Raw genomic sequence first — 128,781 nt, forward strand, 5'->3', positions numbered from 1 at the left:
CCTTCCCAAAGCGATCGAGACCTTGTGATCTCTCGTGACTATCGCGATGCCTCGCCGCTTAGCTCACTTGTAGAAGCTTAAAATTTGCGATGCCCATCGATTTTTGATGAGTGAATGATCCTCAGATCAAGAAATTCAAACGGATGATAATTCTAGGGCCTTAAATGTGGTGGGGTTGAATGAGAAGATAATGCAAATTTGCTGAAAGAGGAAAAGCAGGTGTAAGACTGTTTCTAGACTCGGAAGCTTATAGAGATATGACAGATGGATACTAGCTACGCTACTGTGTGATCGTTACGTTTTGAACGAATTTAGGTCATAGGATGATGCATGGCACCCCCGCCCAAGTCAAACCAAAAAATTAGGTAGACGTCAACCTATTGATGACGATGACTCTTACGACGGATGCGACCTTCCTCGTCATATTCCAAACGTGCGTCTTCGAGCTGCTAAATATCCCATCTTCGTCTGTGGGAATTTGACCAGGAGGCAATGGAGCCGTTGTCATCATGAACGGTACAAACAATGGCCGAATTTGAATAGACACGTGCCACACACTTGGAGATAACTTTGCAGTCCATAGCTCCTGTTTTGGTTGGACATCTTCGCCCTCGTATAAAAAGAGACACATGGCGTAGTACTGAGAACGGGGTCGACCAGCACTCCATTTGAAGGCGTCTACGACCCCAACACTTTTTTTTTTAGGACAAGAGGGTCGGTGGCATCCGATAATCATGCCATCTTTTTCCTGTTTTTGTTCTCTTCTGGTTTGTCTCCATTTGAAAATCGAAACCTTCTAGGCCTTCAAATAGTTTCCCACTATTGCTTGAACTGATCCATCTGTGACATATTATCACCCAAACCAATGTAGTAGGCCCTCAAATTGGATCTCCCTCTCCCATGCATTCCCTTAGATGCAATCAATGATTTGTGTTTGGGCCACGGTCTTCATTTATCTTATGGGAAAAGTACCACAAAAATTCTAAACTTATTACATTTATACCAATTCAATCTTAAACCTTTCAATTAGACCAATTTAGTCCTAAACATTTTTACATTGATACCAACTCAGTCCATCCGATCAATTTAGATCGAAAATCGCTGACATGAACATTGATGGTCCAATGTGGTACGGCCGACGTTGACGTGAATAAATTTTATAATTTTTTAATGATTTTTTCAAATTTTGTAATATTTTTTTTTCTTTTTTTCTCTTTTCTTTTCTTTCTTTTTTATTTTTCTATACACTGTTGGCCGGCGAGGTCACTAGCCGGGCACAGGTTGGTCTGGGCGAGGGCCCCCTCGCCTGTTGGCTAGTGAGGGCTACGACCGCCTCACCTGCAATGAGCGAGGGCCGTCACGCCCTCGTCGATCATAGGCGAGGGCGTGAAGGCCCTCCCTCGTGGCGAGCGAGGGCGTGAAGGCCCTCCCTCGTGGCGAGCGAGGGCCCAAACCAACCTATGGCCGGCGACCTCGCCCAGCCAACTGTGTATAGAAAAAGAAAAAAGAAAGAAAAGAAAAGAAAAGAGAAAAAAATAATAAAAAAATTTTGAAAAAATTATAAAATTTGTCCATGTCAGCATCGGCCGTGTCACGTAGGACCGTCGGCGTCCACGTCAGCGATTTCTAATCTAAATTAGCCGGATGGACTAAATTGATACCAATATAAAAATGTTTATGACTAAATTGATCAAATTGAAAAATTTAGGACCGAATTAGTACTAATGCAATAGGTTTAGGACTTTTGTGGTACTTTTCCCTCTATCTTTTAGTCCTGCACTATAGAATTAGGCATAAGTTAAAAGGGATACTTTCACTTTTGATCCCATAACTTGATGATGAATATTGTGTAATCCAATCCTATGACACTTCATACGTCCAATCAAATGCCATAACTCAAATCCGGTATTCAACATGGTCCTTCGTTTCTCGGAGCTCGAAAATTCCCATCATTGGCAAAGTCTTGTTCTTCCTTTTACTTTCACGGCTCGTTACTTTATCAAATTATTTGCATTACCAAAGTCGACCAGTTACGTAAAATTTTTCAAATGGACAAATTGGTTACAATTCAATACTTACTTTTGCCTTAGTAAGATGACATGTCATTTGTTCTCTAAATTCCAGTAATCAATTTGATAGATACATTTGATCTCCTATCACAAGAGGATTACAGAATGCGAGGCTGTAAGTTTACAGAACTCGAGCGCACCATCCTAACGTAATTTAGAGGACAAAAACAGAGTTATGGGTTAGCTCAATGAAAGCATGGGGGATATAACTTTAGGCGGCAGATACCGTCCTTTGTATGTGCTCATTTGATTCCTTCTGTTTAAGGCAAAGAGGGTAAAACGCTTCCGTTGTCTCTGAATGGTAAAATCGCAATGCGCGTGCTTTCTTTACATAAAGAAAAACATTAAATTACCCAAAAAAGCGTCACATCCGAAGTGGAAAACAAAAGCAGAAAAAGACGCGCGCGCGCGCGCGCACACACTCTCTCTCTCTCTTCTCGCCCTGTGGGATCTCACCACCCACACCATGATGGTGTTTGGTGTTGCTGTTGCTGTTGCGTAAAAAACAATGATATGAACGGTGGATGTTCGATTCCTTATCGCCATTCTCTCTCTCTCTTTCCTCTCGTGGCCTGGCAATTGAGAAATTCTTAACCCACAAATCCAGATGCTTCTCTCTCTCTCTCTCTCAGAGGTTGTTGTTTTCTGTAAAATCAGCAACAGCCTCGAGAGCCTTTTCTGTGCTAGTACGAGTCCCACTGTAATCACATTGTGAAATCAGCTCCAAACACGGAACTTTAGATTCCCTTTTCTTCGGGTGTCCAAACTCTCTCTCTCTCTCTCTCTCTCTCTCTCTCTCTCTCTCACCTGGGTCTTCCATGAAACCCAGTGGGTAAGCTTTTTTGATCTCATCAAGCTTTCAACTTTTGATCGAGGGCCATCTCTTTTGCTTTTTCCCCTGATTGGGTGTCTCTGTTATCGTCGTCACGGTGAAGTGGGTTAAAGTTTCTGTCTTCAACCTGAGAATCTGGACAAGTTTGCATTTTGGATGTAATCACTGTAGAGACGAGGATTGGGTTTAGTTTGATGGAGAATTAGAGAGACACGGAGCATTTGGGGGCTACCCGTCTTCTTTCTATACGTCTTCTCTGTTTCTGAGTTGTTGTTTTTGCTCTCTGTGTTGATTTGGGATTCAGCACGCACTGGACAGTGAGTTGTGTTGAAGATGGAGAAGCCGGAGAATTCGAGGGAGAAAGAGAGAGAGGGTAAAGGGATAGAAATGGAAAAGCAGAAGAGCTTCGGCAGAGGGTTGATGGAGAAGCAGAAGAGCTTCCGGATAGCCATGGAGAGACAGCTCAGCTTCATCTCCTCCGACAAGAAGAAGGCCAAGGAGTCGCCCGGCAAGCGTGGCGATTCCCCTCTCCATTTGGCGGCTCGAGCTGGCAATTCGAGCAGAGTGAGGGAGATTCTTCAGAATTGCAGTGCAAGTGAATCCAAAAGCTTGCTGTCGAAGCTGAACCTGGAGGGCGAGACTCCGCTTTACGCTGCGGCAGAGAACGGGCACGTCTCGGTGGTGGCGGAGATTTTGAAGTATTCCGATCTTGAGAGCGCATCAATTGCGGCCAGGAATGGATATGATCCTTTCCATATTGCCGCGAAGCACGGCCATTTGGGTATTTCCTTCGTTTGATCCCGTCTCTTACTGTTCTCGCAATTGAATGATCTATGTCATAGTTTCTCAAGGGATGTGTCTAAAGCTCAAGAATGAAACTAAAAACATGACACAAATGGAATTTTTCCTCTGTAATTTATCTGATCTTTAACCTTAAAGATACACAGTGACAGAGCTGAAGGAGACCCTCATCATAATTCCTTTCTACCAGCAGACTAACACTTTATCAGCAAATTTTTGGAGCATCCCACTAGGCCCAAGTAATTCTTTGGTTGCCCGAGTAACAGTTTGCCAGTTGGTTTCTGCAGTTCCTTGTCAAGCATGTAGCTTTTTCCTGATTTCACCAATAGAAATCTGCCTCAATCCTTTCATGTACGGTTATTTGAGCTGTAAATAACCGAAGCATTAACTCTTGGAGCTCAATTTTTCAACTGTTTCTGGTCGATTTTGTCCTCTAACTGCTGCTTCATGCAAAGTTGAGTGTGCCTAGATGTACGCTTACTTACTCGTTTCCCATCTTTGAATAAGAGTGAAGCTTGGTTGGCCCTCTTGTTTTCCCTGTAAGTAATTATCACATGATCCTTATTACTCCTATGCTGTTCTGAAGAAATGCTTGAAATATTCCTTCCTCTGTCCATGTAGTCATCTTTATTTCATTTAGCTGATTCGACATTTGAGTTCTCTTTACTACTGGGTTGTGAGATTTGTTACTCCCTTTGAGGAGTGCAATGCCAATGTGCAAGTGCTGAGCAGTCATCTGGTCAACATTTCTATCATTTCATCATCGTTTGAGTTTATTTAATGATAAAATCCTCTTGTATCTATCTTTTTCTAGCTGTCATTTCACTACATGCCTGATTATACTTGTCTCACTTAATTGGATCTTACAATTGGATTCGATAACTTGTTCTAGACTATAACCTACCTGACCAAAAGAAACTTTCTTGCAGAGGTGTTGAAAGAACTATTGCGTGTATTTCCCAACTTGGCAATGACCACGGACTCTTCTTGCACAACTGCCTTACACACAGCCGCCGCTCAGGGTCACACTGATGTGGTGAATCTCCTATTAGAAACTCACTCGAACCTCGTCAAAATTGCTCGAAACAATGGCAAAAGTGTGCTGCACACCGTGGCTAGGATGGGTCACTTGGAAGTGGCAAGGTCCCTGTTAACGAAGGACCCAAGCAGTGGCTTTAGGACAGACAAAAAAGGCCAAACTGCGCTGCACATGGCCGTGAAAGGGCAAAATGAGGAGATTGTCCTTGAATTGATAAAACCCGATCCCTCGGTTTTGAGTTCGGAGGATAATAAAGGAAATACACCGCTGCACATTGCCACGAGGAAGGGTCGCATACAGGTTTGTACCCTATAAAACCCATCAAATTGTATTCCAGCATAAAGATCCCCCCAAAAACTTTTCATGGCCAAAAACCACAAAAAATACCTGACGTATCAGGACCTGGTCAATGCTCACACTGTCAAACAAATTTTGGTTTTAGGCAATTCCTTCTTGGAGTTGGTGTGACAACAGATGCAAATTTTTCGCCTGCTTACATTGAGGAACTCCGTCATTAGATTACGTTTGTTTTGGATTGCATTGACTCAATCCTTGAGAAATGGATATCTTGTAATTAGGATTTGCAAATTCTGATCAAAATAAAGGCACCAGTGGTCAAGATGTCGTTAAAATGTGACTGAACTTCCAATATGTCTCTAAATCAGGAGAACTTGTAGTGAAGCTGCATTTACTTTGTAAATCATGTGTTTCACTTCATATGGCCAAAAAAATCTCCAATTGTTCCATCACCGCCAATAACTTTAGAATGCAGAAACACAAAGCAGCAGTCTCTAAAGTTCTGCCATTTGTCCATGTGAAAGGTGATATTCAATTTTAGGTAACAAAAAAACACTTATAATTCTTTATTATCGACCAAAAATCGTTTTGTAAAGTGCTCCGCAAAGTATTGAATTTTCCCTGACTTTAGTCGTTTCACTTTGGGTCTCCCTTGACTTATATAATTCATGGCTCAGGGATGGGGGATGGAGTTTCCCATTTGTTTTTGTAATAATATTTTACTTTTTTGCTTGCAATCATGTGATTTGGCTGATTTAACTGGATTTTTTATTTTCGCATCTGAATTATTCTTATTTGCGAGAGTACTTAGGCATTCTGGGTTTTCTTAGTTGTCTATCTAGTATGATGTATTCCTGTTGGATTTGTCAACCATTTGCGTTTGATCCTAGCCTACCTGTGAAAAAAAAACAATATGTTGAGCAATCCATGAATAAATTCAGTGAATGGATCATTCTGACAAAGGGGGAAAAGAACAAAAGAGTGCCTATATTTTACAATGAAACGAGTGTGGATTCCTTGCTTTATCCTAATTATTGTCATATCCGTGTCTAATTCTCACAGATAGTGCGGTGCTTACTATCGGTCCAAGGCATCAACCTAAATCCAATCAACAAGGCTGGGGAGACCCCACTTGATATCGCAGAAAAATTTGGAACTCCAGAACTCGTCTCTGTGCTAACAGAAGCAGGTGCCTCCCATTCCAAAGACTTTGGAAAACCTCCGAGTGCTGCGAAGCAACTTAAGCAGACAGTTAGTGACATTAAGCATGATGTCCAATCTCAACTCCAGCAGACACGTCAAACCGGTGCTAAGGTCCAGAAGATAGCGAAAAGGCTGAAGAAGCTACATATTAGTGGCCTCAACAATGCCATTAACTCAGCCACTGTGGTTGCTGTTCTAATTGCTACCGTAGCCTTTGCTGCCATATTCACTGTACCCGGTCAGTACATCCAGGAAAAAACCGATGGTTCCTCAGTGGGTGAAGCCCATATCGCCAAAAAGTCGCCTTTCATTATCTTCTTTATCTCCGACAGCTTAGCCTTATTTATCTCACTGGCTGTCGTCGTGGTTCAAACATCGGTGGTGGTGATCGAGGAGAAAGCAAAGCGGCAGCTTGTGTTTGTGATTAACAAGCTCATGTGGCTCGCATGTCTTTTCATCTCCATCGCATTCATCTCTCTCAGTTACGTTGTAGTGGGTTCAAGTCAAAGGTGGCTCGCTGTATGTGCAACGTTGATCGGGAGCTCTATTATGCTTACAACAATTGGGTCCATGTGCTATTGTGTCGTTATGCACAGATTGGAGGAGAAAAAGTTGAGGAACATTAGGAGGGCAGAGAGCCGCTCTTACTCCATGTCCGTGGCTTCTGAACCTGATATACTCAACAGTGGAAACAAGAGGATGTACGCACTGTGAGGTCGGCAATTCAGTGCATGCAGTGGCCTATCGTACTAGACATGGATATTAAATAGATGCATTTGGTGTATGGATAAATCATGTGAGGGTAATGTAAGATGCAATGCAAGTTAAGTCTACTATTGTATGGTGATGATGATGATGATGATAGGAGACTACTGAGGTGATCGCGAGATGCGCAGGAGACGCATTGTTCAGGGAGGCAAATCGGAGTCATTCATCTGGAGCTGGCTCTGTATGTGCGGCGCTATGTACAGTTGCCTTCATTAGAGCACTTCGTCTATGTTCTGCTATGATGACTACTACTACTACATAAGATATCATAGGATGTTTGGTCGGAGACTATGGCAGGTAGCAACATTTGAACCATCACAGGGGAGGTTGGGTAAGATGGACCATGTAAGCAGGTTCATTAGAGCTGCGTGGGTGGGTGTGTGAAACTGAACATCAATTATATCCTCTGATATCATCTTTCCCGACTTCAAAATTGAGGGTCACTATTGATGACAAACGAAATCATGGGAACACACTAATACTCGTGGACTATCCCTGACCCCTAACTCTGCACTACAAAACCACAAATACAATTGTCATTTTTCTTGAGAAAATCCGGATCTAGCTTCGGGTTACGTGATGCTTAAAACTGGGTTATGCGATGTTCAAGTTTTGGAGCCTGGACTTTTCTTTCTTCTATTCGTGTCGAGGCTTGTATGAATTCAAGCTGGAAATTCGAGGAGATGTGTATTTGGAAATTCGATCGATGTGTAACTCGGTTCAAATGGGTTGACGCTGCCTATTTCTACTTCTCAATCTAACTATTTAACTAGTGCCTAGCGGAACTGAGACTTCATAACAAATCAAATTAGATCGCAAATATCAGTTGCCCGAGGGCAATGGCTTGAAGAAGCCTGTATACTCCCGGTTTGACTTTTCATTCCATTGATTTTAGGGGTGTGCAAAGAAATCGAGAACTGCCCGGAACCGGACCGGACCGACTGGAAACCGGTGGTTCCTATGAGGACCGATTCGGTTCTCGGTTCTAATTTACTAGAACCGGTGAGTACCGGTCCGGTTCCCGGTTCTAGGCGTGAAACTGCCCACTCGGGCCGGTAATATATATATATATACTTGTATATAATTTTTAAGAAAATTTTCAACCAAAAAAAACTAAATTTTTAGAAAAATGAAAATCATAAAATCCCTAATTTAAAGCTCGACTCTTAACTCCCATTAACTCACGGCCGTGCCTCTAATCGTTTATCGCATGCCTCTCTCGCTCTTGGTCGCCTCCATTTTTAGTGAAACTTGGCAGGACCGGTTCCATGAATCCACCTAGGAATCGGACTCTAATTGTTTATCGCCTCCATCTCTCGCTCTCAATCACCTCCATTTGCGTGAAATTTGATAGGACTGATTCCATGGATGCACCTAGGAACCGGACCGGCGATTCCTAGTTTCAATTTCTCAAAACCGGTCCGATTCCTTGGTAGATCCATGAAACCTATGGGTAGCTCTCGATTCCAATTTCTCAGAACTAATCCTTGATCCGGTTCCTGGGTGGATCCATAGAACCAATAGATTCTCAGTTCCAATTTCTCAGAACTGGTCCGATTCCTAGGTAGATCCATGAAACCAACGAGTAGCTCTCGATTCCAATTTCTCAGAACTAATCCTTAACAGGCGGTTCCATGTTCCAATTGAGAACCGCCCGCCCAAACCTTGCTCACCCCTAACTGATTTCCCTTTTCTTACCATTGTCTGACGCTTCCAATCCAACCTCTACTTTCCCATAATTTATTTAAAATAACTCCGAAGTCTTCGCAGAGAGGATATAAGAGCCAAATGCATCGGCTACAATATAAACGAGTGACGAAGACAAAGCGAAAATCTCAGAAAAGCCATTCCGCAAACCCTTATATTTCTATGTAAACGTTCATGGACTGTTTTTTGCTTTTTCACTTCATGCTCTTTTTACTTTTGTATTTTCCTTTCTACATGATAAAAGCCCGAGAACAGGAATATAAAGTAGTTCTGGACCGGTACATCGTCTCCAAAAATATGAGAGAAGCTTGCAGTAGAACATATCCTTTTTTTAACCAACCCTGGCGTGAGCTCACATGGATTGATAGCCCTCAACACCACACACAAGACGACGACTACTGATCCCTCTTAATATGCAATTTGGTGAATCCCCGTGGCAGTTGAAAGTTCAATCGGGTAACGTGGTCATGTGGTGCTAACTGAGACTGGCTTCCCACGACCCATTGCAAATCCTCTTGTTCCATCTGGCATGCGAGGTCCCGGAGGCTGCTTAGCCACAGTTGCAGTCTCATTACTGGTGAGATTGTTCATAGAAGGTGTCCCCAAATGATTTCCCCGATTATTCTGATGGTATTGACCTCTTCCACGCCCTCTTCCCCGGCCACGGCCCCGCCCTCTCCTCTGCCCACCCTCCCTATCGGTGGCATTCTCCTCCCCCTGCATTATCATGGCATCCAAGTTTTCAAACCGATCCTCAACCAGAAAAAAGTGCTCGATACAGAAGTCAACCGAAGCTCCAAATTTGCGATTTAACTTTTGCACCATTTTAGTTTTAGAATAGACAATTTAAACCAAACCGACCGTAACTACAGTGAAACATTCTATCTGATTGGAAGTCACCTTAATAGGCTTGGTTTTTTTTTTTTTTTTGTGCTTTAAAAATTCCAAACTACAAATAGTTGGGTTCTAAAGTTTCTCCAAAACAAACCATGAACCTTATACATAAGACACCTCTCAGAACAAGGGATGGTTCCTACCTATTCAACATCTTACCTTTTCATCACAACTAGATCTACTCTTTTTTTTTTTGGTCAAAAGAAGTAGATCTACTGATTCACCCAACGGTATTCCCACAACAAAATCCCATAGCCCAATAAACTTATATCTGGAATGAAAAGGCCTAATACACAGCAATTCAACTATTTCTACGTTGATGAAGATTAATAATCATTGCAGCATTGTGTCACACTGACAAAGATTGAGTCAAGACTCACCATATTCCCCTGGAAGTTAGCATCAGATTGCTCAAAAGACTCTTCAAGTTGTTTCTCAGATGGTTGTTGCTCAGATATAGAAGCATCTTCTTCTTCCCAGGGTTCTTCTCCATCATGTCTCTTCCCCCGTGCTTGAGAGGGCTTTGACTAGCAACAGGAAAAACCAACAAAGATGAATTATCCTAGTTTAGCAGAGTGCATTAAAGCCAAACAAATCTTCAATCAAATTTTATTAAGGCATGCATGTAACACAAAATGAAGTGACGATCCCCAGTATTTGTCATCCAGCATTCAGCAAGACTGCAGCAGATATTACCATGCATAGGATGAGAAGTGAAGTGGAACATCGAGGCTTTGAACTAAAAAATTCTAAGAACAATAGAAAATCTGCCATCCCAACTGCATTGAACTAAGACTGATCGAACAGAATAATGTAATCATTTAACAGTCATATTCATTCTTTTTTTTTTGCACAGCATACTGTGAGCATGAAAGTAGCATCTATCCCATCAAAAACATGATGAACTGACATTGGAAATCTTAATGAAAAATGTCAGCTTTAACATTCATTCGTATTCAAGATTTTTTTTGCAACAAAAGCAGTTGAGTGGCAAGTGGCTTTTATGCAGCCAAGAAAAAGGATGAACAGACCCTAGATTCCTAAATGGAAAATGTCAGTTTTTATCAGCAATTCTCTATGCACGATTTTTTCTTCTTTTCACATCATATACGTTTGTCAAGCTTCAAGCGCCATTTATTCAGCCAAAACAGGTACAGGCAGCATTGAATGTGGTCATTTTAAGATTTTAAAAAAGATGGCTGCCTATATTGTTACCATAGATTTACTTAAATTTTAAACTAATGCTTTCCTGCAACTAAAGAAGAAAAAGAGGAAAAGATACCCCGCGTCTATGCATTAAACGGACCCTTAGGCCACTTCTCCAGTTCCCCTCATCATTTAGCTCTTCAACCTGCAATAATAGGACATGTACATTTTAATTATGATGAGAACATTATACATTATGATGCAGCTTATTGATAGATGGAGTACTCACTGCTTTCTCGGCTAGGTCGATAGATTCATATTCCACAAAAGCATGCAACTGCATAAAATATACAATGTCAGATATTAAGGATGGATTAACTTCTACTTTTTGCTTAATCTAAAACTCACGGCTCAAGCAATTTGATTCTTTTTCAATCTGAAACTCCTTAAACTTTCACAGCACTTACATGATGAAACATAGACTCACATTTGATTTTTCATTATAGATTGAAATTTGAATAATATTTTAAATTTTGGCAGAAAATAAAAAAAGTACCATGCAACTGCATAAAATATACAATGTCAGATATTAAGGACGGATTAACTTCTACTTTTTGCTTAATCTAAAACTCACGGCTCAAGAAATTCGATTCTTTTTCAATCTGAAACTCCTTAAACTTTCACAGCACTTACATGATGAAACATAGACTCATATTTGATTTTTCATTATAGATTGAAATTTGAATAATATTTTAAATTTTGGCAGAAAATAAAAAAAGTACCTTTTGCTTTTACTTTAGTCCAAATAAACAGGCCCTAAACTTTCATGAGCATCCTCAACTATAAAAGATTATTGATTATGCTTGATCAAAATTCAACGAAATAGACTGCAGATGGTTATCTTTGTTGATTCCCAAAAGAAATGAACACTGAGAAAAAAGCCACCAGACACTTCATCAATCCATGATTCTACATATAGAATATAAACAAAAAACGAAATAATGCATGAAGTTGCTATAGACTCTCACGCAAGCAAAATAGAGGACCTACCACTACAGTGATTAGAGTTAAACAACATGAAGAAAATCAAGACAATGATAAATCATTTGAAAATCCTCGTTCATCTCCTGAGAGATCGTGCGAATACCTTGTTAGTATAATGCATGCCATCAACCTTTCCTGTTCTGGGTGCTGAAGAAGCTCCACCATTGGAAGCTTGAGGCTGACAGGTACGAATTGCCTTCACACTAAAAAATATGGCTCGATCAAACTCTAGTATTAGGAAGATGGACACTTTATTAAAAGAAAAGTCATTTTTGCAGCCACAATTTCCTGTGAAAAGATTTCACTACCTCCCAACTGCAGAGAAAAGTTTCATAAGGTTCTGGTGGCAATGATCCTCTGGTAGGTTTTCTGCAATGACGACTCGTGACTGCATTTTTCAAATAGAGTAAATAAGATTGATTGAACAATTATGGCCTATCAGATCACTTGATAAAAGGAAGCGAACAACAAGAGACAGTGGCTTCATCCACGACAAGAACTGAACATTAAAATAAAAAAGGGACTGTACACCAATTATCTTGTAAATACAATTGAGCAGAACAAAAACTTAATCCACTCCACCCCTACATCACCCAGCCACAGAGAGAGAGAGAGAGAGAGAGAGAGAGAGAGAGAGAGCAACCAAATTAACTAATTCTCCGGGTACTGGCCCGTACTCAGATACTAAAAGAGTAAAGCTTAAGAGAACCACAAAAGTAAACGTACTTGGAGCTCCTCCATGTCTGACTCGGTCATAGGATACCGCCTTTTAACTTTCTTCCCATCTTCACTAACTACCTGAATAATACAGCACGTCGGCAGCGATTAAATTAGAAGTCAAAAATGAGAAATAAGATCAGAAGAAAAATTAAAGTGCTTCAGAAGATCATGAAATAACAATGGAAACTCACAAGTTTTGACGAGTTCTGCAAAATAGAAGAAAGCTGGGGATTGCTAGTAATGAGGGCTTTGATCTTCTTGAAGGAAGCAACAACGTATATCGGTACTATAGAGAGACAGAAGAAGCAATCAGTACCGCGTCACCTCAGCCAGAAAAGAAGACTCTAGATAGAATGAGCCCCTTCGACGATAAATACTCAACAAAGAAGCTAAGCGACCATATAACAAGTTCAGAAGAATGACTTATGACACATAAATGTCCTAGAATTAGAGCAAGGGACTTGCATATAATATATAATAACATGGCCATAAGACCTAAAGCTACAGATCTTACCATATCCTTCGGGATCTTTGCTTATGAACCTCATCAGATGGTCGGTGGTAGCCAAGTTTATATCACTGAAATAGTACTCCACCTACATAGGAAGCTTTCAAAGCATTAGGGCGACGAAGGTGAATTCCCAAAACAGTTTGAGATTCTAAAGAATCACATGTTTGATTTGGGAGAAGAAGTGATGTGTGCAAGGACTCAAACCAAAATCCAATTCTCCCAGGCAAGAAATTCTCACTCCTAAACCCACCGCCCAAACCGCACACGGTGGGGGAAATGAAAAAGTGAAGCCCCTAAAAGTTGTCGGAATTTATAACTTAAGTACAGCCTCCACACACAGGAGGCCTCAAGAAGGACAGATAAAACATGTGATAGAGGACTATTGGGAAACGCAGCTTTTGTTTCTACGTGATTAACTTCCATGGAACGACACACTCCTTATATCAAATGAACAAAACTAAATTAAACAAAACAATGCGCATGAACCGCTACATGCAGTCACGGGGAACAGTCAGCCAGGCATAGGCTGTTGAGATGGATGCTGTAAGGGCCAATTATCATAATTCATAAGCAAAAAAGCACAAAGGGAAACACTTCCTAAACGATTAGGCATATGATATGATTGAAGGAGCATCACCTCATTAGCAAGGTCATACTTAGTCCATATTGCACAAAAACTGCCTATTCATATCCCATTTATCTGCAAACCGACTTACTATTGAAAACTTACGTCCAACCTGACCGGACATAATTTGGATTTTCATGAGAAGAGCAAGATTATTCACCGGCGAAAGAAATAGAGACAAGCAAAAATGCACCAAATCAATCGGATTCGAGTAAATTTGCAACCTTCAGTGATTATCACGAGTAGATATCTAAGTCACTGGTTGGCAATTTTGGCCAAGAGCACAAGTAGGTCAAGGTTTCAACTTGATTGGGCTTGATGAAAAAGAGCCGATCAGAGATTGTTTTATCAAATTGTAGTATGTAAAGGGCCAATGCGTGGCACGTACAAAGAAATTTGGGTACGCCAAGGCATAGAAATAAGCATGAAGAATGCACTCCTGAGACAGGATCATAAGCTATGAGGTAGAGCTACAGTTACACATCATCGTGACTCGCGATTGAAGAATTTTCAGAGCATTACTCGAAGTTTACGAAGTGTCGGGAAGGTAAGTAAAAGATGATTCGAACTTGGAGTGAAGAGGAGATGAGAAAAATTAGGGGCAGCAAGGAGAACAGTAAGGAAATGCGAAGTGAGAAAAGAGCCGCTGAGAAGCGCGATCGAAGCAAAGTACCTGATTGAGAACCTTCTGGACGGCTTCATCGGAGATGCCGTTCTTGGAGGGGGCGCCCTGATCCTGCTCCGGGGGAGCTTGCTTCTGCTTATGCTTGGGCTGATGATGATGGTGATGCTGGTGATGATTAGGGTTGGGATTAGGGTGATCGCCGCCGCGTCCCTTGTGCACGACCGCCGCGTCTTGATCCGCGCCGCCGTAGAACTGACTGTGAGGATGGTGGTGGGGGTGGGGGTGGTACTGGACGGCGGGGGGAGGGTGGGGGTGGTGGAAGGGGCTCTGCATCGGGAGCAAGTGGAAGGGAGGGGGGCTGGGGCTGGGTGGGTAGACGTGGGGGTGGAGGACGCCGGGGGGCGGGGGCGGGGGGACGGAGAGGCGGTGCTGCTGCTGCTGCTGCTGCTGCTGCTGGGGCGGAGGGGGAGGGGGAGGCTGGAGATCGGGGCGAGAGGAGGGGGCGGAGGCGGAGGAGGCGGAGGAGGAGGAGGAGGAGGAGCCGCGGGGGGTGGGGACGAACTCGGGAGCGCGGGCGTTGAGGCGACTGAAGGATCCGCTGCGGGAGAGGGAGGTGGGTGAAGTGGGGGAATCTAGGGTTTCGGAGGAGGGCTCTTGAGCCATGATTATGGTTGATGATTGATGATTGTGGGGGAGGGGGAGGGGTTCGGTTCGATTTGGATTGGATTGGATTCAAGCGAGCGATGGATGGATGGATGGATGGATCGAGTATCGATGGAGAGAGAGAGGAGGAAGAAGGGGGGGTCGTCGTCTTGGCTCCTCCGGTGAGGGAGGGAGAGTGTGTGGCGTGGGGATGGGGGAGGGGTGAGTGGGAGTGGGGAGGGAGCTGCAACGAGCTCTCACTCTCTCTTGATTGGCCGCGCCTCTCCCTCTTCTCTCCTCTCCATCAAATACACAACACACGCCCCCGACACGGATCGAGAGAGAGAGAGAGAGAGAGAGTTGAGGGGATTTCAATGGTGTCGATCGATGGTGATTGGATTTGGGACTGTGTCCAAAAAGGCTTTTTGGTTTTTGGATTTTTATTGGGGGGTTTTAGGAAGGGAGGGAGGATGGATGGATGGATGGATGACGATCATGGATCGAGATCTTCGTTTTGATTTTTTCTCTCCCGTTCTCCATTGGTGAAAGTTTCTCTCGCTTTTCCTCTCTTTTGATCTTTTCATTTGTTGATGGTGATGTGGGGCCTCTCTCGCATGCACATATGGGGTTCGAGTCCCTACTTCTTTTTCATTTGATCAGCTATCTCATATACATTGAACCATCTTTGTTTGATTCATTACACTTTGAGCAACTTCATTATCATCTTCCTTTTCCTTTTCCTTTTTCCTTTTTCCTTTTCCTTTTTCTTTTCTCTTTACATTTTTACGACTCGGAAAAGTTTTATATATTTATCCGTTCTTTTCTTTTTACATTTTTACGGCTTAGAAAAGTTTTGTATATTTATCCGTTGCACCCCTCTGCCTAGGCGTTCTGGCTCTGTCGCCGGTTTTGGATTCAATTCTTGTCATCATAAGAATTTTGAATGTAAGAGGCCGATTTGAAGAGAGTGCGCCCCTTAAAATCTTTCAGCGACGTGAATTGATCGAGATAGGTGAAGACCGGCCCGAACACCACATTACTGCTGAAATATAAAAAAAGAAAAAAAGAAAAGAAAAGATAGTCGTTCACACCATTTTAACACTTCGGTGAACTTTATAATTGAGACGTGCATTAGTTTATCTAAGTCGATACTTTATCTTGTTAATTAAATCTAAGAAGTGACAGATCTCGCAATACCTAAATATAGATTACCAGAATATTTAAATATTAAACTATACTTTCATACAACAAGCTTAAACTTTTAGAACAGTTGGTAATGATCTCATAAAATCTCACATAGACATTACGCATACAACATTCAAGGCGAAGTTGGTGGTATATATTCCATCGTGATCTCAAGAACTAATTTCATTTCCTTTTGGCCAATGCGCCTTGTACACATGAGCTACTTGTACTTTTGACTCGAACGAAGGCTCGTTCTTACAGTTAAGACTTAAAAAGTTCATATCATCAAGCTCACCCAATTGTATTGTATTGCATATGTTTCAATAATCCGGCCATAAATTTCTCCCGACATTTCGATTGAAACAAATGGAAAACTTGGCATTCTATTCGACCACATGTCATATATTCGACGGTTATAATGATTTTGGTCTACGTAAATTGTGTTCATATAATGTTTTTATGTGATTTTCTAATATAGAAGGGAAGAAAAAGGCCAAGACTTTGCTTACCAAAGTTATGGCCGTGTTAAGCGTCTCTTGACAAAAGAATGCAAATGACACTGGATCTGAGAACTAACCCAGCCAAAGTAAATGATGCTGGACTATTTCAGGAACTTGTGCATCTCAATAGGATTTCGAGATATTTAATCGCTACTTGATTAGTATTTATGTATAGTTAGGGAGAATATAAATTGCTTTTGTCGGGAAAATCCCTTGTGATGTTTTGAAAATAACAAAATAGTCAAAGGTTACAAATGTGTTTAATGGTTGAGTAACCATGTGAAAGATGCACAAGACATTATGCAAATGGTGTCCTAACAATACACATATAGGTTATGAGTTCTCTATCAGTGGTGAACAAGGCATTGGGCGTAGAGTTATCTACAAGCTAGAGTTACCTAAGTAGAAGGTGAACAAGCCTAAAATAGGTAGTTCGGTAAGGCTTGGAGGTACCATGAATAGGTGAACAACAAGGTAGAGCCACAATTGACAATATGCTTGGAAGGACCAAAAGATAAAAGATAGAGTGAAGTTGATATACTTTGCCGATATAAAGGTATGCGAAGTATGAAGTGAAAGATTGACAACAACTGGACGGACCCTCGTGGAGGTGAACAAATCATGAAGAATTGGAAGTTTATGAAGATTTGAAGGTACCAAACAAGGCGAACAGTCTACGGGATATACATAATCATTGTACTCGAAGTGCCCGATAGGAAACAATTGGATATAACCAGGTGAGCAACCAGGTAAAAGATGTACAAGACGTTATGCAAATGGTGTCTTAATACGACGCCTAAAGGTTATGGGTTCTCTATCGATGGTGAATATGGCATTGGGCGTAGAAGTACTCGAGTAAGAGGTAAACAAGCCTAAAATGGGGAGTTCGGTAAAACTTGAAGGTACTATAGATAGGTGAACAGCAAGGTAGAGCCATAATTGTCAATATGCTTGGAAGGACCGGGAGATAAAAGTTAGAGTGAAGTTGATATACTTTGCCGATATCAAACGAGTCCGAAGTATGAAGTGAATGACCGACAAAAACTGGACGGAACTTTATGGAAGTGAACAAATCATGAAGAACATGACTTGGCATGTGTAACACCAGCCTATCAGTCTATGTAATTTCGTGTACAAAATCATTTTTAATGTTATGATAAATAGACTTAAACCCTAGCTACCTAGGTTGATTGCAAATTAAGCAGAGTGCTTTTATGAGTGAGCGACAACTTCATGACAACATTATGAATGTCATAACGCTGCTGCTTTTTTGAATCAATATTGTTTTGCCCATGGACAAATCATTAATTTGAATTAGGGGTGTGCAAAAAAATTGGAAATCGCTCGGACTGCCTGGGACCGCCTGGGACTACCCGGAACCAGTGGTTCCTAAAAGAACCGGTCCAATTTTTAGGAACCGGTGGGTACTGGTTCGATTCCCGGTTCCAGGTGTGGAACTGCCCGCCCACCCACCCGGACCGGACCGAACCGGTAATATAATAATAAATATAATATATTTATTTAATTTTTATTTTTTTAAAAAAATAAAAATCCTAAATCCCTAAACTAAACCTAACTTGCTCGTCGTTTGACGCTCACAGCCTCACATTGAGTCGAGAAACACCTTCTTTCACTTTCGGTTCATGCTCACTCTCACTCTCTCACTCTTCTCGGTCAATACTCACCTCATTGTCTCCCACTCTCCATCTCCGTCTCCGTTCTTGGCTAGTGGGACTGGTTCCATGAACCCACCAGAGAACTGGACCAGACCGGCGGTCCGGTTTCGAATGGATTCATGGAACCAACGGGCGATTCCCAGTTTCAATTTTTCAGAACCGGTTCTTAGTGGGCGATTCCCAGTTCTAGAGTGGAAACCGCCCACCTGGACCATACTCACCCATTATTTGAATAAATCAGACATGTTCTTTAGTAGAGATTGTGCTCAAAACTTAAGAAGAAACACGGCTTCAAAAGACTGGGAAGTACTTGCGGAAACCTTCATATTGGGGCATATAAAAGCTAGGAAGTAGCAATGTTAAAAAAAAGCAAATGTTTGCCTTGATCTTGGCTAGAGTCAATATGAAACTAGAGGGTTTGAAAGAAAAATTGATGTCAAAGTCAAGGAAGTAAACTATGGGCAAGATTTACTGCAATATGTGATGTCTATTTTCAAAATTCCTTTCTCTATTTGTCGAGCCACTGAACAAAAGCTTGGTGAGTTTTACAGGAGAAATAATGAAAATTAGGCTAGGATGCATTGGAGAAAGTGAGATGTCCTAGAATGTTGGAAGGATGATGGAGGTCTAGGTTTTAGAGATTCAATTACTTTTAACAATGAAATGCTAGGAAAGCAAGCTTGGAGGTTGATTCAAAATGCAATCACTTTGTGGAGTCAAGCATCTAAGGTTGTATTTGGCCGTTTGAATTTTTAATCATGATAAGACTGGATAGGGTAGGATAAGAAATCCAAGGATTTTGTCTTATCCTATCTACTATTTGGTAGACTAAGGATGTAAAGTCGGATAAGAAGAATTTGCAATAGAGTATGATTATCTCATAATAGCTGTGGGAGCCCGTGCAAAAACATTCAACACGCCTTGTGTCGAGGAGAATATCCATTTCTTGAAGGTACATGTATCACCTAAGATAAGATGTTGATTTGGTCTACTTTGTTATTAGATTGATGTGCTTCTCAATTGGATAGTGGAATTTGCGGCAAGGTTTCATGACTTTGCGATTAAAGATCTTGCTCGGCTATATGAGTCAAAGACCTTGTGAAGATTACACTTCTTGAAGCAGGAGATCATATTTTGAACATAGGAGGAGAATTATGTGATTTAAAATTCATTTGTTTCTGTGTTTGGACTTTGTTTTTGTTTTTTAGGTTAGCAGCAAAATTTTTTGAGGTCATGCTATGGTCTCTGCTGATTTTTCTTTGATCAAGTGGAAAATATATTTCTAGTTTTGCTCATCTTCCCACGGGCCAGTCACCGGTACCGGAGAGGTGGCCCGCCGCCGGGGAGGCGGTTGGGCACAGTGGAGAGGCAACCCACCGTCAGAGAGGCGATTGGGCATGGCGAAGAGGTGGCTAGGCACAGAAGAGAGGTGGTGATTGGGGGAAAAACTTGTCTCCTTGTATCTTGCTCTTTTGAGAAATCCTATCTGGCTCTATCCCACCTCCCCCCTGAGATTATTTTGTCCTAGCCATATTCCCTCTATATCCCCAGTTATCCTATCTTGGATAGCTACTAAATACAAGATAGGATAAAACAAATCCTATCCAGGCTTTTATCCGGACGACCAAAAGTAGTATAAAGGTTTATACTTCCCTCATTGTGACCTTTGGCATGGATAAAAGAGTTATCGTCCTTCTTGAGGTTGGCAAAGTCTACTTTTGGGTGGCGATGTTATCTATCCTTCGGTTAGATGGGTGGTTGGTAATGGTGAGAAAATTGATATTTATAAGGATAAATAGTTGCCAAGAGCACTGATTGGGGGTCTTGCCAACAGAGGAGACCCCAAATTGGTTGTTGAATTGATAGTTATGGAGGAAGCTAAGTGGAAAGAGTGGAGACTGAGTGAGTTGTTTTATCATGATATTACTTAGGAAATCCTAGCTATTCCTTTGAGCTCACAGCCAACAGAAGATATGCTAGTGTGGACTAAACCAAGGCATGGAGGAATACAGTGAAAAGCGCATATAATCAACTCAGAGAGGAATCACAAAAATCAAATCAGCACCATACCTCATCATCATATCAGACCCTTACAGCATTACGGAACAAAATTTGGCAGGCAAACACCCTTCCCAAAATCAGAATCTTTCTCAAGAGCCTATGCCAAAATACACTCTCAACTAAAGATAACTTGCTCTAGAGGAAAAATTTACCTGATACGACCTGTGCACTTTGGCAACAACAACCATAAATAATCAAACACATATTCCTTCTTTGTCCCTGGACAAAACAGATATGGGACGACCCTACCATTAATATCCAAATCGATGTTCGTGGCTTAACAAGACTAGAAGAATGACTTATGGATTTCAACCTTACCTCAATTTCCTTTAAATTTCTTTAGAGCTCAATTTTCGAATACCTGGCATCTTATAGAATCTGCATTGTGATAAATCACAACTTCAACATATGGGTGAAAGTAGACCTGTCAAAATGGGTCATAAACCCATTTCATAACCCATATTTAATGGGCTGAGTTGTTATATGGGTTTGTCATATTCGGTAAATGAGTCGTAAATAAATTTAGAATAGTAAAGCCCAAAAAAATATGGATGTTAAAAGGATTCACAACTTACTTAGAACTAATTCACCTCTGTGACTCTCTATTCACTCTCTCTCGTCCTCATTCGATCTCACGTTCGATTACTCTGTGCACTCAACTCAATTTGGATATGAGTTTTATCATATTTAATTAAATATAAAAGTATTTTAGCAATATGGGTCAGGTCTAAAATAGGTCATTATATTTGTAATGCATGGAAATGGATTAATTTGGATTGGACCATTTTCGATCCGACCCACTCGTTTGATGGATCTAGGTGAAAGTAAAATAGGTTAGGTCAGAGCAACTAGGGACTTACCTCACTTCTAGAGACCTCCAACCCACAGCATACCTAAAATGAATGTGGATGGGTCGTTTGTAGAGGGAATCGATGAAGGTGCTATCTCCTGTGTGTGTCGAGATAGCCATGGTAAATTGATTGATGGGTTTGCTCGATCAGTGAGGGTCATCTCAACGGTCCAGGCGAAAGCAACAACGATCATCAAAACTCTAACTCACTTTGAGGACAGAGTGGAACTGAAGCTGGAGTAGATAAGTCCGATCTGTTAAAGGCAATAACCAGAGCAGTAGACCAATCCGGATGGGAGGCTAACGCGTTTATCACTGAAGCCCAAGCCCACGTGAAGAAGCACCGGAATCTGAAGTTAGCGAATTGGGTTGTCAAAACCCACTGGAAAAATAGACTTTGCCCTCATATATAAAGCCTTTTGGAGTTGGTAGGTTTAGAAGCAAATATCGTGTACTCTCACACTTCTATTTAATAAAAGTTTACCATGTTTTCCAACCCAAAAATATATATATCTACTATCTCAGATTGAGCCTGCATTTGATCCACTATTTTTATTTTGGTCCCGCATGCTCGCTTCGATTATAGTAATGTTGAAAAAAAGTCAATTGGGGGGGAGTAGCGTACTAGTAGTCATATCCATTTTCTTTTTCCATAGTTGTTGGATTTAAGATTGGACATACAAAAGTTGTAAGCAAAATTTGAAGGTGTGGCCAAGGTTTATGGTTGGGTGACAGCGTCATCAATCAAATCTCACCCTCTTCATTGAAAGTCAAATGATTATCGAACCTACCGTGTTAGACCCAGCATGTTTCCGACTTGTTTAATAAGGACGCAGGGCCAAACAAATAGGATTTGCCCATTCTTGTGCCCACGCAATCAGAGTTACCGAACCCAATGAGCCAACACCTTCCCCGTTCTTTGACTCCAAGGACCTCGGGTACAAAATGAACGCATTGCCATTCTTGCATTTCCTCAGACACTCGCATCTCTGCTAAAATGGAGGGTCTAATCCCAATGGTGTGCAAGGCGATCAAGCGAAGCAACGGTCGGAGACGCTACAGATGTCTCTCGTCAGGAGCCGTGGCGCAACCTCACGACCAACCCGACCTCAATCCCGATGTCGTCCTTGGAGACGGTCGTCATGGCTATATGACGCCCCAGTATCATGTTAAGGAGAGAAATGGTGGCCACAGTCGGTTCAAGTCGTATGGGGGCTCTCCGGCTTCCTTGGAGGAATATAAGGGAAACAATAAGGATGATGAAGGCGTTTGTCGTGGACAACATCATAGTTCAAAGCAAAAGCTCATCCGGTTTCGGAGCCAACAACAAAGGACGTTCTCTTGCATGACTGGTGGTTTCTCACAATAGAAATGGAGTATTTTCGCTTGCTTCTCTGGGTTGGAAGAAACTTCATGTAAAAACCTCGTCCTCTTCAAGTGAAACCCACTTGATGTCCGAGGGTAAAGAAATTTTGTTCATGTAATCATGGCCTGTGGTTTGTTTAGTAGGAAAAGCAGGTCTTGAGCGTCCTTGTATCATGGGTGATGTTTCACATGAATTTGGCTTTGTTAGGGATCGTATGACCTGTTATGGAGTTTAGAGTCTGCTAAACTTGACGGAGTTGGTTTAGCCTTATGATATGTGGCAGCTCATCCGTCCTTCTGACACATAATGACTTGCCAATCATTGATTTTGCTTCATTCGATTGTCGTCGTATAAAGTAATGGTTACATTACAGCAGCTACCTTCATTTATTCATCGATTCACTTGGGAGTGAAAGACTCTACATCGGCTTCTTACTGCTTATTATTGTCTCCCATACATCTTTCCTTCTGGTGATCCTAATCGGGTGCAGATCAGCTGTCCCCACCGTTATGAATTCATATTTTGTCCCGACATCTATCTATTCATTGATAGACCACGTCAGTCAACATACTTGAACCAAATCTCACGAATCCTAGCATGTGGTCAAAATCTCTTTTCTCTCTCCGCAAATTTCACTACCTTAGAATCGTTGTAGTAACGGCCACTGTTCACCGAGCCATCGGTTGCCGGCTCCCCTATCATCAAGTTACCAACTTTGTTAACTTTTCGGTACTGGTAGGGATTAGCTCCCGCACATGGTCTTACAAATTTGTGGAGACCTGTGTTTCTAGCAGTCGCCTGAACCTTGTTAACATGACCCTTTTTGTGAGAAGGCACCACTTCTCCCAAAGTAATGCCTAGCCGCGTTAAGAAACTCGAGACCAATGTCAAGTTTTAGATAGGAGAGAGAGAGAGAGATGAGGGGAAAAAATATACTAAATATGCCATAACTTTCGTTGACGCTCACTTTCATTTCATGCTTGAAGACAGCGCATCGGACTAATTTGGAAGACGGCGAACCTGCATCTATGCCCTCACGCAACTTGCCTAGCAACTCACATATCCAAAATCGTTAGGTCGCTCCTCCCTCTCTCATTCATTTCAATTATCATCCTTCCAACAGTGGAACGGAGCTTGAGCATACCTTAGACTAATAAAATTGACTGCAGTGTTCAGTAAAGAGCAAAAACCTAGGACTTTTACCTAATTTTTTATAGGATGAGTAAGACCGATATATATATATATATATATATATATATATATATATATGAACAATTAAGAAAATGATGATTTAGAAGCGTGTAATAACAAATCACTGTCATGTTACCTCATTGATCTATCAGAATTTCCCGAACTTGAACGAAAAATTTTCCCATCCAAGGACTTATACACAAATAGTTCAAAAGTAAGAGTTGGATTCTGAAGAGTGGACACGAGCTCAACTCCCAAAATGGTGATGAATTTCATGAGGAGACATACATCCTCGTTGTGTATGGTTCTCAATCATGGACCTTACTTGCAGTTTTAAGCTCCTATTTAGCATATCCATGTCTCTTGTCTAATGGAAGGCTCCTTACAGTGCCATTGGATTGATCCAAAATCTGCGATCAAGAAGATGTGAAGTATCAATTTCGGAAGATGCTTGCCTGGATTGCAGTCGGCGGACTGTTGAGACGATCATAGCTATTGAATTTGCAGGAATCCTATGAAAAACGATCGTGACCAATCTGCTTCACGTGGACCTGGATCTAGGAAAAAAACTTCCGTTGATATCGGACAGAAGGTGCTAATTTCTAACATGACTTTAAAGAGCACGAAGTGTAATTATGCAATATAGCCAATTGTCGCATGCACAATTTTGAATTCTATTCACATATTCTAATACAGTAACTATATTTGGGTCCATGTTTTCCTCCAACCGTACACATAGAGGGCAATGTGGTCACCCGCTTGTGACCACTTTCCTTAGTTCCCTCTTCTATCTCAGGTGAATTTCCTTTGAGCCAACAAGCTTCAATCGTGTTTATCGACGAAACGAAGAACACATCAAACAAAAGATGATATAAGAGGCTCAAACCAGGTGCACTTACTGAGATTTTGTCAAATCGAAAAAAGAATGTGTTGGGTCGATTTTCTTTTGTCATTAATTAATTACCTTGACTGTAATTATGCAAAGATGCTGCTCAGACAATCACTATGCCACTACACTACAGGGGCATGAAGACTTACTGTCCGAGAAATAACTGTGTCTGGAACTGCATTAGATATGTTTTAGCCATCTCAAACTTGGAATTACATTACTTTTTTTTTGGGATAAGGCAATGAAATTTACAGATGTATTATTCACTGAGCACTCGACCTACGACTACAATGAGTAAGAGTTTGTGCGGGTACGCTTAAATGGAAACAAATGCATAGATGGGTGCCGTCTAGAGTGGTTGGACTTGGAGGGAAACTCCGACAACTATACACATGGCCTCTGAACTAACGATTCATCCTGGTGTACTGAATAGAAGAACATCATCGTTTTGCTGAACGAATTCATCAATGATTCTTGTAACCGTGCGTGATCTTGTATCCATCCAAAACAATGTGCAAAGGGTTAGAGCATATGGCAGATATCGGACAGTCATTAGCAGACTCGTTGCATCCAAAACCCAAAGAGAACAACGCACACATCACACGGTGTAGTCAGAGAGTGTTAGATAAATGATCACTGCTCCGTAATACTACTCTCTCCACATGTCACAGAAGAAGGCGAGAGGAAAAGGAAAGAGAAAATCAACGTACCCCGACGGAAGCTCGTCGGGTGCTGAAGAGAAGCTGGAACGATACAGAGGTAAGTGCCTCATGGAAGTGTTCGTTGATGGTCATCTAATCCCAATCCCAGACCCTTCATTAGTAAAGGATCAACAAGATGAGGGATTAGATGACCATCAACAAAGCAGCTCCATGCTCTGCAATGCGAGACCGGAGCCAAGAAGAACCCCCACCCCCACTCTCTCCTTGAGCTTTGAGCTTCAGTGGAAGATAGATAGGAGCATAAAAGAGCAAAGCAAAAGAAAGTGAAGGATTCTCCACACTTGATGTGGAGAAGAAGCATATTCTCTCCAGTGTCTTGGGAATATACTCTCCCTATGTCCGTCTCTTCTTGCACCGACTGTTCTTATTGGCGGGGGCAACGAGGTAGGTTTGATTTTGAAGACAGTGGGCCGTTTGGTTTGGTAATTCTTTCTCGTAAATTACGTTTGATGGATTATCTCGACACGTTTCATAGAACTTACTTATTCTCTTATTAATTCGATCATAATGATTCGGACCGTACTAGATATTTTAAGGATTGTTCCTCGATGTCGTCAATAGTCAATAACTTGCTTGGATTAGCAGCTCATGCTGAGTCATTTTTTGAAGATGAGATTTATCTTTTTACGAATTTTGTCTAGGGCATGAGATTAAGATGTTTATGCTCAAACTTTAATGCTTGAAATTCAACACTGTATAACAGTGTTTGGGTTCGGCCCGAACGGCCCCGGGCCCAACTTAATAAATGGGCCGGGATCCGAATAGTTTGGGTCAATGCTAAAATGCAAAAGATTATCCTGTAAAAAACAAAAAACAAAATATAAAAGGATAGAAAGGGCGTGAAAAACAAAAAATATATATTTGCAAAAGCTCCCTGTACCGTATCTGTTAATTTGGTGTGTGCCATTGCCACCTCAATCGCATCCTTGGTTTCGTCATCGTTCCTGAAGAGCTGGGTTGCTTGCTTGCTTGCTTGCTTTGGGAGGCCCCTCCTCCTTCTTCATTGCTGGCCTCGACCTCGTCTTCTGCGGTTGAGAATTGGACCGGTCCTTTTCTTGTCGGTAAGAGTTATTCGTTCTCCTCTTTCGCATTCGCAGAAGCTTTAAGCAAAAGAATGGAGGGGTTATGTAACACCGCCCTCCCTCACCAGCTATTGTCAAGACCCTTCGCTTTTAGCCCGGCAAAATCGCTTCTCGCTCTACCCTTCTCGTGCTTGAACTTGAGAAGCGGGGTTCTCCACCAGAAACCCGAGACGGGTCCTTCGTCGAGAAACTGCTCGTGTTTGAGTTTGAGTAGAGATGGTGGGGATGGCGTTGCGACCTCCACTGATGTTAAAGATGACTGGGAGCTGGAATTGCTTGGTGAGATTGACCCTTTGGGCTTTCAATCCCCTAAAAAGAGGAAGAAACAGGACAAGTCTAAGCTGTTGCGCGACACCGATGCTATGGAGTGGTGTGTGAGGGCTAGAAAGGTTGCTCTTAAGGGGATTGAGGCTCGGGGGCTTTCTCGTACTATGGAAGATTTGGTTTCCGTTAAGAAGAAGAAGAAGAATAAGAATAAGAAGAGAAACGGCGGTAAGAAGCTCGGGAACAAGTCGAAAACCGATAAAGAGGACGGGATTGATAGCGATGGAGAATGGGACTTGGATGTGGATGAAGATGTGGAATTGGAAGACATTGAGGATTTGGGTATTGATGACTTGAGTAAGACTGTGAGTACAATCGCCGGTGGGATGTTCCAGGAGAAGAAGGGGAAAACAAAGGCAGAGTTTGTCCAGAGGCTATCCCAATTCTCGGAGGCATCGTCGGACCGCAGGAAAGAAGTTAACTTGAACAGAGATATCGTAGAAGCGCAGACTGCTGAAGAAGTTCTCGAGATAACTGCAGATATGATCGTGGCGGTCAGGAAAGGCTTGAGCCCTTCCCCTCTGTCCCCCTTGAACATTGCTACTGCGCTACATCGAATCGCCAAGAATATGGAGAAAGTCTCGATGATGAGCAACCGCAGGTTAGCATTTGCCCGGCAGCGGGAGATGTCGATTCTTGTGGGTCTTGCAATGATGGCCTTACCGGAATGCTCGGCTCAAGGTATATCAAATATTTCGTGGGCGTTATCTAAAATTGGAGGGGAATTGCTTTACATTTCAGAAATGGATAGGATAGCAGAGGTGGCCTTGGCCAAGGTAGGGGAGTTCAATTCTCAGAACGTGGCAAATATCGCTGGCGCTTTTGCTTTGATGCAACATTCTGCTCCTGATCTTTTTCCGGAATTGTCTAAGAGAGCATCCGATATTATTCACACTTTTCGAGAGCAGGAACTTGCTCAGCTTTTGTGGGCCTTTGCTTCTTTAAATGAACCTGCTGATCCTTTCCTGGAATCTCTGGACAATGTCTTTAGGAATGCCAACCAATTCGAGTTCTGCTCTCGCAAGGAAGTTGGTAAGAATAATGAAATTATCGGCAAGGCAGACATATTGGATCTTGAGATAGATGGAGTGCTGGACTCTCCTAATCTGAACCTAAGTAGAGATCAGCTGGGTAACATAGCTTGGTCCTATGCAGTTCTTGGACAACTGGACCGTATGTTCTTTTCCCACATATGGAAAACTTTGTGCTACTTCGAGGAGCAGAGGATCTCAGAACAATTCAGGGAAGATATCATGTTTGCTTCTCAGGTTCATCTTGTCAATCAGTGCTTGAAGCTGGAGTACCCACATCTTTGTTTGTGCCTTCCTAATGATCTCGAGGAGAAAGTTGGTCGAGCAGGAAAAACTAAAAGGTTTAATCAGAAAGTTACCTCATCATTTCAGAAAGAAGTCGCGCGTCTCCTGGTAAGCACCGGCCTTCATTGGGTTAGAGAATACGTTGTTGATGGATACACATTGGATGCTGTGTTGGTTGATAAGAAAGTAGCATTGGAGATTGATGGACCAACCCATTTCTCAAGAAATAGTGGTGAGACTCCATTTACAAATTGAAACATCTTCTTTTTGGATCTCGGGTCAATTTTTTCTTTGCTGTAGCAGCGCTACTATGTCATGCAGGAGTACCCTTGGGACATACAATGCTTAAGCGTCGGTATATTGCTGCAGCTGGTTGGAATCTCGTTTCTTTATCTTATCAAGAGGTTTGTTTCACTGATTTTCTGAATGGTAGTGGAACATTAGACATTTATCTTCACTAATAAATACTAGAAATCCTTGGAAAAGTGAATTAGAAATCCTGGAAACAATGGTTAGTCCTGTTAAAAAATTATCCAGATTTGTAGGAGTATAGAGATCTGAACAACATTCTGAAAGACCCTTACCAAAAAAAAAACAACATTCTGAAAGACCACTTATCTTACCAAAAAAAAAAAAAACGACATTCTGAAAGAGGTCTGAACATTGCTACTTCTTTCCATGCTATCTGGAAGATACCGTACTGTTTGTAGTAATACAAGACTGGACCGCATTGGTCTATTTCAAGATTTATATCTCAGGAGCTGATATTGCAAAATGGCTTTCTCTGTTGTTACCTGTAGTGGGAGGAACTTCGGGGTGAGTATGAGCAGCTAGACTTCCTGAGGGGACTTCTTGAAGATCATATAAATTGAGCCAAAATTCACGCAGCATAGGCGCTGCTGCAGGCAAGGCTTTCATCAAGGTATTGTGTCAGAGGTTCATGCTGCAGTGTCTAATTTAGTCCTGGATTGAACTTTCTATACTTGAAAAATAACCTCTTTAGTTTTTTCTATTGGATAATAGATGTAGTCTAGATATGAATAATTAATAATTTTAAGGTGATGAGAATCAATTTCTCAGCATCCCCCCCCTGCCTCCTGGAACTGTTAATGAGCGAACCTGTTGAAAGGCTTTATATGGGAGTAAACTTTTGCGATCCTGCATTAGAAGTTTGGATGAAGGAATGACTTTTATTTTAGCCCTCAATGCCCTTGGTTATGACTTATGAGGCTTGGTTAGCTAATGTGAGCATTGGATGTGCAGAGCTCTCTGAAGAAGAGGTATCGGTAGCATTATTATTGCCTTGACATTCAGGCAAAAGATTTTGGCTCTGCTCCCTGAGACATGATTGGGAGAGAGGGGCCAGTTACACCATTTGGAGAAACCCCGTCAACAAGCAAGGATGAACTGCCCACCTTAAGAAGAACAGAAGAGATCACAGTTACCACGACAACTGGGTATGCCAACCCGTTGTCTTCCATCCGACTGTCCTAATTTTCAGTAGAGATGGGAAATGTTATCATCAGATCCTACACGAGTAGTAGACAAGGAAGTCCTGAGATCAGATAAATAGTTTCAGTTTCATCTGTATATGTCCGAGTGCTGTATCGATAACTGGCTGATGTCCTACCATCTGCATGGGTTGCCTAGTGGCATAGATTATGCTTGCCAGACCAGACTAGGCATTGGCAGGACGAGCCTGTAAAATCATCCTTTTACTAGCAGTGGGGGGGAATGCATTGGCTTTGTTGTCAGCCCTGCAATTGCATCGTTCCGGCGTGTAGCCGCTTTACCAGTTAACATGCAGACGACCACTTGCACATTGTATTGTTTATTTGATGGGGGATGGACTTCTTTCTTTTAACTTGGAATTTATTGGAATGATCGTGAATAGGGAGAAAGCTAACGATTGACTTGTCCTAAGTTGGTTTGCGGACGATAATGTAACTGGTCTCAACCAGGCCATCAACTAGACTAAAAAGACTACTATAAGGTTGGGGATATCAAACATGGGTTACCAGGAATCTCATCATTTCAGGCTGATGAACCCTGAAACTAATTGCAACGAAATGGCCAGAGGTGCGAGTGTCGTGGGAGGTGCGAGTGAAGCTCAGCTAATAAATAAGCTCGCTTGGACGAGCTCTTATGCAATGGGCTGATCAGGCTGGACGATGTCTCCGGAGCCCATCTTAGTGAGAGAGATTCTCTCCCATTTTTTTTTTTTAAGAAAAGATGATAAAGGCGTCGACAGATTTGCGCGTAAATGGTGGGGCCCCGTGCGTGCGCGTCCTTCCCCGTCTGCGAGCGAGCGAGCGAGCGAGCGAGGGAGTGGTCGGCAACTCCACAGATGGCGCGACGTTAATGACGTTGATAAATATCATCTTTGCCTGCCTTGCTGTCCTGTCTGTCCCTGTTTCTCTTTCCTTCTTCTTCCATAAAACTCTCTCTCTCTCTCTCTCTCTCTCTCTCTCTCTCCATAAAAGAATTATCAAGGTCACTTGCACGCGCGCACACACCTTGGTCACTCGTTTCCGATCCTCCTGCGACCGCAATTTCTCCTGCTGATCGCGAGATCTTCGACTCCGAGGTGCGTACTTGTCTGTTTCCGTTGATGATCCCCCCCCCGCACGTCTCTCCTCTGCTCTACTGCTCTCGCCTTCATCCCGCGACTGCCATTGCGATCTTTGCTCTGTTGTCTCGCTGCGATGATGCATCCAGATCTGCTTCAGAATTGAACTCTTTGCGATTTGCCAAGCCCCCGTCTCTGTTCTGTTGTTCAGATCTTGTTCCATGATTCGCTTCGGTATCTCTTTCTGATCCCACACCCATCGAGTGTAATGATCCCACTCGTTTTCCCGTTGATCGCTGCATTCGTGTCGTTGATCATGTGCGATCTGCACTGTATCTCCTTCCTACTCATAGTTTACTGGCTTTCTGTACCTTTAGAATTAGCATCGAGTCGGCTGCCATTGCCAAGCCCTCCAGGCTTTGCTGCTTTGCTCGTGTTCGTGTCAACTTGGGGATCTTGGGACTTCTTGAGATGGTGTTTGACTTAGCAAAGGGGTTTGTACACTGACTGTGCCGTGGTTGTGATTGCTTTCTAATTGTTTTGCCGATTGGCGGAGTCGATATGTCTATTCCCATGTCAGAGTTTGGATTTGCATTTCTGCAAAACGTTGCCTCAACCCCAAGTGATCATTCGCTTGGCATTGGCATTAAATTTGCATTTCTTCTTAGTCAAATCGTTTCCTTGTGATAGTTGATTATACCCTGTCACTGTTTATGCAAAGTCTTGTATTGTGATTTGTGTGAAGCGCGCTTTTTTTTCTTTTCATGATTAATGTTCTCATAGCTTATTGTATGTTTTTCTGTTTCATGCGATCTCTGTTGATTCCTTACTAGAGTTTTAATTTTCTCATAACTCGGTCCACATTTGCCATGTGAATTGCTTGAAGTAAGGCATGGCGTCTTCCGACCAACCTGAAAAAGTGGATAGGGATGTGAAGGAGAAAGAGAAGAAAGAGGAGAAAGATGAAGGTAAGGGCGGGTTCATGGAGAAGGTCAAGGATTTCATTCAAGACATTGGTGAAAAGATCGAGGGAGCTATTGGATTTGGCAAGCCAACTGCAGACGTCGCAGGGATTCACATTCCCTCTATTAATCTCAAGAAGTTAGAATTAGTTGTCGATGTTCTGATCAAGAATCCGAATCCTGTTCCGATACCTCTTATTGACATAAACTATTTGATCGAGAGTGATGGAAGAAAGCTGGTTTCTGGACTAATCCCTGATGCTGGAACTATCCGTGCACACGGAGAGGAAACGGTCAAAATTCCAGTTAATTTGATATATGATGACATAAAGAGCACATATGCTGACATCAAGCCTGGAAGCATCATTCCCTACAAGGTTAAGGTTGAACTCATCATTGATGTGCCGGTCTTTGGAAGGCTAACTTTGCCACTTGAGAAAACTGGAGAAATCCCCATTCCTTACAAGCCTGATATTGATGTCGAGAAAATACATTTTGAGAGATTCTCATTTGAGGAAACCGTTGCAGTTCTTCATTTGAAGTTGGAAAACAAGAATGACTTCGACTTGGGACTTAAGGACCTTGATTATGAGATTTGGTTGGCCGATGAGAGCATTGGAGGTGCTGAGCTCTCTGAATCTACGACAATCGGCAAAAATGGTATCAGTAAACTTCTGATTCCCATAACCTTCAGACCAAAAGAATTTGGCTCTGCGTTGTGGGATATGATGAGGGGGAGAGGCACAGGTTACACCATGAAAGGAAATATTAATGCGGACACACCTTTTGGAGCTATGAAATTGCCCATCAGCAAGGAAGGAGGAACTACCCGCCTAAAAAAGAACGATGACGACGACGACGATGACGAGGAGGTAGTTAATCTGTTGCCTTTAATTTGGAGCGCATTTAGTTTTTATGCTCTTAATGTAAAGCAGAAATTTAATCTTGATAAAACATCTTTCTCCAATGGCCACTTAGCTTCTATGTTTCCACTACTTATACCACTTATCATCACACCAAGAAATTTTCCATCTCTTTCTTAATTTGCTGGGAAACAATTTAATGTCCTCTTTTCATCCTTTCAATTCTTCCAGAAAACTGAGCTTTGTGCACCTCAACCCTCAATTTCTTCCTCTCGAATTGTCCTCTTGCGCATACAGAGAAACTCCATCTGATGCTAAACTCTTCTATTCACTATGCACGTGTTTTTGTTGTCCTCCCACTAATGAGTAGAATATCTGGCAAAAGAATGAATGAGTATCTTACTGGCAAAGTAGATTGTGTGTAGTCGTGGTTCTGCACAAGTTTAGTCTTATCTTTATCCCTCCATGTCTGTGCATTTGCTGCTGAGCTTCTGAAGTAGCCGCTTATGGCTGACTCTTCATGGAACTTGCTATTGTTGCAGGATTGAAGATGTTCTGAGGAAGATAGTTATTTTTGCCTGGCAGAGTTCTACTTGAACGAGAGAGTATGTGGCCAATTTCAACTTGAGCTGTCAGCTTCTGGTCTTGATTTATTTACTTGTTATATCAGCTTTTAAATTTGCTTATGTATGTGTTCGTTGTTAATTTCCGATATATGCTGCACCGTGGCACTGTATTTTCTTGCACAGCCACTGTGACAGCTGGTGTCAAGACAGCATTGGCATGTATTTTAAGAACTTCTATGAGGGTGTGTGGACTCAATGACCAGATGAACCTGTTTTTCAGACTATGTTCGGCAAATGAGAGGGGGCTATTAGTCACCGTTGCCGTATCTGTTTTAGATGCTAATGAATGTAATAGTATTTGCTATATAAGGAGTGATGGTTTTCTTGGTTTCGGGCAATCATATTGAACTCATGGAAATGCTTGTGGCTGTTGGTTTCCTAGGAATTCGTCAGGAGTGCATAATCTCATAACTGTAACAATTCTGGAAACCAGAGCATCTGGACTCCTTGGTCTTGCTACTTATCTCGACTGAAATGTGAAAAGTGTCTATCTTTGACTCTTTAGGTAGGTCCGGTGGAAAGGAGATCTTTTAATCAGTTTTGTGTGCAGCTTCTGTTTACATTCATGTTCTCGGAAGGTAGAGATTATGTGGAAAATCCTTACCTCATTTCTCAATGTCGTTGGTTGTGTTGCTTTACTTGATGCTTGTCCAAGCATCGGTTGATATGGTAAGCGGATTGATTTCCCTTTGTTATATCCAATTTGGCCACTGAATCTCCGGGCCCCGTCAGTTAGTCAATGTCGTTTCCTCTCTACTCAGCATCGACTTCAAACCCATCTGAAGAAGCTATCCCGTACATGGGATGGGCCAAAGATATTAAGTGAACTCTGTTGATGTGTGGCCGCTGAGGATAAATGCGCTGTTAGCTATAATGACAAATCACTCGAAAACATATTTTTAGTTAGGATCTGAAAGAGTGAGCGAGCTAGATTATTTGATTTACAGTTCAGTACGATGGGCAGCAAAAGTATGGAGCATAGTTAGTTCTATGTAGCTCTCCAACATTAGCATTCGACTTCCAACCGTACAGTTCTTGCCCTCCCACACAGAAAGAACAGGTTCTAATGTTTCCCGATATTTCTCACATGATGAGCTTTGCCACTTTGCTCGAATCACTCGATTCTTCAAAGCATAGCTACAGTTAGCAATATTTCCGTAGCGAAGTAGGGAGTTTCACTACAGTTCCAAAGCGTGCACTCTCCCGGTTTTGAAATCGCCACAATTCCGGAGAGGGTGGGTGCAATTCCATTGGATTTTACAGGAAAGTGGCATCATCTCGACCACTCGACAGCAGCTCATGTCTCGTATCAATATTCAATGGACTCCGCAGCATTTGGCAACTGTTCTGTTGATTTGAGATCGATGGAGTTTGCTGCCGACTCTCCCAAGAACCAGTCTGCCTGTCCGTGAAAGTGATGATGATTTCTACAGCTACCAACACTGTTGCAGTGTAGTCCAGTGTCAAGTGTTAGCCCAAAAAACGAAAAATTCCCGTGAAACACGCCGCATGAATATCGTACTTGTTATAAGCACTACACGTGAAGCTGTCCAAATGAGGAGAAAGTAAATTCAACAACTCTTATCGTTGAAGTAGATTACACCCCATGAGTACGAAGAATATCGTTTTTGAATAACGAACAAATAGATGTAGACATTAATTTCAATAACATCACTTGTAGTTTTTTGTTCGGGAAATGCTCTTGTAGATCAAGAAGCTGAGCAGAGTGAACAATTTGACGGCCTAGCCGAGGCCGAGAGGGCTTGGGAAAATTTCTGTGGGCGGAGAGAACCTGTTTCTGAAACACATTCGTTTGCCCTTTGTTTCTTTCAAGAGAAGACGATTTTGATTCTCCATTTGTACAATAACAAAGTTGGGGAGACAGCAGATGTGATTTAATAACGTTTCTTAAATCCACAACTTGATTTTCAAGTTTGCTTGGGGACTTGATGTTTTGTAAACATGTTCAACAGGGATGACTGCGGACCCCTCTATTACTTACACTTCTTGTCCTCTCGATCTTTGCGAAGGTCAGAAAGCCGATATGCGTGCTTCGATATAAGAATCGAACGTTAGCTCCTGAACTGTCATAAGGCTGTGATACTGTGGATTAATAATTCGTCGATCACAGTTCTTTTATCAAATTTCAATTGTTTCTCGAAAAAACTTTTCTGCCATTGTTACGGATCAACATTTTGATGAAGAGCAGCCAGCAGCTAGCTATAAGAGAAGTCATAGGAATCAAGAGATTTAAATGACTAAATTGAACGAATAAACATCTGAATTACGATTAGTAGAAAAAGGAAAAGACGGTAAAACAATATTAGAGGGACCAAAACGAACAAAAAATAATGGAGGTGGTGGACTTGACATGTGAAGGTGCATTGGGTGGAACGAGATCCAACATGGCGCATGCTCATTCCCATCTCACCTTATCATAATTTGTACTTGAGTTTTGAGGCCCACTTGACTTCATGTGCACCGGCAGATGTCTACCGAGGATTTAGGGTGGATTAAAGGTTCAATCTTCAACCAGAAGAGAGACCAGACACTTACCAATTCAAGCAAGGTACTCCTTTTCCCTACCTCTCCTTATTGTTTTGTACCCTGGTAAGGAAACTATCAAGTGCTCTTCGTAAAAGTTGATAAGATTCTTTTGCCATGTGTAGAATAGAAAAACTTATCATTTACGTTAGAGATGATGCTTTGCGATTACAGCCACGGTAAGGAGCAAAACTTTGTAATGTGTTCCATCCAGAACACACTCAGCAACTGAAGGGAAAAAAAATGGAAAGACCGCCCTTACGGCAGACGTTATGAGGAATTTACTCCGACTGCTAATGTTAACTGATGGGTGATTCGTGAAAGGATGAATTGCTTCTTGAGGAAGTTGCTATCTACTCCATTTTGTGTTTCAGCTTGCCAGCCTGAACCCGACGCGTGCAGCTCGTGGGTTTGACTTCTACTCACCGCTTTATCAAACATGCAAGTGCATAAACATACATTGAATGAGATTGGGTCAGTCTTAGGCTTTGCTTTTGCTTTTGTTTAAAGAGAGAAAGAGTCCAGGGGAGAAGAACGCTGGGGACAGAGATATGACAATCACACTAGAGCCGCTGTTTTGTGCAAAAAAAACCCCCCTTGTCCACTAGAACTTTGAAAATGCAATGCATTCACCTCTCTCTCTCTCTCTCTCTCTCTCTCTCTACTCAACTAATTTTTTTTTTCAAAGCGAGAAGTCACATCTTACAAATGATTTAACTTTTGCAAGAACCACCCTCCTTAAACCCAGTGACATTGTTCTCATTCTCTTGGTACAAGGACACAGGGAAGGGATTTCAACAAGGGGTTCCTCATAAAACTTCCAACCGTTCTTCATCTCAGGCCAAATAAGGTATCAGCTACTGACACTTTTTTCCTCTTTTCTACACCTCCATTAACAGTACGACCACACTTTGATGTCTGATTCGTTGTGATGTTCCTTGGCCAAAAAAGGGAAGTAACCAAAAAGAAGAGGAATTTTATCCTGTTTCCAAACCAGCTGCATATGTATAGTATTTGTTCTTGAATTTCATGACCTCAATGATGGTTGATTTCTGGCAACAAATGGGGCTCTCTATTAACTCCTTTGAATCGAAGCATAAGCTTTGCATATCAATCATTGTAAATGCTTTGTATTTCTAGTATTACTCGCTAGTCATAATTGAATTGCATTAGGTGAAATCAAGGGAAGCAAATTCTTTTTGGGATCCGTCGTCGTCGTCGTCGTCACAAGGAAGAATTTAACCGAATAACTAGAGTAGGATTGAGCCATTGAACCAGACTCCTCATCTTACTTGGGTCTTTCATTTATAAGTCCAAGTAAGATCCTTTTTTGTGTAAAAATTGTTGAGTTTTTTTTTTTTGGTCTGCGTGTAAAAATTGTTGATTGCTGAGAGAAATTTTGGTTTCATTTGGCTTTAGTTTCAGTCAGATCGAGCGTTCGGGGGAGGCCTCGGAAGCTTGATGAGTGTCGAACTTGCTAACACAAATGCGAAAGTATTGAAAGCATAACCATCAGCCATCAACTCCAACAATTCATGGACACAAGAGAAAGGAGGACATCTACTTCAATTCCTGGATGGAAAAAAAATGAAAAGAGCAGTAGCAGTTCCTTCTCAATAGGATGTGGGAAATTTTCGCGAGTGACAACATATTTCAGCTTGGAATGGATACTCTTGCTCATGTGCCTGACGGCGATTCTGCTGATACTACCTCTCATTCTTCCGCCATTGCCTCCCCCTCCTTCCATGTTGCTGTTTCTCCCCATTGCCATCCTAATTGTGCTCATGATATTAGCTTTCATGCCTTCTAACTTAAGAGATTTGACCTACGCGCATAGCGTAGTCCATTTTGAATTCGTCATGCTCTTTGCATTTACTTTGGCTTTACTTTTTAGAGTGTTGAAAGAGGAAGGGAATTTGAGGAAAAAAGACTTCTTTCAATCTACCATCAAAATTTCAGCTTTTGTTTATGTACACAACAGTATATACACGGTTGTTTCATGAGCACCTTTCGAATAAGTATTACAATTGTGCTTTCCTGAGGGGAAATGTGATTTTCTTGTTTGAGCTCGGATGCATACATAAGGATCCGTAAATATTTATAATGCAAGCACCCTCCAATAGAGAGAATTTCTTCACAAGCAACTCGAATCACAAGGTACGGATAGTTACAATGAATCGCCAACAATATGTCAGGTTAGGAAAAGGATAGATAGTTACAATCAATCGGCACAAAAATGATGGTTAATGCAGCTTGCGAAAGCTTTTCGTCCACCTATAGTGTTCAAATTAGTAATATAAGAAGCATGGGTAGAACCGTATCACTTGAAAGAGCTATGCTTTAACGTAACTAAGGTCCAAGGCTTGAGTCCCGAGCAAAAGGATTGTCATTACTAAGTCATAAGAATTTTCGCCATCATATAAGACTCCTCACTTTGTCAGCCTTCCACAAAGTTGAAATCATTATATACAAATTTGCAAGCCAACATCGCAGTCAGGTAACAAGAGAAAGGGAGAGCCCATGGTGATAAATTTCATAAGTAACACCATAGAAACTAAAACTGAAGCAGCAACTGCACACACTTATGCATACATGTGAGAGACCCACCCGAAAATGTAATATGCCAGCGGGAGCTGCATGAGCCAAATCAGGGTTGCTACCCTACTAACAAATGACAATTGAGCCAAAATGTGTGCATCTTCGGAGTCTCGATTTCCTCAAGAAATGACTCCTATTGCAAAACAATATATGTTATTGGGAAACCTGATCCTTTACCACTCTTTGCTACAAGAGTTCAGCTCCAGTTCCAAAACAACTTTCTCGACGATCCTACCACCTACTGTAGCTTAAAAGTCCCTTTGATTGAGTTTCCTTTCCCCATCTATCTGCCTGGAGAGTTTGGCTTTGGCACCAAGTAATCATCATTAATGACTTACTGTCCAATATCACGAGTATGCCCACTAACAGATGGCAGTGGTTTTCCTAATAAAGCAATTTCAAAGTCTTGGACAAGATTATGATCGGTATCAAAGCCACTGCCCATTGCGTCATATGCAAATTAATACCTGAACATGAAAGAGAAAGACCTATAATTAAGCAATCTGGATTCGCTCAGCACAAAGATGAACCTTGTGAGCAGTCGGGACAGGAAAGACAGGACCTGCCTCCCTGGTGAATAATGAGAAATGCTGCTTATGTACGACTCCGCTCCATTATGGTATCAGCAAAACCATATAAATCAAAGTTTGAACCGTGATCAGTGGCATTACTGGATGAAAATTTTGGCAGGCCTTTGAAACCTTCCAATGAGGGGCCATAGTGACCAGTTCCCAGAGATGTATACCTCCCGAGATTTCTTTGCTCTAGCTGGTCTCGATATGCGGCATCCCTGATCACATATTGTCCAATTGAAGCATTGTTACTACTTCCTACAAGTCCAATCCTGTCGGCCAATCTATCTCCAGGGAAAGCAGAAGATTCACCTGCAGCCATCATGCTGATTCCAGCAGAGACTCTACCTCCAACTCCAGCAGAATGCAAGGCATTTGCACTCTGCATTGGGGATTTCAAGGAAGTTTCTGGCAAAGACCCCCCACCAGATCCATGAGATACCAATGATGCAGCGGGATAACTGCTACCATGCCGGGAGAGTCCACCGTCAAACAAAAATATTGGCCGTGAACCATCATCATACAAACTCCTACCAAATATACGACTATTGTCCTTTTGCTCTTGGAAACCCAAGAATGGGTGAGAAAAGCGGGGTGCCACTTCAGGCGAGAACTTCGGGCGTTTAGCCTCATGACTCTTAAATGTTCTCGAGGGTTCCACAACATCAATCCTTCTCTTTGAAACCACCTTCTCCTTCATCTTCTTATCAATGTCAGCAACATCTTTCTCCAGCTTCACTATCGTTTCCTTTAATTTCCATCCAGGAAGTACTTTTGCAGGATCCCAATTATGATCTTCCAAACATTTCAAACTAGACTTTAGAGCAGTCAATTGCTTTTGGGTCGCTGCCTTCTGCAAAATATTATAATATGGAAGCATCAGTGAAGAAGCAAAATGAAGCAAGATCCTCAACAAATATCCATCAAAGACGCAAACAGAGTTGAAAACCCACCACAGCCATAGGTGAACTATGTGCTTTTTTACTATTGTCACATCTTTCTTTAGCTTCACTTAGAAATGATCTCAGAATTGTCCGAGGGGGGAAATTATCCTCTAGACCGAAACCGATAGAGACATCAACAGCTTCAATGCTCATTCCAATCTTCATCATTTCCTCTAAGACATCTGCAACCCATTAAGAAGAACGTGAGATGCTTTCAATGAGTTAAGTCAGCGTGATAGTCTCCAATTTATTTCTTTAAGTGTTGGCAATCCTTGATAACGACAGATATGGCAAAAATCATAAACTTTTATTAGACAATTGAACTTTTGGAGGTAACATTTTTCTCACTTAGGGAACTAATTTGCTTCAAACTATCCAACTATTCCTTTCTAACTGTCATTCTCCATGTAATTAATCATATGTTTTTCTAAAATCGACACCTTAATACGTTTACAAGTGCACCATCCACTAAGATGCGATCAATAGCAGTAACAATCAATGCATTGATAGCATCTCTCACTAGGGAACTAATTTGCTTCAAACTATCCAACTATTCCTTTCTAACTGTCATTCTCCATGTAATTAATCATATGTTTTTCTAAAATCGACACCTTAGTACGTTTACAAGTGCACCATCCACTAAGATGCGATCAATAGCAGTAACAATCAATGCATTGATAGCATCTCCCACTAGGGAACTAATTTGCTTCAAACTATCCAACTATTCCTTTCTAAATGTCATTCTCCATGTCATTAATCATATGTTTTTCTAAAATCGACACCTTATTATGTTTACAAGTGCACCATCCACAAAGATGCGATCAATAGCAGTAACAATCAATGAATTGATAGCATAGCAACTATATTCGCTGAGGTTAGAGTGGACAGTTATTAATGGAGTCGAATGACTATGCAGATCTTGTACATTGCACCTCCATCTCCCAAACTCCTCCTTTTAGGCATTGGTTCCCCTTGTTAGTACAAAGGGCAAAAGTAGCCCAGTGACAATTATTAAAATTCATTTGACAGTCAGAGAAAACATTATGCTGTCACGGAGCCAAGCCACTGCTCAAAAAAGCTTTTGAATAACCTTCTTTAAGGCTTGACGGAGTGATTTTAAAGAAAATGCAATAAGTATTTCTGATCGATCCAATCAATCACAACACTTTCACCAAGCTTGAATTATGCAGCATTCCAAAACTGGTTTTGGAATGCTGATAGAACCATTAGTCTAGCTGGAGGCTTAATCAAGCTAATTGCTGAAATATCAGGCAACCGATTATAGTTGTTGGGTCAGGTGAATGTTTCCCAGAAACCTTCAGTCGTGGTAGACAGACTTGTAGCCCAAATATGGATGCATAACTTACCAAAAGCAGGCATTCCAGGTTTTACATACAGATGGGATATCGAAAATCATGACTGGAGTTTCTTCCTATATCTGTTAGGCTGAAAGCGTCTAGGGTAGAATAGGCAGGACAGGACGTATCTGACTTAACCATTAGATTTGTGCAAAGTCAGCCGACACTTGTGGCTTTTCAGTTTCAGGAAGGTTTACATCAAGGATATCCGTCATTTCCATCTTTCTATGTCATTCACATCAAGGTCCTTCCAAATCAATAAAATTCTGTTGGACGGTCCATTGCTTGATTCAAGGTTAGCCAGCATTACAATAAAGACTTCCAATGAGGGCATCTAACAACAGACATGAAATAAAGAGGCCGAGACTAGACCAGAAGAAAGTGGTCACAAATAATATCAAATTACCATGAGTGAATTCAACACGGAAGTGGGATAAAACTTTATGATTAAGAGAACAGACAATAAGTGATTCTTGCTACCAGAAGGCACATAATATAATCAACTCAAAAATTTGAGGATACACATAACACATGCCATTTCAAATGGTAATTTGTCTAACTTAATAAACATGTATGGCAGATTTGTCCTGCCTGTTTCGAATGCTATAATTTTAGTGGCTACACATATTCCTGTTTTTCCCCTTTTGGTAGAAAGAAATATCATCAAGGTCACGAAAATGGAGGAAAGTGAAGAATGAGTGGAGGACATACAGCAGTCGGAGGACCACTACAGCATTTCGAGAGAAAAAGTTTCTTTTGATCAGTGTTTAAGGAGGCAATCTACATAAACATACTTCCAGAAATGACCGTGCCTCTGGTAAAATTAATATCTGCAAAGCTTTGATCGACATTGTTGATTCATTGTCTCGTAAATGAGTCCTTTTTGGCTTTTAGCTTTTTTTGTAAATGGGTCGGCATCTCCTTGGTGCCTCAGTGAATTTCTCTTAACTTACCAAAAAAATATTAAATGGAGAAATTCTCTCTCAGTCTTCACCCTGAAATTACATAAATATCCTAATCTACATGATGCACTCCCAATTTTAAAGTTCTAGCCCTTGATCCTTTTGACCTAGAACCTCCTTTCAACTGAAATGTGATTTGGTTTTTCCATGATTCAAAAGGTTAGCCACATTCAGTTTCACAGCTTTGCCCATCCAGCAAGGAAAACTCTCTGTCTCTGTCTCTGTCTCTGTCTCTCTCTCTCTCTCTGTCTCTCTCTCTCTCTCTCTCTCTCTCTCTCTCTCTCTCTCTCTCTCTCGCTCGCTCGCCCTCGCCCTCGCCCTCGCCCTCGCCCTCTCCCTCTCTCCCTCCATGGGCATCGACTAGATTATGCTTCTTGACAGAATAATTTGGGAAGCTGTTTACACTAAATCTTAGGGAGGGAGGTCCAAAGCGACAAACTCATCAAGACCCACTTCCTCTCTTTTCAGACATCAATTCAAGGTTGGGTTTTTCTCTTGCACTGATCTTGTTACTGATTTTTGGTATAGTTAAATCACAGTTTTCCCATGTGGTTTGTTTCAATTTTGCCACTTTTTGTGCCCAACTACACCTTCAGTAGGTGGCGTTTTTAAGACCTCTGTTGCTTCCCCACATTGGACCATGCAACCATAAGGTACAAAAAGAAATTATTTGTTTCTCAAATAGAGAAAGAAGTGAGGAATCCTCATTTCGACTCTAGCCAAAAAGGAAGTCCATTTATAACTGGCCGTGCGTCTCTTTTTCTGTAGTAAAAAACAAAAATTTGAACTAGGGGTTCGCAACCTATAGAGAAGGCCGTATCTATTTAATGAGGGGAGCCATTCAACAAAAGAGCGTTTTAGATATGGCTATTTGAGATCAAACCAAAGATCTGCGCGAAAGGGGACGAAAATAAAGTACCGAATTCGGTACTAATCCTCGTACAGACAAATCGAACTACTGCACCCACAAGTTAAGATAGAGAAAGCATCAATGAGTAAAAAACAGAGAAAGCACCAACAAGTACCAGGAATTCGAGGGCGTAGGAACGGGGAACGCGGAAGTGCGTTGCCGATTTCCTTCCAATTGCTGAGCCGGAGCAAGTGCGCAATATCTTCAGTCTTAAAAACGCCAGGAATGCCGAAGGAAGCGATGAAAAGAAGCAAACCGCGAGCATCGCTCTCGCCTGCTCTGGAGACCCCGCCCTCGACGATCAGCCTCTTCCTCCACGCGATCGCGGAGGACTCGGCCTCCAGCTTGACCGAGAGAGCAGCGGGATCCTCCCGCACGCCCAGAGAGCCCGAGAGGAGGAAGAACTCGAGGACGAGGATGGCGGCGTGGCGGGCGGAGATCATGGGGGAGTCGTGGGTGAAGGCCTTGCTACCCTGGAGATAGAAACCCCCGACGCATTCGTAGACGAGCTTGGGGACGTCGGGAGCGCAGTTCTTGAGGGCGGGAGGGACCCGCCGGCGGAGGGCGTCGACGTCGGAGAGGTGGGCGACGAGGTAGCGGCGGAGGCCGCGGCTGCACATGGTGTGGCAGAGCTGCTCGAGCTCGGACTGAGGGGCGGGGGCGCTCTCCGGCAATTCGGGCGCCGACTTCGCACCCTCCTGCGAAAGCGGAGGCGGGGATATCGATCGATGGCGCGGGGGTTGGGAATCGGATTGGAGGAGGAGGGTGCGGACGTCGAGGGCGAGGTGGAGGGCATGGAGGTGGTCGTCGAGGTCGAGGATGCGGCGGCGGAAGGCGTCGATGGCGGAGGAGAGGGAGGACAGCTGGGCCACCGATCGCTGCATCGCCGTATCCCGCTGCTCGGGCTGCATTCCTAGGGGGAATTCGCGGAGCCACTGACTGTGGAACTGGAAAAACCCTAAAAAAATTCGGAACTTCTTCTTCTTCTTCTTCTTCTTCTTTCTTTCTTCCTTCCTTCCTTTCTTTCTGGTGGTGTGCTTTGCTTACTGGCTTTGTGATTTGGGAATTGGGATGGTGAGCCTTCTTTATCCCAAAGTTACATGGAAGGTGGGGGTGGGGGTGGGGAGGGGGAGCGGTTTCGGCGAGTTTTTTTCCTTCTGAATGGCGCGTTTTTTGCTTGTTGTAATAGCGATGCTACGAATAAGGCGACATTTGCAGATTTTAATAGTATGCACCGTAATAACACAAATATAACTTTGGGATTTTGAAACAAATGATATCTTAACTTTGATTCAATATGCAATGTGATCCCTAAAATTTTAGTTTGTTCAACATGATCCTTGAACTTTAGCTTAATGTTCAATATAATCCATGAACTTTTAATTTATTTTATGTTGTCCCTAGACTATTGATACATGTTTAAGTTCATGGATCACATTGAATGTTAAGTTAAAGTTCAGGGATCACATTAAACGAATTAAAAGTTCAGAGACTACATTACCCATGAAACAAAATTCCATTATCTACAAAAATGTTATGTTTAGACACATATTGTTGTCGATAACGGAAGTATTTTTCATCAATTAATTATTTCAAGCTATACAAGTGATTATTTTTAAGAAAATAATCGGATCATTGGCATAAAGATGTTTCCAACCCTTTTGCTGCTACACAGCAACTTAACTTCACCGTGGCAAAAGTAGCAATCTCACCAGTTTTCTGCAGAGTTATATGGATAAGCGTATGATGATAATGATGGGCAACCGATCTCGCCTAAGTTGCTTTGCTAAATATATTAAGACACTGCCTCATGAAAACACAAAATGTAGTCTATGCATCCCCAAATATCCACTTATTTCAAAGAATATGAAATGAATGTCCCCGCAATCGAATATACAGTTGAAGAATTGCTCATATACATTATACGCAGTAATTTTACAAAAAAATTGGGATTAGACAATTTATCGTGTAATGATTCCTTTAAAACAGGGATGTTTTGTCGGATAAATGGATACTCCTATGGGATCCGTTCGTAACACATGGATTTCCAGAAGAGTCCACATCGACGACGGCTGTGTCACCCGGCTTGTAACCTCCAGAAAGGAGAGCTTCGCTCAATAGGTTTTCAATCAACTGGGTCACCGCTCTCCTAAGAGGCCTTGCACCATAAATTTGGTCATAACCCTGTTGGCATACGAGGTCCATGATTGATTCAGACACCTCCAATCCAATACCCATCGACATAAGCCGCTTTCTCACGTCTTGCAACATAATGTTCAAAATTTCGAGCATCTGGAAGAGAGGCAATGAGATGGATTTATTACTTTACAGTACAAAGTAGATTTTATGTTGCAAGAAACCTAACCACATATTCTTTGAAAATATGTTGAGACATCAGCACACGTTTGGTGAGCATGGAATGCTATCAGAGGAACAGTGAGACTGGCAAATGAAAAGGTTAAAACATCTAACCTGACTCTTCTCGAGGGCACGGAACACAACCACTTCATCTATCCTGTTGAGTAACTCTGGCCTGAAATATGCTTTCAGTTCTTCCATCACCAGTGCTTTCAATCCAGCATGCGATGTTGACTCATTATCTGGACTCAGAAAACCAATAGAGCGCCCACCTTTTGCAATTGTACTCGAACCCACATTGGATGTCATTACAATTAATGCATTCTTAAATGAAACTCTTCGTCCCTGTGCATCACAAGAAGATTGCGTGTTAGGAAAGAAACTTGTTGCTCATCTAACTTTATACCCTCACTGTAAGAATTAGTGCACTTTTCAGTCCCAATATGAAGTCCAGAAGTTCATAAATCTCGAATTTTCTCTGCAAGGAACAAATTGTTAGCAAGCACGAACCTCGGAATCTGTGAGGTGTCCGTCCTCAAACAATTGCAGAAGAATATTGAATATATCTGGATGTGCCTTTTCTATCTCATCGAGCAACACTACTGTGAAAGGCTTTCTTCTGATAGCTTCTGTAAGAGTACCACCCTGTCCATATCCTACATAACCTGGAGGTGATCCAATCAATTTGCTCACAGTATGCCGCTCCATATACTCACTCATGTCCAATCTCAGCACAGATGCTTCCTGATATAATAGAATAGAGGCAAAAAGTAGAAATGTCAAGTGAAAACTCATCAACCATCATGAGCTGAGTCGGATATAGAAGTTAAACACAGACTCTTCAACGTAGGAATGCTTAAAAGAAAGGCTCAACTTACATATGTTTGGAAACCTAATCGATGTATAGATCAAGGTCATTACCCAAGAAGCATCTCACTACCACCGAAGTTGTTCAAGATTGGGTTGTCTGATAAGCTAGATTAATGGAAAGAAAAAATCACTAGCTTAAGTAAAGATCCCCTATCCTACATGTTTGTGGCTTATAGCCTTTGTACAGGCTATCATTCTTGAGGCCAATGGTGGGTAAAATATTATGACACTTTACCTTTTTGTTTAACCAGTTTGTAAAATTTCACTGCACTAAGCAAATATGAGAGACTAAAACTCAATGACCTATTATGCTTAGACTCAATTCTGTGGAATTAGGCACCCGAGGGGCAAGGATTCGCACCTGCCAACCGGCTAAGCAAAATCAAGACAAAATATAACTGATTTGGATAGGTTAAGATCAGTGTTTTGGCATACTGCCCTGGTAGACATGGATACTTCAAAGTCACATGACATGTCTATTTAACTTTGGCCCTACCTGAACAGTGATGGTGCTCAGAAAGGAAGTGTTGTGCAATCCTATATTTTTCCATGTCTCATAACTCTTACTCAAATTAAAAATGCCTGAAAGAGACATGACAAGTCTTGTTTTTCTCCACCTGTGGTAGATCAAGAATATCCAGAGAGGATCTTCATAAAAACCAAGATGGCATAATTGCAATGAAAGTCCTAAAACTTTTAAAGAAAATGCAATCAAGTCCTAACTTAGCCAAAAAGTATAATCAAGTACCTCCATTATGTTCGTCTAATTTGAGTGATAGTGTTGAAGTATTATCCCACATCGATTGACAACGGGTCTTAAATGCTATTTATATTCATGTGGCCTCCCTCCACCTAATAGCTTAAGTTTTTTTATAGGACTTTCTAACATGGTATTGAAGCCAATGCTATCCCTTTCGCGAATGTGCGTGGTAAAAATTCCATGTGAATATGCGATGTCAAAATTTCACGTCAAAATTTCACGTGCTGCTCGTAATCCAGCTTGCACGTGAGTGGGGGTGTTGAAGTATTATCCCACATCAATTGACAACGGGTCCTAAATGCTCTTTATATTCATGTGGTCTCCCTCTACCTAATAACTTAAGCTTTTGGGTTGGACGTTTTAACAGACAGAAAATGCCAACGAGGCTTATTTGGCTCCAAGTGGGTGCCACATCATCACAAAGTCCTAAAAAATAAAAAACTGGAAAACTCAGGAAAAAAAAAATCAGAACAAGAGGCTGCAACAATGGCCCTCATCGGTGTTGGTGTTGCTTGAATGGGGGCGGCGCTGCCCCACATTCCCCGCAATGGCCAGTGCCCATTGCTGCAAGCAGGCAAGGGCTTGCAGGCCCTCGCACAGTGGTAGCGCCACCGCTCGCCACCATGACCAAGGGCCACCGGCCGTCACCTGTGGCTAGCGAGGGTTGCCAGTGAATGTGGGGCTGCACTGTCGCCCATTCCATTAACTCATTCGCAGTGCTTTTTCTTGTTTTTCCCTTTATTTTATTTTTTTTTATTTTTGCCTTTTTTTTCGCTTGTGGGGCCCACTTGGCTCAAAATCAGTGCCACGCAGCCTCAAAAATATTTTTAGAAACAACATCATCATTTTCCGTCACTCAAATTGGACGGAACTAACATGAGTATTTTGATTGCACTTTTTGGCTAAGTTTTAGGACTTGACTGCACAAATTGAAAGTTTTAGGACTTTAAAAGCACTTATCCCACATCAAAATCAAGCTTCTTCAAGGAAAAGGACGAAAAGATTAGATTTATGTTTCCCATTAGATATTAACAACAGAGGAGCTCTCATAAAAACTAATGCATCAACTTACCGATCCAAAGTAGCATGCAGCCAGAGCTTTCGTTAATTCAGTCTTGCCGACTCCAGTAGGGCCACAAAAAAGCATTGCCGCAATAGGTCGGTCTGGATCCTTCAAACCAACCCTGGATCTCTTAATCGCTCGGGAGATGGCAGAAACAGCCTCGTCTTGACCAATGACCCGCTTTCTGAGCTGCTCATCAAGACCCACCAACAGCAATCTTTCATCAGCAGTGAGCTTCTGAACTGGGATTCCTGACCAGAGAGAAGCAACAGCTGCTATATCATCAGGTCCGACCAGCGTAGGCCTGCAAAAAATTACCAGGGAAGTAGTAAATGAACATCAAGTTCAGTCTGTGAAAGGCACATTGCAATCACTATTTATGAATATATTTTTTTAAGGAAATCCTACTCATTATCTTTCGATGTTGAAGGCAAAGCAAAGTCTGAATCATCCATATTTGAAGAGCCGTTTTCAACCTTCATCCTGCTCCCCTGGACCTGCTAATGTTACCTAATGAAATAAGAGCCATGAACTGACGAAGAAGCTGGATAGATACAGAAGCAGTGCCCTTACCACTTCATGCATAGCCTGAACAGTACGAATTTCTTGCCAATAATCATTGGGTGACTTGGAGAGTATGCATATTTGTTGTTCCTTTTTCCTTTTGAAGGCGTCGATGTGAGCCCTACTCCCAGCCTCGTCAATGAGATCTATTGCTTTGTCAGGGAGGTATCGGTCAGGAATGTATCTTGCCGAGAGTTGCACAGCAGCATTTATTGCTTCCAAAGTAAATATGCATTTGTGATGGGCTTCGTATTTATTGCGTAAACCCAATAGAATCCTAACTGCATCCTCCTATGAATTTATTTCAACAAGTCAAATAACATTCTATACACAATTGTCAGCTTCATGAAGTAAACTTCTATTAGACGAAACCTGGCTTGGCTCATTAACAAGTACAGGTTGGAATCGCCTTGCCAATGCCTTATCTTGTTCAAAATGCGTCCTGTATTCGTCCATAGTTGTTGAAGCAATGCACTGCAAAGAAAAAGAATAAAAGGCATCTTCGATTGGCAAACTAAAGGGTAGTTAATACACCAAACTTAGTTTTAAAGCTACTACACCTAAAGCATACACCACAATATAAACTAAGACCCAATCATGAGTCAATTGCAAGAGAAAAGCAGCAGACTGCCTTCGTTCTAATTGACATGGATTCAAATTATATAAATATACTCAAGTTGGAAATTGGGTGAGATGATAGGGAGAGTAGCTTCAATCTTCATACTTTCAAAAGTGTGCTTTTACATGACAAAAATCTTTACTTGACTTGGGGCTCATCTATATACTGTTTCACCTTTATTTACTGCATTGGATAGCATAAATCCTCATTTGTAGTAATAGTAAAAGTTCCAGGAAGTGTCGTTTGAAATTCACTCATGTCTAAGGAGAATGCCAAAGTCTTCTACAAATAATTTGGTAGGATCAACCTGAATCTAACCGTAGGGCTTAGTTCTGATTCATTGATTAGATTGCAAGTAAAGGATAGTTGATCTCATTTCTTGAGATTGACAATAGGGAACAATCTAAAATCCATCAGAAGAACTCTTTAGCTTTCTGGCGTAAAAGACTAAGTTAACAACAGAAGGATAAGGCATTCTCACTAATTCAACATGGGTATGTAAGAAATTTAAAGGCAGAGGTTCCCACAAGAGAGCATTACCTGTAAATCACCTCTTCCAAGTGAGGGTTTCAATAGATTGGCAATGTCGAGACCAGATCCCTTATTTCCTTTACCAACAGTGCCAGATCCAATGATCGTGTGGACCTCGTCTATGAAAAGGATGATGTTTCCTGCAGGCGGCAATTTCGGAACTATGAGACGCTGAAAGGATTAGTTGCTCAACAAAAGACAGCCCGCTCATAACTTAATTCACCTGATTTCAAAGTTTCTTTCAGTAAAGAGGTAATACGAGCCTCCAACTCCCCCCTCTCCTTTGCACCGGCAATCAATAAACCTATATCTAAGGACATTATGCGTTTGTTCTGTTCAAACAAGAGAGATCATCAAACTTGACCTAAATAAGTCGGTCTAAAAAGTGTTCTCAAAGAGTTGATAGTTACATGAAATCATGCACATAAGCAGAGACACACCAGAAGAAAAGGCGGAACATCTGCATCGGCAATTTTAATTGCTAAGCCTTCAGCAATGGCCGTTTTCCCAACCCCAGCTTCGCCAAGAAGGATAGGGTTGTTCTTGGTTCTCCGACAAAGTATCTCAATGATTCTCTGAACTTCAGTATCACGGCCAATCACAGGATCGATGAGTCCCTCGCTGGCTCGAACAGTGAGGTCCACGCAGAATTGAGCAAGAGCACTTTTCCCTGGCAAAGAGCAACCAGCATATCTTTTTTATTTTAGCCAAACATCCTAAGTCATTGTTTGGTCGATACACACAGAACATAAGCAAAAGAGGATGGTACCTCTGTTTTTGTCGGTGGATTTAAGGGCAGAAGCCTTTCCAGAAAAGGGTTTGTTAGGCATAACCTTGGAAGCTCCAGCAGCAGAAGCAGAAGATGTGACTCTGCCGTCTTTTGCAAGCTCCCCTTGAAGTCTTGACACTGCCGCATCCGCCAAATCATTAAGATTAGCTCCCAATCTGCAAATGAAGGTATCACAAAAGCCCACAAAAACATAATGCGTTGCATGTGCATAATCAATTACTGCATCTACACACACACACACACACACACACACATATATATATATATATATATATGAAATGCTATCACATGTCAGTACCCTCCGGCTATAACACATTGCGCCATGCTCTGGCTGGGATGATCGTTCGTATATGCGATTTCACAGGAAAATACAACAACCAGAGAGTCAACAATTCAGGAGAGGAAGAGGAGGACCTCTTGAGAACACGGGAGGCGCTGCCATCGTCGACAGCGAAAAGTCCAATGGCGATGTGCTCGGGGGCGATAAAGTTGTGGCCCGTCGTCCTCGAGTACTCAACCGCAGCCTCGAACACGCGCTTGGTGCTGATTGAGAAGGGGACGTGAGCAGGGGATGAAGATTTGCTGCTGCTGCTGCTGCTGTTGCCGTTTTGGTGTTCGTCGGCCACAACATCATTCTCGATCACATCATCGTTCTGATGATGATTGTGCCAGATGTCGAGGACGGCCGCGCGGGCATCGTCGAGGGTGATGGCGGAGCCGAGAAAGCCGGGAGCCGAAGGGTGATTGCCATGGTGGCGGACGTGATCCTCGGCGATGAGGCCGAGCAAGAGGTGCTGGGGGAAGACCATGGGCTTGCCCATGGTCTTCGCTTCTCGCTGGGAGAAGACGATGGCCTTGATGGCCCTCTCCGTGAACCTCTCGAACACCGCCCTCACGTGAAGGAACCGGTGCTTCTTCTTCTTGGCGATCCGGAGCGGCGAAGCTTGAGTTTTGGCGGGTCCAATGGAACAACGGGGGTGCAGGGAAGAACCCCAGAAGCTGGAAACGGGCAATCGGATGGGAAGCATCCTGCTCCGGCGACAGGGTGCGGCGACGGAGGCGGCGAAGGGGGAGTGGATGGAGAGGGGAGAGGAAGACGACGTGGACACCTCCATTACCATGGGAGGGAAGGCAGGGAGGGAGGGGGGGAATGAGGGGGATGTTAGGTAGGAGGGGAAGAAATTGTCAACTCTGTCTCTGTCTCTCTTTCTTCTCTGTATCTTCTTTCTTTGTTGACGAATGGAGGTGGTGATATTATTATTGGGTAGACTTGGGATGCTGCGCTGTTCCTCCTCACAAGATCATTATTATTCCTTTGGAAGAATTGAACTGGGGAGGGGAGGGGAGGGGAGGGGAGGAGGGAAGGAGAAGGAAGGGAGGAGGAGAAGAGAGGAGCAAGTAAAGAATTGAACACCCAGAGACAGAGAGACCGAGAGAGAGTCGAGCTCAATCAAAGAGGAAAGCCAAGGAAACACGTCAAGATGCAATATGCAAATTCCCCCACGTTTCTCCTTCTCCTCCCTGCTCTTTCTCTTCTTCGTCTTCCCCCTCGTGCCACTTCTGACTTTTGGACCTCACTGAACCCAAGTTAACTCTGACCCGCCCACCGCCGCCCAGGCATACGAGATATTTTTGGAAGAAAAATTCTAAACAAGAAACCTACCATAAGGCCACCTTCTCTTTCTCCAGAGAGGGCTTTACTGAGTTTTAAGGTCGAAAAGCTTGGAGCTCAAGTGGCCATGACCATAGCCGAGAGAGATCGCAGAACGAAGAAGATGAATGGAGGAAAAGAAGAAAGAGAAAAAGGAAGGAAGATCTTCATGTTGATTATAATGATGCCGACGCCTCGGACCTTTTTTGGTGTCAAAGCCTTTTCTTTCTATTTTACTCATTTCATTATCTTTTGTATAAGTAAAGCCATCATTGCATAACAGAATGAGGTACGACGTCTTGATTACATCTCGGCGTCCTAACACTAAACCTTAAACCAGAAAAACACATGTCACTTGACAGAAATAAGAGTTCTACAGATAGCAACTTCTCCCGAGCAATCGCCTGTCCTAGCTACCCCTGTCAAAGCCAAGCAGAGTTGTCTGTTTAACCGCGGGCAAAATTTTCCAAACAAAATTCCAATGTTTCGTGCCGATTGCTACGAGGAGAGTTTGGCAATCTCTTTCAAGTTAACCGTTTACACAAGAAAGTGAACCAAATCTTTATAATCAACGTGAAGAAGATTTGGTCAAATATAGAGCTCGGTGAAGAGGTCAATATGACTATCGACAAATGATGTGATAGTTACTGATAGTTACATAATGTAGTTATTGACGATGATAGAACACTTCACTAATTATGAATATCGATGATCATGAAATACAACTATCGATGGTCAGTGGTTAAAAAACATATGAATGATAAAACCTATATACGGCCAATGTCATAGTAAATTTGGTTAGAGTGTTGGAGGCAAGGAAATGAAGGAGGAAGACAAAGTGAAACCGCCAATGGAGGACGAAGCCTAGTTGCACTTAAGGAGTTGCAATTGCTTATGTGCAAGGTCGACCTACCATGATAGAGCCTAAAATTGTGGGAGCATACTCGTAACTGCATGTAGAATATTGGCTGCTTATGAGCAGTTATGTTTAACATATTATAAAAGGCAGTGTGTAGTTATTGGAAGGGGGTCCTTGATCATCAAGAACAAATTCCTTTCGTACTTTTTAAGTCCATCAATGTATTCTTAGTTTCCTGCATTTACAGTCTGTTATTTATATAATTTATTGTTCTTCGTTCTTGTCACGCAAATTCAATTCCTATTCGAATCGCTAACTAACCCATTTAACAATTATTAAGGTCAAATCCCAATTTCCAGTGAAACAATTATTACTCTACTGAAAAATTCGATTTTTCGCAAACATTACAAGCCCACCAATGCTGCCTCTGCTTCGGCTTCGAAATAAAAATATATATATATTTTAGAAGAATAATAGCAACAAGTAATAGTTGGTGGTGGATGTATGCATTGCCTTTTTACCTATTATTAATAACACCAAATCCAATAGATAAAACAGTTTAAAAGTGTCTCAAATTCTTTCTCTTTTTATATTTTAATTTAACGGGGAAAACGGGCTATTTTTTTTTTAGAATGCGGTCTAGGTCTAAAACTACAAAAGCAGCACCCAAATAAGGCAAAGCCCAAATCCCAAAAATCCAAAACACAATTTCGGCCCAAATAATCCAACCACAACCTTAAATACCCAAAAAAGAAAGAAGGAAAGAAATACGCAAAAAAGAAAACCGAAAAAGAAAAAAGAAAAACAAACGACTAGAAGGGAAGAAAAAATAAAAACAAAAAAGAAAAAGAAAAAGAAAAAAGCAAAAGGCTCTAAGAAGAGCTACAGGAGAGCAGCAGCAGCAGCAGCAGCAGCAGCAGCAGCCTCCTCCTGAGTCTCTTAACGCGCCGAAGCAGCCGAACCTGAATCCTCTCCCCCCGATCACCTCCCCCCCCCCCCCTCCTCAACCCGCCGCCGCCGCCGCCCTCTCCCGTTCGCCTGTTAGTGTCTCCAATACTCTCTCTCTCTCTCTCTCTCTCTCTCTCTCTCTCTCTATCTATCTATGTGGAGATTTTGTTTGAGAAAACTAGGAGCTTGGGCTGCTGAAACTTGGTGATTTCGTGTTTGTCTCCGTTGTCCCTTGGGTTCTTGTTCGTCGACTTTGGATTGCTTGGCGTGGCGTGTTGAGGCGTGGGTGGTCTCTGCAGCAAGGAGGCGTTTCCCGATTCCGCCGTTTGTTTCCGCTAATTTATTGCTTTTCGTCCTTCTGCGTCTGTGTAAAGCAATGTTCCTTCAGCTCAGTGACCGGTGACTATTATATCGCTTTGCGGTCTACGATTATCCCGTGCTGATAGAACGTCCACCTGAATTCTTGGCATAATACCAATCCTCCTCAATGCTCCACTTCCCTTTGTCCGTTCCGCGCAAAACAACCCTTTCCCCCTCCTCCCTCGAACATAGATTTTCGTAATGTTCTTTTGATGATGGAGCACTCGTAGTTTGGTATTAGGTGTTAAGAAGTAGCCTAATTGCGATTTTATGACAGTTGGTGTTCGATTGTAAACTGCATGCTGTTAAAGAACAGCAGACTGTCTTGAGGATTTAACTTTTTCGTGATTCAAATATTACGCGTTTCTTATATGTTGGATACAAAGGAGATTTTGCCAACCTTGGCTACACGTTTTTAGTTGAATTCGTTAGGGATAGACCCCATTAACGTGGTTCTGCAGTATTCCTTCTTCCTTCCATCTTCTCCAACTTGTCACGATTCTTGAAAAGAAATTACCGTTAAGATATAGTTTCATTGCCCTTCGTAGTTCCCGCACTCATTTCTCTAGCTACTTGATCGACTGCTGATACGTTGACTTAATTGTTTTCCTTTGTCATCTGTAGAAGGCAGAGATGAAGCTGGATGTGGATGTTTTGAGATATCTGTCCAAAGATGACTTTAGAGTTCTCACTGCTGTTGAAATGGGGATGAGAAACGTTAGTATTTAAAATGATGGACCTCACTTTTTCGGGTTCATGCATCTGTATCTGTTCATTATAGGTTGGTCATTCCATTACACGTCACCGATCTATACATTGTTTGTTTTCAGCATGAAATCGTCCCTTCCGAGCTTGTGGACCGTATCGCTTCTCTCAAGTATGCTCTCCAAACTCTTTTCTCGTTGTTAACAATATTGTTTTTCTCTATCCTGGCATTTCAATGTCCAACGTCTTTCTTAGGCATGGCGGTACGTACAAAGTTTTGAAGAACTTGCTTAGGCACAAATTGGTACACCATGACTCTTCCAAATGTAAGTAGCCATATAAAAATTCTTGAGACCCTGTCTCTTGAATTCCCATTTTTTCTTCTTCTAATTTTTCTTCTTTGCTGGACATAGATGATGGGTTTCGGCTCACCTACCTTGGTTATGATTTTCTTGCGATCAAGACCATGGTTAATCGTGGAGTTTTTACAGCCGTTGGTCGTCAAATTGGGGTCGGAAAGGAGTCTGGTAACATCGTTTACAAATTTCTTGCCTTCGTGTTAATTCCTGTCAGATTCTGCTGTATGGAAATTCAATCCCTAGGACTTGTACTACTTTAGGTTATGTATGATGAGAATGAGACCCAAATAATTTGCAATGATAACTTATGTTGTTGTTGCAAGATATCTTTGAGGTTGCCAAGGAGGATGGTTCCATCCTTGCTATGAAGTTACACAGACTTGGTAGAACTTCTTTTAGGGCAGTTAAATCCAAGCGTGATTACTTGAGGCATCGAAGAAGTTATAATTGGCTCTATTTGTCAAGACTTGCTGCACTTAAAGAGTTTTCTTTTATGAAGGTATATACTTGCTTTTCCCAGCATTCATTAGCTCTTCCTTTTGATATTGATGATTAGCACTGAACTGTGACTGAGTTGCTTCACTTTGTAGGCCTTGGAAGAGCATGGTTTTCCAGTCCCTGATGCTGTGGACTGTAATAGGCATTGTGTGGTTATGTCACTCATCCATGGATATCCACTGTAAGAGCCCCTGTTGTTTACGTTATTTTTGTGCATTGTACTTGGGAAGGGACGACGTATAAAATATAGTTACTCTTTCATACATGATTCTTCCATATTCTATTCCTTAAGTTGGATCTGGTTTCACCTTTTTTCCGGATTCTTGTTACGAAGAAACTTCTTTGGATGTTATTTGGATGCAATTAATTCAGGTTCACATGAACTGTTTTCCAGTATAATTTTTAGACACAATTTTAACGTCCAGAAATCATACTTTACGGCTTTAAAGGAGCAATTTACTCTGTGTGGAGTTAGTAAATGAAAGTTAAAGTTAGTCCTTAAATATGTTTGGAATTATCAACTGCAAAGAGACATAATGACCTATTTCGTCATGTACAAACAATATGGGTGAGACCATAAAGTGGGGAAAGGAACAAGAAGGCAATGAGCTTAGGCAATTGCCAGAACCGAACAACACTGAATTTGGTCACATCATGCAGCCTCCATTTGTTTTAAGTTGGAGGATGCTGCGAATGTGCATATCCTTAAGTCACATAATAATATAATCTGCACTTCTGATGATCTGACTGTTAATATATCTCCTTTGAATCACATTTAAATGTTGAAACTTCTTCCTTCAAAGTTGGACCTGGAGACATTCAGATAACGATGGAATGGTGCTATCTTTAAAAAAGCATTTTTTAATGTTTTAGGAGAAACAAATGCACTCACAGTTTTCACCCTGGTTTTCTTGCTACATATCTTCTTGCTATTGACCTTTTGAGATTTCCTCATGCAAGTTTTGATTGTTTTACCTTTTCCGGACAAAACTTTTATTCTGTTAACAGTTCGGAGGCATTGCACCTGTTTCCAGGATTTATGTAAGTTTGATAGCATTAGGATTTGTACAACTTAAAATATTAAAAATTTCCCAAGATTCTAGGGAGACTATCTAAGATTTATGAAATTCAAAAGCAATTTCATGTGTGCAGAGAGTGTTATTGTGCTCTCTCATTAGCATGTCCAGGCCCCTTTTCTTGTATTTAACAAATGATCTTGATTTTCCCTTGGGTGAAGAGTAGAGGACTCTCCTACCCAATTTCTTTTTGAAACTCAAGATCATTTGGGTAGTCAACTGTGAAATTTTCTATCTTTGAGAAGATTCTGGAAGAATAAAGAGAGGCTACCTCATTATTTAATTCTGCCTCTTTATAACACATGCAAAACCTACATGTCAGCACTTACTTCTAGAGATTGTACATTGGCTGTTGAGAAATTCTTTTGTGATGAGCTTCTAAGAAACTTTTGTTTCCTAATTATTCTTCTCCAGAGCATCCTGAACATTTTGTGATAATTTTGAGGCGTCTCACTTGCATGAATAAAATAGTAGCTATCTGTAATAATATTATGTAGCAAGTCTTAGGGCCAAGCTGCTCCATTTGGGACCTCAGCAAATTGTTTTTATGGGCACAGCTGCTAGAGTCAAGCTCTAGGGATTGGAAAATCTGAGTCAAGCTCTGTGAACAAGTATAATTTATGTAGATGCCCTTTTTTAACTGGAGAACAGAAGCTGATGGTTTCTCTGATTTCCTCTATTTCTGTGACTGAGATTTTTTCTCTTGAATTATCTGAAAAATAAAGAAAATCAAATCACAACACCCCCACCCCTCCCATTTCCATTTGCCAACCCCACCTCTTTGTTATGCAACTCCTGGCTAGGTTGCTGCTGTCAGTGATGAGATATATTTCTTCTGCAGTGTGCAGGTACGCGAATTGCAAAGCCCAGAGGTGGTTTTCGAGACAATTTTAGGTCTCATTGTTCGCCTGGCAGAACACGGCCTCATTCACTGTGATTTCAATGAATTTAATATCATGGTAACTCCCAGTTACTTTATTATCCTTGCTAGAGTTGCTAGGGAATACACAACCACACAAGACGATGACATGACACACACTTGCACATGCTAATACAAAGAACTGTAATAGGGATGTTCTCTATAATGGATCCTTTGTATTTCTTTGATTTCATGCTTATGAGTTATTAGCACCTCTAATAACCTTAGTGCAATCTTCTCAACAATTTTACGTTTTTTTCTACGATATTATTAGATTGATGATGAGGAGAAAGTTACCATGATTGATTTTCCTCAAATGGTTTCGGTATCACATCGCAATGCACAGATGTAAGTGATATTGCAAGCTTCAACTGCTCAGTACAGATTTGTACATTAGTCACTCTTGTTTTTATTGCTAAATTTCTACTTTCTGTTTTTCAGGTACTTTGATCGCGATGTTGATTGCATATTTAAGTTCTTCAGCAAGAGGTTGGTCCATTCTAAAACCGCATCAAATTGTAAAAATGGTTTTACTTTTTGACCTTTTAGGTGATGCAAAAATATAAAATGATGACCCACTTATGGGTCATCCTTAGGTAGTTCTTGCAATCTTGAGTGATGAATGGGTTACATTCTTTTGTAGGATGGTGATGAAAGTATGTTGACTATATAATGTAATACTCACTGAGGAAATTAATTTTGAGAAACCTAAGAAATCCGCAACTTTCAAGTGCTTTGATGAAAAGAGTAAGCAGTTTTTGACAGAAGTCTTTTATTGGGAAAGAAAGTTGATTCCTTGTCTGTAAAGGCTCTGACATTCTGTCTCTTCCCCCATTGTTGAGAAAATCAAATGTTTGATTGGAGTAAAGTAAATATTTTGCCATACTGGTAGGCAACTTACCTGCAAATGTTCCCAATGCAATTTGCATTATTTGTGAGTCCACTTCTTTTGCTATTGATGGAAATGTTATCCGTGCATTCATCGCTCTTTCCCCTTGATGAGAATGTCTTTAGATTACTTATTCTCTCTTTTTTATTTTGCTGTTGGGCCACAATTCTTCTGGACTAAAGAGTTCATAATAAAACAGGATTTGAAAATTGTTCATATGAATGAGACATAGGTTTGGTCTTGTGAAAATTCTTTTGTCTGTGAGTAGAATACGTTACAAGTTCCTTGTTGGTAGAATTATGTTATTTTGATAACTTGATGTCCGTGCTTTCAAACTTTTATGGCTCCTACAGACGCTTTTTGTTTTTATGGGTGAGATGGTGCATTATATAACACATTTTCAGTTTTTAAAACAATCATGGATCCATTTTTCTTTGTGACAATCTACCACCAGGTTTAATCTCTCTCTCGAAGAGCAGATTGATAATCCTGATAATTCAGAGGAAGATTCGGAAGAAAGCAGTAGACCTTGTTTTTCTTCAATAAGCAAATCTGTTGGTTTTCTGGACAAAGAACTTGCTGCTAGTGGGTTTACTAGAAAAGAGCAAGATGATATGGACAAGGTATAGTGATTCACCTTTTATGACTCACTTTTAGGGGTGGGTGGTTTGCAAATCATAAACATTGTGTTATCCAATTGCTTAATTCGGTGTTAGATCTAGTGGCTGACCATAATTCTGGTTCATGCTTGGACCTCTTAGGAGCGTGCCCATTTAGTCTTCCAATTCTCGGGATTTGTAACTGGATAGCACAGGTCTAGTTCCTGGTTTTTGGGAATCCTACCTGCACCATGTTTCTTATCCTGGTGCAATAACTTTCTAAGGTTTTTGATTGATTTTGTTTAGATCTTCAAATGCTTGGCCTATCAATCTAACTCAACACCAATAAGCCTGACACACTAATTATAGATATGCTAATCTGGTTGTCTTTTCTATTTTCAAGTCCCAATGTAGGACAGTGTCTAGGTGGTAAAAACTTTGGGCATGCAACCGTAAAGTCTTTTGAAAATATTCTATCCTCTTCAACTCTTTCGTCTTATTCCTTCCACCAATTTTACTCTTTGTAGTTCTTGGCTTCTGTCAGCTTCTTTTCTCATGATCTTCTTCACGCTCTTGCATCTAGAAGCCAAAATAATATCTCGCCAATTGGCTGCATTCTGTTTCCTGGCTTTGCATGTTTGATCCTTGTGTGGAAGTGGTAGTATTATGGCTAGTATTTAACTTTTCGTTTTCTGTTTTCTTGGATACATGTGAGTGAAAATGAGAATTCTCTTACGGGATGATATAATTTCCAGTGTGTTTCCAGACGTGTTTTCGAAGCTGCTGCATTCTGAAATGAAAATAAAAACAGAATATACAATTTGTACAGAATCAATTACATCTTACCCTAGGGAAATTAGTGCATTAATGCAACTAATTGACACATTAATCAAAAGGTCATCCCTAGTGTGTTATCGATTGGATATCGTAAGTGTGCATTGTCCATGATGTGATATTAACCATCTCTTATTGGTTTCCTTTGATATAGTTCGTTGAAGAAGGGAAGGATGAGGACATATGTTCTGATGATGAAGAAAATAGTGCTGGAATGGATGAAACCATTGTGAGAGATGTTGACTCTTTGCATCTGCTGGATCAGGTACTTGTCTCAGAGCGTTAGCGGTGATAGGCCCGAAAATCAACATTTGCTGAAACTTTGTGAAACCTATAACATCAGGACATGAGATTTCCTCTTTTTACTGGAAGCTATGTTGTTGACTGTGCTTCATTTTCAAAACTAAACAGATCTATTAATAGACTATTTGAGCACTTGAGTGACTTTTTCACCAGATAAGATGAAGTTGTGTTTTATATATTCGTTTATGAGAATTTCCTGGTTTGTTTCCAGGATAGTTAACTGAAGGACGCAGTAATAATTTTCTGGCTGTCAGCTGAGATCCACCTTAAAATCTATTTGAAAGTCTAATGCACTGACTCACTCGGTGTTATACCCTAATCTTGCTATTTGTATGACCAGCCAGGGAACATTATAGAAGGTAATGAGGAAAAAAATGAAGAAAACAGACAGAGCTGTGAAGGACAACTCAGCGAACCTTGTGGTGAGGTACACTACAATGAGGTAAAATATTTACGGTGAAATCTTTTAGGCATTAGGTCTGGTTTTCACTCACTAGCTATGTGGTCTTGGATTGTGCATGACAGCACTTTTGATTATCAACATAAGTAAAAAGGTTGAGCAATATGAATCACATTGAAGACATTCTTGCTTGCAGATATCTTGAAGTTCAATCTGCCTTTGTTGTGCTCTATAATGCTCAGGCCCATTTTGATAGTTTGGGCTTGGGTTCCTTGTTCGAGAACCTCTGACTCTACTCAAGCATATAGTCTCTGTACTTGTGACAAATTTCATAGACAATGAGGATGAATAAGCTTTGAAAGATGCCAGCTATCTGCAAAATGAACTTCTCTCTCTATGTTCTCCTTAAATGTGCACATTCTAAATCACATTTAATGGCATCTGATCGAATGGCTAATTCAAGCAAGTTTGTGGCTTGAGGTCTTTGAATTTAGCATCTCAGAATCTGGTCAAGCGATAATTTTGTTTGCTCTTACAACAAAGAATTATCCGGAAATTTGTTTCTCGAAATTTATGCGGATAGAAAATACATGCAACTTTAGTTTGATTAATTGGGTCGCTGTCAATTGTTTTTTTGGAGGAGATATTGAACTGGTATTGTGTTTTCTAATTGTCGTGTCTGCTGCTTTTTCATGTTTTTGTCGGTGAGTCATCTCTGGCTTATCGAAAACGAAAAGCGAGTTATTTTTCTGAAGAAGTTTTATCATATAGTCATCACTCTCGTCGTTTATTGCTCTTTCTTGTTAAATTCAGTAATGAGAGAGTTTCTTTTCCACCCGGTGCAGGATGAAAGTGAAGAGAATGAGAATGATGCTGAGTTGGTAAAGCGCCTGAACAAGCAGAGACGGCGAGCAATTGCTGCTGTACATAGAGGAGGGAAGACTATTGCTTCTAGAAATTCTTACAAGGACAAAGGTGGAAGGTCATCTCATAATTCCAAAATTCAAAAGCAATTAAGCTCCTGGTAGTGCACATGGAAGAATTCAGCAGCATGTAGGGGCTGTAGGAAGGAGTGAGTTTAAGACTTTGTATTATAGCATATTTCGCTAGGAAAGATAAAGGAGAATTTTGTGTATCGGAGGTATAGATAGGTGGCTATTTTGCTGCAGAATATGTATAATAGTCAGTTACCTTCACTATGCTTATGTCTGAGCTGTTGTCTCAAACCGCTTTCTTGATTGGTCAGGAAAAGGTTAATTTAATGGGTAATGGTTGTTGAATCATGCACCACTATTTGTTATCGAAACCTTTTTTATAGTTAATGTTTGCAAAACGACTTGGCTGTTCAAATCCACTGTGGCAGCGAAATTAGCTTGGGCTGGAATGATTTGAAGTAGTGAAAGTGTATTTTGCCGAATAAGTAATATGTCAGGCAATTGTCTTCTGTGTTTACTGTTTTAGTACATAAAATAACCTATTCCATGATATAGTTGATCTACTTAGCTGCAACAATGCGCACCTAGAAAATTTCACTTCTTACTGTTGGCTCATTGCCTAGAAGTCGGATTTATGGTGAACACCCTGGCAGGATGGGAAATGACTGTACCGGAGAAGATAGAGCCCGAAGGAAGGGTAATCTTTGTTGAATATTGATTGGTGTCTGGTTATGCAATATAATTAACGTCAAGCTAGAAAAAGCGGGCCGAGTTTCCCATTTATGAAGTATATAGATGACGAGACATGGAAATTGGAAAGGAATGTTTCAGATGGTTGCTACATCTCTTTAGGTCCCTGGATCGAAGGATCATGTTGGATCTCAGCTTCTTTTGTGGGCTCGTCATGGGATTGGGAAGTCTCTTTGGGGTCCACCGGGGTGGTGGTCGATCCTGTTTCAGTCGCCGTCGTTCTTGCATTCTTGTTCATTTTTGCATGCTTGGCCCAGACAGCGAGCCCCTCATGTATGTGTTCCTCAAATATAGCCTTCTTGAATGTGCTTCCCATCTTTACCAACCAAGCGCAAACATGCAAGAAGCATGCCGTCAGTTCCGATATGATGTATGTGGCAGTAAATAGTCATGGACTGTGAGAATGATGTGCCTAGATTGGTCACCTGGGTAACTATCGCATAGAGTGGCATGGTGCTGTAGCTACACATGAATTGAACCAGCACCCTGACAACATTGCTCGTAGCCATTCAGATACATGTGATGCTGATAAGAAAAAATCGAGATATGAAGAGAAGGAAGAAGGCTTTTACCCTATCACGAGTCTTGGGATTATGTAACCGACTTCTCCCATTATGCACGAGTCAAAACTATATTGAACCTGCCAGGTTTTTCCCCAATGGAAGCTCCAGTAAGTCCTCGTATGCACTTTTTTTCTTTTTGGCAATTCAGCTATATTTCTCCCTTACCCAGATGAAGAAGAAGAAAGCGAGCTCAAAAGCATTTTGGAAGAGGATGATATGGATGAGCAGCAGGACAATGCGAGGTCTATGAAACCAGAAATGATCATCAGAAGGTTGAACCACCAAGTCCCCTTCCACGGCTGCATGCTTCTCGGCCACCTCTTGCGCTAGTTGATTTATCACGTGCTCCAGCTTTGTTCCAACAGCGAGTAAGAGCTAGAAAAGGAAATACAAGAATGAATAATCTGAATCCCAGTATGACTCATTTCTCAAGATTTGTACAATATGGCTTAAGCAGCACAATGTCGGGACACGGTTCTACTCACCAAAAAGGGAATGAAAGATATCCAGAAGTATGCATGCCAGCCTGCGCAATTGATTGCAACCCCTCATCAGTTACAGTTAAATCCCCTTTTATGGGATTGACCTTTAAAGGTTACTTTAGGGGCTTTGATGGGAATTATATTGCAGGTAAATTGATATTAACTGCTTTCGACTCTGACATGCTCAGAAGCATCAAGAAAGCTGTTTTAATGTCCATGACATTGCAAAAGGCCTAGGTGTTTCTCTGGAAAGGACCATTGAGCTCCGTGCAAATTCCTTCTCAATATGAGGACTAGAATCACCATGCCAAACCATGCCTAAATTTGTTTTCAGCCATGTTTTTCTGAGGTAAAAACTACAGTAATGAAAAGTATTATTGTATTCATGACGGATAAATTTGGAAACTGCAAATATGCGATTAATTTGGTTTCTCACCATGAACATTGAGCAATAAGAAGATGACCACAAATATCCAAAGGTACCAACTGCAATTATAGGAAAAAAATATCAACAGTAGTGATTTGTGGAACCAACAGAAAGGTAAAATCAAATGTTTCTCAGGAAATAGAAACAGATAAAAGTAAATAAAAGACTGACACCTTACCTTATTCCAACAACTTTCTTAAAATCAGCATCAAGAGCGCGGATCATATACTTATGAAAGTTAAATTTTGGATTTCCCCTGCAGTGAGTCTTAAATGATGGCTCTAAATCAACATTAAAGTATGGAAACCAAATAGCCTAGAATTAACTAAAGATGCTTCAACTGAAACGGATAAGTCAAAACCAATCTGCTTACCATTATAAAACCGAGGCGCATTGTTGTATAATCATCCTTGGTCACAGAAGCATAAAATTGCTTGAAGAATGATTGCTGGGAGAGTACATGATGAAAGTCACTGATAAGTTGAGGTTTACTTATGTATGACACAGGAACTCTTAATTATCAATCAACTTGAAAAGTAGGGTGTTATGTAGGAAGTGGAGCACAATCATCCCAGATCAATATGGTGTAAAAGTGCTCTAATTGTCAAGTAATGCAGACATTCTCATTAATGTGGATTACTGAGACTCCCCCATGTAATTGCAATTCAAGATAGACGGTTATTATAACTCCAGAACAGAAACTTCCCTCATATATTCCGCTAAAAGATGCTTTAAAATGTCAAAATACATGGTTATTTGTGTTTCGTCTTTGAGGAAACTATACAGCTCAAGTTGCTACTACTTGTATCAGATGCTAACTCATCCATAAATGAGAAAGTACTAGCCTATAAGGATTCGTGACTTACCAACCAACCAAGAAAGGTCAAGTTTTTACCGATGCCCAAAAAGCGATCCCTGATAAAAGCATGATCTTGGACATTTGTAAACTTTGTTCGCAGAACTGCATTCATAAAAAAATAGCGAGAAGAAGATTAGGCAAAGGAAATGACAGGTAAAAGATGAAATAAGTGATGCATTCTATAGCCCAGTACCGACCCTGATGGCAATGGCAAAGAAATACTAAGCTATAATTGCTCGACCTGTAAGTTCAAGAAGGAAAAAAAACTGTAACACTGTTGAGCGAACTCATTCATGACAACATTACCCTCTTCCGAATCATATTCTTTCTTTTGTATGGCATCCTCCCAGTGCTTCCACTGACGTATCTACAGACATTACAAGGAAAGGTGAAGAAAGACAGTTGGAGGAGGCATAACGATATTGGGTCAAGGTTTTTCAAAGATTGATAGGAGCAGTGATAGATGGGTATTACACCTTTGCACTGGCAAACAGAATTGTGAGTACACAGAAAGTCACGTGCACGATGGCTAGCACAAAGATAAAGATATGTAGATGGTGGAGTGCTGTGGTAGATAACAATGGGACCTTCCCCTGCAATGTCAATTAAAGGCACAACGGTTAGAATTCCTCCAATGAGTTCTGGCATGGTAATGTTATAGGGAGTTGAAAATTGTGTTGGCAAAATCTTGTCAGTGATGCTCAACACTATTGTTGTTGTTTGTTCTAGATGATGCAATAAGGCAGTACTTCAATAGTTATCATGAATTTTGAACTTCAAACGGTTTAGAGCACTTGCGGAATGCAGCAAAGAGCCAGGAAGTTGTGGCTTTTTCCAGACATTGGTGTCAGGTTCAGGTACAACTAGTGGCTTGAGCCTGATCATAATTTGGAGTAACGGATCTCAGAGGGTCCTGATCCTGAACATGGGTACAGGAGTGAAGCTAAGCTAGACACCAGATATAACGAGCGTCATTCCACTGTGGAAGTGTCTGATGGGAAGAGACAGGATACAATCGAGAATAAGCAACAAAATTGATATCAGGAGGAAGAGGAGACCTCTTTATCACAGTGATCAGTGGAGGCAGAGGCTTCAGCAAGAAGTCGGCGTGCATTCCCAGAAGTGAAGGAAGAGAAGGAGGTCTGGAAGTGGGCAGTACTAGTATCATCTTCTTTCTTGCAGGGAAGCCACTTGCCAGACAAGTGCTTGGATATGCAAATCGTGTTAATCCTATTTTGGAACACTGTGAGGAGTAGTGATATAAACCCCAGCAGCATCAGCTCTGCACCATCACAAACAGAACCATCCACGGTTTATATCCAACCCAGCTAACTAGCGCACCATCCGTATAAGAGTACAGTAAGGAGGGTCGAAGAAACCTTCTTTGATCTTTAGCAAGGCTTCAAAAAGAGGCTTCTGTTTCTTTTTCTTCAGATACTGTGCGCCAGAGCAATAAGAGTCATCAAAAAACAAATCAAATTAAGTGATCAGCGAAGCGACCACTTATAACGGGAATAAAAGAAAAAGATTACAAATATAAGTAGGCGACGATGATTGAGTGCATACCTTGCCAGTGTAGTGAAGGAGGCGCTCAACAGCAAGGGACATAGCAACTATCACACTGCACACAACCGCCACCACCCACGTCGGCGTGTACTCCAAATTCGTCTCCTCTCCGCCACCGCCACCCGCCATCTCTCTCTCTCTCTCTCTCCTCTGTTCCGATATCTCTCTCTTCCTCTATCTATTCATTCATGTCTGCCTTTCACACCACCAGAGTCCTGAGGAAGAAAAGATAAGGGGTGGTGGAGCCCAAGCGAATTGCTTCAATCAATAATCGGATTATACTTTGAAATTGGAGTGGTGGAGCTGGTAGGGTCAGATGACTTTGACGTGTCCTTGTCTCGTGAAAGTCTTATAGCCTTTTAAGTCAAGCCATGCAGATTAATATATTGGGGTTATACTATTCTAAAAACCGCGTAAACAAAGCACAACTAGTCATATGTCTTTGTTTTTTCTTCACATGTCATATAGTTGGTTTGTTACGAGGAATATAATATCTCCAGAGGAGTGGAGCCTTCTTCTTCCTCGAACGGTAGACAGAATAATATTGCCGATGTTAAATTGAGCAACCGGCTTGACGGGGTACACAACCAATAATTTTTCGTCCTTTTGACGCAGCACGAATCGGGACTTTTGTATTCGTTTCCGATTCATGCCATCTCATGATGCGCTCATGCATGAGCGAGATTCACATCCCCATTCCTTCTGTCTTCTAATTTGGCGGCTCATGCATCATGTCATGCCTTTGGTAATTATGGGTAATAATAAGAAGATTCTTCAATTACGGCTCGGTCTAATCACCCACAAATAAGTTTCACAAATATTGTTTCTATACAAGCCGGCATTTGGAGACTTTCAAATTTATTAGTGGAATTATTTTTGAATACTCCCGACTTACGTCAGTTCACTTTATATGAGCCGTTAAATCATATGGGTCCCACATCTAATGGCTCATAGGGAGAGGGCCAGCATAAGAGAGAGTATTTAATAATTTTCTCAGTTAGCGATATAGTCAATGTTGAATAAGGGACCTCGATGAACCAGCCATAAAATGAAAAAAGGTAGGATAAGGGAGAAGAAAAATTATATGAAATAGGGGGAAGAGAGAGAAAACGCAGATGGAGAAGAAACAGTCTGCGACTCTAGTATGGACAAGCTTGGCGTCGATCATTGTAACTCTGTATGTGGGTCTCAGTACCTTCTTGACGTGTAATTGATTGATGGCGAACAAACAATTCATAACTCCTTCATTTAAAACAGATGAGAACCAAGTTACAACAGAAGTAAATAACAAGAGCAAAGAGGATGGGGGACCAAGATCCCAGTATTGATTGCGCAGCCTTCTTCCTAGTATGCACTGCAACCCTGTTAGCACATGCATAAACCTCCCTAAGGAGCCGTCTACAATGGAATGAAACAAATTCTTCTCAGCATAAATCTGGTGACGGGATATTTTTTATGCTCCCAGTTGTAGGACATGGGGAAATTGATGGATGTCTGTAAAAACAACTTCAGCATCCATCTCTATGTGCACTTTAGCCCATCATTTCTGCTTCGCGAGCATCAACCCGTTCCTCAGCTTCCTCCGCAGACCCAGCTTGGATCATCATGCCTCTGCATCCTACAAGCTGACCTTCAGCATCCCTAGCCACAACGCCTACTGCAGCAAAGCTTTGTTCCTTCAATGAAGGGTGCACCCCAATCCATTTTTACAGGACACCTATACTTGATCTGGTAAACTATGGAGTGAGACCCGAACCTTCATTTAAGTAGACAACCCGCATCTGGAAGACAGGAAATCTGGAAACTTCATGTCCTTTGCGAGAGGAGGTTCTTCAAACAACTTCATGGCGTACTCTGACGTTGGATTTCAATGCCATTTTCACGGTTGTATAGGGCACAACGCTCCGTGAATTTCTGGTAAAAATAGCATACTAGGGATTTTGTTACTCCCGGTAGATGGAAAGTTAATATTTTTGTGTTTTTCGTGAATAGTGTCGGCCTAATTTTGGCATGTTGAAGTACTTTAAAATGAAACTTGTGTCTTGAAGTTTCAGAAATTATGGTAAATTATGTTTTACGTGTGTAAAAATGATTTTACCGACATAAATGTTCTTTTTTGTCATACTGACAGAAATGTTTGCTGTTCCACTATCCATCATAAAAAACTATCGAAAAGTGAGTTTTGAAAGTTCCGGTGTTTTACATATTTATTTTTGTTTTGGCAATTAGACATTTGCCTTTTCCTTTTTGTTGGCTTTTCTTTTATATCTAAGAGTAATAATGTATGTACAAAGACACTTATTCTCGATCATTGTATAATGGACCGACATTAATATCTGCTTTACATGTGGCACTCATGCTCTCGACCGTAGAAAAGCGAGAAGATCAATCACTTCCTTTCGAAAATAAATATAAAATATGGATCCAATAATTAGGTGGACTCTCGTATTTATACGAACAAATTATCCCTTTCGTTGAAGAAAATCGTCGCCAAGCAAGCAAGAGGATAGTGAATGACCGATTAGATTTCAGATAGGACACGGAACTGACTTGTCGAAGTTGGTGTGGATTAGTGCATTCTTGCATTATTATCCAAGGCCCTTAGCATTAGGGGTGTCATTGTACTGTTGTTCAACATAAGTTAAAAACATTTAACCAATGCAACTCAGAAGAACTTCTCACCATCAGATAGGGAGCTTTATGGTCCAAGGGTACATCTGTATATCTAAAAATGTTTACAGGCTTATCTATTCATAAGTTCAATTGATTTGGCGTGTGTAGGGTTGCGTCTGCAAAGGCCTCATGTGCAAGTATTCTACAATAGTCGTACATAAAACTTCAAGAGAATTTTAACCAACTAAATTGCAGCCCTAAATTCCGAAAGCTTCCACCTCAAGTTTCAGAAAATGCTAAGAACAAGGTCGAACGCATTTATCCCGTTACAAGCCAAGGACGTCAATAAAAGTATTATGGTATTTACGTAAAGAGATGTCGGCCCAGTTATTCAAATAAAATAAAAATGTCCGTAAACACTATCCACGTCCAATCGTAAATTATTAAAGCAAGTCACGGTCTGCACAATGTGCTTATAAGCAAATTTTCTACCACTCCCCTACCGCATAATATGTCTCAACAGTTCAACAGAGCCGATACTGAAGCAACTCCAGAAGAAGAATCTTCATATATCTTGAACCATTTCATACCATTTTCGGACGAGAGATGGAGGAAACAAACAGAAATCCAACATCCCAAAATCAAAGTAAATGCCCAACGGTATCTTGCTAACATGTAATTCTTTATATCTTCTTGGTATTCACTGCCATGTTACATACAGAAGATCAATAGTCATCACCTCTGGATATAACCTCCTTGCAAGTTGGCCGGAGTAGGATGGTATGCTCAAACTGAGAAACGTAGCTCCCCTTCACGTCACAAAGTGGTGGTAAAGGCTGCATGTGAACAAAATACCAAATTTATACACCAGAGCATCACCTTGTCCAGTGAAGGGCATGTAAAAAGTTGGCCCAATGGTATGTCATCTAAAAACTTGATAATAAAACAAATTAAATCAATTTCACCTGCACAATTCCAGCATCACACAAGTTCTTCAACGCCATAAGATATTTGGTCTCACCCAACCGGTCTAAATAACGTCTGCAAAATGCTAAGGTGGAGAAGTTCTTATTAATTGTTGCTAAGAGTTGCTTTGCTCTGGGCAGCCTCAACGGGATGTGGCCAACATCAAAATTTTTCATGTAATGGCTGCACTCCAAGTCTTCTCTTACATATCCCTTTCCTGCAAAAGAACAAAGTTACCCCTAACAGGACATTGACACAAACTCATAATAATCCAACATGAAATGCAAAGGCGATTTACCTGTTGAACCAAAAGTTTCAATCGCGAAAAATTCACCCTCTTCCATTTTTGTCTGCTCACCTCCCTTCACAGTGGGCACAGATTTTCCAGCATGGATTTGATAGGGCCCGATGCTATGTCCATTTAAGTTTCGGATGCTCTTAACTGCAACAAGTCATGCAATAATCCAAACATTAGGAAAGTATTTGTTGCTAAGTACATAACTTAAGTCTTAAAATTAATTAAAAAATAGGAGAGTACCTGTGCTAAAGGCAACAAGTTAGATCAAAATCGAATAATATACAGAGCAGAAGCAAAAGCCTTGACAAAAATTCTATTATGGGATGAGACATCCAGGTAACTATGGTACTGCATGATAACCATTCTGGTTCAGTCCAAAACTGGTTTTTTGTTCCCGGAATCAGTTTTGGACCAAAAACCCGTTTGGTAACGCAAATTTATTTTTCTATTTCTGGGACAAATTTTTGTCCCAAAACCGGTTCTGAACCAAAAATTAGAATAAAAAAAAAGTTGGTTTTCAATTTCTTGAACAAAACTCAGAACCATTTCTGAGGAACTCGTTCACTGAGATCTGCTGCCCGTCTCTCTTGTCTGGAACAAAACTCAGAATCACCCGCCTGTCTCTCGTCTCCGGAAGACTCTCCGTCTCTCTCTGTAGTCTCTGTCGCTGTCAAGAAGCCAGCCGCTCGTTCGCTCGCTCCGACCGAGAGGAAGCCACGGCCGCTCGCTCGCTCGCTCCTGCTCCACGTAAGCTCCGATCTCCCCTCATCTCTCTCTTTTCTGGATTTTCCTGTCGCCTTCATGGGGGGGGGTCAGGTTCGGCCTCGCCTTGGCCGGCGGTCGACCTCGCCGTCGCCCAGATCTGGGCGACTGCGAGGTCGACCGCCAAACCTGGGCGAGGCCGCTCGGCCTCCCCCTCCCCCTCTCGCTCTCTCTCTCTCTCTCGGCGTTTGTCTCCCATTTGGGCGAGCCCCCTTTCGCGTTTCCAACGGCCGATTCACCTGCGAAGGACGAGGGCTTTGTGGCGGCGCGGGCTTCGGCGTCCGGGGTACGCGGATCGAGTCGGGCCGGGGCGGGCGTGGGTCTCCGCATCGCCGCCTGGGTCCGCCGCCGAATTCCTAGGGTTTCGGCTTCCGGCGCCCCGACGAATCGGGATTTCTTTGTGGGGGCGGAGAGAGGTTCCTGCGGCTGTTATAGGTTTCTTTGTGCTGCTCGTGGGCGAGCAGCACACCCTCAAGTTCAGCCAGGTCTCACTTTCCGTGTCTCCCCCTTCTCCCTTCTCTCTCCGTCGGTTGATTTCGCGTGGATCTGATTCGATGCGTGTCAAAAGAACTGCTGTTATTTGTCAGCGTTAGGCTCGTCGGTTTGTGGAAGCTAGCGTTTTGTTTCCTGTCTCCTTGGCTAGATTTACGGCGTGATCGGCGCATGTGGTGGTGATTCGACCGATGAATTGAATCCTTTGCTCTGATTTGCTGGTATCATGTTGGCTTGACTATTTTGCATCAACGATTTTCTCGCCTTTAATTTGTTGCGCTTTGCAGTGTGTCTGGGTTAAATGACATTGGATGCGATTCTCTGGTAGTAATTAGCATGGATTTGTTTCTTTGCTTGCTGTCCCATCTCTGTTTGATTGTGGACGAGCCAGTGATCTTGCATATTGTAATTTCTTCTGTTTATTCATAGAGATCCATTTGTATTTTATTAAATTGTTTTTGAATGTCAAAGGGTGGTTTGGATGATGATCATTAATTGATTGAATATCACCTAATATGATCCGTTCATTCATTGTTAACGGATTACATGTTTATAAGATTTATAGCGAACAGAATTGTTGCTTTGATGAGCTTTCAGAAAAAGGCTATCAATGCTATTTCTTTAGGGGCATCGAGATCTGGCCGTTCTAGTATGTTGCCACTTCTGTTAATATGCACATATTTTGGTCTTTGCTCTGGCATGCCAATTGACTCCTCTTGTTTATGCGGTTCGGTTACTGGGATGAAAAGTTGTAACTGATATGATATGATAAGATCTTTTATATTCCAGAAAAAGTTGTAACTGATATTGATAGCTTTCAGAAAAAGGCTATCAATGCTATTTCTTTAGGGGCATCGAGATCTGGCCGTTCTAGTATGTTGCCACTTCTGTTAATATGCACATATTTTGGTCTTTGCTCTGGCATGCCAATTGACTCCTCTTGTTTATGCGGTTCGGTTACTGGGATGAAAAGTTGTAACTGATATGATATGATAAGATCTTTTATATTCCAATCTCTTGTTTATAAAGTGGCTTTATGTAGGACTGTATATGGCTCTACTAGAACCCACCCTTTGTTTCATTTATGGGCTTGTTTTGACTTATGCTACTTAGGAGAGTGAGAGTTAAGAATAACAAATATAAGCTTGGCACCGGTTGGCAACTAGTGATGGCATATTGGCGGAAAACACCAGCAAGATGCTCATTGCCTCCAGAACTTTAAAGAACTGCAGAATTTCGGCATGCATATTTTCTGGTTGGACGAGATTGGAAAAATCAGATTTAATTTTTGCTGCTTCCTAGTTTGGGAATTAGACATGGTCCAATCTCTAGTGTACATGACTGGACAATGAGACTATGTTTGAAAGAAAGTTGGGAGGGAAAGAGGGATGATGAGAGCGCATCAGCAAGATGGAGGGCTCACAATGTCAACGGCATCCTTCGATGAGAGCATCTCCAGTGTAGCCCACAACATTGAATGAGTTTCATTTTCCGAATATCAGCCTCAGTTCTTTGGCTGCAGTTTCATTTTCCGAATATCTTTGGATTTGCATTTGTTTTTGTGCTGTCCTAGCATAATGTTTTACTTTGTGGGAGTGGTAGTGTTTCCTTCTGTATTGGCATCTTTGGAGGATACATGCCCTTTGTTATTCTATTTTTTGGCGCTGGAGGAAGGGAAATATTCTAATGTAGTTTTTGCAATAGTGTCTGTATTTGTTATTCTTCACTAAGGAATGTTATTGAGAGATTATTTGCGGTGTTAAAGAATCGCTTTTTCATTTTGAGACACATGCCTTCATTTTCAATTCAAAAGCAGTCATGTATTGTAATTGCGTGTTGTGCTATTCATAATTACATCCGTGATCAAGACAAGATGGATAAGAACTTTTCCCAATATGGTGATTCAGAGTACTCGTTTGGAAGTGCACAAAATGAGGTTATTGACGATACATCGACTGAGGAGGATATGGAGATCAACATGCTTAGGAAAAGAATTGCCAATCAATTGGCAATTGATAATAATATGGCGAAGATTCCATGAAAATGTGTTTCCGACTTTTCTAATGTATTTCCATTATTTTGTATTTGAGGATTTTTTATGTTGGCTCTTGTAATGTGACGTGGTATTTTGGGATCTCCTACTATATTGGCTCTTGTAATGTGATGTGCTTGGTTTACTTTTCTCCATAAGCATTTGGGATATTATGAGGAACGATGCATACTCACAAATATTGAGAGCAAATATCGAGAGCAATGGTGGTTGAATGCTAAAGACCCGTTCCAATGCTTGGCCATTTGCATTAATTTGACTGGAATTTGTGTGCGGGCGTACGTAACGTTACGAATCCAATGTAAAATTTAATTTCAAAACTTCATAGAATGGCTTAGAATACATGTGGCCACCGACTTTGAGGTAATTTAAATTTTTTAGGTGTCGAAAAAAATAAAAAAATTAAAAACTTCAAACCTTCACGGAATGGCTTAGAATACTTGTGACCACCCATTTCGAGAGAAATTTAATTTTTTTGAGATTTCACAAAAAAATTTAAAAAAATCAGAAATTTCAAAACTTCACAGAATGTCATAGAATACATGTGGCCACCCGCTTTAAGCGAAATTTTAATTTTTTTAGGTGCCAAAAAAAATCAAAAAATTAAAAAATGAAAAATTTCAAAACTTCACAGAATGGCTTGGAATACCTGTGACCACCCACTTTGAGTGAAATTTAATGTTTTTTTAGGTGAAGAAATAAAAATTAGAAAAGCAAAAAGAAAAAAATATCATTTGGGCACCTCAAAAATTTTATATTTCACTCAAAGTGAGTGGCTAAAAGTATTCTAAGCCATTATGTGAAGTTTTGAAATTGTTGATTTTTTAATTTTTTTTTGCACCTAAAAAAATTTCGCTCAAAGTGGGTGGCCACAGGTATTCTATAAGCCATTCTATGAAGTTTTGAAATTTCTAATTTTTTTAAAATTTTTTTTGAAATCTCAAAAAAATTAAATTTCTCTTGAAGTGGTTGGCCACGGGTATTCTAAGCCATTTTGTGAAGTTTTGAAATTTTTAATTTTTTAAAATTTTTTTGGGCATCTCAAAAAAATTAAAATTTACTCAAAAAGTGAGTGGCCACAGGTATTCTAAGTCATTTAATGCAATTTTGAAATTTTTTTTATTTTTTATTTTTTTGAGCACTTCAAAAAATTTAAATTTTACTCAAAATGGGTGGCTACAGATATTCTAAGCAATTCTGTGAAGTTTTGAAATTTTTGATTTCTTGATTTTTTTTTAAAAAAGTCAACAAAATTCATATTATCCAGAAATCTGAATTTTTTTTATTTTCTCGACATTTTGATGATTTTTTCTGGAATTTTTCAATTTTTTTGGATTTTCTGATTTTTTTGGAGATTTTTATGAATTTTTCGGATTTTTTAATTATTTTAATACCATTTCTAAAAAAATGAATTTCTGTTCCTGGAAATAGAATTTTCTGTTGTTTATCAAACGGGTTTTTGTTTCAAGAAATAGAAATTTTGTGCTGTTAAAAAACGGGTTTCTGTTCTAGAAATAGAAATTTTTGGTCGTTATCAAACGGGTTTTTTTTCTCAGAAACTCATCCAGGAACCAGAAATAGAAAAATCTATTTCTGGTTCAGGAACTCGTTCCGGAACAGAATGGTTATCATTCGCTATCTATGAAGACCGACTTTACAAAGTCTACTAAAGTAATTTGAAATGAACAGACAATGTATAGAGTAAAAAGAAAGTTGGGAAGAAGCATCAATATCAGCTATCAAATCATATAGATGATCAAGAAATTTCACACTTAATCAGTTTTGAGAATTGAAGGGTCCATTGAGATTACATCCATGGCATTAAGAGAATTCAACGAAGTGAAGACTTGAATAATTGGAAATGCACTACAATCAACAAATAATTTCATAAAACTGCAATGACCACATACTTGAGAGGAACTAGTGTGGGCTAGGCATCAGAATAAGCAAAAGCAATACGTACATTTAAGACAAAGATGTCTCTAGAGAAGCAGGACAAGAAAAGAAGAGTAAGAATAAAGTTCCAGCGGATTGAAAAAAAAATGAAGTTCAGATCTTCATAACAAGACTTCTAACATGACGAAAAACGAAGAAGTCACTTTAAGAAACTGCAGAAACGAGAAGACCATAATGGGCTTCATAAAACATACTTGGAACTATAACATGAAGCTTTATTAGCATCTTTGTCAATAAATACCGCAAGATGGGATGAAATAGCGTAAAAAATAAAGCCAAACTCACACCTTAGAGGCACATATGCATCAAAACAATGACATATTACCGCCACAAGCAACGAATTTAGTGGTGCAATTCCACTAATTCCATAACTGTGGTGTCATAACAAGCAATTCTGCAATGATCTCACTATATTCAACTATAAACTTGATTGCAATTTTTTTAGTATTCCCAACATACATGAGCCCAAGTGAGCCAATTAAATGTGTAAACAATGCCTAAGAATCCCTTAATGGACATAACACCAGTAATGCTTAGAAAAGTGTAGCTGTAATTAGCCTAGCAAAGTAAACGACTTTGTTACTTCTGAGTTTTCCTAATTAATGTCTGCTATCACATTCATATATAATGCACCAGCCAAAGCAATAGGAGCATTAGTGATATAGTGATGCTTGATATATCAACAGCAGCACATACTGCTAAACCTAAACGAACCAAAGAGGGAAAAAACCACCAAAAACCCCAAACTTTACCATTTATGACACATTTACCCTGAACTTTTTTTTGTGCCAAGAAAAACCCCAAACTATGCAACTTGTGACACATTTACCCCAATATACTGTAACCTAGGGCATTTTAGTCTTTTTCCCCTTTTCTATTTTTTTTCTTTTTTCCGGCGGGGGCTGAGGTCGCCGGCGAGGTCTCCGGCGACCTCGCCGGCGAGGGCGAGGGACCCTCGCCCCGCCCAGGCGAGGCGAAGGCTGCCCTCGCCCCGCCCAGGCGAGGCGAAGGCTGCCCTCGCCTAGGCGGGGCGAAGGGCAGCCCTCGCCTCGCCGGCGTCGGGCGAGGGAGACTCGCCAGCGTCGGGCAAGGCAATGGCTGCCCTCGCCGGCGTCGGGCGAGGCGATGGCTGCCCTCGCCGACGCCGCCTCGCCCGGGCGGGGCGAGGGAAGCCTCGCCCGACGCCGGCGAGGGAAGCCCTCGCCCGACGCCGGTGGGCAGCCCTCGCCCGCCAGGCGAGGGCAGCCCTCGCTTGGGCGGGGCGAGGGTCCCTCGCCCTCGCAGGCGAGGTCACCGGAGACCTCGCCGGCGAGGGCAGCCCCTGTCGGAAAAAAGAAAAAAAAAGCAGAAAAAAAATAGAAAAAGGGAAAAAGACTAAAATGCCCTAGGTTATAGTATATTGGGGTAAATGTGTCACAAGTTGCATAGTTTGGGATTTTTCATGACATAAAAAAAATTTGGGGTTTTTGGTGGTTTTTTCCCAACCAAAAATGAAGAGTTAAGAGGATAAACCATCGTATAAACATCTTAAATGCCAGAGAAGACCAAAGTATAATCGAGTTAACATTACACACATCAACTCCTCCGGATATACTAGCGAGCCTACCAAATTAACACACATCATCCATGGTAATGGAAGAACTGCATTTCACTAGGCAACTACCCGAGTAAAGGAAGTACCTTGAAAAGTTTTTCCATTTATTTCAACTTCGTACGACTCCATGACCTCTTGGATTGCAGCACCAACATCACACAGACGAACGTCTATTCCAGATTCCTATAAAACCATAGGTTATGATCGACATGTCTAGATCTCGAAGAGAGAAGATGAATCCATCTCATGCAATGAAATTCTGCCTGATGCTTCCTATGGATTAGGAAGTAAAAATGCTAAAAAAATATTATCCTTTAAACACAGCCAGGTACAAATAATAATTCTCTCACCATCACACTCTTTTAAAGAGCTGAGAAAAGTGAGTATAGATGAAACTTGATCTATGGTGAATCAACAAAAGCTAGACGGAACCATGCAATATGTCATGGATTCAATTCATAAATGAGATTCTGCTACAGGAAGTGTGAATACCTTAATACCAGCATTCGTTGCTTCCCGTGAGGCTTCAAGCAGAGGATGAAACATGGGATTAAAGGCCACTGTAAATGCACAGTCAACTATAAGCCCTGCAAATTGAGTAGAATTTTGAGATAAGATCAGTAGGCAAGGTACTAATACAAGTCATGCAAAAAAGAATTAAAATACAAGCAGCAAGCGAAAAGAAGTCTTCGCTAAACAAACTCAGTAACATTACCATCTATATGAGTCCCAATGTCCAACTTCATCACATCATCATACTGAAGCACAGTCTTATCTCCTGTATTTGGAGTCCAGTGGGCAGCAACCCTAAAAAAGAGAAGAAGTGAAAAAGTAGATACATCCAAGAAAATAAGTAAAGTTGAACACAAAAGCCAACACTTTACCAATTTAAAGAGCATCCTGTAGGGAAAGCAATCCCTGCTTGCAAACCATTTTCGGATATTAGCTTACGAACCGTGTTCTCTAAAGTCTCACATAAGTCCGTCATTAGCATTCCGGGTTTCAAAATTCCCCTGATGTACTTCCTAACCTGCACAGAAAGAAATCAAGCCAAAGTCAAGAATTAATAAGAAAGCTCGTAGAAAAAGAGGTCGATAAGTTTCGCCCTTTCACCATACACAGTCTCATATGCATTTTGCGCAGAAAAACGAGGATAAGGAGACGCAGATTCCAACCTGTCGATGAACCTCTGCTGCTCGTCGAACTGAGTTATATATTGGTTTTTGAAGGCGCTCCAATTCCCTCTTCTCTTCAGACGTAACCCTCCATAAATTACTATAAATAGTATGAAATTTCAACACATAAGATCTTAGAAGTTGGCAATACCTAGAAAAGCAATGTGATTGAGCTAGAGGAAAGACTAGCATGATTTCTTTCTCTATGTGTGTGTGTCTATCCATTTGTGTTTTTCACATAACCAAACAGAATTCAAAAAAGTAAAAAGAACTTCCGATGGTGACTTGTGGCTCTTGCGTTAAAATTATATAAAAAGCTCAAATGGCTTTATATATGTTAATATCTTGTCAACACTTGAGTTCCACATGAAAATAATTGTGAAAGAAACTTAGATCACATCAAAAGAAAAACCTAAAAGCCCAGCCACCCCAAACACACATTATTGATGACTGAAACTTCAGGGCGAAAAGAAGTAATGTTGCACAGCAGATATATAAAGATCAGAGATGATGGCGTAGGTTATTCTCTATATTGTCTCCCATCAACAAATCATCGTAGAATAGAGTAGTGAGTTTATACAGGTGAATGCAAAAGATTAAGATATGCAACAATTATAAACTTCAGGCCCATAGCAAATTATTCCTAGAGCTAGCAATTCATGTTCTCATGTCATCACCATGACATGTCAGATTAAGATGATTATACTTTATTTGATTGAGCCCACAACGACACTTTAATCATTTCACAATTATTAATAAGCGAGGAGCGACGCAGCATGCCACGTATAACACGTTTGAGAGACAATTTTCTATTTAAGTATTAAAAACATGTGTAGCATTAACACCTAATCAATGTACATCTTTGAGCATCTATAAAGGAAGAGGACATAGAAAGGCTATCTTCACAACATCAACCATCTAGCAAGCACTAAAAGTACATAAAAAAACATCCCTTTCCCAGTCCCAAGATAGATTAAAGAAAATGGACCGAAAATATGATGCAGGACGACGAATCCCACAACAAAGAATAGATCTTTAGGTTTCACACCCAAAGCCTCCTGAGCATCACATCACCTGAGAGAAGAATTGCATCACAATATCCCAAAGCAAATAGTTGCAAATTTCAAATAACATCAACTCTATTAAGAAGAAAGAACAACGACGATACTTACAAACTCTCTACAGTTCTACTGCTAGTTGAAATAGCGAACCTCTAAGCGAGAAACGTAATAGAACAGGGCAACATTATATCCTACTTAAACCTACAAGGAGACTTAATAAAATCCTAAAAGATATAATACTGCTAATTTATCTATAAGAATCCTAATCCCTTGGGAATTCTTATTTTTGAACAAATATCATCTTGCAGGATTTTTTTGGTTGCATCATTCTCCCCTGGTTGGAGAAAGCTCGTCCATGAGTTTTAAAGTAATAAATATTCAATTCGCCAGCTTCATCTGCATCACGATAAGTGTCCCTTAAACCGAAAGAAGTTCAGTTAGGCCATGTTTCAAGAAAAACTCCTGATCAAACTTCTTGTGATAATAAAACTAGAATGGTATCTCAAAACCAACATTTTCAACTGTGTTTGCTTGATATTCAGAAACACTTTGAACTGAATCTTCCTTGTTTTGCCCAACGTGCACCCTCACTGAACATTGATAAGCAACATGACTGAAATCTCCACACCAGAAGCACTAACTTTCAAGCCATAGTTGATCTGTTTATATTATTTTTATCCCTTTCGTGCAATCAACAACGTCATGTCATTCAAGATTTTCCTTCTTGAGTTCAGACTCTTCTAATACTTGAAAATCTTGAACACCTCTAATATTTTCATTTTGTGAAGGGACTCGATTGACAGTTCTCTCCCTTGGTTGCACTCCTAGGGCAATAAACTTCTTTATTTGCTCAGAGAATTTACCAATCTTGCTGTTTGTTGCTTGAAACAGCATTCATGATCTTTACGCATAGTGTCCAACTCGGATATCAACTCGCCAACCTCGGAATTCAACTCAAAGTTAGTCATTCTTGTGGGCGAAAGTGTAGGAACCTTCCCTCTGATACCATAATTGATGTAGGACGGCGAGATCCACATCAAAGAATAAATTTTTAGGCTTCACACCCAAAGCTTCCTAAGCATCACACCTAGAGTTTCTTAAGCAGCACACCAAGAATTGCATCACACAATCCCAAAGTAAACACTTGCAAAAAGCTCTATTGCAAAGAAAGAGTTACAACAATATTCATAGACTCTACAGTTCTACTCCAAGTTTAAATAAAAAAACTCTAGACCTTCAGAAACATAAGATCCTATTTATACTAAAAGGGAAACTTAACAGAATCCTAATAAAAATCAAATGCTAAAAGATATAAGACTGCTAATTTATCTATAAGAAGAATCCTCATCCTTTAAGACTCCTATTTGATTTGTGAGGTCCACCTTCACCAAACTTAGTGAAAACATAATAGCTGCATCAAAATACTACATCTAAAGACCTGAACCAGCCATGGATCTCTCTCTCTCTCTCTCTCTCTCTCTCTCTCTTGACCACGCACACATCCACACACACACAATTTCATACTTTGCAAAACAAGATCGGCAGTCACACTGCATTTGATCCAATGAGATAAATAATATGACCAACATATACCATATCTCTTAAGAAACCTTACTTTTTGCTATTGACCAACCTATACCATCTCTTAAGAAACCTCACTTTTTGCTCTTGACAAAAAGAGCTTTGGACCACTTTTAAGGGAGCGAAAACATGATGATTTGCTCTTTCATAGACCCAGGACTGACCCATAGGTGGCCAATTTGAACACAGATTGACTGGCCTTGCAGAACGATAAAATCACAGCCCCAGGACTGACTAAAAATGGCGACGGACATGCTTGACAAGGTTTTGGCGGGTCACCAGCAATTCAACCAAGCATAGCGGTGGGCCAAGTACTGGTTTGAGCAGCACTCCCAGACTTTGCTCTTTGGTCACCTCCTCCTCCCTACTTTAATCGGAAGTCCCATTTAGAGACTCTATTTTCTAATGATAGAAAATTCTCTTTCAACAATGGAAGGTAGAGAACGAAGGAAAGAAAGATTTCCAATTGGAGATATAAAGTTCTTGGGGAACCTCACCTAGTATCGTCTGTAAGTTAAAGGAATCTCCTAGGCACGCCTAATGCTGCTACAACAAGTAATTAACAGAAGATTCTAGCCACTAGAAGGGCAGGAGGGAAACTTTATAACAGTCCATCCAACCAATAGACAGCACAACAATTACAGATAAAAAGCAGGATAAGTCGGGAACATACTCATCCTTGTACTGTTGAATTTCACCCTCTGGAAACTCCCCAGATGGAAAGAGCTCGGCAACAGGAATTGAGGGTGGATCCGTCTGCTCGGGCAATTCTTTCTTTTTCCTAAGAGCCAAACGACAACACGTTTAACATTCTCGAACTGCACTCATTGGGAGGGGAGGAGGTAGAAAGAGCATTACTTGCTTTTGTTCTTTTTTCTTTTTCTTCTTGGCGACTTCTCCTGTGGGAAAATCGAACCGAATTAAGTGACGATCGATTCAAACCAAAAAGAAAAAAAGAGAAAATAACCTAATCTAGACGCAGTAGGCAGGAAATGTGAACCAATCCAATAAGCAACAACTAGAGAAAACGCTGCCAAAGAGTAGGGGGGGTTTTGGGAGCGCGAGAAAAGAGAGTGGAGGGGAGGAGGACCATTATCCTTTCCGTCATCGGCATCAGTTTGCAGGGCAGCAAGGCGATCGGTAGCCTCTTCTACGCCATATTCTTGGGCAGGAACCGCTTCCACGGGCAGGTTCTCCCCCTCCATGGACAAAATGACCTGAAATCGGAGAGAAAGGGCGCGACGCGTGAACACTTGAAAAAACGAATGGTTTCAGCAAAAAAAGCCAATTGCTAACTTGGTCGTCCATCAATTCCGCACTAATGGGGTGCGGGGAAGAGCAAAATGGAAAGGGTTAGAAGCAGAGGAAAGACACGATCAAAGCTCGTCTTCCGCAGTAGCAAAGCTCGCCTAAACCCTAACATACATACATCGATGGATAGATGGATTGGAAAAGCAAATCCAAGAGCAGAGCGTAAGGAGAAGATGACGATGATGACGATGATGATGATGATGATGATGATAACCTTCTTATTCGACTCTGTTCCTGAATTCGGCGTTTGAATTGAATTGTATCTCCCTCTCCCTCTCCCTCTCCCTCTCTCTCTCTCTCTCTCTCTCTCTCTCGTGTTGTACCGGCAACTCAACCCCCAACTTGATATGTATGAAATGCAAAGGCGGCTTCCTCTCTTCCTCTTCCCCTCTTCCTGGTTTTTAAGAGGGGGGAGACGGGCCAACAAAAGACAAAAAAGGGCGAGGAGAGGAGCAGCAGTTGAGGACTTGCGCTTCCTTTTTCTTTTCCTTTCTTTTTCTCCGCTCCTCTTTTTCCTCCCTTTCTCATCAAAATTAAAAAAATTATGAATATATATATATATATATATGTATTTACGTTGAGTGCAATGAAAAATTTAAGAGTTTTGAATTAAAAGTCGAAGCACGTGAACAACGAGATTTAGACTAAGTGAAGTGTAAAAGTAAAAGTTGATTTGGATAGAACTTAGCAAGTGGGATTTGGGCACCTTTGTGTAATTCATGTGGACATTCCTAACCCTTTGAAATTGGAGTGGTGGAGCTGGTAGGGTTAGATGACTTTGACCTGTCCTTGTCTCGTGAAAGTTTTATAGCCTTTTAAGTCAAGCCATGCAGATTAATATATTGGGGTTATACTATTCTAAAAACCGTGTAAAACAAAGTACAACTAGTCATGTGTCTTTGTTTTTTCTTCACATGTCATATAGTTGGTTTGCTATGAGGAATATAATATCTCCAGAGGAGTGGAACCTTCTTCTTTCTCGAACGGTAGACAGAATAATATTGGCGATGTTAAATTGAGCAACCGGCTTGACGGGGAACACAACCAATTATTTTTCGTCCTTTTGACGTGGCACAAATCGGGACTTTTGTATTCGTTTCCGATTCATGCCATCTCATGCTGCGCTCATGCATGAGCGAGATTCACATCCCCATTCCTTCTGTCTTCTAATTTGGCGGCTCATGCATCATGTCATGCCTTTGGTAATTATGGGTAATAATAAGAAGATTCTTCAATTACGGCTCGGTCTAATCACCCACAAATAAATTTGACAAATATTGTTTCTATACAAGCCGGCATTTGGAGACTTTCAAATTTATTAGTGGAATTATTTTTGAATACTCCCGACTTACGTCAGTTCACTTTATATGAGCCGTTAAATCATATGGGTCCCACATCTAATGGCTCATAGGGAGAGGGCCAGCATAAGAGAGAGTATTTAATAATTTTCTCAGTTAGCGATATAGTCAATGTTGAATAAGGGACCTCGATGAACCAGCCATAAAATGAAAAAAGGTAGGATAAGGGAGAAGAAAAATTATATGAAATAGGGGGAAGAGAGAGAAAACGCAGATGGAGAAGAAACAGTCTGCGACTCTAGTATGGACAAGCTTGGCGTCGATCATTGTAACTCTGTATGTGGGTCTCAGTACCTTCTTGACGTGTAATTGATTGATGGCGAACAAACAATTCATAACTCCTTCATTTAAAACAGATGAGAACCAAGTTACAACAGAAGTAAATAACAAGAGCAAAGAGGATGGGGGACCAAGATCCCAGTATTGATTGCGCAGCCTTCTTCCTAGTATGCACTGCAACCCTGTTAGCACATGCATAAACCTCCCTAAGGAGCCGTCTACAATGGAATGAAACAAATTCTTCTCAGCATAAATCTGGTGACGGGATATTTTTTATGCTCCCAGTTGTAGGACATGGGGAAATTGATGGATGTCTGTAAAAACAACTTCAGCATCCATCTCTATGTGCACTTTAGCCCATCATTTCTGCTTCGCGAGCATCAACCCGTTCCTCAGCTTCCTCCGCAGACCCAGCTTGGATCATCATGCCTCTGCATCCTACAAGCTGACCTTCAGCATCCCTAGCCACAACGCCTACTGCAGCAAAGCTTTGTTCCTTCAATGAAGGGTGCACCCCAATCCATTTTTACAGGACACCTATACTTGATCTGGTAAACTATGGAGTGAGACCCAAACCTTCATTTAAGTAGACAACCCGCATCTGGAAGACAGGAAATCTGGAAACTTCATGTCCTTTGCGAGAGGAGGTTCTTCAAACAACTTTATGGCGTACTCCGGCGTTGGATTTCAATGCCATTTTCACGGTTGTATAGGGCACAACGCTCCGTGAATTTCTGATAAAAATAGCATACTAGGGATTTTGTTGCTCTCAATAGATGGAAAGTTAATATTTATGTGTTTTTCGTGAAAAGTGTCAGCCTAATTTTGGCATGTTGAAGTACTTTAAAATGAAACTTGCGTCGTGAAGTTTCAGAAATTAAATTAAATTATGATAAATTATGTTTTACGTGTGTAAAAATGATTTTACCGACATAAATGTTTTTTTTTGGTATACTGACAGAAATGTTTGCTGTTCCACTATCCATCATAAAAAACTATCGAAAAGTGAGTTTTGAAAGTTCCGGTGTTTTACATATTTATTTTTGTTTTGGCAATTAGACATTTGCCTTTTCCTTTTTGTTGGCTTTTCTTTTATGTCTAGGAGTAATAACGTATGTACAAAGACACTTTTTCTTGATCATTGTATAATGGACCGACATTTATATCTGCTTTACATGTGGCACTCATGCTCTCGACCGTAGAGAAGCGAGAAGATCAATCACTTCCTTTCAAATATAAATATAAAATATGGATCCAATAATTAGGTGGACTCTCGTATTTATACGAACAAATTATCCGTTTCGTTGAAGAAAATCTTCGCCAAGCAAGCACGAGGATAGTGAATGACCGATTAGATTTCAGATAGGACATGTAGTAGATTCATGGTAGTGAAATTCATGAGCGAAGTTTGTAAACACGGAACTAACTTGTCGAAGTCGGCGTGGTTTAGTGCATTCTTGCATTATTTTCCAAGGCCCTTAGCATTAGGGGTGTCATTGTACTGTTGTTCAACATAAGTTAAAAACATTTAACCAATGCAACTCAGAAGAACTTCTCACCATCAGATAGGGAGCTTTATGGTCCAAGGGTACATCTGTATATCTAAAAATGTTTAGAGGCTTATCTATTCATAAGTTCAATTGAATTGGCATGTGTAGGGTCATGTGCAAGTATTCTACAGTAGTCGTACATAAAACTTCTAGAGAATTTTAACCAACTAAATTGCAGCCCTAAATTCCGAAAGCTTCCACCTCAAGTTTCAGAAAATGCTAAGAACAAGGTCAAACGCATTTATCCCGTTACAAGCCAAGGACGTCAATAAAAGTATTATGGTATTTACGTAAAGAGATGACGGCCCAGTTATTCGAATAAAATAAAAATGTCCGTAAACACTATCCACGTCCAATCGTAAATTATTAAAGCAAGTTACGGTCTGCACAATGTGTTTATAAGCAAATTTTCTACCACTCCCCTACCTCATAATATGTCTCAACAGTTCAACAGAGCCGATACTGAAGCAACTCCAGAAGAAGAATCTTCATATATCTTGAACCATTTCATACCTTTTTCAGACGAGAGATGCAGGAAACAAACAGAAATCCAACATCCCAAAATCAAAGTAAATGCCCAACGGTATCTTGCTAACATGTAATTCTTTATATCTTCTTGGTATTCACTGCCATGTTACATACAGAAGATCAATAGTCATCACCTCTGGATATAACCTCCTTGCAAGTTGGCCGGAGTAGGATGGTATGCTCAAACTGAGAAACGTAGCTTCCCTTCACGTCACAAAGTGGTGGATAAGGCTGCATGTGAACAAAATACCAAATTTATACACCAGAGCATCACCTTGTCCAGTGAAGGGCATGTAAAAAGTTGGCCCAATGGTATGTCATCTAAAAACTTGATAATAAAACAAATTAAATCAATTTCACCTGCACAATTCCAGCATCACACAAGTTCTTCAATGCCATAAGATATTTGGTCTCACCCAACCGGTCTAAATAACGTCTGCAAAATGCTAAGGTGGAGAAGTTCTTATTAATTGTTGCTAAGAGTTGCTTTGCTCTGGGCAGCCTCAACGGTATGTGGCCAACATCAAAATTTTTCATGTAATGGCTGCACTCCAAGTCTTCTCTTACATATCCCTTTCCTGCAAAAGAACAAAGTTACCCCTAACAGGACATTGACACAAACTCATAATAATCCAACATGAAATGCAAAGGCAATTACCTGTTGAACCAAAAGTTTCAATCGCGAAAAATTCACCCTCTTCCATTTTTGTCTGCTCACCTCCCTTCACAATGGGCACAGATTTTCCAGCATGGATTTGATAGGGCCCGATGCTATGTCCATTTAAGTTTCGGATGCTCTTAACTGCAACAAGTCATGCAATAATCCAAACATTAGGAAAGTATTTGTTGCTAAGTACATAACTTAAGTCTTAAAATTAATTAAAAAATAGAAGAGTACCTGTGCTAAAGGCAACAAGTTAGATCAAAATCGAATAATATACAGAGCAGAAGCAAAATCCTTGACAACAATTCTTTTCTGGGATGAGACATCCAGGTAACTATGAAGACCGAGTTTACAAAGTCTACTGAAGTAATTTGAAATGAACAGACAATGTACAGAGTAAAAAGAAAGCTGGGAAGAAGCATCAATATCAACTATCAAATCATATAGATGATCAAAAAATTTCACACTTAAGAGGAACTAATGTGGGCTAGGCATCAGAATAAGCAAAAGCAATACGTACATTTAAGACAAAGATGTCTCTAGAGAAGCAGGACAAGAAAAGAAGAGTAAGAATAAAGTTCCAGTGGATTGAAAAAAAAAATGGAGTTCAGATCTTCATAACAAGACTTCTAACATGACGAAAAACGAAGAAGTCACTTTAAGAAACTGCAGAAACGAGAAGACCATAATGGGCTTCATAAAACATACTTGGAACTATAACATGAAGCTTTATCAGCATCTTTGTCAATAATTACCGCAAGATGGGATGAAATAGCGTAAAAAATAAAGCCAACCTCACACCTTAGAGGCACATATGCATCAAAACAATGACATATTACCGCCACAAGCAACGAATTTAGTGGTGCAATTCCACTAATTCCATAACTGTGGTGTCATAACAAGCAATTCTGCAATGATCTCACTATATTCAACTATAAACTTGATTGCAATTTTCCCAACATACATGAGCCCAAGTTAGCCAATTAAATGTGTAAACAATGCCTAAGAATCCCTTAATGGACATAACACCAGTAATGCTTAGAAAAGTGTAGCTGTAATTAGCCTAGCAAAGTAAACGACTTTGTTACTTCTGAGTTTTCCTAATTAATGTCTGCTATCACATTCATATATAATGCACCAGCCAAAGCAATAGGAGCTTGATATATCAACAGAAGCACATACTGCTAAACCTAAACGAACCAAAAATGAAGAGTTAAGAGGATAAACCATCGTATAAACATCTTAAATGCCAGAGAAGACCAAAGTATAATCGAGTTAACATTACACACATCAACTCCTCCAGATATACTAACGAGCCTACCAAATTAACACACATCATCCATGGTAATGGAAGAACTGCATTTAACTAGGCAACTACCCGAGTAAAGGAGGTACCTTGAAAAGTCTTTCCATTTATTTCAACTTCGTATGACTCCATGACCTCTTGGATTGCAGCACCAACATCACACAGACGAACGTCTATTCCAGATTCCTATAAAACCTTAGGTTATGATCGATATGTCTAGATCTTGAAGAGAGATGATGAATCCATCTCATGCAATGAAATTCTGCCTGATGCTTCCTATGGATCAGGAAGTAAAAATGCTAAAAAAATATTATCCTTTAAACACAGCCAGGTACAAACAATAATTCTCTCACCATCACACTCTGTTAAAGAGCTGAGAAAAGTGAGTATAGATGAAACTTGATCTATGGTGAATCAACAAAAGCTAGACGGAACCATGCAATGTGTCATGGGTTCAATTCATAAATGAGATTCTGCTACAGGAAGTGCGAATACCTTAATACCAGCATTCGTTGCTTCCCGTGAGGCTTCAAGCAGAGGATGAAACATGGGATTAAAGGCCACTGTAAATGCACAGTCAACTATAAGCCCTGCAAATTGAGTAGAATTTTGAGATAAGATCAGTAGACAAGGTACTAATACAAGTCATGCAAAAAAGAATTAAATTACAAGCAGCAAGCGAAAAGAAGTTTCACTAAACAAACACAGTAACATTACCATCTATATGAGTCCCAAAGTCCAACTTCATCACATCATCATACTGAAGTACAGTCTTATCTCCTGTATTTGGAGTCCAGTGGGCAGCAACCCTAAAAAAGAGAAGAAGTGAAAAAGTAGATACATCCAAGAAAATAAGTAAAGTTGAACACAAAAGCCAACACTTTACCAATTTAAAGAGCATCCTGTAGGGAAAGCAATCCCTGCTTGCAAACCATTCTCGGATATTAGCTTACGAACCGTGTTCTCTAAAGTCTCACATAAGTCGGTCATTAGCATTCCAGGTTTCAAAATTCCCCTGATGTACTTCCTAACCTGCTCATAAAGAAATCAAGCCAAAGTCAAGAATTAATAAGAAAGCTCGTAGTAAAAGAGGTCGATATGTTTCGCCCTTTCACCATACACAGTCTCATATGCATTTTGCGCAGAAATACGAGGATAAGGAGGCGCAGATTGCAACCTGTCGATGAACCTCTGCTGCTCGTCGAACTGAGTTATATATTGGTTTTTGAAGGCGCTCCAATTCCCTCTTCTCTTCAGACGTAACCCTCCATAAATTACTATAAATAGTATGAAATTTCAACACATAAGATCTTAGAAGTTGGCAATACCTAGAAAAGCAATGTGATTGAGCTAGAGGAAAGACTAGCATGATTTCTTTCTCTATGTGTGTGTGTCTATCCATTTGTGTTTTTCACACAACCAAACAGAATTCAAAAAAGTAAAAAGAACTTCCGATGGTGACTTGTGGCTCTTGCGTTAAAATTATATAAAAAGCTCAAATGGCTTTATATATGTTAATATCTTGTCAACACTTGAGTTCCACGTGAAAATAATCGTGAAAGAAACTTAGATCACATCAAAAGAAAAACCTAAAAGCCCAGCCACCCCAAACACACATTATTGATGACTGAAACTTCAGGGCGAAAAGAAGTAATGTTGCACAGCAGATATATAAAGATCAGAGATGATGGCGTAGGTTATTCTCTATATTGTCTCCCATCAACAAATCATCATAGAATAGAGTAGTGAGTTTATACAGGTGAATGCAAAAGATTAAGATATGCAACAATTATAAACTTCAGGCCCACAGCAAATTATTCCAAGAGCTAGCAATTCATGTTCTCATGTCATCACCATGACATGTCAGATTAAGATGATTATACTTTATTTGCCTGAGCCCACAACGACACTTTAATCATTTCACATTTTTGAAACCCCCATCATGACACATTTATTAATAAGCGAGGAGTGATGCAGCATGCCACATATAACACGTTTGAGAAATGATTTTCTATTTAAGTATTAAAAACATGTGTAGCATTAACACCTAATAAAAGTACATCTTTGAGCATCTATAAAGGAAGAGGACATAGAAAGGCTATCTTCACAACATCAACCTTTTAGCAAGCACTAAAAGTACATAAAAAAACGTCCCTTTCCCAGTGCCGAGATAGATTAAAGAAAATGGACCGAAACTATGATGCAGGATGACGAATCCCACAACAAAGAATAGATCTTTAGGTTTCACACCCAAAGCCTCCTAAGCATCACATCACCTGAGAGAAGAATTGCATCACAATATCCCAAAGCAAATAGTTGCAAATTTCAAATAACATCAACTCTATTAAGAAGAAAGAACAACGACGATACTTACAAACTCTCTATAGTTCTACTGCTAGTTGAAATAGCAAACCTCTAAGTGAGAAACATAATAGAACAGGGCAACATTATATCCTACGCAAACCTACAAGGAGACTTAATAAAATCCTAAAAGATATAATACTGCTAATTTATCTATAAGAATCCTAATCCCTTGGGAATTCTTATTTTTTAACAAATACATCTTGCAGAATTTTTTTGGTTGCATCATTCTCCCCTGGTTGGAGAAAGCTTGTCCATGAGTTTTAAAGTAGTAAATATTCAATTCGCCAGCTTCATCTGCATCACGATAAGTGTCCCTTAAACCGAAAGAAGTTCAGTTAGGCCATGTTTCAAGAAAAAACTCCTGATCAAACTTCTTGTGATAATAAAACTAGGATGGTATCACAAAACCAACATTTTCAACTATGTTTGCTTGATATTCAGAAACACTTTGAACTGAATCTTCCTTGCTTTGCCCAACGTGCACCCTCACTGAACATTGATAAGCAACATGACTGAAATCTCCACACCAGAAGCACTAACTTTCAAGCCATAGTTGATCCGTTTATATTATTTTTATCCCTTTCTTGCAATCAACAACGTCATGTCATTCAAGCTTTCCTTCTTGAGTTCAGACTCTTCTAATACTTGAAAATCTTGAACACCTCTAATATTTTCATTTTGTGAAGGGACTTGATTGACAGTTCTCTCCCTTGGTTGCACTCCTAGGGCAATAAACTTCTTTATTTGCTCAGAGAATTTACCAATCTTGCTGTTTGTTGCTTGAAACAGCATTCATGATCTTTAAGCATAGTGTCCAACTCAGATATCAACTCGCCAACCTCAGAATTCAACTCAAAGTTAGTCATTCTTGTGGGCGAAAGTGTAGGAACCTTTCCTCTGATACCATAATTGATGTAGGACGGCGAGATCCACATCAAAGAATAAATTTTTAGGCTTCACACCCAAAGCTTCCTAAGCATCACACCTAGAGTTTCTTAAGCAGCACACCAAGAATTGCATCACACAATCCCAAAGTAAACACTTGCAAAAAGCTCTATTGCAAAGAAAGAGTTACAACAATATTCATAGACTCTACAGTTCTACTCCAAGTTTAAATAAAAAAACTCTAGACCTTCAGAAACATAAGATCCTATTTATACTAAAAGGGAAACTTAACAGAATCCTAATAAAAATCAAATGCTAAAAGATATAAGACTGCTAATTTATCTATAAGAAGAATCCTCATCCTTTAAGACTCCTATTTGATTTGTGAGGTCCACCTTCACCAAACTTAGTGAAAACATAATAGCTGCATCAAAATACTACATCTAAAGACCTGAACCAGCCATGGATCTCTCTCTCTCTCTCTCTCTCTCTCTCTCTTGACCACGCACACATCCACACACACACAATTTCATACTTTGCAAAACAAGATCGGCAGTCACACTGCATTTGATCCAATGAGATAAATAATATGACCAACATATACCATATCTCTTAAGAAACCTTACTTTTTGCTATTGACCAACCTATACCATCTCTTAAGAAACCTCACTTTTTGCTCTTGACAAAAAGAGCTTTGGACCACTTTTAAGGGAGCGAAAACATGATGATTTGCTCTTTCATAGACCCAGGACTGACCCATAGGTGGCCAATTTGAACACAGATTGACTGGCCTTGCAGAACGATAAAATCACAGCCCCAGGACTGACTAAAAATGGCGACGGACATGCTTGACAAGGTTTTGGCGGGTCACCAGCAATTCAACCAAGCATAGCGGTGGGCCAAGTACTGGTTTGAGCAGCACTCCCAGACTTTGCTCTTTGGTCACCTCCTCCTCCCTACTTTAATCGGAAGTCCCATTTAGAGACTCTATTTTCTAATGATAGAAAATTCTCTTTCAACAATGGAAGGTAGAGAACGAAGGAAAGAAAGATTTCCAATTGGAGATATAAAGTTCTTGGGGAACCTCACCTAGTATCGTCTGTAAGTTAAAGGAATCTCCTAGGCACGCCTAATGCTGCTACAACAAGTAATTAACAGAAGATTCTAGCCACTAGAAGGGCAGGAGGGAAACTTTATAACAGTCCATCCAACCAATAGACAGCACAACAATTACAGATAAAAAGCAGGATAAGTCGGGAACATACTCATCCTTGTACTGTTGAATTTCACCCTCTGGAAACTCCCCAGATGGAAAGAGCTCGGCAACAGGAATTGAGGGTGGATCCGTCTGCTCGGGCAATTCTTTCTTTTTCCTAAGAGCCAAACGACAACACGTTTAACATTCTCGAACTGCACTCATTGGGAGGGGAGGAGGTAGAAAGAGCATTACTTGCTTTTGTTCTTTTTCTTTTTCTTCTTGGCGACTTCTCCTGTGGGAAAATCGAACCGAATTAAGTGACGATCGATTCAAACCAAAAAGAAAAAAAGAGAAAATAACCTAATCTAGACGCAGTAGGCAGGAAATGTGAACCAATCCAATAAGCAACAACTAGAGAAAACGCTGCCAAAGAGTAGGGGGGGTTTTGGGAGCGCGAGAAAAGAGAGTGGAGGGGAGGAGGACCATTATCCTTTCCGTCATCGGCATCAGTTTGCAGGGCAGCAAGGCGATCGGTAGCCTCTTCTACGCCATATTCTTGGGCAGGAACCGCTTCCACGGGCAGGTTCTCCCCCTCCATGGACAAAATGACCTGAAATCGGAGAGAAAGGGCGCGACGCGTGAACACTTGAAAAAACGAATGGTTTCAGCAAAAAAAGCCAATTGCTAACTTGGTCGTCCATCAATTCCGCACTAATGGGGTGCGGGGAAGAGCAAAATGGAAAGGGTTAGAAGCAGAGGAAAGACACGATCAAAGCTCGTCTTCCGCAGTAGCAAAGCTCGCCTAAACCCTAACATACATACATCGATGGATAGATGGATTGGAAAAGCAAATCCAAGAGCAGAGCGTAAGGAGAAGATGACGATGATGACGATGATGATGATGATGATGATGATAACCTTCTTATTCGACTCTGTTCCTGAATTCGGCGTTTGAATTGAATTGTATCTCCCTCTCCCTCTCCCTCTCCCTCTCTCTCTCTCTCTCTCTCTCTCTCGTGTTGTACCGGCAACTCAACCCCCAACTTGATATGTATGAAATGCAAAGGCGGCTTCCTCTCTTCCTCTTCCCCTCTTCCTGGTTTTTAAGAGGGGGGAGACGGGCCAACAAAAGACAAAAAAGGGCGAGGAGAGGAGCAGCAGTTGAGGACTTGCGCTTCCTTTTTCTTTTCCTTTCTTTTTCTCCGCTCCTCTTTTTCCTCCCTTTCTCATCAAAATTAAAAGGGAAAAAACCACCAAAAACCCCAAACTTTACCATCTGTGACATATTTACCCCGAACTTTTTTTTGTGACACTAAAAACCCCGAATTTTGCTTTTTGTGACACATTTACCCCAATGTATTTAGTCCATGGGCATTTTCGTCTTTTCCGCTTTTTCTTTTTTTTTTTCCTTCCGCGAGGGGCCTGGCCTCGTCGGCTCCCGGATCCGGCTGAGGGGGCCCTCGCCGGCGCCGAGCGAGGGCAGCCCTCGCCCGACTCCGGCGAGGTCGACTCGCCGGCGTCGGGCGAGGGTCGACCTCGCCTCGAGTCGGGCGAGGACGCCTCGCTCGCCCAGCGAGGTGACTCGCCCGATCGGGCGAGGTCGACCTCGCCGGCCGAGCGAGGGCGGCCCTCGCCAGATCCGGCGCGGGAGGCCCTCGCCCGACTCAGACGAGGTCGACCTCGCCCCGACGCCGGAGAGGGTCGACTCGCCCGAGCCGGGCGAGGCGCCTCGCCGCCGTGCGAGGCAAACCTCGCCCGACACCGGCGAGGGTCGCCCTCGCCCGGCGAGCGAGGGCCGCCCGCCCGGCGAGCGAGGGCCGCCCGCCCGGCGAGCGAGGGCCGCCCTCGCCGGGCGAGCGAGGGCCGCCTCGCCGGCGAGCGAGGCCGCCCTCGCCCGGCGTAGCGAGGGCCGCCCTCGCCCGGACTCAGCGAGGTCGACCCTCGCCGGCGTCGGCGAGGGTCGACCTCGCCTGAGTCGGGCGAGGGTCGACCTCGCTCGAGTCGGGCGAGGGCGGCCCTCGCCGCCTGTGCGAGGCGAACCTCGCCCGACGCCGGCGAGGGCCGCCCTCGCTCGACGCCGGCAGGGGGCCCTCGCCGGATCCGGCGAGGCCGACGCCGGCGAGGTCCCCTCACGGAAAGGAAAAAAAAAAAAAGCAGAAAAGACGAAAATGCCCATGGACTAAATACATTGGGGTAAATGTGTCACAAAAAGCAAAGTTCGGGGTTTTTGGTGTCACAAAAAAAAGTTCGGGGTAAATGTGTCACAGATGGCAAAATTTGGGGTTTTTGGTGGTTTTTTCCCAAATTAAAAAAAGAGAAATTATCAAATAAGGACCCAAAGTAGGTGTCTTTTTTCAAAAGAGGACCTTAAGTGGACAAGGTATCAATTAAGGATTCAAAGTGCCAAACTAGTATCAAATAAGGACCTGAGCTCGCGGGGCGGCCAAATGTTCAGCGGCCGGCTACCGGCCGACATTTCCGGCACCGGAATAGGGGCAATTTTGTCTAATTTTTTTTTCTTTTCTTTTCTTCTTCCCTCGGTCGCGGTCCGACAACCGGCGACCGGGCGAGCCGAGGCCGGCGAGAGCTCGAGCTCGCCGGCCATCCGGGCGTGCTCTACGGCGAGCTCGCCCCAGATCGTGGCGAGCTCAAGCTCGCCGGCCATGGCGAGCTCCGCCTAGATCTGGGCGAGCTCGAGGAGGTCGGCCTCGCCCGGATCGCGTAGTCGAGGGCCTTGGCGGGGCTGTCGCCGGAGGTGATGGTGTCGAGCGTGAGCTTGAGGAGGAAGGGCCCGAGATCCGGGTTGTCGAGGGCCGATCGGCGGGCTGGGGCCGCGGCGGCGGAGCCCGGGGACTCGGCGGGGGCTTCCATGGGGAGAACTTGGAGCGGGAAGGGGAGGGGAGGGTGCCATGGCCGGCGAGCTCGAGCTCGGCCGAGACCGGCGGGAGCTCAAGCTCGCCGGCATCCGGGCGAGCTCGGCCGCGAGCTCGCCCGGATCCGGGCGAGCTCCGCCTCGCCCGGCCCGCACACCCATGGCGAGGGCCGGCATGAGCTCGAGCTCGCCCGGATCCGGGCGGAGCTCGCCATGGCCGGCGAGCTCGAGCTCGCCCGGATCCGGGCGGAGCTCGCCATGGTCGGCGAGCTCGAGCTCGCCCAAATCCGGGCAGCTTGCCGCGCGCCTAGATGGCCGGCGAGCTCGAGCTCGCCCAGATCTGGGCAGAGCTCGCCGGCTGAGCTCGCCCAGATGGCCGATGAGCTCGAGCCCTTGCCCTCCGTCGGCGAGGGTCGCCCTCGCCCGCCTAGCCTAGTCGAGGGCGATCCTCGCCTGTGTCGGGCGAGGGCAGCCTCCGCCTGAGGCCGACGACCTCCACCGGCTCCGGCTATGGCCGGCGGAGGGAAGAGAAAAAAAAAGAAAAAAAAAAACAGAGATGAAATGTACTGTTCTGGTCTGGAACAAGAATCGTGTTTCGCTACGGCGAATTTGATCGCCCGAACCCAGGCCCTTACCCGAGACAAATTGAGTACTTCGGACCCCTATTTGAGACTAATTGGGCACTTCAGGTCCTTATTTGACACTATGTTCACTTTGGGTCCTCTTTTGAAAAAAGGACCTCACTTGGGGTCCTTAATTGGAATTTTCCCTTAGAAAAATTATGAATATATATGTATAAATATGTATTTACGTTGAGTGCAATGAAAAATTTAAGAGTTTTGAATTAAAAGTTGAAGCACGTGAACAACGAGATTTAGACTAAGTGAAATGTAAAAGTAAAAGTTAATTTGAATAGAACCTAGCAAGTGAGATTTGTGCATCTTCGTGTAATCCATATGAACATTCCTAATCCTCTACAGTGATAAAGGGGAAGCGCCCCGTTATCTCTGACTCACGTCTATAATCTCTCCTTTGTCCATTTTTTTTTTTTCAATCTATCTTCTCGTAAAACTGTATACTGTATCTAATGTAGCACCTATTTAGCACCACATTGATGGCCTATTTGCTAATAAAGGGAAAACTAATAAATAAAATGTCACATAATTTTTTAATTTAAGAAAAGCTGACAAAGTTGAATCAACTAAAATAGAGAGAATGTAAACAAGTTTTATGACTTATACGCACAAAATTACAAGTTTAAGGGTCGTTTTATAGTGGCACCAATTAAGAAAAACAAAAATATTAACATATTAATACATACAAAATCCTCCTATTTCATCCATGGAGGAATTTAAAGTGCATATAAAAATTGATTTTACTAAAAAAATTAATTAGAATTTGACCCCCCCAAAAAAAAAATAATTAGAACGACCTCTTTGAATAAAATGAGAGTGATTCGGTTCCCGTCTCCTTTCATTTCCCCCCCCGAGTTCTAAAGGCTGCCATATCGGAGCAGAGAGGGTGAGTGCGAGGCGGAGGGTGGTGAGATCAGAGATGGAGAAGCTGAAGTCGATGGTGCCCGACGCTCTCAAGGAGGTGGTGGGTGCAAGCAGCGCTGATGATATTCTCTCCACCTCCTCTTCTCTTCTCCGCTTCTTTCTTGCCCTCCCCGACTTTCACCTGGTTCTTCCCCTTTCTCCCCTCTCCATTTAACAGTATAATTAGGACGAGATGATTCCATCTTGCTTAGCTATCATACTGAGCATGGTTAGGATTGTTTTTAGATGACAAGAGACTTGGTGGATCCCGAGAGGTGTGTTTGTGGTAAGAACAAGGATGCTGCATTGGATGCAAAGCAAAAGGGCAATCGCTGCTTCTCCACTGCAGACTTCTCCGGGGCCTTAACCTTCTATTCCCAAGTAACGTTCCCCACTTCATGTTCCTCTAGCGTGTGTTTGTGCTTTCCTCATTATGCCACTTCACTTTCGCTTCCCCTCCTCCTTATTAATAGGCGCTCATCCTTGCTCCATTTGATGCTCGCGACAAGGACAAAAATCTCGTCTCCGTTTTATATGTGAATCGCGCGGTCGTGTTATATGTAAGTTCTTGTGCTGTACACCCTCTCTTTATGTTTTTTTTTTACTAAATATTATATTGCTCGCGGCAGTTCCTTTGTTCTGGAACCCATATCTTTTACTCTTGGGCCTTTGCATAAGTTTCGTATGTTGTATATGCCCACTGACATTATGTGTTTCCGCGAAAATGATGAGAATCTGGTAAAACTTTGGACTGCTATCTTTCCAGTTGAATTGGCCAATGATCTAAATGGACCTGCTTGGGAATTCAAAATTGAAAAGGAGAAATGAAATTAAAGTAAAAGAAGAAACGAAAGGGGTTGTATTAGGATCCCAGTTTAGATTTTGTAAATGTACCACTTGGGTCTTGGACAAGGCTCTCTTAGAGAGAATAAGTAAATAAGCAAGTTGACAGAGCATATGTCTACCAACAGCAGATATATCCCCACCCATAAGAAGTAGTTCATCACGTTCTCCTATGTAGTTTCATCCTTGCCTAGTTTTCTCTCGCAGGGAGAATGATTTAATAGCACGTAGTTAGGCGAATGGTTTTGATTACCTAGTGAAGAAAAGGGGGAGTAGCTTTGTCGTCATGGGTCTAATTAGCTTTTCCACTAACTACAACATTTAAAGGATTGAGACATCAATAGAAGAAGCGGAAAGCAAATAGTTACTTGTTGGAAAAGATAAGGATGATTGTGAACAAATGCGCCCATCGGATGCCATAATTTGTAAGGCCTTATGAGGACGAAAGATGAGAAGGATTTCTGTAATAGCATTTGATAGGAGAAGTCTTATGGAGGATGCTGTCATGCCGGTTTGGGCTTACGGGCTTGATTACCTCGACCATGTTATTGGTTAAAATGTATTGGAGAATATCATCCTATCTCATCCAGTTACTTAATATGTTGGTTAATTACTGAATTTGTAATTTGATCGATTTAATTTTTTTTTAATTTGTCTTTGAGGAGATTGTGATTTATATTATCATTCAGGTTATATTGGTATTGTATCATTGAAATTATAATGCTTCTTGACCAAGCTAGCTGGGAAAATGGTTGTTAATTGTTTTATTAAATTATTATGCTGCTCGTCCTGTTGGAAAGAGGTTATTTGTTTGTCAGTACGCTAGTTTACGAGCCATGTACAGTATTTTCAACCAGGTTATACCAAAGGAAATTTCTTGATTTTGTATGCATCTTGGTCATTATCTTTTGGATTTGTGGTGAGATTATGTGGCTGATGTTGGACTGATTCTTGGCCCTTAAAGCTCAATTTCAAACTTCTTTCTTCTTGTCTATGTTGCAAGTGTCAATTCTGATGAAAAATTACGGAACTTTTGCTGTAACCTTGTTTTGATAGGTTCTTTGTTGCTCCTTTGGTGGATCTTGTCTCATTTCTATTTCCTCTTTTTACAGAAACTTGGTTTTAAAATAGAGTGTCTTCGAGACTGTAACAGGGCACTTCAAATTTCTCCAGGATATGCGAAGGTATGAAGCTGTGACTCCAATTGCAATACCCCTCTACTGTTAAAACAGTGATTGGAATTTGCATCATAGGTTATGTAGTGGCATATTTTTTGTCTTGCACTTCTGATGTCATCTATGCGAGTATGGTCTTTGCCAGAACGAAGCTGGTGATGACCTCTCCTCCCCCCGAGAGGTGGCGAGGGTCATGCAGCCATGGCTGGTGGTTGCTTGGGTGGTGACGTCCCTAAACAAGCACACACTCTCTCAGCATAGTCAATTATGTTAATGCAAAGGGACTTTGTTGTAAAATCATATAAATAGAAGAGTTGATTCCACCAAAAACAGTTTGAAGACCATGCTGCACAAATAGCACAAGTTAGAAAACAAAAAAGAAGTGTCCCTTCATGTTACATGAAGTTCTCTTTTATTCTATAGAAATAGCAGTGGTTTGACTCAAGCAAACTTTGGCTGGGGTTGACTTTTGAACTTTGTATTATTTTACATGAGCCGGAGATGAGTTGAGCTCAAGTATGTGGAGTTTCTCTTGATTGAAGCTCTAATTCAAAAAGATGCCTTGGTTTGAGCTCAAACCTTGCTTTAAGCATTAACTTTTTGATTCAACTCAAATTCAGTTACTGAACTATGCCAACAAAAAATTGCGGAGGACGCAGACCCTTCATGTACTTTTTTCTTGCTTTCTATGGTCTGATTAGCCTGCCAACAAAAAATATTTAATGTCTGCTGCAGGCATGGTATTGGAGAGGTAAGATCAATGCTTCTTCAGAAAATTATGAAGATGCAATGGCAGACTTGCATGTAGCAAATTTGATGGAGACATCATTGGGTGGCAAGAGACAGATTGAAGGTGAGATGAAGATACTTCAGGTCCAGTTCACCAGGACGTCTGGTTCATCAACTCAACATGATGAGAACATCTTCAGAATTTCAGGTGTGAGATAATTCTTTGTTGTCCATGCATAATATTATCTGGAGGTGAAAATTCTTGTTGCTGCCTTTCTCACAGGATTTGTTTTTGCAGCTACTTGAATGTTGTCAAAGTTCATTGTTTATTTTCTGCTGTTTCTTAAAGATAATTTTAACATTTATATTAAATAGTAAAACTACTGCTCTATGTGCTACAAGATTTACCACCTGAAAACTTTGCCTGATGGAGATTTTTTTAAAGAGAAATGTAATAATCTATATTAGGATGGAAAAAAGCAGAAAAAAGATGGAGGATTTGGTCATACTGTGTTTTGAGTGTTAATCAGAGCAAGGAAAAGGTCTCATGACCTTAATGCTCTTCTATGTTTTCAGAACTGGAAAAAAAGAGAAGGTTACACTTGGGAAATAAAAAAATATCTTTTACCAGCAGCCCCTTCCCTGGAAATCCATCCTATTCATATGGATTTGGAGGGATTTAAAGAACCACATATTTGCTACTAAGGTGAAAGATATATACCTCCTCATCCTTTTCTTTCTTCTCCTTTAGTCCTCCTAAACAAGATGCTACATTGAAGTCTTTCTCGTTCTTCCTGATCTTTTGAACCAAACAAGCAAAATTTTGAGATCCTGCTGATGATGTTGGGAAGTGTTTTTTGAATACATAGATTCATTTTTATCTCTTCCCACAAATATCACATCTCTGGAAGGCTTCTACAATTTTTAATAGCTTTCATCAATAATGCAATCGACATGTTTATTCCTTTATTTGGCATTAAGGTTGCATCTTAAGCCTAAGTGTATCCCTTCTAGAGAAAAATTCTAGAATTTCATCAATTCATACTTGTTTTGGCCCATGTTTGTTTTTTTTTTTTTGGTTGAATAGCTGATATTTTAAATTCTCAAAACCCTACATGATTGATCCATGCTTAAGCCAACCTTGGTCGATGCAAAACTCAAGGTGCCCCTACCAAAACTTGAAGAGTTGAAACAAGAAAGTGGCGAAATCCTGGAAAGAAACCAAAGCTGAAGGAAACCCTTATCCTATGTGTATACAAATTTTGTGATTGGTTATCAAAATTTTCTTTGAAAAAGGACACATGGCACTCCATAGTTCTTTAAGACTTATATCAAGTATTACGTTAAATTATGTTTATGAAATGTGAATTAAAAATCTAAAAGTTTCATATATTCATTTAGTGAACGAGTGGAATTACAAAAAAAAGTAGGACCACCACCAATTGGTTTAAAAGTTTAAGCCATTTAATGAAGGCATATGAATGATCTAATATTGTTTAAGCCGAGATTTGACCTAGGCTTAGAGCTTGACCTATTAGTTAGAAATTGGGTGGCAAATAAGGAGTTGAAATTTGGGTGGCAAATAAGGAGTTGAAAATTGGGTGGCAAATGAGGAGTTTGGCGATGAGATCCCCAATTGCTCTTCCTCTCATGCCATTTGGATAAATTGTGGGACTATTGCAAATTGATCTAGAAGAAGAAGTTATGAGATGAAGACATGGTTCAATTTTTTGATGTCTGCCAGAAACAAATTCTTCTATGTGATAAGATTATTCATCTCTTCAACTAGGATACATAAAGTTGATTTTACCGGTGTTTGGCCCCGAACGACTTAAATTTGGTCAGACTTCTGGTATCCGTTCTACAGTTCGTTCATTACCTACGAGGGAGAATGAGTGACAAGTCCAATGAGAAATTTTGGTCGACCTTTGTCCTTATTTTGGGATGTAAATTTTAAGTTGGGTTTTAGGAGGTGAATGTTTTCCTTGGGGAATATGTGAAGTACCTTTCTGGCCACTAGATAACTTGATGATGGGATACTTTATTTGGTTTACATAATCAAGTACAATCTTTGCTACTATCCATTTTTTTCCTGGATGGTGAGAACCTTGTTTGCTGGTGATCTGTAAGTAATGCCTATTTCTGAATCATTCTCCTTGTACTTGTTCCTTTGATAGATGAGCCACACGAGGGAAAAGTGAAGTCCATTGTGATGCCACATAAAGGTAGGGGGATGGCTTCAACTGGTGAAATTCCTCCATCTTATTTGGTTCACAGTGAGGAACCTTATGCTGCGGTATGTCTTTTTAATCTTAGCTTGTCTCTGGTCTGTCTACTTTTACACGTTGAGTCCTAACAGGCCAAGCGGGACAAATATTTTTTTGTTCTCTGTTGACACAGGGAATGGCATATGCACATCGGTCTAAGGCATAAATTTTCGTGTGAAAGATCGGCACCTTACTAGCCTTTCAGGCTACCGAGTACTGATAAAAGTCACATTCCACATACCTTTAGCTTATGGCGCACCATGACAAATTACATTCCACGTACCATTAATGGAAGCAACTCTGCATCAGCATATGACAGCAATTCTTTATTTTATGAGTTGGACTACTTAAAGTCGTTGTAGTGAACTACCTTGTAAGCCAGCTAGAATCCATCCATGTTAAATTTGGCTTGACTTAGCTTCCTTCCTCATTATGAATCTATCTTGCGGTGAAAAGTATTAACTTGCTGATTTCCTTTAGAATCTTTTGAGGATGTGTTGAGGTTGTGACAGAACTACACGTAAAAGTTTTAGGGTTTTTTTTTTTTTTGGTAAGTCGTAAAAGTTTTAGGGTTGAACTATGTGATTACCAAAAAATTATCGCATTTGTCTTATCGAAGTAATTCCCCACAGGGATTCTTGACCAGATTATAATAGTGATGATCTGAGGCAGGTCAATATTAATCATCTGCAGAACACATTTATTATGAGGGTGCTCACCTGCTGTGCAGGTTATATTGAAGAATTGTCGAGACAGGTACTGTCACTATTGCTTCAATGAATTACCAGTGGATGTGGTACCTTGCTCTTCCTGTGCAATACCACGGTACTGCTCTGAGCATTGCCAGCTAAAAGCAGGAGGAGGTCGAACAAGAAACAACCTAGAAGAGGTTGGCCTTCATGTAGAAGTTCCTATAGAGATTGAAAATCATATCAGAAAAGTTGCTTCTGAAAACGGGGAGGAGAACATTCTTGAGCACTTTCCAGAACACAGACATGAATGCCTGGATGCAAACTGGCCAGCTGTATTGCCGCATGAGGTAGTTTTAGCTGGTCAAGTGGTAGTGAAGTCCCTGGTGCAAAGAAGAGACCTGGTGGAGATAAAAGCTTTGGTATCCTATGAGTAATTAAATTATCTAGTTCCTGAACCTTTCTAAAAAATCACAAGTTACGTGAGCAACTCATGGATCTTTTTAATTGCAGGATCTTTCTTATAGTTACACTGAATTGGCGGTGGAGGTTAAACTGGAACTGTGTATATACGCAATTGTATTACTTGTTTGTCTTCAACACTCTCTCAGCCTTGAACTTCCAGTAAATCCTTATTTTTTACATCAGGTCTCTCTCTCTCTCTCTCTCTCTCTCTCTCTCTCTCTCTCTCTCGATCGATCGAGAGGTGCACACAGGCGTTTGTATCCATGCAATCATAAGCGTACGTGCACACTGGCACGCATGAGCGCACGCTGGGGCGCACTCTCACATGAGAAAGATGAATATTCCTGCTATTTTTCCTTCTTCACTCCTGCAACTAACACTTATGTCCTTCAAGCTGCAGTTGAGAATTTTACTTCCATACATATAGTTCCGATAGTTGTTTCTCATTATTGTTCAGGAAACAATGATCTTATAGTTGCTCTCGTTTTGGTCGGAGGCCACTTATCACACTTTTCGGTGTCTTTTCAACTTGTTCAGGCACTTGATTTCTCAATACATCCTTTGACTTGCCAACAACTTGTCCATTGACCTATACCACGTATATTTGATTATTTTGTTTCATAAGAAGGATTTGCGGTTGCAAATTTAAGAAGTGTATTTTTCTACCATAAAATGCTATTTTTTTAGTGATTACCTCAATTGGTAAGAATTTGTTACTCTTATCACCATTTTTCTTAATCTTCTGATAGCTACTATTAAGAGTTTTGTTACCTTAATGGACAAGATAAAGATTCTGAGGTTTTTCATATTTACCTTTATCTGGTGACTAATGCTTCACACCCATTGTTGTCGATGCAGGTTATCATCATTATGTGTCAAATAAGGCTTAATTCTATGGCTATCATCCGGATGAAATCTAGTGATCTTAATGCTCCGCAGAATCCTCATAGAAAATTTTCATCCAGTGAAGGTGCTTCAGCTAGTACAATAGAGCAGGTTTCTCCTGAGAGTACGCTCTTTAATCAAGCCTTAGCATTTCTGATGGAATGTCATTGGAGGTCCTTGTACTGTTCTTTTTTTTGGCTATTTAAAAATGTATCTACCCTTATCGAATAGGTCCAAGCAGAATTATCACTTTTCCTGTGACAAACGAAAATAAATCCTTCGAATCTTATTTGATCCGCTTTCGTAATTATTATCTAGGTCAGCGTTGGTCAAGCTATTTACGCCGTTGGCAGTTTGTTCAACCATTCTTGTCGTCCAAACATTCATGCATATTTTCTTGCTCGTACTCTCTTCATCCGAACAACGGAACTGGTGGAAGCAGGATGTTCCCTAGAGTTGTCTTATGGTCCACAGGTACTATGATGCTTGATCACCGGTTTCTTTCTTTTAATTAATTAATCATGCTTAGAGTCGCTAAATGTCAGTGCAGATATCTATGGGGGAGAACTTTGATAATAACAATGCATGTAACTTGTTGCTGACAATTGTCCAGTTTTTTAATTATATTGATGATTCCCTGATTGCAGGTTGGGCAATGGAACTGTCAAGACCGCCTTAAATTTCTGGAAGAGAAGTATTATTTTCAATGTCAGTGCAGAAGCTGTTCAGTTGTGAATCTCTCTGATCTTGTTCTGAGTGCTTTTCATTGTGTTCATCCTCATTGCTCTGGCATAGTTTTGGATACATTTGACATAAAATCTGAAACTGATAAACTCAAGCAGTCAAGACATGCTGGAGACATATATAGCTTGGAGCCTTATGTACAGGTATCAAAAATAATTCTCAGTTAGGACACATGCTAATCTTTATAGGCTTTTCTGTTTGAAATAATAGCATCAAAAACTACTCATGAAGAAATTGTTGGCTGAGGAATCTTTTTCTTGTTTCTGTGGTGGCTACCTAAATTTTTCACAGGTGGAGAAGCTTGGTGATCTCTATGCTGGCGAACTGGATCACAGCGCCCTGGAGAAAAGTTATAGCTCCCTTCGTGCAAGTGTAGGATATTGCTTGAAGTGTGGGTCCCGTTGTGACCTGCAATCTTCTCGCCTGATGGTGAGCAAAGCTTTGGGAAATATTAAAAGGTAATTTCGTGTATTTCCATGAAGGTTTGCCTTGGTATTTTGGACAAGGGCTTAGTATGGAGTGATTACTGCGAGGTAGGAGGTTATCTCCTGATGAATTCGAGTAAAATCTGAGCTGAAGATTTTGCATATTTGGGTGCATACAAAAGAGTATTAAAAGTGAAACTGTAAACTCTCCAGGAGATTAGAGAGTGGTGCTCTAATCTAACTACTATTAGGTTTGCAAATCATGGCCTTCTCCATGCATGCATCAGCAATTATGTAAGAGCTTTCACTTCTTGACAGGTTGCGGGATGAAATAGCTAGAAAAGAACTGTCAAGTTCTTTACTTTCTAAAGCTTTAGAATCTCTTGATCAGCTGAGAAAAATGTTGCATGCATATAACAAAAGCATTGCAGAAGTAAGTTCCTCCACTTCACTATTTCCTTATCGTGTTTTTCTTGAGCGATTGTCTGATCTTATTTTGCTAACAGAAAGCATTAACATATCGAGTTTTGAAGGGTAACAAATTTCATGTGAATATGTCAAAACTACATTCGTAGGCAGAGGATAGTATAGCACAAGCATTTTGCTTCATTGGAGAGGTGCAGGGTGCGATGGAGCACTGCAAATCATCCATTCAGGTAAAATGTGTGGGTATGGGCATGGGCGCTTAGATTCTTTATAAGCCTTCAACAATTGTATTCTTGTTTGAGTTTGCATAATAGCCTTAACTTGAGAGTTGATACTCAGAGTCGATGAAAGGCAGAATGAGAAGCTTGATGATCTTAAACAAATGCGTTGATGTTATTCAGTTTTTTGCATCCAATTTGTGAACCATATGCACTTGAATATTGGGCTTTTAATGTCTTAGTGAAAAGACATAGGTAACATTTTGACTGCAGAAATTACTAGGAATACCCCTGATTTCTAATATCTACACTGATTTTCCATCAGTGCTTCAATGGCTCATCACCTGCAGTTTGTTTCACCTGCCTTCTAATGTTTGATACTGAAAACACTAGTTAAAGGTGAACAAAATCAATTCTTTACCATTAGCGGATTTTCCTATTCATACAACAGGATGATCTAGGTTGAGAGATTTATGAGTTCAATTTGTACAATGTCAACATCTGCATAGGTTCGCCATATCCATGTTCGCACAAGTCTTGACAATTAGCAGACTGTTCTTTTCGTGAGGGGATAGTCAAGTTTGAGAGATTATGATTTGACTTGCCACGATGTTAGACTGTTCTATTGAATTTTTAAGAATCAATTCCATAGTTGGTTTTTTTATCTTCTTAGTGGTCTCTTTTCCAGCTCTCCTTATGATGTTTGTTTTTGTGGCCTTGTAAAATTGATGACAAAAGGCGGTAGGGACATAGCCCTTTTTGCGACTAAGAAACCTGAATACTAAGTGAGGATGCCGTGTCGTAAAGGTAATGTTTGGCACCATCATATTAAGCATGTAAGAGAGTATGGATTCCTGTACTGGAAATTTTATTTCCTACGAATATGACAGCTAATATTGGAATGAATAACTTTAAGTATTGCTTTTCGTTTCCTCTGCTTGTAAGGAGGTGGCCCATGCTCTTGACAAGCATTGTTATAGTAGGCTGAGAGGAATCTAGGTTACCTAGATCAAGGATTGCTGTGGTATGTAAAACGCATCGTGACGCTGAATGTCATTCATCAAATATGTGATACAGTAGATATAAGAACGGCTTGGCATCAGCTTCCCCATTTTTGGTATACGTAATCTTTTTGCCAGAATCAGTGTTAGATCTTAACGGTGGAACTGCACTTCATAATATAAACAGATTATAAGATTCAGAAATAAATGATTTGTGCCTAGTTTACTCATTCACTTTTCCCTTTCGTTCAGGAGAATCTAAAACTTGCATGGTATGCAGCATAATCTTAAATTGGTGGAATTTTGTGAGATTGATCAGTTTCTGTAGAGTAACTGATCTTATCAATCAAAGCTAAGCAAGGTGTGAGGGGTTTTTTGCACAACCGTTAGTGTCTATTGTAGATAAAGCAAGTTATGAGGACTTGGGCATTTTGTGTTGACGAGGCTTTGTATTAGCTGCCAAATATTTGGTTTTGGCATTTGAATTTGGAAATGAATAGAGAAATACTAGTTTCTGCTAAACTGTTAGACAATGATGGTTAAGAATTGTTTCTGTGATTAAGGTCCTGTACAGCTCCAAATTGGGTGAAAACGTATTATAGAAATGAGCATCATAGAATGTTACCGATTCTCATTTTCAACTTTTTCTAAATTGAAGTTGGCATGGCACCTTATACATGGACTGCAAGTGCTTGGACAATGCACATTGAAAGTGCAGTTTGATATGTTTGTATGCATATGCATGGATATGCCTATGTCATGGATATGTGACCATGGGGTGTGAGATTTAGGCTCCGTTCGTTTGGTGGAAAATATTCTCCTTTTGGAAAATATTTTCCCGGAAGTCATTTTCCTGGAAAATGTTTTCCCGGAACATAATTTTCCGGTGTTCGGCGACCAATATGAAAAAGTTTCGGAAAATATTTTTCATCGGCGGCCGGCGAGCGGCGGCGGCGACCGGCGGCGGCGGCGGCTTGCGACCGGAGGCGGCGGCGGCGGCCGGCGACCGGCGGCGGCGGCGGCTTGCGACCGGGAGGCGGCGGCGGCGGCCGGCGACCGGGAGGCGGGCGGGCGGCGGCGGGCGGCCGGCGGCGGGCGGGCGGCGACCGGTGGCCGGCGGCTAACGGTGGTGACCGGCAATCAACTTCCTCTCCCACGGAAAATATTTTCCCTCCCATGGGCAATTTTGCCTTCAATTTGAGGGAAAATGATTTCCTCTTTGTGAAAAGAGGAAATCATTTTCTTCAAAACAATGAAGGATTTGGGGTGGGGAAGGAAAATGTTTTTCCACGGAAAACATTTTCGGCCCCCGAACACCGGAAAACGCGGAAAATATTTTCCGGAAAAATATTTTTCCGCAAACGAACACAGCCTTAATAGTCACTGAAGCGTGGAGACATGTACAAACTTCGTCATGAGCGTTTTGAGAAATCTCGAAACTTGAAAGGCATGCGGCACTGCAAGGAGAAACCTGGGAATTGGCATCAACACTACTAAGATTACTATCTATCCTCCTACATAAATGTTTTTCAGTCTCAACTAAGATTACATTATTAAGATTCTTCATGATTATAAATTTATAATGTGACGTTGAGTTATTTCAGGAGGATTGATATGTCTACTAAATGCGGCTTGCTTTTGTTATGGAGACAGTGAAAGCCTGTAAAAATTTCGTGAAGATTTTTACTCACAGTTCTGTATGTATGTGTAGATTCTGGAAAAGCTTTATAGTCCTGATCATGTCGTCATTGGATATGAACTGGTGAAGCTTTTGTCCATTCAGCTATCATTGGGTGACGTTGCTGCTGGAGAGACCTTGAATCGACTGTGTATAATCTTTGAGCATCACTATGGTTCCCATGCAGCAGTAGTGTTTCCATATCTTAGATCATTCAAGAGGGAAGCGAGAAAATTGTGTGAGGTGGAAGACTCTTGAAGGTGCCAAGTATGGCGGTTCTGAACTCAATCTGAAGGTCTTTTTTTTTCCCTCTCTAGAAAAGTAATATTTCTATGTTTTCCACATTTGTTGATGTGATTTAGTGCATTGGTAGCATTAGTGGATGGTGTGCATATTTTTATAGGATTGGTGACAATGACAAACAGGTGCCCTTCTGTCCTGTTGCAGTTGAAAGGTTTTGGGGACCGGTTCAAGGCACTTAGGAAGAGTGAGTCTTGGGGCAATTGCTTCCATCATGGAAATAGCCTCTCTATATTTTTAGCTAAAGCTGTCACCTTTGTCCTTTTCAGAACTCTGCAATGGCAGTACTCTCAGTTATGAATGGGCACTCATTTGCAGGAGAGTTGCTCGTTCTGATCCTTTTTCTTCCTGGTACACAAGATAGAAGGCGACTTGAACTCTTGAACCTATATATTCAAAAAGAGAGGTTACAATTCTTTAGATACATAGGATTGTAAGTTGGCTACTTTTGCATGTATGGGTTTACATTCTTGCAGATGAGCTACTATGTCAAATGAGCTGTCAATCGTTTAATTTTCCACAGGGTTGCTTGGTGTCTGCTTACCAATTACTTGAACAAAAGCCAGTAACATGATGAGCTTGACTAGTTGGAGAAGCCTAGGTGGATTTTTGATCCTTGATTTGGCCATGATTGGTTGTTTTAAAGCATGTCTGGGCCATGTTATTTAAAATGTTGGATGTGAAACATAATCATACATACCCATCTAAATGGCTAGACCGAATGCCTTGTGTCAAAAGTAATTGATCTTCGTGCTACCGCCGGTTGAGATGTTAAACATACCTTGGAAAAATTGTCCAAGAAACCCTAAACCTATTGTACTTTGGCCGAAAATCGTTGATATGGACGTAAGCGTTGATGTAAATAATTTTTAATAATATGTTAATATTTTTTATATATTTTTTTGAATTTTCTATATTTTTATTTTATTTTGTTTATTTACTTTTTTTTTATTGTTAAGGCCGGTCGGGGACCACTGGCCACCAGTCGAGGCTCGTGACCTCTGCTGGCTACTGGCGGAGGGCCGCGAAGCCTTTGCCGGCCACTAGGCGAGGGCTCGCGACCCTAGTTCAGAGCTAAGCGAGGGCTCGTTGCCCTCGCAGTGGTTGGCGATGGCGGTGAGCCCTCGCTAAGATTTGGGTGTGGGTGAGCGCTCGCGGCTCTCACCCTGAGTGAGGGCCACGAACATCGCTAGTGGCTGGCGAAGGCTTGTGGCTATCGCCCAGCTCTAAATGAGGGTCGTGAGCTGTCGCTCGTGGCCTGTGAGGGCCCGTGGGCCCTCACCAGTGGGGGTCAACGGGCCTCGGCCGGTGGTCGGTGGCCCCCTCCCAGCCTTAACAGAAAAAAAGAAAAAAAGTAAAGAAGGAAAAAGAAAAAGAAAGAGAAAGATAAGAAAAAAAAAGTACATTTTTTTAAAAAAAAAATTCGAAAGAGGGACTCACCCAAGTTGGCCTTGAGCGCCGATTTCATGGGCTCGTCGTCCATGGCGATTGGTGTTGGGGGGGGGGGGAGCTGTGGGGTTGAACTCTTCGATAGAGGCGTTGCTCTGCTTGTGTTTCTCAGTTAGCTGCGATTTGAATATCGATGGAGTGACTCCTGGGGTTAGAGGTGGCCACGGGCCGGTTTTGGCCCGCAACCGGACCGGAACCGGCCCGGTCAAACCCGGGCCCGGCCCATTGACCGGGCCCGCGGTTCGGAACCGGAACCGGCCCGTCGCATACGGTCCCGGTTCCGGTTCCAGAAAAATTTGAACCGGCCCGGAACCGCCGGTTTCGGGCCGGTTTTGAGAAAAAAAATTAAAAAAAAAAAAAAGTAGGCTACAAGACACCTGCAATGCAGCCATGTTGCGAACCGCAATGCAGCCATTGCGCGGCCTCGCAGTGCAGGAGAACGGGCCAACCGCCCAACCAAAAAAAAAAAAAAATTTTTTTATCCGCACAGGCTGCGGACGTGCAGAGCTCCCGCCGCACCGCAAGACCTCGGCCGCGCCCGTTGGGGCAACGGCTACGCCCCAACGGGCGTTTTTATAATAAAAAAAAAAACACATAACCGTTGCAATTGCAACGGTTATGTTTTATTTTTTTTAATTCTAAATTTTCTTCAATTTTTTTCCTATAAATTCTCTCAAATTCTCACAATACACACACAATTCTCTCAAATTCTCTCCAATTCTCTTCTCTCAAGTCTCAAATTTTCTCAATACTCGAAATTCTCTCAAATTCTCTGAAATTCTCTCAATTTTCTCAATCCACGCAATTCTTTCTTAATTCTCCCAATTAATCCGCTCAATTCTCTCAATCCATTCGAAAAATGGCAAGTGGAAGTCGAGTGCCAATTGGCAAAGGTAAGAATATCGCGACGGAATCCCATCATTCTTTTGATCCTCGTGAATATGCAGATTTTCAAGATGATGAAATCAACATTTTTCACGATGTGGAGCGCGTCTCGACGCAAGAAAGTTTTCATCCTCCTGCTGAAATATCTACAACAAAGGAAGCGGAACGGGAATTTACATCCGACATTTGGAATCACTTCACGAAAATGGAAAGGTTTGATATCGGTCAAAAAAGGTATGATATAATTTGTAAATATTGTGGAAAAATATATAAATATACATGTGGACAAGGATATGGAACATTTAAACGACATCTTATGAGCAAACATCCAACCGAAACGGGAATCGATATATGGGCAACAACAAATTTCCGGGTACGTCAATCCTAACACTTCCCCTTTATTTCGTTTTAATGAAAAAACTTATAAGGAAGAATTAGGCAAATTTATTTCCGTTGAGCATTTAGCATTTAATTTTGGAGAAAGATTTGGTTTTAATGAATTTGTACAAAAAGCATGTGCTCCACAAGCAAAACGTGTTTCTAGAAATACAACTAAACGAGTAATTAAAGATCTTTACAAAAATGGAAAAAATGATTTACAAAACTTTTTTATGCAATTTAATGGATGCGTGCATATAGGTAGTGATATTTGGAGTGATCATTGGCAAAATCATTCTTACATGGGCATAACATGTCATTGGATAGATGACGAGTGGACTATTCAAAAAAGAGTTATTGCATTTAGAGTTTTCGATGATCATCATATGGCAAATAATATTTATAGACTAATTAGGCAAGTTTTAGAAGAATATTATTTGCTTAACAAAGTTTTTTCAATTGGTTTTGATAATGCCGCAGCAAATACCGCTTCAATTGCCGAGTTAGAAAATATTTGTAAACCCGCTTTTGGCGGAAATTTTTTTCACATTAGATGTGCTTGTCATGTTTTAAATTTATGTGTACAAGATGGTTTGAAAACTCTTGATATTTTTCTTCAACCAATAAAAACGGCGATTCAATTTTTATGGAAACATCCCAAAAAAATGAAAGAATGGGGGTAGATTTTGTAGAGATAATGGCAAAAAGCCAAAAAGATTTCCAAGAGATGTTCCAACTCGTTGGAATTCTACTTTCCACTTGCTTAGTGAATCTTTAGCATATAAAGATTTATTATGTGCATTCATTTCTAATAATATACCTGAGATTAATTTATACCCACAAGAGTGGCATATTTGCCAAAAATTTTTAGATCTTTTAAAGGTTTTTAATGATGCAACTTATACTTTGTCTGGTGTTTATTATCCTACTACACTTTTATTTTTAGTAGAGTGTACTAATATTGTCGGAACTTTTGATGAATATGAAAATGATGTTGAATTACAACATACTATAGTTGCAATGAAAATGAAATGGCTTCATTATTATAGTGAAATTCCCATGATTTATTTAGTTGCTTGTGTTTTTGATCCGCGTTGCAAATTGGATGGCTTAAATGATTTTTTGCGTGCGTATTATCACTGTTTACATTATGATGTGACAAATGTTACAACCATAGTACGTGAGGTTAAAAACGTAGTAATAGAATTATATAATGAATTTTATACTAAATATAATTTAGGTGATATTAGATCTTCTCAATCTACGGAGATACAAAATGACAAGACAGTAAAATTAGTAGAGGGTACCAACTTTTATTACATAGACAAAAAAAACAAAAGGGAGTAATAGGAAATATTACTGAATTAGAGAGTTATCTAACCATTTTATTTGAGTTTACTCAAGCCGAAGGTGGTACAGATTTTTTTATTTTGGATTGGTGGAAGAGGCACGCAAGCCAATACCCAATCCTTTTTCTTATTGCAAAACAGATTTTTTCAACCCCTTGTTCCACAGTTGCAGTCGAACAAGTATTCAGTGCCGGAGGTAATATTTTGAACGAACATCGTTCAAGATTATATCCAGAATCAGTGGAGATGCAAGCTTGTGTTGCTGATTGGACGAAGGCTCAATACCGGCAATAAGAGATAGATCGGAATAATGAATCCGAATTCTTTAACGACGGAGATAGTACCGCTACCACTATCGGTACTGGAACGGGTAGTGACGATTGAGGGTAAAAGAACTATTGGAGTTGGCAAATATTTCGGGAACTCTTGTTTCTCATACCGGGTACGCCCACGTGAGCTTAGGGAAACCGAAATATAATCCGACGATATGTGACCTCTGGTCCCCTGCGCACGGAATGCTTAGGTTTTGGGATAATTTTAGGGTATATATATTGTACTCCTTTTTTTTTAAGATCGTTGTAACGAATTGTAATGTGCTTAATGATAATTTATTAAGTTGAAGCCCTCTCTTTCTCTCGTCTTTTTGTCCCCAAATTTGAGTACAATTTACATTTTAATCACAATTTATATTGAATAATGTTCTATCACAAGAATAGTATTTTTTTTATTTTTTTTATTTTCATTTCTGTTTTTTCTTTTCTGTTTTTCTTCTTTTTCTTTTCCTTTTCCTTTTTCTCTTTTGTCTTTTTTCCTTGTTTCTGTTTTTTAAAATTATAATTTATATTATAATTTTTTTTTCTTCCTCCGCGGCCGCCGGCCGACCATGGCCGGGGCCGGCGCGGAGGTCGCCGGTGTCGGGCGAGGGGCCTCGCCCGGCCGGGTGAGGGCGGCCCTCGCCCGGGCCGGGCGAGGCCCGCCTCGCCTGACGCCGGCGAGGCGAGGCTCGGCCTCGCTCGCAACCGGGCGAGGCTCGACCTCGCCGGCGTCGGGCGAGGCCGGCCTCGCTCGGGCCGGGCGAGCCGGCCTCGCCCGGCCGGCAAGGCTCGCTCGCTCGCAATCGGGCGAGGCTCGACCTCGCCAACGTCGGGCGAGGCCGGCCCTCCGGCGAGGCTCGACCTCGCCGAGGCGTCGGGCGAGGCCGGCTCGCCCAGCCCAGCGAGGCCGGCCTCGCCCGACGCCGGCCTCGCCCGACGCCGGCGAGGGCCGCCTCGCCTAGAGGCCGACAACCTCCGCGCCGGCCCCGGCTATGGCCGGCCGCGGAGGAAGAAAAAAAAAAGAAAAGGAAAAGGAAAAGAAAAAAAACAGAAAAAAATAGGAACCGGCCCGGAACCGGAACCGCCGGTTCCGAACCGGAATCGGTCGGTTCCGAACCGTGGCCACCTCTACCTGGGGTGATCCATAGTGCTGTCATTTGCTGCCACATCACTGCTTTAGTGGAAGAGGACTAAAACGACATGTCGTTGGAGCTGTTCGGCAATGCATTGAAAATTATATGCTCTCTCTCGTATTCTCAGACAGTAACCCTCCTCTAAGAATCACCTTGACAGGCGAGCCGGGCCCACATGGATCCTACGGGCTTGTCGAGGCCCACAATCAAGAGCTTGTTCAAGTGTCCAGGCCGGCCTATATATATATATATCATTTTATGGGGATAAGATAAGTTTCATCTTCTCTGTTCAACATAAACCGACCTCCACCTTCTCAGCCCCTCTCTCTCTCATGAACTCACATAGAATTATAAATGGATTAATTTTTTTTGATTTTTACTGGAGATTGGGAATAGATGGACTTGTGAACCCTTGACCTAATTTGCTTACTAACCATAATGTATCAAATAACAACGCACATGCATCGTATGTGCAATGGACTTGAAACTCACGTGCAAAGAAGGTTTAATTCACATGCAAAGTACGTGTACGAGCCTTGTCCCGCTGGGCTCATCCCAGCGGGCCTACTAGGGCCCAACGTTGCCTCAATCGTCATGATAACTGTAGTAGCAATCCCAGACCCGTCACCATACTTGGCCTGCAAAGCCTCCCTGTGCTAGGCAGCATGCACCTCATGCATGGCCTTGCCCATCGCAGGCTTGCTGCCACTGCCCGACATCAGGCTAAGAGGCTAATGGCCTTCAACCTTGGTGAGACACGGACCGTGGTCGCCTTCGACCTTGACGGTGCCCGGGAGATCCTCAACAGCTCTGCCTTTGCAGACCGTCCCATGAAGGAGTCTGCATACTTGCTCATGTTTGCCTAGGCCATTGGGTTCGCCCCCTACGGTCAATACTGGCAAGTGCTCTGTCGAGTCGCGGCTAGGCACCTCGTCTCCCTGAGGGAGGTGGGTGTAAGCGCGGCACCGCAGCATGCGAATGCAGAGTAGATGGTCTCGGTCATTGTCAGCCATGGTAGAGTGACTTTCCATGTTCGGGAGATTGCGAGTCGGGCATCGCTAAACAACATCATGGGCTCGGTGTTCGGGCGCACAATCAACATAATGTGTCAACAAACTTCTCCTCTGTGATAAGCCAAATGTGACAAGAACAAGAACTCATCTCAAGCTTTTTCGAGCTTGAAAACTGAGCCTGAGAAACCTAGTACAAAGCTGAACCTGAGCCAGATGGCCGCTGCTAGTTGCGCCCTTGCAAGGCGGTTTGCACCGAGCTCATTAACGACCCTTGTTGACATGCTGAAGCTGAGTGACGATGGGAACATGCAGATGATATTGGCTCCATGCCCATAGTGAGGCCATCAAGTACAGGGTAGACAGTGGTGTTGGCGAAGCCAACCTGAGGGCGCTGCTTGCCAGGGCGGGAGCACCAAGGTGGCTGTAAAAGAGCATCACAATCATGGAGTGCGAGTAGAGAAGGAGGTGGAGAGGGCTATTGCACATACGTGCACGTGACTTGCACGTCCGTTTCACGTGAGTTGCACGTCCATTGCGTGTACGGTGCACGTGCATTACACAAGATAGAGAATATTATATTTATGGAATATTTTCCCATATTTGATGGATAATTATTCCTTGTTTTTTCCCCTCGATTTTGTGGCTTATAATTTTCTCTTAAAACTCTATGCGGAGAAAAACGTCCATCTTAAACAATCTATGCCGGAATGGGTGGCGATACTCCTTGAGACTTTGATGGTCTTTGATTATGATTTTGTGCTGTGTTGTTTCCATTTACTTTTACTTTAAAAACCCAATACCAAGACAATTCAGGAAATGGGACCTTGAAATTCAAATGGGAAATATATTGAAAACGAGATTAATATTATCATATAGTGAAAAAAAAGAATAAAATGAGGTTGTCGACACCTGAATTTTTGTTCATGAATTAATCTTATTCATTTTTATCTTCTTTTGTCCTCCTTTGCTTTATTTGTTTCATTATTGTAAAAGCATTTGTCGATCATTTTTTTTTGAACTATAAAAAGAAAAGTTGTAAAGTGATCCTCGGAATATTAATGATACAGAGAAGTATATATATGTATATCTTTTCAATTAAATATTGAAAAAAAATACAATTTACAGATTAATCAAACATTTCTTCTTTTGAATTTCTTTAATTTCTGCTAAATATTTTTCTTGCTACTAATAAATTAGTCGGATAACTTATTTTAATATAACTATATTTATATTTATTTATGGAGTTAGAAATCCTATCTTCCTATCTTTTGTAATTTTTTCTATCTGATTCTTGATTGTTCTGGTTCTATCAGCTAGATCTTTCATTATTTATGTCAATACATAATCTGTCAAATCTGTAAATCGAACTTGAATGGATGATTCATTAATCATCCTTTATTCGATATTTTTCCTTTTTAGTTTCACTGGTCTCATATTTTTCTTACAAAAAATAATAAAAAAGGGTTTAGGGTTTTAAGGTTTAAGGGTTAAGGGTTAAGGGGTTTTGGGGTTAAGGGTTTAAGGGGTTAAGGGTTAAGGGCTAAGGGTTTAGGGGTTAGGGTTTTTAGGGTTTAGGGCTTAGGGCTTAGGGCTTAGGGCTTTAGGGCTTAGGGCTTAGGGGTTAGGGTTTTTAGGGCTTAGGGCTTTTAGGGCTTTTAGGGGTTTTAGGGCTTAGGGCTTAGGGGTTTAGGGCTTAGGGCTTAGGGCTTTAGGGCTTTTAGGGGTTTTAGGGCTTAGGGGTTTTAGGGCTTAGGGGTTATAGGGGTTTAGGGCTTAGGGGGTTAGGGGTTTTAGGGGTTAGGGGTTATAGGGCTTAGGGGTTATAGGGGTTTAGGGGTTAGGGGGTTAGGGGTTTTAGGGGTTAGGGGTTATAGGGGTTTAGGGTTAGGGTTTTAGGGGTTTGGGGGTTTGGGGGTTGGGGTTTAGGGGTTTAGGGGTTGGGGTTTTAGGGGTTTGGGGGTTTTAGGGGTTGGGGTTTTAGGGGTTTTAGGGTTTAGGGGTTGGGGTTTTAGGGGTTTTAGGGTTGGGGGTTTAGGGGTTAGGGGTTTAGGGGTTTGGGGTTAGGGGTTTGGGGTTGGGGGTTACGGGGTTAGGGGTTTGGGGTGCAGGGTTAGGGGTTTGGGGTGCGGGGTTACGGGGTGCAGGGTTAAGTGCAGGGGTTACGGGGTGCGGGGTTTTGGGGTTTAGGGGTCTGGGGGTTCTGGGGTTCTGGGGTTTTGGGGGTCTGGGGTCTGGGGTATTGGGTTTAGGGTTTAGGGGTTTAGGGGTTACGGGGTTTGGGGTGCAGGGTTTTTTAGGGTTAGGGGTTTAGGGTTTAGGGGTTTAGGGGTTACGGGGTTTTGGGGTTAGGGGTTTTTAGGGTTAGGGGTTTAGGGTTTAGGGTTTAGGGTTTTAGGGTTTTAGGGTTTTAGGGTTTAGGGTTTTAGGGTTTAGGGTTTTAGGGTTTAGGGTTTAGGGTTTAGGGTTTAGGGTTTTAGGGTTTAGGGTTTTAGGGTTTAGGGTTTAGGGTTTTAGGGTTTTAGGGTTTTAGGGGTTAGGGGTTAGGGGTTAGGGGTTAGGGGTTAGGGTTTTAGGGTTTTAGGGTTTAGGGGTTAGGGGTTAGGGGTTAGGGGTTTAGGGGTTTAGGGGTTTAGGGGTTAGGGGTTGGGGTTGGGGTTGGGGGTTGGGGGTTTGGGGGTTTGGGGGTTTGGGGGTTTTGGGGGTTTTGGGGGTTTGGGGGTTTGGGGGTTTGGGGGTTTGGGGGTTTAGGGGTTGGGGGTTGGGGGTTTGGGGTTTAGGGTTTAGGGTTTGGGGTTTTGGGGTTTTGGGGTTTTGGGGTTTGGGGTTTTGGGGTTTGGGGTTTGGGGTTTAGGGGTTTTAGGGGTTTAGGGGTTTGGGGTTTGGGGTTTAGGGGTTTAGGGTTTGGGGTTTAGGGTTTGGGGTTTGGGGTTTGGGGTTTTGGGGTTTGGGGTTTGGGGTTTGGGGGTTGGGGGTTGGGGTTGGGGGTTGGGGGTTAGGGTTTGGGGTTTGGGGTTTGGGGTTTGGGGTTTGGGGTTTGGGGTTTGGGGTTTGGGGTTTGGGGTTTGGGGGTTTGGGGTTTGGGGTTGGGGTTTGGGGGTTGGGGTTTGGGGGTTTGGGGTTTGGGGGTTTGGGGTTTAGGGGGTTTGGGGGTTTGGGGGTTGGGGGTTTGGGGGTTTAGGGGGTTTTGGGGTTTGGGGGTTTGGGGGTTTGGGGGTTTGGGGGTTTGGGGTTTTGGGGTTTGGGGGTTTGGGGGTTTGGGGGTTTGGGGTTTGGGGTTTTGGGGTTTGGGGTTTGGGGGTTTGGGGGTTTATGGGGTTTTGGGGTTTGGGGTTTGGGGTTTTGGGGTTTGGGGGTTTGGGGGTTTGGGGGTTTTGGGGTTTTGGGGTTTGGGGGTTTGGGGGTTTGGGGGTTTGGGGGTTTGGGGGTTTGGGGGTTTTGGGGGTTTGGGGGTTTGGGGGTTTGGGGTTTGGGGGTTTGGGGGTTAGGGGTTTTGGGGGTTAGGGGTTTGGGGTTTTGGGGTTTGGGGGTTTTGGGGGTTTGGGGGTTTGGGGGTTTGGGGTTTTGGGGTTTGGGGGTTTTGGGGGTTTATGGGGTTTGGGGGTTTTGGGTTTGGGGTTTGGGGTTTTGGGGTTTTGGGGTTTTGGGGTTTTGGGGTTTTGGGGTTTTGGGGTTTTGGGGTTTTGGGGTTTTGGGGTTTTGGGGTTTTGGGGGTTTGGGGTTTGGGGTTTAGGGGTTTGGGGTTTTGGGGTTTGGGGTTTGGGGTTTGGGGTTTTGGGGTTTTAGGGTTTAGGGTTTAGGGGTTTAGGGTTTAGGGTTTAGGGTTTAGGGTTTAGGGTTTAGGGTTTAGGGTTTAGGGTTTAGGGTTTAGGGTTTAGGGTTTAGGGTTTAGGGTTTTAGGGTTTTAGGGTTTTAGGGTTTTAGGGTTTTAGGGTTTTAGGGTTAGGGGTTAGGGTTTAGGGGTTTAGGGGTTTAGGGGTTTAGGGGTTTAGGGGTTTAGGGGTTTAGGGGTTTAGGGTTTAGGGGTTAGGGGTTAGGGGTTAGGGGTTAGGGGTTAGGGGTTAGGGGTTAGGGGTTAGGGGTTAGGGTTTAGGGTTTAGGGTTTAGGGTTTAGGGTTTAGGGTTTAGGGTTTAGGGTTTAGGGTTTAGGGTTTAGGGTTTAGGGTTTAGGGTTTAGGGTTTAGGGTTTTTAGGGTTTAGGGTTTAGGGTTTAGGGTTTTTAGGGTTTTTTGGGGTTTGGGGTTTGGGGTTTGGGGTTTGGGGTTTGGGGTTTGGGGTTTGGGGTTTGGGGTTTGGGGGTTTAGTGGGGTTTAGGGTTTAGGGTTTAGGGTTTAGGGTTTTTAGGGTTTAGGGTTTTTTAGGGTTTAGGGTTTAGGGTTTAGGGTTTTTAGGGTTTTTAGGGTTTTTGGGGTTTGGGGTTTGGGGTTTGGGGTTTGGGGTTTGGGGTTTGGGGTTTGGGGTTTGGGGTTTGGGGTTGGGGGTTTGGGGTTTGGGGGTTGGGGGTTTGGGGGTTGGGGGTTTGGGGTTTGGGGTTGGGGTTTGGGGTTTGGGGTTTAGGGGTTGGGGGTTGGGGTTGGGGGTTGGGGGTTTGGGGGTTTGGGGTTGGGGGTTTGGGGGTTGGGGTTGGGGGGGTTTGGGGGTTTGGGGTTTGGGGTTGGGGGTTTGGGGTTGGGGTTTGGGGTTAGGGGTTTGGGGTTTGGGGTTAGGGGGTTTGGGGTTTTGGGGTTTGGGGGTTTGGGGTTTGGGGTTGGGGTTTGGGGTTTGGGGTTAGGGGGTTTGGGGTTTGGGTTAGGTTTTAGGGTTGGGGTTTAGGGTTTGGGGTTTGGGGTTTGGGGTTTGGGGTTTGGGGTTTAGGGTTTGGGGTTTGGGGTTTGGGGTTTGGGGTTTGGGGTTTGGGGGTTTGGGGTTTGGGGTTTGGGTTTGGGGTTTTTTGGGGTTTGGGGTTTGGGGTTTTGGGGTTTAGGGGTTTAGGGGTTTAGGGGTTTAGGGGTTTAGGGGGGTTGGGGGTTTAGGGGGGGTTTAGGGGTTTAGGGGTTAGGGGTTAGGGTTTAGGGTTTAGGGTTTAGGGTTTAGGGTCAGGGTCAGGTCAGTGGGTCAGTGGTCGTGGGCCGTGTCAGGTCAGGGCCTAGTCAGGGCTCAGTGGCCTCAGTGGCCCCCAGGGCCTGAGTGGCCTAGGCCTAGTGGCCTAGGGCCTAGGGCCTAGGGCCTAGGGCCTAGTGGCCTAGTGGCCTAGGCAGGCACAGGGCATGCGGCATGTACAGGGCATAGGCCTAGGGCCTAGGGCCTAGGGCCTAGGCCAGGGTACAGGCATGGCATGTGGCACAGGCACAGTGGGCATGTGCACAAAAAGTATGGCATAGGGCACATGGGCACAGTATGGGCAGGGTCTAGGGCATGGTGGCATGTACAGGTACAGGCATACAGGCATAGTGGCATGGGTGGCATAGGCATGGGTGGCATGTGGCATAGGGCATGTGGCATAGGTATAGCGTATTGCATGGTATAGTGGCATTGTGGTTCAGGTTTAGGCCTTGTGTGGCCTAGGTTTGTTCAGGGTATAGTGGCATGTGGCATAGGTATGTGGTATAGGGTATAGTACAGGTATGTGGTATAGGTATGTGGCATAGGGTATAGTGGCATGGGCATAGGCACAGCAGGTAGGCATGGTGGCATGTGGCATAGGGCACAGGGCATGTGGGTTCAGGGCATGTAGGCACAGGGTATAGGGCCTAGTGGCATGTAGGCTTGGGTGGCAGGGTATCTAGGCATGTGGTCTAGGGAAAGGCAGGGTTTAGGGCTTAGGCCTTAGGGCCTAGGCCTAGGGCCTAGGCCTAGGCCTTAGGCCTAGGCCTAGGCCTTAGGCCTTAGGCCTAGGCCTAGTGGCCTTAGGGCCTCAGTGGCCTTAGGCCTAGGCCTTAGGCCTTAGGCCTTGGCCCAGGGCCTTAGGCCTTAGGCCCCAGGGCCCAGGGCCTCAGTGGCCAGGCCCAGGCCAGGGCCTAGGCCAGTGGCCCAGGCCAGTGGCCCAGGGCCTAGGCCCAGGGCCTAGGGCCCAGGCCTAGGCCTTAGGCCCAGGGCCTAGGCCCAGGCCTAGGTGGCCTAGTGGCCTAGTGGCTCAGGCTTTAGGCCTAGGCCCTAGGGGCTCAGTGGCTTAGGGCTCAGGCCTAGTGGCCAGGCCTTAGGCCTAGGCCCAGGGCCTAGGGCCCTTGTGGCCTAGGCCTAGGCCCAGGCCTAGGGCCTAGGCCTAGGCCTAGTGGCCTAGGCCCAGGCCTAGTGGCCTCAGGGCCTAGGCCTAGGGCCCAGGGCCAGGTAGGCCCAGGCCTCAGGCCTAGGCCCAGGGCCTCAGGCCCAGGGCCCAGGCCTAGGCCCAGGCCCAGGCCCAGGGCCCAGGGCCCAGGGCCCAGGGCCTAGGCCTAGGGCCTAGGGCCTAGGGCCCAGGCCCAGGGCCTAGGGCCAGGAGGCCCAGGGCCCAGTGGCCCAGGCCTCAGTGGCCTAGGCCCAGGGCCCAGGCCCAGGCCCAGGGCCCAGGGCCCAGGCCCAGGCCTAGGCCCAGGCCCAGGGCCTCAGGGCCTAGGCCTAGGCCTAGGGCCTAGGCCTAGGCCCAGGCCTAGGCCCAGTGGCCTTAGGCCCAGTGGCCTAGGGCCTAGTGGCCTCAGGCCCAGTGGCCCAGGCTCCAGGGCTCCGGTTAGGTGGCCTCAGGGCCCAGGGCCTAGGCCAGGGCCTAGGGCCTAGGCCTAGGGCCTAGGTGGCCTTAGGGCCTAGGGCCCAGGGCCCAGGCCTCCAGGGCCTAGGCCTGAGGCCCAGGGCCCAGGCCTAGGCCCAGGCCTCAGGGCCCAGGGCCTTAGGCCTAGGCCCAGGCCTAGGCCTTAGGCCTAGGGCCTAGGCCTAGGCCTAGGCCCAGGCCTAGGCCCAGGCCCAGGCCTAGGCCTTAGGCCTAGGCCTAGGCCTAGGCCTAGGCCTAGGCCTAGGCCTAGGCCTAGGGCCTAGGCCTAGGGCCCAGGGCCTAGGCCTAGGCCTAGGCCTAGGCCTAGGCCTTAGGCTCTAGGCCTAGGCCTGGCCCAGGCCCAGCTCAGGCCTTAGGCCAGGCCAGGGCCCAGGCCCAGGCCCAGGCCTTCAGTGGCCTAGGCCCAGGGCCTTTAGGCCTAGGCCTCCAGGCCTAGGCCTTAGGCCTAGGCCTAGGCCTTAGGCCTAGGCCTAGGCCTAGGCCCAGGCCTAGGGCCTAGGGCCTAGGCCTAGGCCTTTAGGCCTAGGCCTAGGCCTTTAGGCCTGGCCTTAGGCCTTCAGGCCCTAGGCCTAGGGCCCAGGGCCCAGGCCTAGGGCCTAGGCCTGAGGCCTAGGCCTAGGCCTAGCCTAGGCCTCAGGGCCTAGGCCTTGTAGGCCTAGGCCTTTAGGCCTAGTGGCCTTAGGCCTAGGCCTAGGGCCTAGGGCCTAGGGCCTAGGCCCAGGGCCCAGGGCCCAGGGCCCAGGGCCTAGGCCCAGGGCCCAGGGCCTAGGGCCCAGGGCCCAGGGCCCAGGGCCCAGGGCCCAGGCCCAGGGCCCAGGCCCAGGCCTAGGCCTAGGCCCAGGCCTAGGCCTAGGCCCAGGGCCTAGGCCTAGGGCCCAGGCCTAGGGCCTAGGCTCAGGGCCTAGGGCCCAGGGCCCAGGCCTAGGGCCTAGGGCCTAGGGCCTAGGCCCAGGCCTAGGGCCCAGGGCCCAGGCCTAGGCCTAGGGCCTAGGCCCCAGGCCCAGGCCTAGGCCCAGGCCCAGGGCCTAGGCCTAGGCCTAGGGCCTAGGCCTAGGCCCAGGGCTCAGGCCTAGGGCCTAGGCCTAGGCCCAGGGCCCAGGGCCCAGGCCCAGGCCCAGGGCCTAGGCCCAGGGCCTCAGGCCTAGGGCCCAGGGCCTAGGCCTAGGCTTAGGCCCAGGCCTAGGCCCAGGGCCTAGGCCTAGGGCCTAGGCCCTAGGGGCCCAGGGCCCAGGGCCCAGGGCCCAGGCCCAGGGCCTAGGCCTAGGGCCTAGGCCCAGGGCCTAGGCTAGGCCCAGGGGCCTAGGCCTAGGGCCCAGGGCCTAGGCCTAGGGCCCAGGCCTAGGCCTAGGCCTAGGCCTAGGCCCAGGGCCCAGGGCCTAGGGCCTAGGCCTAGGGCCCAGGGCCCAGGGCCCAGGGCCCAGGGCCTAGGTAGGCCCAGGGCCTAGTGGCCCAGGCCTAGGGCCCAGGCCCAGGGCCTGTGGCCTAGGGCCCAGGGCCTAGGGCCCAGGCCCAGGGCCTAGGGCCTAGGGCCTAGGGCCTAGGCCTAGGGCCTAGGGCCCAGGCCCAGGCCCAGGGCCTAGGCCTAGGCCCAGGCCCAGGGCCCAGGGCCCAGGCCTAGGCCTAGGCCCAGGCCCAGGGCCTAGGCCCAGGGCCTAGGGCCCAGGGCCTAGGCCTAGGGCCCAGGCCCAGGGCCCAGGCCTAGGGCCCAGGGCCTAGGCCTAGGGCCTAGGCCTAGGCCTAGGGCCTAGGGCCCAGGGCCTAGGGCCTAGGCCCAGGGCCTAGGCCTAGGGCCTAGGGCCTAGGCCTAGGGCCTAGGCCTAGGGCCTAGGCCTAGGGCCTAGGCCTAGGCCTAGGCCCAGGGCCTAGGCCTAGGCCTAGGGCCCAGGGCCTAGGCCTAGGGCCTAGGCCTAGGCCTAGGCCTAGGGCCTAGGCCCAGGCCCAGGGCCCAGGGCCTAGGGCCCAGGGCCCAGGCCCAGGCCCAGGGCCCAGGCCCAGGCCTAGGCCTAGGGCCCAGGCCTAGGGCCTAGGGCCTAGGCCTAGGCCCAGGCCCAGGCCCAGGGCCTAGGCCTAGGGCCTAGGGCCTAGGCCCAGGCCTAGGGCCCAGGGCCCAGGGCCTAGGGCCTAGGGCCTAGGGCCTAGGGCCTAGGGCCCAGGCCCAGGGCCTAGGCCTAGGGCCTAGGCCTAGGGCCTAGGGCCTAGGGCCTAGGGCCCAGGGCCTAGGGCCTAGGCCCAGGCCCAGGCCTAGGCCTAGGGCCTAGGCCCAGGCCTAGGGCCCAGGGCCTAGGCCTAGGCCTAGGCCTAGGCCTAGGCCTAGGGCCTAGGCCTCAGGGCCTAGGCCCAGGCCCAGGCCCAGGCCTAGGGCCCAGGGCCTAGGCCTAGGCCTAGGGCCTAGGCCCAGGGCCCAGGCCTAGGCCCAGGCCTAGGCCTAGGGCCCAGGGCCCAGGCCTAGGGCCCAGGGCCCAGGCCCAGGCCTAGGCCCAGGGCCCAGGCCTAGGCCCAGGGCCTAGGCTTAGGGCCCAGGGCCCAGCCTAGGCCCAGGCCTAGGGCCTAGGCCTAGGGCCTAGGGCCCAGGGCCCAGGCCCAGGGCCCAGGCCTAGGCCTAGGGCCTAGGCCTAGGGCCTAGGGCCTAGGCCTAGGCCTAGGGCCCAGGGCCTAGGCCTAGGGCCTAGGCCTAGGCCCAGGGCCCAGGCCTAGGCCCAGGGCCCAGGCCCAGGGCCTAGGCCCAGGCCCAGGGCCTAGGGCCCAGGGCCTAGGGCCCAGGGCCTAGGGCCTAGGCCTAGGCCTAGGGCCTAGGGCTCCAGGGCCAGTGGCCTAGGCCTAGGCCTAGGCCTAGGGCCTAGGGCCCAGGGCCTAGGGCCTAGGCCCAGGCCTAGGGCCTAGGGCCCAGGCCTAGGCCTAGGGCCTAGGGCCCAGGCCTAGGCCCAGGGCCCAGGCCTAGGCCCAGGGCCCAGGCCTAGGCCTAGGCCCAGGGCCCAGGCCTAGGCCTAGGCCTAGGCCTAGGCCCAGGGCCTAGGCCTAGGCCTTAGGGCCCAGGCCTAGGCCTAGGCCTCAGGCCTAGGGCCTAGGCCTTAGGCCCAGGCCTAGGCCTAGGCCTAGGGCCCAGGCCTAGGCCTAGGCCTTAGGGCCCTTAGGCCTTAGGCCCAGGCCTTAGGCCTTGGTGGCCCAGGCCTTAGTGGCCTTGTGGCCCAGGCCCAGGGCTCAGGCCTAGGCCTAGGGCCTAGGGCCCAGGGCCTAGGCCTTAGGCCCAGGGCCAGGGCCTAGGGCCTAGGGCCCAGGCCCAGGCCTAGGCCCAGGGGCCTAGGCCCAGGCCAGGCCCAGGCCCAGGGCCCAGGGCCCAGGGCCTAGGCCTAGGCCTAGGCCTAGGCCTAGGCCCAGGGCCTAGGGCCTAGGGCCTAGGCCTAGGGCCTAGGCCCAGGGCCTAGGGCCCAGGGCCCAGGCCCAGGCCTAGGCCTAGGCCCAGGCCTATAGGGCCTAGGGCCCAGGCCCAGGGCCTAGGGCCCAGGGCCCAGGGCCTAGGGCCTAGGGCCCAGGGCCTAGGCCTAGGCCCAGGGCCTAGGGCCTAGGGCCTAGGCCCAGGCCTAGGGCCTAGGGCCCAGGGCCTAGGGCCCAGGGCCTAGGGCCTAGGCCTAGGCCTAGGGCCTAGGCCTAGGCCTAGGCCCAGTGGCCCAGGCCCAGTGGCCCCAGTGGCCCAGGCCCAGGCCTAGTGGCCCAGGCCTAGGCCCAGGCCCAGGGCCTAGGGCCCAGTAGGCCTAGGGCCCAGGGCCCAGGCCTAGGGCCTAGGGCCTAGGCCTAGGCCTAGGCCCAGGGCCTAGGCCTAGGCCTAGGCCTAGGCCCAGGGCCTAGGCCCAGTGGCCCAGGCCCAGGGCCTAGGCCTAGGCCTAGGCCTAGGGCCTAGGCCTAGGCCTAGGGCCTTAGGGCCTAGGCCCAGGGCCTAGGCCTAGGCCCAGGCCTAGGGCCCAGGCCTAGGCCCAGGGCCCAGGCCTAGGCCTAGGCCTAGGCCCAGGCCCAGGGCCTAGGCCCAGGGCCTCAGGGCCCAGGCCTAGGCCTAGTGGCCTAGGGCCTAGGGCCTAGGCCCAGGGCCCAGGGCCTAGGGCCTAGGCCTAGGCCCAGGGCCTAGGCCTAGGGCCTAGGCCTAGGCCTAGGGCCTAGGCCCAGGCCTAGGGCCTTAGGCCTAGGCCTAGGGCCTAGGGCCTAGGGCCTAGGCCTTAGGGCCCAGGGCCCAGGCCCAGGCCAGGGCCTAGGCCCAGGGCCCAGGGCCCAGGGCCCAGGGCCTAGGGCCTAGGCCCAGGGCCCAGGGCCTAGGGCCTAGGCCCAGGCCCAGGGCCCAGGCCCAGGGCCTAGGGCCTAGGCCCAGGGCCTAGGGCCCAGGGCCCAGGCCCAGGGCCCAGGGCCCAGGGGCCTAGGGCCTAGGCCCAGGGCCCAGGGCCTGGGGCCTGGGGGGCCTGGGGGTCTGGGGGCCCTGGGGCCTGGGGGCCTTGGGGGCCTTGGGGCCTGGGGGCCTGGGGTCTGGGGGCCTGGGGCCTGGGGCCTGGGGGCCTGGGGCCTGGGGTCTGGGGGCCTGGGGCCTGGGGCCTGGGGGCCTGGGGCCTGGGGGCCTGGGGGCCTGGGGGTCTGGGGTCTGGGGCCTGGGGCCTGGGGGCTCTGGGGGCCTGGGGGCCTGGGGCCTGGGGCCTGGGGCCTGTGGGGCCTGGGGCCTAGGCCCAGGGCCCAGGCCCAGGCCTAGGGCCTAGGGCCTAGGCCTCAGGCCTAGGGCCTAGGCCTAGGCCTAGGCCTAGGCCCAGGGCCTAGTGGCCTAGGCCTAGGCCTAGGGCCTAGGCCTAGGGCCTAGGCCTAGGCCTAGGCCTAGGCCTAGGCCTAGGCCTAGGGCCCAGGCCTTAGGCCTAGGCCTTGTGGCCTTAGGCCTTAGGCCTTAGGCCTTAGGTTCAGGCCTTAGGCCTTAGGCCTTAGGCCTTAGGCCTTCAGGCCTTAGGCCTTAGGCCTTAGGCCTTAGGCCCAGGCCTAGGCCCAGGGCCCAGGGGCCTTAGGCCTAGGCCCAGGCCTTAGGCCTTAGGGCCTAGGCCTAGGCCTAGGCCTAGGGCCCAGGGCCTAGGGCCTAGGTTCCTTTAGGCCTAGGGCCTAGGCCTAGGCCTAGGGCCCAGTCAGGGCCTAGGGCCAGGCCGTAGGGCAGTAGGCCAGGGTAGGCCTAGGCCAGGGCCTAAAGGGCCAGGGCCTAGGGCCTAGGGCCTAGGCCCAGGGCCCAGGCCCAGGGCCCAGGGCCTAGGGCCTAGGCCAGGCCTAGGCCTAGGCCTAGGCCTAGGCCTAGGGCCTAGGGCCTAGGGCCTAGGCCTTAGGCCTAGGCCTAGTGGCCTAGGCCCAGGCCTAGGGCCTAGGGCCTAGGCCCAGGGCCCAGGGCCTAGGCCTAGGGCCCAGGGCCTAGGCCCAGGGCCCAGGCCCAGGGCCCAGGCCTAGGCCTCAGGCCTAGGGCCCAGGCCTAGGCCTAGGGCCTAGGCCCAGGCCTAGGCCTAGGGCCTAGGCCTAGGCCCAGGGCCTAGGCCTAGGGCCCAGGGCCCAGGGCCTAGTGGCCTAGGGCCCAGGGCCCAGTGGCCTAGGGCCTAGGGCCTAGGCCCAGGGCCCAGGCCTAGGCCCTAGGGCCTTAGGGCCCAGGCCTAGGGCCTAGGCCTAGGCTCAGGGCCTAGGCCTAGGGCCCAGGCCCAGGGCCTAGGCCTTAGGCCTGTGGCCTAGGCCTAGGGCCTTAGGGCTCTAGGGCCCAGGCCTTAGGCCTTGTGGCCTTAGGCCTAGGGCCTAGGCCTTAGGCCTAGGCCTTAGGGCCTAGGGCCTAGGCCTAGGGGCCTAGGGCCTAGGGCCTAGGGCCTAGGGCCTAGGCCTAGGCCTAGGCCTAGGGCCTAGGCCTAGGGCCTAGGGCCTAGGCCTAGGGCCTAGGCCTAGGCCTAGGCCTAGGCCTAGGCCTAGGCCTAGGGCCTAGGCCTAGGCCTAGGCCTAGTGGCCTAGGCCTAGGGCCTAGGCCTAGGCCTAGGCCTAGGCCTAGGCCTAGGCCTAGGCCTAGGCCTAGGGCCTAGGCCTAGGGCCTAGGCCTAGGGCCTAGGGCCTAGCAGGCCTAGGGCCCAGGCCTAGGCCTCAGGGCCTCAGGGGCCTATGGCCCAGGGCCTAGGCCTAGGCCTAGGTTTAGGGCCCAGGCCCAGGCCTAGGGCTTTAGGGCCTAGGCCTAGGCCCAGGCCTGAAGGGGCCCAGGCCCAGGCCTAGGCCTAGGCCCAGGCCCAGGCCCAGGGCCTAGGGCCCAGGGCCCAGGGCCCAGGGCCCAGGGCCCAGGCCCAGGCCCAGGGCCCAGGGCCTAGGGCCTAGGCCTAGGGCCTAGGGGCCTAGGGCCTAGGTCTCAGGGCCTAGGGCCTAGGCCCAGGCCTAGGCTCAGGCCTCAGGGCCCCAGGCCCAGGCCTAGGCCTCAGGCCCAGGCCTAGGCCCAGCCTAGGGCCTAGGCCTAGGGCCCAGGGCCCAGGGCCCAGGCCCAGGCCCAGGGCCCAGGCCCAGGGCCCAGGGCCCAGGCCTAGGCCTAGGCCTAGGCCCAGGCCCAGGCCCAGGCCCAGGGCCCAGGGCCCAGGGCCCAGGCCTAGGGCCCAGGCCTAGGGCCTAGGGCCTAGGGCCCAGGGCCCAGGCCTAGGCCAGGTAGGCCTAGGCCTAGGCCTAGGCCCAGGGCCCAGGGCCCAGGGCCAGGGCCCAGGGCCCAGGGCCTAGGCCCAGGGCCCAGGGGCAGGCCCAGGGCCCAGGGCCTAGG

General features: G+C 43.6%; 11 protein-coding genes and 5 long non-coding RNA genes across 45 annotated transcripts; 6 read left to right on the forward strand and 10 right to left on the reverse strand.

Moving 5' to 3' along the window:
* Nucleotides 1-2,626: 2,626 nt before the first annotated feature.
* LOC115679804 (ankyrin repeat-containing protein At5g02620) lies at nt 2,627-7,295 on the forward strand. The gene is made up of 3 exons (XM_030603518.2): nt 2,627-3,682; nt 4,632-5,041; nt 6,101-7,295. Exons 1-3 carry the CDS (start codon nt 3,235-3,237, stop codon nt 6,953-6,955), a joined length of 1,713 nt encoding a protein of 570 aa, XP_030459378.1. The 5' UTR covers nt 2,627-3,234; the 3' UTR covers nt 6,956-7,295.
* A 1,546-nt stretch (nt 7,296-8,841) lies between these two features.
* Nucleotides 8,842-14,954, reverse strand: LOC115679812 (la-related protein 6B). The gene is made up of 10 exons (XM_030603526.2): nt 14,330-14,954; nt 13,035-13,116; nt 12,712-12,806; nt 12,527-12,598; nt 12,109-12,188; nt 11,904-12,003; nt 11,046-11,093; nt 10,893-10,961; nt 9,991-10,137; nt 8,842-9,433 (listed from the first exon to the last, which is right to left on the reverse strand). The coding sequence occupies exons 1-10, from the start codon at nt 14,942-14,944 to the stop codon at nt 9,182-9,184; spliced, it is 1,560 nt and encodes a 519-aa protein (XP_030459386.1). The 5' UTR covers nt 14,945-14,954; the 3' UTR covers nt 8,842-9,181.
* Nucleotides 14,955-24,238: 9,284 nt separating this feature from the next.
* Nucleotides 24,239-25,675, reverse strand: LOC115679847 (uncharacterized). The gene is made up of 2 exons (XR_004005549.2): nt 25,352-25,675; nt 24,239-24,309 (listed from the first exon to the last, which is right to left on the reverse strand). It is a non-coding gene; the product is annotated as an uncharacterized LOC115679847 (long non-coding RNA).
* A 569-nt stretch (nt 25,676-26,244) lies between these two features.
* On the forward strand, nt 26,245-29,942 carry LOC115679856 (RAP domain-containing protein, chloroplastic). Its single transcript, XM_030603570.2, has 4 exons — nt 26,245-28,317; nt 28,407-28,489; nt 28,886-29,007; nt 29,349-29,942. The coding sequence occupies exons 1-3, from the start codon at nt 26,478-26,480 to the stop codon at nt 28,955-28,957; spliced, it is 1,995 nt and encodes a 664-aa protein (XP_030459430.1). The 5' UTR covers nt 26,245-26,477; the 3' UTR covers nt 28,958-29,007; nt 29,349-29,942.
* Nucleotides 29,943-30,514: 572 nt separating this feature from the next.
* On the forward strand, nt 30,515-33,443 carry LOC115679864 (uncharacterized). Of its 5 annotated transcripts, none has more exons than XM_056313988.1 (3): nt 30,515-30,672; nt 31,545-32,491; nt 33,022-33,443. In XM_056313988.1, exons 2-3 carry the CDS (start codon nt 31,547-31,549, stop codon nt 33,025-33,027), a joined length of 951 nt encoding a protein of 316 aa, XP_056169963.1. In that variant the 5' UTR covers nt 30,515-30,672; nt 31,545-31,546; the 3' UTR covers nt 33,028-33,443. The 5 variants fall into 5 exon arrangements, with proteins under 5 accessions (XP_056169963.1, XP_056169968.1, XP_056169974.1 ...); XM_056313993.1 differs by having other exon boundaries at nt 30,519-30,672; nt 31,541-32,491; XM_056313999.1 differs by lacking the exon at nt 30,515-30,672 and adding an exon at nt 30,699-30,888 and having other exon boundaries at nt 31,541-32,491.
* LOC130138813 (uncharacterized) lies at nt 30,613-31,545 on the reverse strand. Its single transcript, XR_008817089.1, has 2 exons — nt 30,933-31,545; nt 30,613-30,898 (listed from the first exon to the last, which is right to left on the reverse strand). It is a non-coding gene; the product is annotated as an uncharacterized LOC130138813 (long non-coding RNA).
* Nucleotides 33,444-36,301: 2,858 nt separating the features above from the next.
* LOC115682760 (uncharacterized) lies at nt 36,302-37,567 on the forward strand. Its single transcript, XR_004005927.2, has 2 exons — nt 36,302-36,499; nt 37,069-37,567. It is a non-coding gene; the product is annotated as an uncharacterized LOC115682760 (long non-coding RNA).
* A 445-nt stretch (nt 37,568-38,012) lies between these two features.
* LOC115682097 (protein FRIGIDA) lies at nt 38,013-44,035 on the reverse strand. Its single transcript, XM_030606238.2, has 3 exons — nt 43,109-44,035; nt 39,773-39,945; nt 38,013-39,672 (listed from the first exon to the last, which is right to left on the reverse strand). The coding sequence occupies exons 1-3, from the start codon at nt 43,902-43,904 to the stop codon at nt 38,842-38,844; spliced, it is 1,800 nt and encodes a 599-aa protein (XP_030462098.1). The 5' UTR covers nt 43,905-44,035; the 3' UTR covers nt 38,013-38,841.
* A 784-nt stretch (nt 44,036-44,819) lies between these two features.
* On the reverse strand, nt 44,820-51,705 carry LOC115682303 (chaperone protein ClpD, chloroplastic). Of its 2 annotated transcripts, none has more exons than XM_030606499.2 (12): nt 50,963-51,705; nt 50,528-50,703; nt 50,199-50,428; nt 49,982-50,090; nt 49,768-49,898; nt 48,981-49,082; nt 48,618-48,899; nt 48,453-48,541; nt 48,054-48,348; nt 45,862-46,095; nt 45,466-45,696; nt 44,820-45,285 (listed from the first exon to the last, which is right to left on the reverse strand). In XM_030606499.2, exons 1-12 carry the CDS (start codon nt 51,667-51,669, stop codon nt 44,974-44,976), a joined length of 2,898 nt encoding a protein of 965 aa, XP_030462359.1. In that variant the 5' UTR covers nt 51,670-51,705; the 3' UTR covers nt 44,820-44,973. The 2 variants fall into 2 exon arrangements, with proteins under 2 accessions (XP_030462359.1, XP_030462352.1); XM_030606492.2 differs by having other exon boundaries at nt 48,453-48,544; nt 50,963-51,704.
* A 2,374-nt stretch (nt 51,706-54,079) lies between these two features.
* On the forward strand, nt 54,080-62,235 carry LOC115680354 (uncharacterized). 6 transcript variants are annotated; one of them, XM_030604157.2, is made up of 14 exons: nt 54,080-54,098; nt 54,991-55,083; nt 55,197-55,243; nt 55,327-55,397; nt 55,485-55,598; nt 55,754-55,929; nt 56,021-56,109; nt 57,846-57,963; nt 58,198-58,271; nt 58,365-58,412; nt 59,267-59,435; nt 60,400-60,510; nt 60,889-60,990; nt 61,794-62,235. In XM_030604157.2, the coding sequence occupies exons 2-14, from the start codon at nt 55,000-55,002 to the stop codon at nt 61,974-61,976; spliced, it is 1,386 nt and encodes a 461-aa protein (XP_030460017.1). In that variant the 5' UTR covers nt 54,080-54,098; nt 54,991-54,999; the 3' UTR covers nt 61,977-62,235. The 6 variants fall into 6 exon arrangements, with proteins under 6 accessions (XP_030460017.1, XP_056169674.1, XP_056169683.1 ...); XM_056313699.1 differs by lacking the exons at nt 54,080-54,098; nt 61,794-62,235 and adding exons at nt 54,135-54,374; nt 61,145-61,329; XM_056313708.1 differs by lacking the exons at nt 54,080-54,098; nt 61,794-62,235 and adding exons at nt 54,135-54,374; nt 61,145-61,329 and having other exon boundaries at nt 60,889-60,975.
* Nucleotides 62,236-62,575: 340 nt separating this feature from the next.
* On the reverse strand, nt 62,576-66,772 carry LOC115680339 (MLO-like protein 1). The gene is made up of 14 exons (XM_030604142.2): nt 66,531-66,772; nt 66,344-66,401; nt 66,023-66,246; nt 65,441-65,557; nt 65,271-65,331; nt 64,972-65,066; nt 64,479-64,553; nt 64,284-64,372; nt 64,115-64,164; nt 63,682-63,722; nt 63,362-63,571; nt 63,206-63,273; nt 63,059-63,119; nt 62,576-62,949 (listed from the first exon to the last, which is right to left on the reverse strand). Exons 1-14 carry the CDS (start codon nt 66,657-66,659, stop codon nt 62,722-62,724), a joined length of 1,506 nt encoding a protein of 501 aa, XP_030460002.1. The 5' UTR covers nt 66,660-66,772; the 3' UTR covers nt 62,576-62,721.
* A 981-nt stretch (nt 66,773-67,753) lies between these two features.
* On the reverse strand, nt 67,754-68,568 carry LOC130140701 (uncharacterized). The gene is made up of 2 exons (XR_008818674.1): nt 68,287-68,568; nt 67,754-68,187 (listed from the first exon to the last, which is right to left on the reverse strand). It is a non-coding gene; the product is annotated as an uncharacterized LOC130140701 (long non-coding RNA).
* Nucleotides 68,569-69,485: 917 nt separating this feature from the next.
* On the reverse strand, nt 69,486-82,795 carry LOC130139355 (methionine aminopeptidase 2B). 5 transcript variants are annotated; one of them, XM_056316169.1, is made up of 13 exons: nt 82,713-82,795; nt 82,604-82,674; nt 82,179-82,295; nt 81,937-81,975; nt 81,752-81,859; nt 78,437-78,536; nt 78,146-78,291; nt 77,977-78,068; nt 77,754-77,848; nt 77,348-77,444; nt 70,408-70,551; nt 70,109-70,326; nt 69,486-69,979 (listed from the first exon to the last, which is right to left on the reverse strand). In XM_056316169.1, the coding sequence occupies exons 3-13, from the start codon at nt 82,190-82,192 to the stop codon at nt 69,869-69,871; spliced, it is 1,164 nt and encodes a 387-aa protein (XP_056172144.1). In that variant the 5' UTR covers nt 82,193-82,295; nt 82,604-82,674; nt 82,713-82,795; the 3' UTR covers nt 69,486-69,868. The 5 variants fall into 5 exon arrangements, with proteins under 5 accessions (XP_056172144.1, XP_056172133.1, XP_056172146.1 ...); XM_056316158.1 differs by having other exon boundaries at nt 81,937-81,977; nt 82,169-82,295; XM_056316171.1 differs by lacking the exon at nt 82,713-82,795 and adding an exon at nt 82,375-82,494 and having other exon boundaries at nt 81,941-81,977; nt 82,169-82,295; nt 82,604-82,680.
* A 1,274-nt stretch (nt 82,796-84,069) lies between these two features.
* Nucleotides 84,070-84,890, reverse strand: LOC130139366 (uncharacterized). Its single transcript, XR_008817587.1, has 2 exons — nt 84,603-84,890; nt 84,070-84,503 (listed from the first exon to the last, which is right to left on the reverse strand). It is a non-coding gene; the product is annotated as an uncharacterized LOC130139366 (long non-coding RNA).
* Nucleotides 84,891-85,908: 1,018 nt separating this feature from the next.
* LOC115664991 (methionine aminopeptidase 2B) lies at nt 85,909-93,625 on the reverse strand. 4 transcript variants are annotated; one of them, XM_056316153.1, is made up of 13 exons: nt 93,547-93,625; nt 93,440-93,510; nt 93,015-93,131; nt 92,774-92,811; nt 92,589-92,696; nt 89,252-89,351; nt 88,961-89,106; nt 88,792-88,883; nt 88,570-88,664; nt 88,164-88,260; nt 86,763-86,906; nt 86,465-86,682; nt 85,909-86,335 (listed from the first exon to the last, which is right to left on the reverse strand). In XM_056316153.1, the coding sequence occupies exons 3-13, from the start codon at nt 93,117-93,119 to the stop codon at nt 86,225-86,227; spliced, it is 1,254 nt and encodes a 417-aa protein (XP_056172128.1). In that variant the 5' UTR covers nt 93,120-93,131; nt 93,440-93,510; nt 93,547-93,625; the 3' UTR covers nt 85,909-86,224. The 4 variants fall into 4 exon arrangements, with proteins under 4 accessions (XP_056172128.1, XP_056172125.1, XP_056172123.1 ...); XM_056316150.1 differs by having other exon boundaries at nt 92,774-92,813; nt 93,005-93,131; XM_056316148.1 differs by lacking the exon at nt 93,547-93,625 and adding an exon at nt 93,211-93,330 and having other exon boundaries at nt 93,440-93,496.
* A 3,241-nt stretch (nt 93,626-96,866) lies between these two features.
* Nucleotides 96,867-109,196, forward strand: LOC115664565 (uncharacterized). 13 transcript variants are annotated; one of them, XR_008817581.1, is made up of 17 exons: nt 96,883-97,076; nt 97,178-97,312; nt 97,405-97,491; nt 98,887-98,958; nt 99,685-99,886; nt 101,856-101,974; nt 102,676-103,056; nt 103,148-103,282; nt 103,958-104,095; nt 104,303-104,458; nt 104,632-104,871; nt 105,020-105,186; nt 105,472-105,586; nt 105,729-105,809; nt 108,510-108,771; nt 108,880-108,963; nt 109,046-109,196. XR_008817581.1 is itself a non-coding variant. In XM_056316129.1 (16 exons), the coding sequence occupies exons 1-15, from the start codon at nt 96,948-96,950 to the stop codon at nt 108,732-108,734; spliced, it is 2,298 nt and encodes a 765-aa protein (XP_056172104.1). In that variant the 5' UTR covers nt 96,867-96,947; the 3' UTR covers nt 108,735-108,771; nt 108,924-109,196. The 13 variants fall into 13 exon arrangements, 9 of the variants coding, with proteins under 9 accessions (XP_056172104.1, XP_056172082.1, XP_056172087.1 ...); XR_008817572.1 differs by having other exon boundaries at nt 108,902-108,963; XR_008817580.1 differs by having other exon boundaries at nt 108,924-108,963.
* Nucleotides 109,197-128,781: the final 19,585 nt, after the last annotated feature.

The sequence above is a fragment of the Syzygium oleosum genome, unplaced genomic scaffold, assembly GCF_021117445.2.
Source record: "Syzygium oleosum isolate NSW1041296 unplaced genomic scaffold, Sole_v2.1 Sole_v2.01, whole genome shotgun sequence".
Classification (NCBI taxonomy): Eukaryota; Viridiplantae; Streptophyta; class Magnoliopsida; order Myrtales; family Myrtaceae; genus Syzygium; species Syzygium oleosum.

Excerpts from the sequence above, each read along its gene's own strand:
- LOC130139355 (XM_056316171.1), bottom strand. Across the intron at positions 81,978-82,168 it reads CGATGACGGAAAGGATAATG|GAGAAGTCGCCAAGAAGAAA; the intron begins GTCCTCCTCCCC and ends ATTTTCCCACAG. Across the intron at positions 69,980-70,108 it reads GTGATGCTGGAATTGTGCAG|CCTTTACCACCACTTTGTGA; the intron begins GTGAAATTGATT and ends GTTCACATGCAG.
- LOC115679804 (XM_030603518.2), top strand. The coding sequence starts at position 3,235 with ATGGAGAAGCCGGAGAATTCGAGGGAGAAAGAGAGAGAGGGTAAAGGG. Across the intron at positions 3,683-4,631 it reads CGCGAAGCACGGCCATTTGG|AGGTGTTGAAAGAACTATTG; the intron begins GTATTTCCTTCG and ends ACTTTCTTGCAG. Across the intron at positions 5,042-6,100 it reads CGAGGAAGGGTCGCATACAG|ATAGTGCGGTGCTTACTATC; the intron begins GTTTGTACCCTA and ends TAATTCTCACAG.
- LOC115680354 (XM_030604157.2), top strand. The coding sequence starts at position 55,000 with ATGAAGCTGGATGTGGATGTTTTGAGATATCTGTCCAAAGATGACTTT. Across the intron at positions 55,599-55,753 it reads TGGGGTCGGAAAGGAGTCTG|ATATCTTTGAGGTTGCCAAG; the intron begins GTAACATCGTTT and ends TGTTGTTGCAAG. Across the intron at positions 59,436-60,399 it reads AGCAAGATGATATGGACAAG|TTCGTTGAAGAAGGGAAGGA; the intron begins GTATAGTGATTC and ends CCTTTGATATAG.
- LOC115664565 (XM_056316107.1), top strand. The coding sequence starts at position 96,948 with ATGGAGAAGCTGAAGTCGATGGTGCCCGACGCTCTCAAGGAGGTGGTG. Across the intron at positions 97,492-98,886 it reads ATCGCGCGGTCGTGTTATAT|AAACTTGGTTTTAAAATAGA; the intron begins GTAAGTTCTTGT and ends CTCTTTTTACAG. Across the intron at positions 103,283-103,957 it reads ATCCTTATTTTTTACATCAG|GTTATCATCATTATGTGTCA; the intron begins GTCTCTCTCTCT and ends TTGTCGATGCAG.
- LOC115664991 (XM_030586878.2), bottom strand. Across the intron at positions 88,665-88,791 it reads CTTTGGGACTCATATAGATG|GGCTTATAGTTGACTGTGCA; the intron begins GTAATGTTACTG and ends CTCAATTTGCAG. Across the intron at positions 88,261-88,569 it reads CAACGAATGCTGGTATTAAG|GAATCTGGAATAGACGTTCG; the intron begins GTATTCGCACTT and ends AAGGTTTTATAG.
- LOC115682097 (XM_030606238.2), bottom strand. The coding sequence starts at position 43,904 with ATGCAGCCCGAGCAGCGGGATACGGCGATGCAGCGATCGGTGGCCCAG. Across the intron at positions 39,946-43,108 it reads CCTACGCCCTCGAATTCCTG|ATGTCTTAGAGGAAATGATG; the intron begins GTACTTGTTGGT and ends AATGGGTTGCAG. Across the intron at positions 39,673-39,772 it reads ATAGTTCACCTATGGCTGTG|AAGGCAGCGACCCAAAAGCA; the intron begins GTGGGTTTTCAA and ends AATATTTTGCAG.
- LOC115679856 (XM_030603570.2), top strand. The coding sequence starts at position 26,478 with ATGGAGGGGTTATGTAACACCGCCCTCCCTCACCAGCTATTGTCAAGA. Across the intron at positions 28,318-28,406 it reads CCATTTCTCAAGAAATAGTG|GAGTACCCTTGGGACATACA; the intron begins GTGAGACTCCAT and ends TATGTCATGCAG. Across the intron at positions 28,490-28,885 it reads TTTCTTTATCTTATCAAGAG|TGGGAGGAACTTCGGGGTGA; the intron begins GTTTGTTTCACT and ends TGTTACCTGTAG.
- LOC115679812 (XM_030603526.2), bottom strand. The coding sequence starts at position 14,944 with ATGGCTCAAGAGCCCTCCTCCGAAACCCTAGATTCCCCCACTTCACCC. Across the intron at positions 12,599-12,711 it reads TGCAGAACTCGTCAAAACTT|GTAGTTAGTGAAGATGGGAA; the intron begins GTGAGTTTCCAT and ends TGTATTATTCAG. Across the intron at positions 10,962-11,045 it reads TCGACCTAGCCGAGAAAGCA|GTTGAAGAGCTAAATGATGA; the intron begins GTGAGTACTCCA and ends CTATTATTGCAG.
- LOC115680339 (XM_030604142.2), bottom strand. The coding sequence starts at position 66,659 with ATGGCGGGTGGCGGTGGCGGAGAGGAGACGAATTTGGAGTACACGCCG. Across the intron at positions 64,165-64,283 it reads AAGAAAGTTGTTGGAATAAG|TTGGTACCTTTGGATATTTG; the intron begins GTAAGGTGTCAG and ends CTATAATTGCAG. Across the intron at positions 63,572-63,681 it reads TATCTTTCATTCCCTTTTTG|CTCTTACTCGCTGTTGGAAC; the intron begins GTGAGTAGAACC and ends TTCCTTTTCTAG.
- LOC115682303 (XM_030606492.2), bottom strand. The coding sequence starts at position 51,669 with ATGGTAATGGAGGTGTCCACGTCGTCTTCCTCTCCCCTCTCCATCCAC. Across the intron at positions 50,429-50,527 it reads ATCCACCGACAAAAACAGAG|GGAAAAGTGCTCTTGCTCAA; the intron begins GTACCATCCTCT and ends GCTCTTTGCCAG. Across the intron at positions 45,286-45,465 it reads GTGCCCTCGAGAAGAGTCAG|ATGCTCGAAATTTTGAACAT; the intron begins GTTAGATGTTTT and ends CCTCTCTTCCAG.